This window comes from Pyrus communis, chromosome 15 (genome assembly GCF_963583255.1).
Source record: "Pyrus communis chromosome 15, drPyrComm1.1, whole genome shotgun sequence".
In the NCBI taxonomy this organism is placed as follows: domain Eukaryota; kingdom Viridiplantae; phylum Streptophyta; class Magnoliopsida; order Rosales; family Rosaceae; genus Pyrus; species Pyrus communis.
The window spans coordinates 518,003-657,581 of record NC_084817.1 but is presented as its reverse complement, the minus strand read 5'-3'; the positions used below and the strand labels follow the sequence as shown (position 1 = coordinate 657,581).

Sequence of the window (139,579 nt, the reverse complement as noted above, 5' to 3'; positions counted from 1 at the left end):
ATTCGGGACATAATTAACTTATTCAAAGCCACACGCAAGACCGTTTGTCAGTTTGCTCCTGGTAGGCAAAGGCAAAACGCAGAGAAACTCCCAGCGCAACGCAGAGAAACTCCCAGCGCAACGCAGAGAAACTCCCAGCGCAACCGCATTGCTGATTCCTCCTCCGCCTCTTCCTCATCTTCCTCCTCTCTCTGAAATGACCTCGTCGCGATCAGCGATGCAAAACGTGGATTACGCCTCCGCTCCCTATTACCAGTACCCTCCTTCGCATCAAAACCCTAACCCTATCCCTAACCCCGCCGATCACCACCACAACCCCTACGCCTCCGCACCGCCTTTCACCTCCTCCGATTATTCCCCTTATTCCCAATCTTACCCCCCATATTCTCTGAATCCCGACCCTGCGCCTCCCACCGCTCCGTCCTATACCCCTTCTCCTCCTCCAATTTCCAATCCCAATTTGCAAACCTTCAATCCCACACCGCAGCCACCTTCTTCTTTCCCTCCGTTCGAGACTCATTCACCCTATCAACCGCCGCCACAGCAGCAACCGTATCAACCACCGTACGAATTTAACCAATCGGCTCCCAGTTACGCCACTTTGCCGCCCTCGATTCCCGCCAACCCTAACCCTAATTCCAACCCCTCCTCTCCGTATTCGTCCGTTTACCAGAGCCCGTTTTCTCAGCCGCCCCCTTCGGTCCCGCCTGTATATGAAAATCCATACGAGAATTCTCTGAAATTGGATCACGGCGGTGGCTCCGGCGGCTCCTATTTAGATGATAGGTACGGGGGATACAACCGAAGCCGATCCGATTTGGGTTCGGATCCATATGGGAAGCGGTATGATGCAGGTCCCGATGCGGGGTATGGCGACGGTGTTTATGCTTACGGAGGTGATAAGGTGGAGCCGTATGGAGCTCGCGGCACCGCACCCAAGTCGTCAAGTTCGACTTTGTTCGATGATTACGGGAGGTCGATCAGTGTCCCATCTGGGAAAACCACACCGGTGAGCTCGAACAAGATCGTCCGGGCAGTACCCAAGGCCGATACGCAAGAGGACGCGAAGAGTGGGGTGCAGAAGTTTCGGGTCAAGCTGTTGGCTGAAAGTGGAGGGCAGAGCACTTTGGATGTCCTTTGCCAGGTATGAACAAGGAGATACTGTGTTATATATAAGTAAAATTTTAGTTAGAAGCATATAACCTGTTAGTTTCTATTGTGTTTACTGTGATTGGATTTTCACATTGTTAATTTTCACTTGTGATTGTGTTGTGGGAACGGATTAGTTCTGTCATGTCGTTCAATGCCACTGATTTCAACAACTTAACTTCGTAGCTTAGGTTACACCTGTAATTGGGAGCCTTAGCAGAAGAAATCATGTTTTCACATAAATGTTACTCTAAAGAAATGGCAAATAGGGACTAGATGCTACTTAGAATTAGAGCACTATGGCCTCTTGGTCTATGTTGGAATGGATTACCAAGGTAAGAGTTATAAAAACACCACCTTGGACTCTCCTATTTTTGAAATGCATATTATCTTGAAGCTGTTTCTGGTATTCCTCGGGATGATCATCTTTATGTTGGTTTAAAGTATGGGTAGTGTTTAGAATGCCATCCATTGCTCTTGTTTAGTTCCTTTCCCCTGCTTTCTTTCAAATCTTTCCTATTGATTTGTTAAGATTTGCCGATTCTAAATTCTATATCAGATTGGTTTGGATGGTATCCGTATGCTTGATCCTGCTACCAGTCGGACATTGAGAATATATCCCCTCGACACCGTTACAAGATGTGATGTAAGTTCATTTTACTTTAGCATCAAGTTCGTTAAGGAACTTTTAATTTATGTATTGAGGTAAAAGTAAGTTGTATGTTTATTTTTCTTCTCATGCAGAAAACCGACTCATCTACCTTCGCCTTTTGGTCAAAGAGCTCTGTGGATATTGAGCCAAGGCGTATTAGATTGCAGTCAAATAGTTACACTGCCAACACTCTTTTGGATACGGTGACTGCTGCAACTGTACAGGTTGGAAACTTGGGAATTTTGCCTTTCCCCTTGTCCTAAAAGAATAATGGTCCCCCTTATTTATTGACAACATGTGATTAATTAGGGCCTAGGTGATGCTTTCCTTGTTTCTGCTCCTGTTATTTGACATGTTGTCATGTAGTAAGTATAAACATTGATACTTGTTTTGAGATGTATGTGATGCTTTGGTTCTATGTGAAAATTACTGAAGGTTGGCTGGATTAATCATTTCGTGTTTCAGTTATATATGTGTTCATTTTGAGTAGGGTGGTAAACTACAGAGATTGATTTATGTGTCTGAACTTTTAGACTCGGGCCTGTATTTCATATTGATCAATGGGCATGAGTAGTGTACTTACATGAGGGGTAGTGTTTTGTTGTGAAGTAACGCCTGCTGATTTCTCTGTGCAAAAAAGTGCATGAATATCAAATGTATTCCTTCAATGCATAATCTCTAATGAACTCTCTATCATTCATTTTGCGAACTTACTGAAATTTGTTATCAATGTCTGTTTAGCCTTCTTATTTTGAAAATAGAACTATGAGCTTACTGTGTGTTTATGCTGATATTATGATTGGATGGTTATGTCTTTATTAAATTATATGCTTTTATTGAAGATCTGAATGATGCATAATATGATTCCTGTTTATGCCCACAAGGCTATGTTTAACCTTATCAGAGAGGTTTTGAATGTTGATTATTTTTAGTGATGTATTGTTCTTACCCCTTGTAACTCAGCTTAAGGAAATGGGTGGAAGAATCAGGCCAACGGAATCGGTAAGGCCAAGTGAACAGTCTACAGAGAGAAAGAAAGGATTAACCGATTGGATGAACATTATAAAACCGGGAAATGTGGAGAAAGATCATTGGGTAATATTAGCTTGCCTTCCTTCCACGTTTGTTCGTTTCAATAGAATGATATAAACGTGGTAGTGCTCTATGTGTCTCCATGTACACCTTTCAATACAGGATATGGTTGTTGCAGTTCTTTTGGTAACTAGTAAAATAATCTTGTTCTACTCTTTCTTATTTCGTTACTGCTGTTTTTTAGGTCCCCGATGAGGCAGTTAAAAAATGCACGGCATGTGGGTCAGATTTTGGAGCTTTTAACCGTAGGGTATGCCTAGATTTAAAGCGGCATCTTCATTGTTTGTTGTTCATGTTCTCCTCATTTGAACTTATGTATTTCTCCCTCATTTCAGCATCACTGCCGGAACTGTGGAGACATTTTCTGTGACAAGTGTACCCATGGCAGAATCGCCTTAACTGCTGAGGAGAATGCCCCGCAGGTTCGAGTTTGTGACCGATGCATGGTATGGCTCTAAACTTCTTTGGGTATATCATTGTTAGCTGATCATATTATTCCAATTACATCAGTAGTAAGTCAGTAGAGGGGTGTGGACAGGACTGAAGATTCCATTTTATATTTTCAACATTTCAAATTTAGTATGGCGGAATCAAGATTTTATATGGTGTCATTATCCTTTGTAGGCTGAAGTGACTCAGAGGCTCAGTAATGCCAAGGAAGCATCTAGTAAACCTGCAGGACTTCATAGTCATGAGGATCTTGCCAAGAAGCTTCAGGTGATTTCAGTGTTGTGTTTGTCTTTTGCTTCTACCAAACCAATCTGCGCGTAATTGGCATATTATATTTCCCCCAAAAATAAAATTTATTATGAATATGTGCTGAATTTCTTCTAAAGTCTGGATCAGTAGTCATTTTTTGATACACGTCTGTTGTGCATGCTTGCACTTCCTTTTTTGCTTCATAAATTCATTTTTTTTTTTTTTTTTTTGAACAGGAGGAGTTGGAAAGGAATCGCAAGGAATCTTCAGGTAGTTTCTTTGCTTGTGAACATTAGATGTTGGAAATATGAGTAAACCCTCCATTGAAAAGAATTTGTTTTGGATAACCTTGTACACGTTCAATGTTTGAGTTCAATGTGGGGTTAGTTTTGTAGCATTCAAATATTAGCAGAGGAGCTAGAGTTGTATAAATGTTAATAATTTGCAATTTTGCATGTTCATTCCTCAGGTTCAAAGTCTGATGGATCTGGGAGGAGAATGAGAGAAGTTGCCTGTCCTACATGCACAGTCCACTTGCAGGTAATATATTATATAGAAGTTCAACTGATTTTGAAGTGAGGTTCAATTCTCACACTTAACGTAGTGTTTGTGGAGTAGTGGTGATGACATTACTGGAATTGTTGCAGGTTCAAGTTCCCAGCTCGGGGTCGGAGACCATTGAATGTGGGGTTTGCCAGAATCCATTTCTTGTGAGTGCTCATTGATTCGAAAACAGATTCTCACGACAGCACTCAACTGATATCAATGAAGTTTCCTGCTTCAATTAGTTTTGTTGGATTGCTTATGTTTCCTAATAATTTGGAAGAGCTTTTGCATGTCGGTGTTTTATCTGCGTTGTTGTTTGACCGGATGTCTCGCCTTTTGTATGTAAATTGATGTTTATATAATTACTTCTGTATATCAAATTCTTGATGCTCGACTTCTGTATATGTTATGGTTCATCAGTGTTGACCTTGTTTGATGAGAGATTGTGCCGTTTTTGCGATCTTTTGGTTCGATGTGCGGCCTAGCTGTAAATTCATCCGTGTGGTAATTTGATTTGATGTGGGTGATTACATTGAAAGTCAATTTCTATTTGAATAAAACTTTCTTAACAAAAACCTTCTCCCCTGTTGCTGTAATCCTGTAGACTCTGGATGTTTATGTTTGTATTTGAGATTTGTGGTGTTTATAATTGTTGATGCTTAAAAATGGTGAGGCTAACAAAAGTTCGATGGATCAAGTGTTTGTCCTTGATGGACTTGGGCTTTGCAAACAAATGATATTATATACAAGATTTTAGTGGTTCGCCTTCTAAAATTGGACTACGTTCAGTCGTTCACTGAGTTTTTTGTATACCACCCTGAGAACAAGGTTACAAGTAGGTTCGGCTATAATAATACAAATTCTCTCTCAATTCTATTAAGGAGTACCCGTCCTTCTTAAATGGGCCTTCCTTTGAACCTTCAGGGTTACAATCCATTACTTGGACACGATTTTTATGCCCTTCCAGTTTCCATACTCTCATCTCCTCCTATTTTGTACGATTACGGTTAAATCATATCAACATTTTATATTGATTTTTTTATAAAGATAATAAGACAAAAAACAATAGTAATATAAAATGTTGACGTAACTTAACCGTAATCGTACAAATAGAAGGGGATGAGAGTGTATAGGAACTAGGAGGGCAGAGAAGCCAGGTTCCCATTACTTCCCTTGTATTTAATGATTCGAATTCATAGATTAGACATGGTAGCTATCTATCTATTCTTTGGCTGACACGTGGCAATAGGCCTTCCTTTGAACCTCTAGGGTTACAATCCATTACTTCCTCTGCATTTAATGGTTCGAATTCATAGATTAGACGTGGTAGCTATCTCTTTATTCTTTAGCTAACACGTGGCACTGAGGGGACACTAGAGCATGTCCACTGGTGTCCTATTTTTTAGATGACGCAGCCAAGAGCCTTGCCCGGCCATGGAGTTGGTTGGGCTCGTACCTGAGGTATCGTTTGGTATACAGACGGGACGGGACAAGACGGAACGGAACGGAGCGGGAGCAAATATGCTTTCGGATGGAAACAAGGAGGAAGAAAAAGGAGACGGAGAGGTTATAATTTTATGTTCCACGGACGTGGAACGAGTCGTTCCAGAAGGGTGAGGTGGAACGAAAATTCACCCAAAACTCGTTCCGTGGAACAACTCGTTCCACCCGTTTTAGGCGCACCAAACGTGGGACGGAACGTCTTGTCCCATTCTGTTCCGTCCTGTCTCACGTATCAAACGGTACTGAGTGCCCTACTAGTCAGCCTTTATATCCCTTTGTTGGCCTTCGTTCCTTTGTCTAGCCTTCACGTGGCTTAAACTTGACGTCTAACTAGGCCTGTCCCTTTTGTTCCTGGGACCTTATGCCTTAAAGTTGTCATGGCCAATTTGCCCTCTGATGCTCGGAAAACACTTTATGAGGAACCGCTCGGCTTGATAGCTAATAAGATGCCAGCAGGCCATGGGCTTCTGTAAAACGCATGGCCTCATCTCTCATGCTCATTGGAATTGTGTCCTTTTGAGCTCGTCGAGATCGGAAAGGACCATGCATTAACAATATATTATACTAATTTTTGACGTGTTAATTAATTTGTCATACCGTTTATTTCTTAGTTACAAAAAAAAGTCGGGTTAATTTAATAATTAGTAGAGACCATTACTCATAGACGATAAACAGAGAATGATGAAGAAATGTCGAGGAATCCACTTTAAAGGAAAATTTGGTGGTCACATTTGTGAAATCCGAAATGTGACAGACTAAAATTAAGTTGCAATCCAAATAATAATACCTTGAAAAAAAATGTAGTTAGTTCTAAGTGTGCAATGCTAGCTACATGGTGAGTCGAATTAATCATATATACTCTTTATGATAAACTTTTTTCGAACAATAAAAAATAAAGATGTATAATTTGATGGTGATGTCTGATGATGACCATACAGATTAGACCATAATTTTGCAGAGGGTGATTTTCTACTATGCTTGGGACACATTACAATTTTTGATCATTAGATTCTTGATTGAAATTTAATGACTAAAATTTAACGAATAAAAACTTTGGTGTATGATATATTGGAGTATACTAGAATTTTGGTAGGCTAGTGATCGAACAAGAGGCTTGAAAAGTTATGGGTTAAGCATCATCCTAATGAGCAAAGGATTTATAACTAGTGATTAAGAAAATTTATCATGCACTCAAAGATCTGGTGTGTTTGAATTCTCCTCTCTTGATATCGTTTGCATAAAAAATTAAAAAAATCATAGTTTAATGGATACGGTTTTGTGATTGGTAGGTAAAATGTAAGATTTATGGATTTAGTTGGTACGATATAATGTCAAATTGATGGGTTTAGTTGGCACTATCCAACTGCTTTGTATATATTAATCGAATTCAAGATTTTGATCATAATATATGGTGAACTTACTAGGCTGTATAGCCAGAGTGATGAGCATATATAAAGTGAAGATGCAGGAAGATAAAGTATTATACTGAAATTATGATTCGTGTCCACAGCTGGTGTTTTTTGTTGAGCAATTGACACACTGCAATTAATTTAGCGTGGGAAAATAAAGTAACCCACTTTTTTTTTTTTTGGTTGAAAAAAACTTAAAAGGGAGGAGAGGCTACCTCATCTCATGCCAGAATATTCTACAAATCTCTTTGAGGACTTAAATAAGAAGTCTTAGCTTCGTTTTTGATTTTTAGAGATCGCCTCCTAAGAGGGATTTCCGACGATGGAGCTCGAACTTAAGTTTTAGTCTACCAAAAAGAACGATCATTACTAACTCAACTAACCCTCATTTATAACCTACTTCACTCACCCAGCTGAGAGTCTTTTAATTTCCCTCCTTTTTGGTTACAGAAAAGGGAAATAATTAATTTAATTAGTTAAATGGTTTCTTCTTTTTTTGTCTCTTTTTTTCCTTCCAATTTTGTGAAAGTTTTTTAATAAATTATGATGTTACATTCTTGCACCAGCATGCATGCAATACGACCTCAAGATCTTACGTAGACTGAAGGCAATACCCTGTTGGGTGTTTAAGAAAACTCTTGCCTGCAGTTGATTCCCAGAGCGTCCAACTACATTTGTGGTTCGAGGGATTTCCTTTTGAAGGTGGCCAACCACCTCGCATAAAGAAGTAAGATTAGCTTACTAAATGTGGGAGACGGGGTAAAGGCTAAAAGCTCTACCGGGAGGTTCGTCCTTGTCCGCTTAGTGGGAAGATAAGACGCCTTCGGTATTGTTTGATGACCAAATTTTAAGGATCTTGGTTCTTTCCATCAGTTTGGTGTGGGAGGAGCGCGGAGTTGCAACAATAGAACTACGACCCAGTCTTAATGTGTAATTTGTTTCATCTAATTCTTTAATCATGCTCGATTTTTTTCGACTACAACTTTTGAAGAAATATAAAGTTTTATCGTAAAACTAATTGGTAATAAGGGGAGTAGTCTAATTTACTTATAAGCTCATGTAAAATCGCTTTTCTCATCAATATGAGATTCATTCTCAACAAACCCCCCACGTGTGGTTACTTTTCAACCAAAGCACACAAAAAACACAAATGGATGACATGGAGCATGTCTGGCACATGTGGCCATTGAGTTTCATACGTATGACAACCTGCTCTGATATCATAAATAAAGTTGAGGTTCCACCATAAAAACAGTTAGTAATTTGGGAGGAGCCCAACTTAAGACCTTACAAGGTTTTTCCTTTCAACGATATAAGACTCTTTTACATCCTCACATGCATCCTCATGTGTGATGAATTTTCAAGCTAAACATATAGATAACATGAATTTGATAACATATAACACATGTAGCCGTTAAGCATCACACGTGATTATTCTACTCGAACACCATTAAAAAAAAAATCCCTATAAAATTAATTGATAATATTAAAAATCTCATGTCCTACTTATAAACTCTCGTAAGTTTTTCTTTCAACTTTGTCTGTCTGCTTGAATTCTTCTCTTTTAATAATTTTATTCACTTTATAACAAAAAAGGTTAATCATACCAAGATCCGTACAGCAGTTGTGCCAATTAAACTTGTGCTCACTGTTTCTTCACCCACACTGCCTAAAATATACTTCTTTAATTAAAAGGTCAAGTTTATGACACTGATAAGATAGGTACCTTTTGTCATATACAAATATATTATGCTGAATCGAGGAGTGTATACGATTTTCCATTTGCCAGGTAGGTATGTGTGACACGACCTACATGCAACCGACCATGTGGCTGATCAAGAAATCATAAATAACATTTTTAAATGTTTTTTAGTTGAGAAATAATGACATGTATATGGCTAACGGGTAATTGGTCTGTCTTACTTAAAGAAGTAAAACATTGATTTATGGTTTGTAAACGTACGTAGTGTTTTAATTAAGAAGCTTAAGTAATAGGAGAATTATTTATGCATACTACCTGTGTTCATAAATGTTCATTTCTTTTCATATACAAAATTTAATGGATAGAAAAACACAAGGACTTGCACGAAATACGAGTGTGTAGAAATCACTTTCAAAACATAATTGGGTAGGGTTGGGTTTCCTCTAATTTGTTTGTTTCTGTTTCTTATAAGTGGACAAAAAAATCTCTCCTGTTAAGTAACTTTCATTCCTCATTAGGTATGGTGGCAAAAAAGAGAACGTCTTTTACATTACTTTCCAGTTATTTATTTATTTATATATAGAGAAATGATGGCATTTAAGAGACATCTTTTAGTGTGATTGACACACGATATGGTATACCATATGTTATTAAACAAATAGTGGGATATGTGTGTTAAGAAATTAATAATTTAAAAAATAAAAATTTTCATCACTTACATAAAGACATGTGATATATCAACTGTATTTTCGTGACAATTAAAATCTTTTCTACATCTAGCACTGGAAATACGCGGTAGCACACGCAAATTGTACGGACTTTTAGAAATTAGGAATCTTGAAGGCTAGTATTAAAAAATGCGAAACAAATTCAACTGAAATGACTGCGGTCAAAAACAAATCTTGGTTATTTATTGTTCATATGTTTTTTCTCTGTGGTAAATGGAGAAAAGCTTGGATATTCTGAAGTCTCCTGTGAGAGCAATCAACGACTAAAAACAGGGCAAAGTCGGGACATTTTCACATCTTGTCTTTATATATAAGGCACAAAATTGCACCTGGAGGAGCATTAGAGTAAAGACCAAAGAGTCTTCCAAAATAAGTGTTCAAAAAAAAAAACAAGAGTCTTCCAAAATAATGGTATCAGGATTAATTGTTATGGAGTCTTCTTCCTCTTCTTCTTGTCCTTCTCGGTTGCTGTCGTCCCGGTTGATATTATGTGTTTGTGTCGTAGTTTTTGGTGTTTTCCAGTACCCTACAGCCACAGAGGGACTGGTGAAGCTGCCACCAAACCAGACTGTTCCGGCGGTGATCGTGTTCGGCGATTCGATCATGGACACGGGCAACAACAATGATCTCGAGTCACTTGTTAGGTGCAATTTCCCTCCTTATGGACTAGATTTCCAGCAGCACAAGCCTACTGGCAGGTTTGGCAATGGCAAAGTGCCCTCAGACCTCATAGGTATAATAAACCTCTCTCGCATACAAATATACATTTATCCATTTCGTTAAATTCATATGTGTGTGTGTGTGTGTGTGTCAGATGTATGTACCAACTGTAGTTTTCATCTTCGACGCATGAGGGTTTACGATCGGAATTGATTTATCCATCACGGATAGAGATGTCCTCGCCGATAATCACGGTGTGCATGACATATTTGTGCAGCACTTGTCTGTCAGTGGAAGAACATTTCTTGTGAACCTCCCTAGTTCCTATAAGCCTTCATACACATATTTGTATAGCAGAACATTTTTACTATTTAGATTTTGTCTCGTTATAACAAGGGTTCGAATTCTTTCTCCTTCCTTTGGTATGGTTTAAAATAAAAATATCGATTGTAATAAAGGGAAAAAAAAATAACAATTTTAAGCTTTCCAACTTATTCCTTGTTTATGTAGCTCAGAAACTAAATTTTATTGTTTGGTATATCTTGTATACCTATATGCATGCATGTAATTGATTGCGGATGGAAAAATATGAGTAAAGATGGCTCCTGGACTCTGGGGCCAACTCTCATATCACCAATGACCTCAACAACCTCTCTCCATCTCGAAAGTATCGTAGTAGTGATTCCGTTGACACAAATAATATTATTTATCCTTTTACATGCGTTTTATTTCTTAGAAAACCAAAACCGTTTAGCCATTTGGTGTGACAATTATGCTACCAAGATTGCACATCTACATATAGAACATAAACAATTGTAGATCCTTCATCTATATATTATATGCATACTCACATCATGCACATATTCAATCAAGATAGCTATGGAGTTTAATTTGTCTTTATTTATAGAATAATAATGTAGTATTTCAATTTTTTTTTTTTTAGTTTTACTTTACAACCTTTGTCCAAATTGAAATTAATTTATTATTATGTTACTTTCCTTATGTTGAGTTACTTTCTTAACACTAGATAATTGATAACTACATTTACAAAGTTATTCGAAAAAACAATTGGACAAAATCCATGCTTGAAATTTTTTAAATTAATACTTAATAGTAACAAATTCTTAGTATTTCTCTCTACATTGATTTTGGTTTATGATGACCAGCGTCAGAATTGGGAATCCGAGAGTATTTGCCGGCATATTTGGATCCAAATCTACGACCTCAAGATCTCCCCACCGGAGTTGTCTTTGCATCAGGTGGTACCGGATTTGACCCTATGACACCCCAAATAGTGGTACGTTAATATAACATGCGCGCACACATGAATATATCAATAAATTAAATTGCAATTTGCTCATAAATTCTAAGTTTTATTTATCAATCCTTATTTCTTCATAATGTTGATAAAATGCAGTCAGCTATATCAATGGATGATCAGTTGAAAATGTTCAAAGAGTATATAGGGAAGCTCAAGGGCGTTGTTGGAGAAGAGAGAACCAAGTTCATCCTATCCAAGGCTCTAGTTCTGGTGGTTGCCGGCAGCGATGACATCGCCAACACCTATTTTGGCATTCGCATAAGACAAGCTCAGTATAGTGTTCCTGCTTACACTGACCTCATGGTCAACTCTGCATCTAGTTTCGTCAAGGTAACAAGAAATTTGCACAGATATTACCTGAATTTTTTTTTACTTGAACTGAAAGTTGTGTGTGATTACTACTTACATTAAAAAAAATATATATTAATCACACAAGTTTCTTACAGTTTGATATCGATCTATGTCCACTTCCATCTAATTTTTCGTCAAATAATGGCATTCAAGTCCATTATTGTCATGAAGGAAATTGAGGGTCCGTATTTTCTGATGAGTTTTAAAGAGAATTGAGGGAAACTACAAAGTTTTTTGACAAAGAAAAATGTCGTATAAACACCTATTTTGGCAATAATATAGTACCCCAGCTAGTCGTGGTATTTGCATATTCATCTTCACCTCTTACATACTCCTCTTAATTTTCAACCGTTGGATTGAATGAATTTGAAGAAGATCAATGGACAAAAATTAACAAGAGTGTATAAAAGGTAAAAATAAGTGTGCAAATAACATTACCCTACCATATACGACGAGAATGGTCTTAAAAAAAATGCACCGAGTTGTTTCGGTGAAGTAGCAAGACAACATACAGGTGATTAACTTTTAAATTTCTCTATTTCAATTTTCCTTTATAATAATTGACCCACTGGATTAACAAGTTAATCAATAGGATTCTCTTCTCTCCAAATTTTCTTCCTTTTCAGTCTCCTTCTATTTGAACGGTCATGATTAGCCACGTCAACATCTTGTGTTGACTTCCTCATAGAGAGAGAGTCAAAGAAAAAAGTGAGAGAGGAGAAGAGAGGAGGAAGGGGAGGTATTTAGGAGAGATTTTTCAGTGTGACTAGCATATGAGATGGTACACCACGTGTCACTATACAAATGGTGGGATATAAGTGTTAAAAAGTTAATAACTTAAAAAATAAAAAATTTCACCACTTACATAAAAACACGTGATGTACTACTTATGTTCCCGTCATAATGAAATTTTTTTCAAGATTTAGAATGGAGAGATTTCTACTCCGTTAATGAAATCCCGTATTTACTAATGATATGGTAATTAATTAATTAGGAATTGTACAAACTTGGGGTGAGAAGGATTGGCGTGTTCAGTGCACCACCAATAGGATGTGTGCCTTCGCAAAGAACTTTGGGTGGAGGAATTCTGAGAGGTTGTGCAGAAGAGCACAACGACGCGGCAAAGTTATTCAACATCAAACTGTCCAGCTCACTCAACTCTTTGAGCTCCGCCCTGTCCGGCAGTAAAATCATCTACGTGGATGTTTACAATCCACTGCTTGATATCATTCTCAACCCTGCCAAATATGGTGATTATTCTAGTTAATTAATGAATTAGTTGATGAGATTAGTTTAATATTTTGTGTTAATAATGATATTTTTGTTAATGAGTTTTAGGTTTTAAAGTTGTGGAGCAAGGTTGCTGTGGTACGGGGATTATAGAGGTAGCAGTGTTATGCAACAAGTACGATTCTACGTGTGAAAATCGATCTGATTATATATTTTGGGATAGTTATCATCCTACAGAACGAACTTACAACGTACTCATTCCTTCAATTATCAAAAAATATATTAACGACTTCTTAAGCGATTGATTAATGAAATAATATTATCGCTTTTTTAAGTACATTTTAATATGCTTGTTAAAATCAGTATATTAAATAATATGATATCATGAATTGATCGATTTGTTTATGCTTCTGGCTATGTAATCAGCTTTTCATCTTTTTGGAAGAAAATGTAATAATAAACATTGTATTATTCTAATTCCTTCAGTTTTCGTCTCTCATTGTTAGTGTTGGCTCAAGAGAGTGCTCTCGTCCTATTAAAGTAATTAAATTCCAGTAGTGCTTTAAAATATTAAGTTAAATTCTTAATTGTCCTTAATTAGGGAATTAAGGGACAGTTTGACATTGTTTTGGTTTTTTTTTTTAAATGCTTACGATGCGCTTTAAAAATAATCAGATGTAAAGTAAAGGTGATGAACATTTGATAAACAGTATTTTTAGAAGTATTGTAAGAACAAATAACATGTTGCATGAGAAAATGAACTATACGATCAATGCTAACAAGAATAATACTTGAGTACTCAAGTACTGACCTTATGATTTTGCTTGATGATATTTTAACACATATTTTATTAAATAATAGGGATTGAACTTTAAAAAGCTAAAAACACGTGAGATTTATTGATTAGACCAAAGCATAAATAGGGTACATAAAGTACTATCTAAATATTATTTATTTTAGATGGCCACTTGGCATGCAAGTTACCCCACACACACATACACATACATATAGCCCTTTAAGCAAAGGAATCTTCATTTTTTTTATTAAAAAAAAAGGGGATTAGGTGTGGGGTCCATTTCACATCGAATTTTAACGATCCGAACTTTTTATTTTGTAAGTCTCGATTCATAGATCATCCTTACAAAAATTTAATTCAATCCGAAACCATTTGCCTATTTAATTATCAAGATAAAATTTCTTTGTGTCTTATATAACAAAGTATTCGTTAATGTCTTTTAACTCAATTAGATATCTTAAACATTTCCGATTTGACTAATATTTTGCAAGGATTATCTATGAGGTGCAACTTGAAAAATAGAGAGTTTAAATCGTTAAAATTCGATATGGTGTGGACCCTATAACTAATCTCCATTTTTATAAAAAAAAATGGAGATCCCTTCTCTTAAAGGTTTCCTACATATACATCTATATATATATATATATATATATATATATATATATTATAGGGTAGCAATGAAATGAAATAGCTGGTCATGATAGTCCACGTTTTTTTTTGGGCATGATTGACCATGCTAAATTCTCAAAACTTGCAATTAGCCATAACTCTATATTAGTGAGTCTAAGATACTTTTTTAGTAGTTCATCATAAATTTTTCAAACGAATATGACGTGTTTTTAACTAGCAAAAATTTAAGGGTTGTACCAAAGAGAAGTAAAGAATTTTTGAAAAGGAGGTCGAAAATCCAAAATAACCTTAAACATGAGTTATGTGAGGCACATGTCTTACTTTGGATAGAAAACTTAACTGTGTTAGGGTGATGCCAAATTAATGATTTTAGAAAGTTATTATGGCAAGTTATTTAAAATTTTAGTTCATAGGACAAATTAAAAAAGATGCATATAAGTTCATGTTACATTTCCAAAAAAAATCCTAAATTTTGGGGTGAAAAAGTTACCCAGAGGGCGAGAGATGCAGTTTGGGGATTAGATGCATGCATTATTAAGACGTAATTAAGTACAATGTGACTTGGAGGACAATCAATTATTCCTTAACGATCAAGTGCTACAAAAAACAAATAGCTAGTAGGGATCGATGATTTATTAATTGGCAACACTAAATTGGTTTTCATGCTATCGTGACGATCTATGTGAGAAAATTAAAATATATGGTTTATTATAGAACAAAAGCAAGAGTACATTTCATTGTAGTACTGGCTACCTAGTAACTTGAGTAATAAGTTAATTTGTTAAGAGCTCGTGAGTAGAACTTGCCTCTAAAAATCGTGTTGTAAGGAACTGGCGCCCAGGAAATCTTAAACCACCCCAAGATATATTATTTTTCCGACGTGAAACAATTAGGTCCCAACATTCTCATGAACGGAATATATTCGAGTCCCGTTATGATTTCTAACTAATGAGCGCTTATTAGGAAGTTATATTAATCCATGAATGAAGATCTAGGGCCATGGATATTTTGATCATTAAAGTATTGAGACAGCTAGCTCAGGTTTCCTTTATATATGATATATAACTATATATATTTACAAAATTTCGACATTGAAGGTGTCACATAAATTAGAATAATTTGGGAGGTTTGATTCGGTTGGGAAGCTAGCGGAGCGAGGTCGATGAATAACTAGTGTTAAGTAGTAGCGAGACAGAAGCCAGAGGTAGTTCTTGACAATGAAATATTGTGAAGAACATTTGAGTTTGTTGTTATTAAATATTGTTGAGTACTTATCATATATCATGTTAACACATAATGTTGATTTTATAATGTACGGTCCAACTCGCAAGACAATGAAGGCGGAGGAGGGAGGAAGAAGTCCATATATATTTGGACCAACATTGGCAGAAACAGTAGCAGTAGTACTCTTATTCTTTGCTGCAGACTCAGCTAAGGTTATTCACGACAGTAGTCGATTAACTTATTAGATAGGGGCCAACACAATTACGTATCTACAAGAAGATCTCTCATCTCCCCAACTGCTTCCAATTTTCCATATTTCTATATTCAAATTATTTCAACCAACTTTTAGTTATTGCACATGACTCTTCTTGCACCATGTATTACATGATTTAAAGGAGTCTCAAAACTTAAAATTTTGCTTTTGGCTAAAAATGCACATACGTTAGAGCACGTACATATTAATGAGTCTTGCTCGTTACACTCTTCTTTTTGAAACAACGGGTCATTAATCGGACATTAGAATCCAAATTTGCAATGCTTGAGACTTGTTACCGATTTTTACAATTATCAGGTTGCTCTTTGATCTTTTCGGTCAAATGTTCTACATGATGAACCTCTCATAATTAGGCAGTTAAATAGAAGATTAGCAAACCTCTTAACTGTGATCCCTGATCATTTGATGTCATGAAAGTTTCTTATAGTTTTGCATGACTAGTAACTGCATACGTTGAGCTAATTAGCCTCCCCTTGTGTCCCTCCTTGTTTCTTATGACGATAGTTGCAACTGTGTTTTGGGGTAAAGACTTCAAAAACACTGGTGAATATTCATAAGGGTTTTCATATTTGACCGGTGAGGCTTCATTGATTCATGTACCCCTCGTGTCTTGAATATTGATGTTGGTGGATGAGGAAATTTATATGGCACGTTCGACCTGTCATCAAATAAATTAAAAAAGAACAACAATTAATTGACAAGTAGAGACAAAGGAATTTGTAGGAGTTTTGAGACCCCTCTTGTCCCACATCGGGCAACAGTGGTTTTTCACTAGCATTTATATAGGCTTATTCCTTCTTCTTAGTAATTAGAACCTAGACCATTTGGAATAAGGATTGATGTTTGGGCCACTAATTGTATGGATTAGGCTTGATGATTATACTATAATATTAATATAAATTAATATTAATTAATTAAGACAAGAGCCTTGGGGCACTTGGGGCCAAGGAATTAAAATTAATCTGATCAATTAGTTTTAATTTCAAATTAAGTTTTTAATTAAATTAATTAAAAATATTTTGATTAATAGAGACCACTCTTTGGAAAGAGTTGTATCTCTTTGGAAAAAGTTGTATAGCTTCAAATAAAATTAATATGATCAATTAGTTTTAATTTCGAATTAAGTTTTTAATTAAATTAATTAAAAACATTTTGATTAATAGACACAACTCTTTGAAAAGAGTTGTATAGCTTCAAATACATCCAAAACGTGTCTGAAGAGGTATGAAAGAGCCTATATAACTGGAGTCCTCAGTTCCATCAAAGATCATCTTTTCTTCCTCCTTGTCTTCTGTACAAAATTTCCAGAGAGTAAATAAACAAAGCAATTCGCTAGAGTTCTATAATCCAGTGCGGGTTGTAGAATTAGGTAGTTGTATCCTGTTGAGCAGATGTTGTAGAACCACAAGCACACGAATGAGACGGAAATACTGTTCGAAGGACATAACGTTTGCGCTAGCCTCTACCTTCAATTCATTCAAGTTAGTATCATTTTAATTTTTTGTAATTATTGTGTAATTGCATTCTGTATTGCAAGTATTTTTTTAATAAAGTATAAGTATTTCGGTTCTGTATTTCTGTTATTTTATTATTTCTAAATTGTTCTTCAACAGAATTCTCATTCTTTTACGGTAAAGTTGCGACACTGTCCCATTTTTTCTGGGAAAATTTGTAACCAAAAATAAATATTTAATCTTATTACTAGTTACGTACATATTACCACCTACTATATGCATTGCTTTAAACAAGGCATGTCGATGTCGATGGCGATCGATCTGTCTACTTATCTCTGTTACTGTTTGTGGACAAATGACAATCTCTATATCAACTTGTGGTTACTTGTATTAATTTCCAATAACACTGAATTGATTGTAGTACTTAATTATCACGTAATTATATTTTAATATCCTACAATAATTTTGTTCATTACCAAATAGGAAAACGGATCCCTTTTTATTTTTGAACAATACTTGACTACTAAAAGATGAGTGGGAATTCTTACTCAAAATTTCTCAAAATTGTTCGTTGTCAATTTATAAAACATCGTGTTTATAATCATAATTGTTAATATTATAAATCACCCTATAAAGATCGCCTTTGCAAAAAATCAATTAAAACCAAGGTCATTTAGTCCTCAAATTATTTAAAAACAAATGAAAGGTATTGGTAAAAGCATTACGAACCGTCTACGTATTTGCTACAATAGATTGACAAAAAGACCTTAGTTTTAATTTATTTTTTTGCAGAGATGATCTTTACAGTGTGATTCATAGTATGAACGGTTCTGATCATAAGCACAAAGCTTTATGATAAAAACACTAAGAGTTTTTAGTAGGAATTTCTACTCATCTTTGAGTAGCCAAATATTGTTCTTTATTTTTTATGTTTTTGATTTGTAATGTTTTGTTTGTGTTTGAACGGATCGTATGCGTTGGTGGCACGACTAATTGGTGTTTCCAGTGCACCAGCTATTGGGTGTCTGCCATCTCAGAGGACTTTAGGAGGAGGCGTGCAACGAGACTGTGCAGACAAGCCATACCAAGCAGCCATGCTCTCTCCAAATTAGCGGAGCTGGATGATCTTAACAATAACCTACCTAACTCGAGGCTGATTTACGTCGACATCTACCCACTTCTTGATATGATCACCAACCTACTAATTACGGTAACTTCCCCCTTAATCACATAATTAATCATTTGATAAGTCCAAAAGTATTTTTTGGCATTTAAAGCAATTCTTACTACATTTTGAAAAAAGAGTTGTGTGCTTTTGGGTCATATAATTGATTTGTGTCAAATGCTTCTTCAATAATCAATCATAGGTACGTTTTTTAAGCTTTTGGATAAGTATTCAGAATTTCAATGTATTTTGTAACGAAAGTATTTCTAATATAGAACTTTATGAGTACTCATAAGTGTTTTTTACAAAAGTGATCTCAAACATCTCAAAGACTAATGAATTTTGTGTTGAATTTGCATTAGGGGTTTGAAATTTCGAACAAAGGGTTCTACGGGAGTAGGAAGTTGGAGGTGTCCACACTGTGCAATCGATTATCGAGCTAGAGAGACGTGATGACTCCCATTATCTATTTTTGGACAGCTACCCTCAGGGATGGTAACAGTTCGGTTTGGGGGTGAAAATGTTATATCCATTATCATAACCACAAAAATTAATTATATTCATAATCGTAAATTAACCATCGGGTATTATTTATAACCATATCCACCGGGTAATAGAGTTCTCATCAGTTAACGGTTATATCAATCTTTGTCAAAAAACAAAAAATTATACTCATATAATTGACTCATAATAATTTAGTCATCATTAAATAACCACATCCAATAATAAAAAAACATAACAATGAATGAATTTTGTAGAGTATAAAAATAAGAGTATTGAATAAAACATTGATGATATTGGCCGTTGATATCTCCCATAAGCATGATGTTTGATGCATAATGAATATAGCATAGAGTTTGACGCATAATGAATATAGTATAGGGTTCGGTGAATACTATTATATTATATACTAAATATATTATGCGATGAATAACGAATATGGTAAAATGGTATAGGTTCACTCAATATAAATACATATATATATATATATATATATATATGTATGTATGTATATATACATATTTATATATGTATATTATAATAGTATATTATAAAATGCATAATATGTATAAAATATATTATATATATTATTCGGTTCGGATTCGGGTACGGATATGGATTAAAACCCTATAACCATATCCAAATAAAGTTCACAGTTTTTACCCATAACCATAGTATACCCGAATTTTCATACCCAAATCCGTTCCATTCAGCCGATTATATACGATTATCGGTTTTAACGGTTTGAATTGCCATCCTAGCTACCAACCCATTGAGGGCGCCTACAAAATCATTGTCGACAAAACAAACAACTAATAATTGAATTAAGCAAATTGTACGGAATTATGGAACATAATTATACAAAAATACTGAAATTAATTAATTAATTAAGAATAATGCTAGAAAGACTAAATTTAGAGACTAAATTTGCAAACTAAATAATGTGTGACCAATAAGAATAAGCAAATTTATCAACATTTAAGTAATCAATCAATCAACAACTTCCATGTCCTTTAGTTTTCAAAACTTTGTCTCCAAATTTAGTCTTCCTAGCATTACCCATTAATTAAAGTTAATTCTTTCCTTTGTTTTCATTGAGTTTCACGTTCAAGCACATGGTTGTATCAATAGCTGGTAGAAATAATGAATGAATAACAGAGTAATTAAAGGATTATATTGGCTAGAAAAGGAAATATGAATGGACGTGGACGGCTCCAATCAATTTTCATTTCACAAATAGGAGTTCGAGTTTCGTGCATTAATTTGTTGGCCAAATTTTTTCGTGGTGTTTGTAGTGAGATCCTAATTTTAAACTAATTCACATGGTGAAAAAGTTGTTAATCATAACCTTGTGGTTGAGTTTGTTATCTATCTTAATCCTAATAAAAATTTCTACAAAAACTCCATCCACATAATGTAGGGATAAAATGACAGTCCACTATTTTTTATAGAAAACTAAAATTAGAAGAAAAACAAAGAGAATTTTAACAAAAAGAGAGGAAAAAAAAAAAAAATAGAAACACACCACGGATCACTTCCTTCTCCATCCGATCCATCCCCGCTAACATCCCCCTCTTCAACAATTAATGGATCAAATTGCTCTCTCTTGGGATTGTCTTCCACCTCCGTCTCAGGCAATGACTTAGAGGCATCACATACTCCCTCCACCGCCATAGGTTACAGTAATTGTTGGGGCAAGTAGGTTGATCTTGAAGAAAACCTTCCATGACCCTATTATTTATATATATATATATATATAAACCCTACAACATATATTAGTTAACACAATTAACATGTGATAGAGGTAGAAGAAAAACTTAAGATATTGATTTGGAGCAAGAAGAAGGAGAAACAATATTTAAATTTATATATATATAATCACAAAATTAAGTAAAAGATAATCCTATAAATAAGAGAGAACATTTATCATAGTTTAATAAAAAGGTAAAAAGTCACTTAGTAGTATAGTCTAGTGGTATTCATCTTCATTGGTAAGTAAGAGGTCTTAGGTTTGATTCTCGCCAAAGTCGAATTTGAACCACATTATTGCTAATCCATTATGAGGCTTAACCCACTCCCTACCCCTTAGAGTAAATAATATCGTTTGTTAAAAAAATAAATTAAGTTGATGTGGATAATCAGTGAACGGAACTAATCCATTAATGTGAACTAAACCCAAAAATTACTTACAAAATTGGACTTATATCAAGTTTAATCTTATTTATATGGTGTGCTATTTTATTTTTAACTAATTTAAATTATTGGGAAAAATTCAAATTCGATTATACATGTGATAACATATTCGCTCGAGTCAATGTGTTCATATTCATGTGCAATATGAGATGAGGTTATAACTTAGAGCATCTACAATACAACGAATCATGTTTTAAACCTATATTCTTATATTTCAGTTCGAGAAATGTGATGGGTTTAAATTTTTTAAATTTCACCTCCAATGCAATGACTATATTCTTAGTTATATGTATATTTATATTTTGGATTTTAAGGTGAGTTTTTTTGGAGTAGAAAACATTATAGTCAAAATTTTGAGTTTTGAAAATTTGGGTATGTGCATTAGAGGAGGATTAGACTTAAAACTCAAATCTTATTTTTCTTGGTTGAATAACATTTCTCTTAATTTGTTGGCACGAGCTTCACCTGTAACTCAAATATCATATTAAAACCCATATTTGAGTTTTTCACTTTAGCCAATGATTACTTATATATGGTTTTAAGCCTCCATTGTGTTGGAGAGTTTGGACTCATAATTGAACTTAATTATAGAATTTGATTCCAAACTCTTTGCATTGGCGGATCCAAAGGGGGTCCTCTTGGGTCCTGAAGCTCTAGGGAAGCCGGGAAACATAGGGAGAAAGTCGTCGCATGTCCTATGGTCATTTGGTATGGGACTTGAAAATTCCTACAAACTGTTCGATGAAATGCCTCTTAGGAATAATTCAGCACGTCTTGGCAAGTGATGTTCAATATGCCTTGGGACAAGCCTTGGCAGGTTATGGCCGACATTAGGCCTTCAAAGCTGTTGATAGAACTAGGAGAATAATGAAATTGCCACTATGCGCTCGACTAAATATGTTAATGAAAAATTAAAATTTTTTTGCCGATAGCTGCGCATGCTTAGATCTTCTATACTAGGACCCCACGAGGTTAAATCCTTTAATCCAACACTATTAGAGATGCTTCTTGGGTTCAAATAAAACCACCCTTTAAAAAAAAAAAAAAAAAAAAAAGAGTTTGCTTGTCCATCGTAGCTCCCAAACGTCTAATCTCGACATCATAACTTCGACATTTTTTCGCATTTCTCTTCTCGACCATTATAATACATTAATAGTCTACCATTGCGGTCCTCATTTAGTTACAAGTCAACTTCCAACTTCATCATATTCACATGCTAGAGCCTCACCATACAATTTGCATGCAGATGCCTTGCATGCTCCAAAGTAGAAAATAATTAAGAGACATGTGCAATATTGATTGATTTGATATATATGAATGGTATATCAAGAGGATCCTCGTCAAACAACTTTAATATCAAACAATTAAGAGTCATCGTGGTGGTTGAGCATCCGTAGGACCTCCGAGCTCACTCTTCAATTGACGGCTATCAACACGTAAAATAGCATTACTTTAATCACATGTGCATGCGTCATGTTTTATTTGAGAATTGTAATTAATATTATCTAATGTTTGGCATGGTGGGTGGTAGCTGGTAGGGCACCCCATAGGATTGGGGTGTTCGGGGGAATGACTTATATAAAACAAGTATACTGTTACAGTCCCTTAATTTGTGGAAGTCCTCCCCAAATTGAGTTTGCATGTGAGATGGATTTGTAAGTCCCTACTTGGTAAGTTTGTAAGTCCCTACTTGGTAAGTGTCACTTGCAAATCTCTTTTATACATCTTTGTAATGGGGCTTTTTAACTAAAATGATCCTTGAGATTTGTATAACTCTTCACTTTAGTCTCTGAGATTTAAAATCAATAAAAGTAGTCCCTGAGTTTGTCCACCATCAATCATTTTGGTCATTTCATAAAAAATCTCCATTAAATAAGGCTAAAATGATAAAAATACCCTCTATTTTTGTCAAATCATTTGGCCTATTGTTTATTAAATTGAGGGTATTTTTGTCATTTAGGTCCTTATTGAATATAATTTTTATAGAATGATCAAAATGATTGATGGTGGACAAACTCAGGGACTACTTCTATTGATTTCAAATCTCAGAGACCATTTTGGCTAAAAGCCTTGTAATAATTATGTAGTGCATTTCCAATCCTTTGTATATCTAAAGCTTATTTGTAGAGTATTTTTTTCTCACTTGACATAAATTTCTTTAAAACTTGAAAATCACTCACCAAAACATAACCTATAGTCTGCTTTCTCTCAGTTTCTCAGTTATATACAATACCGTATCTTTTAAAATAATAAAAATGACATTATGCATGAGACATAAAAGTTGTGGAAATACTCATTAACATTGTTCTCTAATGTAGAAAATATCAAGGGGAGAAAATGAAAATTCTTATCTTATTAGTTATAGGATAATGCTTGTGTTTACTTGTCCAGTAGTTACGATTAATGTATCTTTACTATACAAGAATTATAATCGCAACCGTTCATTCTTTTTAGAATTGCCAAAAAGATCATATTTGTTAAAAAAAAAAATTCACTTTGAAGATGGTTTAGCCATTCATATGCATCAAATAAATAGACGGTTCATGAAAATGTTACTTATTATCTAAAGCGTTGATTGGTTTGACAGTATAGATGGCTAAACCAACCAACTAAAATATTTATTGCATGTTGAAAAAGTTAGAACAGCTACATATGCATGTCTAGAAGGAGCGATCCCTCTCCTGTTTTTGTTGTTAATAAATGAATGCCATCTATACGTATATATAAATGCACAGGAAACAATCGGAAACTAAAGATCCGCAAGTTTATGCTCATATCTTTTCGACCATTTTTTTGTGTTCTTGGGGATATCATATTCCAGAATGCACGCAGATGCAGGAGGACTAGGAATGTTTAGTCCTAAACTGGTCAGGCTGCAGATGCAGTCGTCATATGTAATTTTCGTGATTTTCTTCTGCAATATTATTAGTATGAATAACGTCACTGAGGCAGCCGCGACAGTCAAGCTGCCGGAGAATGTGACCGTGCCGGCTATTATTATATTCGGAGATTCGATTGTTGATACCGGCAACAACAACGAAAACTTCAAGACATATGCACGCAGCAATTTCCTTCCATACGGAAAAGACCTCAAGGGAGGAATGCCAACCGGCAGATATTCCAACGGAAAGGTTCCCTCAGACTTCATAGGTTGTCATCACCATCATCAATCATTAAATACTCGTAAAACATTACTAATTGGTATAATCATTATAAATAGTTTAGGAATCAACTTTGCAACCCTAGCCAGTCTGGCCTTGGTGTTTGTCGAACTCCGTAAACCGATTAAAAACCGTGCGGTAACTCCTAGTTTTATGTTAAATATCCTAGAATATTATAGGTTTCGTTATACAATAAAATGTTCAATTAACCCTACTTTATTATGATTTTTTTTTTCATGTCCAGCGGAATCATTTGGAATCAAGGAGCTGTTGCCAGCATATTTGGATCCGACCCTGCAGCCTAATGACCTCCTTACCGGTGTTGTCATAGCTGCCGGTGGCGCAGGTTATGACCCTTTGACAGCAAAACTTGCGGTACAACTTATATATTTGAGCTCTAATCCTTGATTCTTTTGTTAATTTTATTTTTTTTCCTCCATTAATTCTGGAATTCGATTGTGTAGGCAGTTGCATCGCTATCCGACCAATTGAAGCAGTTCAAGGAGTACATAGAAAAGCTGAAAGGAATTGTTGGAGAGGAGAAAACAAACTTCATCATAAAAAACAGTGTGATTTTTGTGGTAGCCGGCAGCAACGATATTTCTAATACCTATTTTCTTAGCGGTGCTAGGAAATTGGAGTATGACGTTCCTTCTTACACTGATTTCATGGTCAAATATGCCTCTGATTTCATCAAGGTGCGTCTTTTCTTGATACAGAGTGCTAAAAATGAAAAAAGTACATCTTTTCGAAATTTAATTGATGTAGCAAAGTTATGAATTTTGTAGGACTTATATGGCTTGGGGGTACGAAGAATAGCCGTACTAAGCATACCACCAATTGGATGTGTGCCATCTCAACGAACAGTAAAAGGTGGCATAGGAAGAGATTGTGACGAAGCACAAAATCAAGCATCCCAGCTGTTCAACTCCAAGCTCTCTGCGGAGATGGACAGCCTTCAGAAAAACCTGCCAAACTCAAGAGTTGCCTACGTTGACATGTACAATATGATACTTGATCTCATCACAAACCCTGCTAAACACGGTATGAAGTTTCATTTGATCTACCTAGCTAGCTCCACTACATTTCTTACAAATTAGTAAAGATTTATATGTTTGTTGTGATCCATGCCGGCAGGGTTTGAAGTTGTGAACAAAGGTTGTTGTGGTACTGGCCTTATTGAAGTAACAAAACTGTGCAACCAGCTCCAACCTGCCGGGGTCTGCACAGATGACTCTAAGTATTTTTTTTGGGACAGCTACCATCCTACCGAAAGAGCGTACAAGATCATTGTGAATCAGATGCTCGACAAATATGCTAGCCGCTTCTTTTGAGACAACTCATTATCCTTATAAATTAATAAAAATCAGATGCTCGACAAATATGCCAGCTGCTTCTTCTGAGACAACTCATTATCCTTATAAATTAATAAAACCCTTCAAATTCCCTGCTTTGAGTAACGATTTGAGAAATTTATTCGTTCTAGACTTATTTAATCAAAGTGTTGTGTGTTTCTCATAGTTTTTTTTAATTTTATGTCAAAGTGTTTCTTTATGATTTAGGTCAACATGGTTTTGTTGTATGCGACACCTTAAGAAATCAAACACATTAACAAGAGAAAGGAGAAGTTGTACACGTTGGCTATCTCACGTCATGGGGAAGTCAACAATGATGATTTTAAATAGGATTACCCTACCTTAACTAATATTGAGGCCTTTTGTGGTAAAATTTTCTACCTGATGGATTAGGTAGATGGTAATTATCAAGTTGTGAACAATATCTGTGTCATTAGAGTGAGTCCCCTGGGCCCGTTGATCTAAAAATTCTTACATGGTATTATAGTCTACGGTTATGAGCCTGTACAAGCAAAAGGCTTGTTACCAAGAAGTGTGGGCTTAGAAACAAGCCTGGACTTTTAACATAGAACCGGTCTCTGAGTTTTTGAGAAGCATCTCTTGGAAGGATTGAAAACAAGTCTCGACTCCATTGTAGCCGACCTCTAAGTTCCATTTGCCAACAAGTCTCGACTTTATTGGAGCCGACCTTTGAATTTCAATTGCCGATGTGTGGATCTCCACGTGTGAACCACTAAAGGAAGGAGGTGGGTTCCATGTGAGGCCCACACTTGACAAATTGGACAAGCGATAATTATCAAGTTAGGAACATTATCGGTGTCGTTAGAGAAGGTCCCGAGCCTGCCAATCTAAAAATTCCAACCGTACATAGCTTCTTGAAATTATTCACATAAGTACATATCAAAAACATGTTTAGATGCACAGATTGTATTTCTTTATCCCATTTGGATTGTATTTCTTATGAATCCCCGAACGAAAAACTAGGTTGGGAAGATTCTTGTTTCCAGTGTCAAGATATGAATCCCTGACCGCAAAAAGTCCTTCGAATTTAAACGTTCCATTTTCTTCTGCAGGTAGATAAAAACTCCTTGGGTGCTTGTTTTTTTTTCCCCAAAACATTTTACCCAATGTTCCTGAAATTATTAAAGAATAATATGTAAAAAGTTGAAATTTTTTTTTTGAAACAAACAACAGCATTAGTGAGTTTTACCATTTCTAAAGGAAATGTCAAATTATAAGAGACAAACTACAATTGATGGTTGATGTGATAATCTAAAGTCTTATGTCAAATTTTGTATTTTTTCAACCGAATTATCAAATGTTATTTTATTTTTTCAAAATTATTAAAAAAATGTTGAAACAAAATTTCCATTGGTTGAAATGTTAGTGGAATAAGGGATCCACCATTAAAATGAATTAAAAATACATTTGACATTGATGTCAAATTTAGCTTCAAATCACAAAGTCTTCAAATTCAGTGAGTAAATAACATTTCGATTTAAGAGACTTTTGATATCAAATATGTACAATAACTATAGAATGGCTAACTTTAGGGGTCAAATGGCTAACTTTTCAACTCAGACCAAAGAAAATTCAGCTTGGCAAGGCCCAGGCCCAGCCCTATTGTTTTTATTTTAACCAAAAAGAGAAAGAGGACGAAGAAAGCAAATGAGAAAAGTGGACCAAATGTTTGCCGGCTTGCCGCTCTCGCGTTGAGTCTGTACTTTGAAATCCCAGCAATTTCTGTATGTAGAAAACCCTCGGAGTTTCCGAAAAACCACTTCCAGTAATTCTCCGTTGTCTGGGTCAGTAGCTGTTAGTAGGGTTTCTAAAATGGTAACCGTAGATTTTGTTGCAGACAAGATACGAGGTTTCACGAAATCGACCCAGGAGATGTTCGACAGCCTCGTTCATGGACACCCTCGGCCTTCAGCTCGTCGACATCCGGTAGCTCCAAAATTTCTCTTTTATTTCTTTTTGTCACATATATTTTCACGTCTTAATTCGTTTTGGGTTTTGCTTAATCAGATTTAATTAGTTAATAACCAACCTTAAGCTAAGCTGATGGTAATTTGATTTGAAATACTAAAGCACCCATGAGTGAGAAATTTTCTGCTAGAAGTGCTTTTATTGGAGGAAATTCAAAATTCAAGGTGCTTCTCCAGAATGCACTTCTAAGTGCTTCTATAACCCGGACGCTGTTTTAGTTTTTTCTGCCTGCCAAACACCGCTAAAAGCTCTTTTGGTTATATGAAAGCACTTTTTGGCAACTTCAGAAGCATTCCGAAACAAGTTTTTATTCAGATTATATAGATGACTAATAAAGCAATAAACTTTTGAACACTTATATGATATGGGATTTTCAGATTGAAATATTGAAGCGGTTGCAACGAGAAGCGTTTTCGGATTTGATGAGATTGAGGGATAGACAAGATAAGGTTGAGAGAATGGTTTCCTTGTATGGAACATCCAGGGGAAGTCCATTCCAAGAGGCCAGCACCCTTGTAAGGGGAGAGGTTGATCTCTTGGGTGCTTTCTTATTCGTGCTTAATAGTGAGGATGAGGCTGATCACAGCTCTGATGCTCTAACTCGAGCCGGAATGAGTACTGGGGTCGATTCAAAGTTTGCTTTTGAAACTACTGTTCGGGAGAATGATACGCTTGTTGCAGAATTTGTGGCCGGTCAAAAGCACAAGAGTAGTCTTTCTGATCTTTCAGAATGCCCACTTTCTCTAGCAAAAGTTTCCTATACGGCAAATGTTAGCAACTGGTTATCTGCAATTGCAATCCCAGTGGGAGCTCGGTGCAGGGATGTTGCGGTTCTTACTAGTCCATCTCACCAGGTATTACATGCTCACATTGATGTCAATGGTTGCCTAGATTGTTTCCTGTACTCCTTTGCCTTTTCTTTCTGATAAGATATGCATGCATGAGTGGAAATTGGAATGTTTTTCAGGTGCTTATTTGATAATATTAATGTCATGACTCACAAGATAATATCTGCCTAATGATTGTATCTGTTTACTTAAAGAACATTTAACGCTGTAAATAATTTGCATTTTACTTTCTCGGTGTTTATCCTAGTTGGTGAATTTTTTCGGTTCCTTAAGTTTATTGGTAAGACTCGTAAGAGTGTTTATTTTGTGGCAATCATGCCTGTAAGTTTTACATATTTTGGTGTTGGATCAGTCTTGTTATGGTTTTTAGTAAACTGGAGATGATTTTATTTTCTCATGGCAGGGAAAGGGCCTTACTGATCTTTCATCATTTGGGCCACCTCTTCTAAATCAACACAATGGCAGTGCAATTGGTTTAATGGTGAAAAAATCAAATGTTGTTGCTTCATTGGCTCAGTTTGTTTCCGGACTGGCAACGCAAGCAGGTTCAGGTAGAGTTGGGCGCTGCTTGAGCACTTTTGGGCAAATTGTCTATCAACTTCCCGGAGGAACAAAGCTCTCGCTTCTTGGTTTGCACCAAATACCTAAGTTATCTAGTGAACGTGGTGAGCATAGAATTGGAGTTCTTACGATTCCTTTAAGCAGTTTGGTGCGTCACAAGCCCCCTGAGGCAACGGTTGAGGGCAGTCTGACACAGCACACCTCCCCCGAGACAATGGTTGAAGCCCTTGTTCCACCCCTAGGAACAAACTCACAGGACAATGGGTCAACTGGATCTGTTGCTCTGATGTTGGAATCAGAAATCGATGAGTTCACAAAGCTTGGGGGTTGGATTGAGATGAAGCAGTCGAATCCCAAGCATTTAGAATGGGCTGTAACCGTTGCTGATGATTCGGAAGATTCAGTTGGATGGGGAATAGGTTTAAATGGGATACTTGCAGGTCCAAACTTATGGGACCGTTTTCAGGCTGAATCGTACTTCAAATTTAACTTGGGTAAGAGGTTCAGTGTAAAGCCAGGGGTTGCATATATAAGGGATGGGAATGCCAAAATGACTGCCTTTATGCTGCGGTCAAACTGGTCTCTTTGATTGAGAAAACGATCAAGTTGCAGGTCCTTTGTTTAGCTCGCGGTTGAAGACGTGCAAATCTGTATGCCAGACACCGATCCTATGTCGTTAGTCTTGATCATAGTTATTGTTTATGTGGAAGAGGGAAATTATGTTTTAGAGAACACCTGCATATGATGTTTCATTGACTAATCGAGGTGGCTCTATAGATGAAGCACTTGGGGCTGTTGATCATGTCAACATTTCATGAGACGTAGATCTTTGACCCTATGAATTTACTTGAAGAGCAGCAAACTTGTGCACTATCCGGAGTTTTGGCCTCTGTGACGTTGGACTTAGTTTTGCTGACATTTTACCATCCAAACATTTGATTTGTTGAATCCAAATTAAACGTTCGTTTTGACCTAAAAACTCACATGACAATAATTCTGTTGTACGTCACGGTTCAAAATAACGTCACATGCATGTCATGTGTCATAAAGCTAAAATAACATGTGAATTACTTCAATTTCGGACTTCGTTACTAACATTTGGATACTAAAACTATTCCGATCATGAAATTTATGGCATTGCCATCATAACTTATATGGTTTTTTACTGCATGTGGAAGGTAATCATACCTACACACCTCGACGTGAATTCGATTTTCACCAATTTTCCGTAATAACTAATTACCACTAACGCTATCGCTCTAAAAAAACATATTTGGCTCTAATTCTTTCCTTTAAAAAAAAATAAATAAATAAAATCTCTCTTTTTTTCTTTTTTTTTTTCTGAAAATTATTAAAATATTAACAGAGTGGTAGGCTAGTCGTCGGGCTTCTTATAAAATTACTTTTTGTTTCTTCTCTATCAAATCCCGATATCGTCTCTCTCTTCTCTGGGTTTCTAGGGTTAAGGCACAACGAAACGATGTCGTCAGAGAGGAAGATAACTCTGAAGAGCTCGGACGGCGAGACGTTCGAGGTGGACGAGGCGGTGGCTTTGATGTCTCAGACGATAAAGCACATGGTGGAGGACGATTGTGCCGACAACGGGATCCCGCTGCCCAACGTCAACAGCAAGATCTTGGCGAAGGTCATCGAGTACTGCCGGAAGCACGTCGAGGCCGCTAAGCCCGAAGAACGCGCCTCCGTCGATGAAGACCTCAAGGCTTGGGACGCCGAATTCGTCAAGGTCGACCAGGCCACGCTCTTCGATCTCATCCTGGTCTGTTTCTTTATTCCTCCTTTTATCGATTTGCTGTTGCGATTCGATTACTTTACTGCTTAATTACCTTAGGGTTTCTGATTATCTGATATCTGATTGCAAGTCTTGACGTTTTTCGAAATTTTTAGGGGAATTAAATTCATGGGTTTGTTTGTCTAATTAGTTAATTTTTTTTAATTACGATTTGTGCTTATACGTTTACTAACCAGTAATCACTTGATGACCACTAGATTACAACGGGCCTGTTTGGCTGAAAAAAATTTATAAGTGCTTCTGGGTGATAGGAAGTGCTTTCTCCCAAAAGATCTTATGAGTAGAAGTGCTTTCAAACGCGCCCAATGTTTCTTTGTACTATTATGTATTTCTCTATGCCTGTTGATAATAAAACTACTTGGGAAAACATGTTATTGAGTTGTGTTGTTTATAGGCTGCGAATTATTTGAACATAAAGAGCTTGCTGGACCTGACTTGCCAAACAGTGGCGGACATGATCAAGGGAAAAACGCCCGAGGAGATTCGCAAGACGTTCAACATTAAGAACGACTTTACGCCCGAGGAAGAGGAGGAGGTCCGCAGGGAGAACCAATGGGCTTTCGAGTGAAGGGCCTGGGGATGAAGGAACCTGTTTTTATGGTTTGTTGCTCTTTACGAGCTGTGGTTGTGTAATGCTGTTTGTATCTGTTATCTGAAACGTTTCGTGACTTAGTGAAGTACTTTATTTGTATGCAGACATCTGTTATTTTCCGCACTTCTAGCTCTTCTATACCTGAAATCTATGATGTTATGTGGTTCTCTTTTGTTATGATAATATATTAAACACGTGGTGCTTACTCTTTTTCCATTCTTGTCTTCTGAGTTGATTGATTGTTTGGGCAGAATGAATATCTGATTCCTTCTGATTTCTTAGATTTTACCTAAATCAATGCATTTTAAGTTAGGTTTAGAGATTTGTAGTCTTTTCCTATACAATTGGAGAAACTGTCCAGATTGTGATGAAACCATAGTGAGTAGGTTATGATGATGATTGATATAAAAATTGGCTTCTGTTGTAAGGCAGGTGCTTCCATATTGACTATGGAGGTCAGCTTATGTTTTCATTAAAATCCTTTGATTTAACAGATATTTGTGGGTTTTATCTATGTGATAGCATTTGGAGTCATTTCATGACATGCCCATTTCATGATTTCTTGTGGTGTTGAAGACTGCATTTGATTAGCAGGGCGGGGTTTTATATTTGCGTTAGCATTTCATTTAGCAGATATTCATGGGTTTTATGTTCTCAATAGCTTCGTCTGCGTCAGTATTTTCTTGGATTAGACTCTACCCTATATTACTTGCTCAGATGTTGTTTATTGCAGAGGCAACACTTCGCTATGATAGTTACAACTTGACTTATTGAAGTACTTCCTGTCAGTTTTCATACATCTACGACAAATGGACTTCGGACTTTATACTTTGCGTTTGTCCATGTAACAGACCCGAACATATCTTCCTTGGGAGAGGAAGTTGTGGGAGAGAAAACCACTTGGTAAGTCAGCTTCTGGTTGTTCTTCGAAAATTGCAGTTTATCAGGAATCACTTTCACAGTTAGACCGCTAGGTGCATCCACGGTAGCGGTGAAAATGATTTCTCCATCTCCTGCTACATTTGTAACCGTCCTGGTCACGTTCTTGCTCGCTTTTCCATTTAAGTTGGAAATTGCTATTGAAGGGTAGTTGATGTTTGATATGTAGTCAGCATTGGAATCCTTGGGGCAAGCAAATTCTTTTGGAACAGTTTTTGAGATGGTTTTAATTTGTGATATGTTGTAGCCGTAGTAGCAGAGGTAGTTCAAGTAGTTGACGGTGCCAGTTTCATAAACCAGCCCTGGTTGTAACGGTCCTGTTGTTGTCACTTCTCCTGCACCGTAGTCGTATGGTGTGGCTGTAGAATTTTTATCTGTAGTAATTGGGGCTCCCAGATTGTCTGTTTGAGATGCTGCAGAGAAAGAAAGTTGCGTTTAAACTTCAGCTCGGAAGTATAAAATGTGCTATGAAACAAGAATCTCGACCTGTGGTGATGATCGCTGATCTGATCGCAGAGGGACTCCAGGCGGGGTTTTGAGCTTTGACTGTGGCGGCTATCCCGGAAACATGGGGACATGACATGGAAGTCCCCGAGAGGACGTTGTACAGCGGGGGATCCTTTCCTTCGAGAGCGACAGACGAATCATTGCCCAACCATGGTGCAAGAATGTTCACACCTGGTGCTGCAATATCAGGCTGCAAACAAACTACATTAGGAAAATGGGTACTCTCTTCTCTTGGGAAATTAGGAATCGGAAGGGAGAAGCCAGCTTGCTTGCCTTGAGAATGTTCCTTGTACCGGATGCAGGTCCTCTGGCTGAAAAATATACGACGTTGGGCGCTGGTTTATACTTCATCACCGTCACTGTTGGTTGGACGGTTGCAACTGGGTTTCTTGACGCATAAGTAATTGATTAGTTTTGAGAGGAATGTTCAATTGATGAAGCTAAATTTGGCTTGGTTTTAGAGTTAGGGTTACCTGGTAGAGTTGATATAGGATAGGATTTCTTGACCGTCCTTAAAACTGAGGACGGTTGCCGGAAATTCTGCATATGTACGCGCGACTACCCCCGGATTGTCTACTTGAAAAATGACACCTACTCCGCCCAGACTCTTCACCGTGTCAATCTGACCTTCCCTTGAATAATCACCAGAGTCACACAGCACAATCTTCCCCTTGATCTTTTCTGCTTCCATGGAATTTTCTTCGCAGTATCTGAAAAATGTACATGAAGCTACGTGATCGGAGAATCACAGATGTTCAATCAGACGATATTTTAGGGATGCAACCGGAAATCGCATTCCTACCTTGCACTATGTTCATTAGCATTAGCTTTGCGGGCAGACAGAGAATATATCAACGGGTACACGGGCGATTTTTTGAGTTTTGAAAAATTTATGCCTCTCCCCTTGACCACCTTGCCGCCTCCCAACACCACATCAGACTCGAAATCTCGGTCAATGGTGGTGGCGCCAACTGTCAAAATCCAAGGTGCGGCGTTCACAACGGTTCCAGGGTAAGGGCCATCATTCCCGGCAGAGCAGACCACGGTGATCCCCTGCTCCACCGCATGGAACGCTCCAATCGCAATGGGGTCGTTGCTCAACTCCGGCTCAAACCCACTGGCTGAACCAAGCGAGAGGGATAGAACGTCCACCCCGTCCGCAATCGCATCGTCAAAGGCGGCTAAAATGTCGGAGCCACGACAACCTGCTTCCGAGCATACCTTGTACATGGCGATCCTTGAACCCGGGGAGCCTCCTATGGCAGTTCCAGCTGCTACGCCATAGTAGGACGCATCTGGTACAGCGGTCCCTGCTGCTGTTCCGGCCACATGGCTGCCGTGTCCCAATGTATCCCTTGGGGAATCAATCTCTACTGTGCCATCAGATTCAGGAGTGCTATAAAACCTTGCTCCTATCAACTTCCTGATCGTTCATCATAAAATAACAAATTAAGATTGTTTAGTACCTATAATTTCACGAAAATATATCAATGTTCGTAACACATTTAAATCATGAGTTAATAAATTACCTATTACAGTTGGAGGAACTGAAATCATCTGATTTCATGCACGTACCCTTCCACCGTGACGGAATAGGACCCATATCTTTGTCATTGAAACTCTCCGACTCCGGCCATATACCTAGATTCAATTTATGATTTCGTTATTAATCCGTTAGACTTATGAACCATAGTCAATTTATGTGCGTCTGAAACGTGCTAGTTTTCTTTGTATTGTTCCAATTTTATCAGAAGGACAATCTCGATTTGTTACCTGTGTCCAAAATACCGATAATGGTGTCAGATCCATCAGCGGTAGCTAATGAAACTCCGTCCGCGGCATCATAGTTGTTGGAGTTGAGATTTGAGTCGATTTTTAAAGCAGTTTGATACTTGAGGAAATCCCAGGAATGAGTAGTGTGGAGTTTCAATATGGGATCTAGAAAAACAGATACAACTCCAGGCTTTGAAGCAATGGATCGCGCCTCTTCGTCCGAGAGACGAGCCGCAAATCCTGAAAAACCATGCTTGTAAGTGTGCACCACTGCATTTGGTTTCCTGCACCCACAAAATATAACCCAATTACTATTCAGGCTACTCCGTTCCAGGAGAAGTGCATACAAGTTCCTTTCTTTGGATTTTACAGATTGCCAATAAAAAAGAATTGCCGGCAGTGACGCTCGAACTTAGACCTTAGTTAGCGAAGAGAACGATCATTATCAACTCAACTAACTATCCAACTTTAATCTATTTCTTCTTTGAATAAACATATGAAACCAAAATTTTAACGAAAATAGAGTAGGAAGGTTTAGGAAAGGGGGTGAAGCTTAACTAGTTCCAACTTAACCTAATTAATTAACAGATACACAAGTTAATAATGTTAGTTCCATTCTAAAGAGGTAGGGGGTCATATTTTCATGTTCATGTTACGTATTACGTGTACATGGATAAATGAACAGCCTGATTATACAATATTCATACATATACTTGGAATTAATCGATTACCGACCTTGTGACGACAGAACTGAGGAGCTGAGCACAATCATTCCTTAGGGAAGAAATACCATCATCACTAGTTGTTGATGAGGCGGCTGCAGATCCCATGTACACGATGTAAAGGCGGTCTCTCCGACTCCCTCTCCCGGCATTCTGATGATCATTAGCTGCTTTAGTTGGTCCATGAAACAAGATGATGATCAGGAGCAAGAGAAAAGTACCGGAAGACGTGAAAACGAAGATGTTTTTCATGCGCATGTTGATCTCTCTCTCTCTCTCTCCCCCTTGTTCTTGCACTTAACACTCTGCTAACCTAGCTATATATACACACACACACACACACACACACACACACACACAAACACAGAGAGAAGATAAAAGGTGACAGGAGGATTACGTACTTAGGCGGTGAAGAGAAAGATCTTACTTGGGCTGCATATATGGGATCAGTAGGATATATCTCTATAACCTAGACTTTAAACCTACCCATATTAATCAAATTAGTGCGCTCTTATCTTGCTTGATTATCTTATTTGATTTCCATTATTTGACACATCGTACATCTGTAATTGGATATCTGGGTGGTGGAGGCTGGTACACAGTGGTGGTGGTATTGGTGGTAGTATTCCTAATCCTAATCTAAGAAATTTTTTAGATACCGGAAATACAAATTATTTAGTGTATTATTTCACGCATTATAATAAATATGTAATTTGAAATAGTTTAGAGAGCACACCATTCGATTGTTATTAGCAATTTAAACATAAATTTTGGTAACAAGTTATGTGAAACAACTGATCAACTGAACGACCATCCCATGTATATGAGCATGCCCTTTGAATGGTAAGGATAATTTCTTGCATAGTAGGATTGAAGAAATCTGGCATATATTTATCATATTTTGGTCGAATATTTGTATCATATTTATCAGTGGACTTAATTAATCCTAGAATCCGTGCAGTGACTCACTCACACACACTAACTCTTTTGTAATGATATTTTGTGGGGTCGGGGTAACTGTAAGGCTAAAGTAATTCAAAAAATGGAAAGTGCGTTTTGGACTGATTTGAGTGCTATATTTTAAGGATTTGGATCCTTTCTTGAGCTCAGCCTGCTGAGCTTCTTGAGAAAATCACACAGACCATTGGATTTTGATCTAACGGCTACAATTATTATAACTTTTAGAGGGACTCCCTGTTTGTAGCCGTTAGATCAAAATTCAACGGTCCATGATTTGCTCGGAAAGCTCAGCAGACTGTGCTCAGGAGAGGATCCAAATCCATATTTTACTATGAACTATTTTCCATGTGTTTTTCAGTCATTAGCTAAGAGCCCAAGCAAGAAGGATGAAGCATATGCCCGTGTCACAAACTTCATGAAGTTAAATCCCCTTTAAATAGATGGTTTCATTATCAATTGCACATACTTTTTGTAATACAACTCAACACATGTCGTTGAACTGTGTAGGTGGTGAAGTTGAGAAAGTATTAGTGTAGTAGTGGAACACTCGACCGTGTCCAAAACTTTAACAAAGTTTTGACGATGTTCTAAAAACAATAACATAATGTTACGTAAAAAGAGACTTACACTTTACATTATATTATTGATCTAAAATGTTAGAGTGATCTCGAAAGAGGGTGCATATAAATCTTTCTCTCTTAAAATACAAACAAAATTAGGAAAGGTGATTTTGATTTGTTGCGCATGCATGAATAAACACACAATTAATATCACATTTGGTAATGCTCCTTTGTGCGTTTATGGTGCGTGGGAGACAAGCATGCATGTCTAGTGGTTGTGGACTATACTTTATGCTATATTTACATCCCTGCACTGCAGTCTGCAGCCTCAAAGCTCACCAATGATTACTCTCCATCTCATTAAAACATGTCAAATACTCAATAGTGCTCCACTACGTTCTCCCACTGGCTACTTTTTCTTTATATTTTCTTCTTCGTTTTTCAACTGAAACTTTGTACCCTCCTCCGATTAAGAATTCCACTACCTCGTGCGAGCTAATAATAAAAAATAAAAATAAAAACTTATCAGAACAAAGAGAGAAGCATGTTTGAGATTTTTGTTTTGAAACGACTAAAAACGTTCTCGGACAACCAAATTTTTGTGGCTCCGATTGCTATAAAAAATGAAAATTTATTTCTGAATCATAAAAGTGTTTTTTGAAGAGGTACTTGTTAGATGCTTTTCATGAAGCAATTTAAATGTTTCTAATGAAAATATTTGTAAGTGCTTAAGAAGGTGAAGTCCAAAGGTAAAGCAAAATAAGGATAAAAGTGTTCAACGTCAACGTTTAGATAGTATCAAATTTAACTGATTTTATATATGAGATTTTATCTTAAAAACTCAGTTTTTTTAAATAAAAGTTTTTTTTTTTTGTGTTGGTCGTAGATAAACACGACTTTCGTTTTTGTATACACACAATTCATCATCAACTTACCTTCTTCGCTTGAACTTTTTTTTTCTCGTAATAGTGCAATTAGCTTCCTTGAATCTTAGCAAGAATTCCATTACAGCAAAGTCGGTTTCCTTAAATCTAGCTTACTTAAATCCCAGAGGTCAGCAGTGAAAAAACCTAAGTACCCAATCAGGGTGGTAGACCTAAATTCTTACGAAGACATATCAGCTGTCCCTATGATATGCAGCTACTCACAAATCACTCAACTCAACCTACAAGCTGCAGTGTCAATGGAGGGATAGAGGGAAGAAGGAGATAGAGAGATATTTTTCTAATATTTTCCAATCAATAATATCCTCAATACTACGACAATTGGTTACATATATTGTTTTCCAAAACACTACCAGCCAGCTGGCATGACTAATCCAAAATACTTATTTAAAAACTAAGCTTGTAATTAAGATAATCACAGCTATAACACCCTAGTGAAAGGCTGAAGATCTTTCCCTCCAAATATATTAACGGATTAAACTACTCATTAAAGCTCGAGAGAACACAACCCTTGATGATCCTACATCTGACAAAAAGTTTATCCGATTCACTTTCCAACAGTTCCTCGTCTGCTTGCGACCTTCCTTAAAAGCAAGCATGCTCGAGGATGTACTTTGCAATGCAGACACAAATCCGCAAAGAAAGACAGACAACGGAAATGAAGTTCTCTCCTGATGCATCGCTATGCCGACACGGATCTCTAGGACTCCCACGTTACAGTTTACAGCATTGTTGCAGCCATGTTACCATTCGATAGGTCGTATCTCCCTCGATCGCACAAGAATAATGCTACAAACACAATGCGATAAAAGAAAATACTAACATATGAGAAGTTGAGCTTAATGGAACGTCTAGGAAGTTGTGGTTTTGCTGTAAAATTAAATATGACGAATAGTCCAACTCACATGCAAAGTCCTTAACTTTCTGGAATTGGAATTGCATTCTCAACAAAACTAGTTTAATTTCTTCCTATAAGCATAAGGTTAAGTTTAAAGTGGTGGCGAATGGAAGAGAAAAGAAAGGCATAACATATATTTACATATAGGAGGGAGCGGGTCGTCATTTCATGCAGTTTGAGGCTGCCTCAACTGATCAAGATGGAGCACTTGAGGTTCTGAAGAGGGTTTGCCTTTTTGGAAGCAGCTGCTGAGCAAGGGTAGGGGATGCCAAGTAGGACTGCAATCAAGGAAAAACCAATCACCCTATTTATTTATTTTTATACAAGCGACAATATTCTACGCTAAAAGGATCATCATCCTTGTTTGCTGTCTCTTGAGCCTGGCATTCTCCTCCCGCAGATGTGCAATTTCAAGTTCCAACTCATTTGTACAAGCCTGCATACAATTACTAAAAGTAGGCTACATATTCACAAAACAAAAGTAAAAACGTAAGAGCACATGATATGTAATGAAATACATGGACAGAAAGGTTCCTGCTTTCGGGCTCTGGAGCGAGCAGCGGACTCTCGATTCTTGATCATGCGCTTATGCCGGCCGCCGTTGGTGGAGTTGTGATGATCATCATGATTTTGATCATGACCATCCAGAGCCCTTTTCTTGTAGCAAGAAGGGAAGACTGAAGAGTGACTATCCAAAGAATTAGGCCTAGTAGGAGTAACACTAGTACCAGTGGGTCGAGTTTTGGGTTTGGCTTCAATGGACGAGGATCAGTGATGGTAGCCCTAGTGGTTTCAAGTAAACGCTGTTCAAGATCAGATTGAGTCCCGGAATTTAAGCTCAGAACAGTACTGGCGGCAGCGGGTGGTGGTGGGTCGATGTTGGAGGAAATAGTACTAGTAGAAGCCAGGAAATCTTGAAAAATGATGCCGAGAAAAGCAGCGGCAGCAGGGTCGTGAACGGCGGCGGTGGTGGTGTTGCAGGAGTTACGAGAAAGAGACGCTAGGCTGATGTCTGTCCAGACATCTTCCACGGACTTTCTGTTGCAGCTACTTGAGGTTGTGGGAACCATATTTCATAGATTCATTAATGGGGGTGACGATGGATTAAGCCGGAAAGTTTTAGGGCAATCGAGGGAGAGATTATATGTAGAGGATGAAAGAATACTTGGGAACAACAGAAATAAAGATAGGCAAAAGTTACATAAAGCTAAAAGAGTACAAAACTGTGAAAATTCAAGCAATTGGTCTAACCATCCTTGGGTGGAAACAAACACGAGCGCACCGCAGCTCAAATCCACACCTCTACTCCATAAGTGGAGTCTTGCGCACCAAAAAAAATGCTTACATATGCCCTTTAGCTATAACATCTCAAATTAAGCTCTTCTTTCGACGCGCCAAAAAATAAACCCGCAAACATTCACACCAAATCCAAACTATACAAACCAATGACCTCCAAATTCTGCCTTTGCTCGATCTCTTCAGCTTCTTCTCTTTCTTCTCAATTGACGATTAATTATCGTTATTTCTTATTTGTTTCCTGTACTAGCCTCAAAAGCATTCCAAAACTAGGCAAAGTAACAGATTTATAAAGAAAAGAATTCGCACGCCCTCGATACAGGCTAAACAGCTACCTCCCTTCCCCCATTACCTTAGCAAACCCTTCAAAATTGGAACTGCACTTTTTCTCCATGATTTTGCTTGAATCTTTTTGGTGGTACACATCTACTTTGACTTCAATGATCTGTCTGAGTAACATCCCCATTAGGAAGTTGTGCTTGGCTAGTTGACTCGGTTGAACAACTCTCTGGAATAGCCAGAGAGTTTGGATCTGGTTTACCTCCCATGCTATTTTGGCTAGGTCCTTCCACAGTCATCTTTTCGAAAGAATTTGCAAGCGTGTTACCACTTAATACACTGGAGGATAGTGTGGATGGTGAACCTGACTCAGGTGGAAGCTGACCAGTAGTTGATATCCACTTCGTCCATTCATTAAGCCTCCTCACTTTATCATCCTGCCGCAATCATAATAGAGTATTAGACCAAAATAAAATATTGCAGCACAATTGCCATGGTTTCCTGTAAAAAATACTGGTTTCTAACGTAAGTCATTTCATTTGGTCGGCATTATAATGTGCCAAAAGGTCATCTTTTCCTTTTGGCAATAAAGCGGAAGATTACTCGTTTCACAATCTAAAACATATATCGGAGTTCTTCAGGAGGACATGTTATTACAAACACAATGCTTAACAAAACAACAAATATAAAGAAATTCACCTGTACTTCAACAATACCGGAACCTCTTAAAGAATCAAGTATTAATTGGATATTGGTTGTCAAACTCTTAACCTGTAACAATAAAACATCAAGTGGGGATGAATGATACTTAAAGAGACGAGGATAATTTTCTTAAGAAACAAAAGTTGACTGAAGTAGCCAAACATGACAAGGAAAGCATTAGCATCAAATAAATAAACTTAATGGAGATGATAAGCTCCTGGGTTTCAAACTCAAAGTCACATAGGCTCTAAATTTCTCACTGTTTTCTGTTATGTTTTGTTTCTACGTATTCTCCCATATCTTTCTTTCCTTATTTTTATCTTAGAAAGTATCAATCACCATGTTCTCCGCCTACAGGATTCTCTCCATTCAATAAAATCATTTCCTAGCAGATATCAAATCGTCAACAGACCAAAATCTGTGGTTACTATTCTCATACTGCAATCTTTTTATTTTGTTTACAGGTCAACAGCACAGAAATACCATGAAAACAAATAATCCTACTTTCTTCCTCCCCTATAAAGTTATAACGGCAAGGATTCAGGCAGAGAATTATCTGAACATAAAACTTCACAAAAAGGAAGGCAATGAACAGAAAAGCTAAAGGTTGAGACTTAGATTAAGGTAAATAAATTAGTTTCCATTAAATCAGAGCATAAAACTGAAGGTTGAATAGAATATTTTGCCATTCAAGCACCTTAAGAGAGAACTATAAATGTTATGCAACTTGTGTAAACTATTTTATAATACCTAACTTGGTGAAGCATAATGTAAAGGTATTACAAACGATTACCCATTGTCGCTCTACAAGAAGGTGATTTTTTAACTTTCATAGACTAAAACGTCTTTTAAAAAATTAGATGTTTCGTTATGTTATACATAGAGAACTATAGTGATAATATATGTCACAAAGAGAGAGAAAAATGTGCTTAATCAATCAGAAATAACATACCCGAGTTACCAAAAACACATAAATAACATACCCGAGGAAAGTTTGCTATTAGAGATATAGGAACCCATCCCTGGGCATCCATGTTTGACCGTAGAAAGTCGTCTTTTATTAAATTAGCATCACTGTAGTAACAAAGAACGCAACTTGGGCAGTTAATTCTCAAGATACTGAGGAATTAGTTCGTGCAGCTAACAAATTGTGAATCAATGAAGCTTGAAATTAAATGTACCTGAAGTAATATTCTATTTGGTTGATTATCAATGAAGGTAGGGGAGATTCTGAAACAGGATAAAACATTGCAGGATGTGGTGCTTGAGTAATGAACGGTGGCATGCTTCGAATGGGCTCCAAAGGCAATGGAGGGACATACATAAACTCTATATACAAACAGACGTAAGTTACACTTCCAAATATCAAAAACAACTATATTAACATAGTATACTCACCCGGAAAACCCATGGGATTTGCAAAGGGTCTTGCAGGTTGAGGGGGAAATGCAGCAGTATTTGGTGATAATGGCCTTACAAGGCTCATTGGAGGGGCTCTATGCTGATGCATGTGGATATCCCTGGGATTCATATAGTTTCCACGATCCTGGTCGCGCTTGCCTCCGTGATTGTTGTGGTAGTGACCATCTCCACGTGGGCGAGGTCCAAAATTTCCCCTACGAGAATTCCGATGATCGTTTACTGGGTGTGATTGAGGCACAAAGCCACGAATTGGTCTAGCATCCCAACTGCTGCCCCGGAAAGAAGGATCTCGTGGAGAAGGATCTGGTATTGCTGGTACCAGATTGCCATACCCATTTGGAAGAATAGGAAAAACAGGGAATGGTGGTGGTGGTGGCGGGGTGACAGGGTGTCCAAAACCGCTATGTGCATGCCCACCCCCAGTGTTGCCACCGCCACCACGCTTAATTGATCTTTGTCGAGCTGGTGCATGATTTGGGGTGGAGTTCTGATTTGCATTATTAGCAGGATGTCTTTTGGAGTTGGGTGAATGTGCTATAACAGGTCCCTATCAACAAAACACAAGATCAATCGTGCATAGAGAATGACTATCAGTACTTAGAATAATCTCCCACCCATAAAAATACGATAACTTTTATACTGGTTGAGAGAAAATGCAGGGCAATGTATTAGTAGCTCTCTGAATCTAAGTTATTTCACCGTTTTATGCACCGGAAGAAACAAAAATCTGTACAACCGTCTGGATTAATTAGCTAAGAAATTGGTTAATTAATGGTTACCCAAATTTGTAACAATTCTATCTTTCTTTCCCTTTTCTTAATATTTCTCTACAGCAAAACAAGTAAAAAAGAAAAGAAAAAATTAATGATTGTGAACTAACCTGGGAAACGGGGAATGATCCTTGGTTGACAATTGCTTCGGAGACAGTCTTTGGAGGGGAATCAGCTGGTAGTTTAGGTGAAGCCCTAGCCGACTCGGATAAAGCAGGCCAAGAAGAAGCATCCATAACAGTTACAGGACTAACCTCAACGACGGCGTTGGAGGGCTTGTTCCAAGCCAGCTTCTTTGGCCCACCGGCATTGCTATTATGCCTATTGGGACTGTCGGCAGCTGAAAAGCCCTCTGGCGTATGGGGAGGCGGCGAAGGTGAAGAACGAGCAGCTTTGGAGGATTGGGAGCAATTGGAAAAAGGGGTTTGCTCCGGTGCTGAGTTGCCCAGCGAGGACAACGATGAGGATGAGGACGGCGGAGATTGGACAGCATCTGGTTCACCACCTCGGACAACCTTCGCCCATGGAGATGGTAAACTAGCCCTCTTGCTGACAGCATCGCTGCCGCCATCAATGGAAAATTCAGGACCACGCGGGGAATGGTGATTGGCAGAAGAATCCGCAGCCATCGCCATTTCAAATTAGGGTTTGTAGCAGAAAAACAAAACTCTGATCAATTTATGAGCACAAAGGTAAACTAATCAGTTTACAATGAATCAATAAATTAATCAGACAACAAAACAAAACAAAATTAATCAATTAATTAATCAGTTCACAAAAGATGATTGGCAAAGACTGAGAGAAGAGAAGATTTAGGAATTGTTTTTGGGTTTTTTTTTTTTTTTCCAGAGATCAGAAATTTCAGAATGCCGGATTTTTTATAGACTAAAGGCGGATCTTGCAAGCGAAAAGCACAATGAACCGTCGAAACTCAGGAACCAACGGCGTGACTCCGCGCCGGACGCCTCCTCCCTCTCTCTCCTCTCTACTTTCTCTCACTCGGAACTACAAAGAAACTACAGCCTACTGAAAACCCCTCTTTCCGTTTATTTTTAGAGTGCAAGACCCATCTATTGTCCTTTTTTCCACCTATATTATAATCTCTTACCCATCCCAAAAAATTAAAAATTAAAAATTAAAAATATTTCTTCCCCCAAATAAATCCTGTAATTTTTTTTTCAAATTTGACTCCATGGGTAATGCTCACAATTTTGTGAAATAAATAAAAAATTTTAGTTTTAGAAAATATTTTGCGTGAGATCTAAGAAAAATGTTGCATGATATTTGGATGTGATTTTACTATTTATTAGGTATAAAATCTTTAGATGTTGAAAATCTTTGGGATGTCCCAAATTAATTTTAAGAAACATGTGGTGCGACGAAGATGACTCAAATTTTGGCTTATAATAAATCTTGTAAAAATTCTTAAAATCGATAAAAACGTGGGCTATATAACTCATAGCTATTGTAAAAAAAAATAAAATTATTAATTTGCATGGGAGCTAAGAAAAATATTGTAAAAACCTTTGAATGTGATCCTACAATTTATTACGTTTTGAAACTTTTTTTTATTGTTTTTTAAAGTTGAAATAAATAATATAAACTAATAAAGCCCCCCCCCCTCCCCCAAACCCCAAAAATACAATTTTATGCGTCGAAAATCTCTCGAATGTCCTAAATTAATTTTAAGAAAACATGTAGTGCAACAAGAACAACTTGAATTTGGCTTATAATAAATCTTGTAAAAATTTTCAAAATCAATTTCAAAACGTGGATTACAACTCATAAGTTTGTGCAAAGGTTGAAATTTTTAGTATACAAAATATTTTGCGTGGGAGCCAAAGAAAATATTGTAAGACTTTTGGATATAATCCTACAATTTATTAGGTCCTAAAACTACTTTTACTGATTTTTAAAGTTGACAAATGGAAAAATTATATAAACTAATAGCGGAGCCCCCAAAGAGATTTGTAGGTGTTGAAATCTTCGGAATGTCCTCAATTAATTTTAGAAAACAAGTGGTGTGACGAGAATAATTTCAATTTTGGCTTATAATGAATCTTTTGAAAGTTCCCCAATCAATTTGAAAACGTGTGTTATAACTCACAGCTTTTGTGAAAATTTTGAACTTTTAGTTTTAGAAAATATTTTGTGTGGAGCTAAGCAAAATGTTGAAAAATTTGTAGATATGGTCCTACTATTTATTAGGTTAGGAATGACACACTCTGACCGAGATCGGAGCGTGCTGGCCGTCGCACAAAGGTGACGTAGCCATGTGCACGTGCGGAAGCTAGTAAGTAGTAATATAAAAGTACGAATAGTTAAAAACTAGCATACAAGTACTAAAATGAGTGCTAGTTAGTGCGGTACAAATTCAGAGCAGGTCTATAGCAGTCCAAATAAAACGACAACAATAGTACGCCCGAAGGCGACCCTACGATGTGGAGTGTCTGTCAGAACGCCGAAAAGCTCACAAGGGAAACCTCCGCAACGGCTAAGCAACTAGAACCTGGAGGGGCGCAAAACAAAAGCGTGAGTGGGCAAAAACAATTCTTTCTAAAACCATTTACAAAATACTTTCTAACCCCTCGCCGTAAAACCTGTATACTTCCCAGAAAATAAACATATATACGTATGTGTAAACATGCAAAACATGCTCAAGGGTATACCAATCATGCTCAAAATATGCCATGCCACAATCTCAAAGTGATATGCAAGTACCCAGGTATAACCATATCAATATCATGTAATCCGGCAGCCGGAGTCACCTAACGTGACCTGTACGGCTGCATCTAGAGCTCAAATCTCAATCTCAATATCTAAACCTGCCCACGAGTCGGAACCACCTAAAGTGGTCTGTACGACAAGCCTGGGTGTAACATATATATACGCTCTAGTGCTACGATCACGTGAAGGCTGTGCGAATATTCGCGGGTCACCTACGAGTCGGAACCACCTATTGTGGTCTGTACGACAGGCCTATGCACCTAGCTTGGATCCAAGCTGAGCGTATGGTGCGGGAGGTGAACAACACGTGAAGGACTGTGCCCTACTCTGGGCGGGAGCACTAACACCGGGGGTGCAGGTTATGAGCTCTCTAAGCATCTTTAACCACTAATTAATGCAATCGTTAATTAACGCTTACCTGGCACTTACCTATGCCTCCACAGCACCCACATATAAATATGTATATGCATGCCACTACTAATAAATGTGATGATGCATAAACGATAATAATAATATGCATGGCATAAGGCAAATAACCCTTTTTAAATCAATTTCTGGGAATATAAATGTATATAGGTATATACGGAAAACAAAAGCCCACTCACTGGTATGTAGAAGGGTCGTAGCCCCCCTGCCTCGCGTGTGCACGCTCGTCCTCTGGGTACGTGTCACCTAAATGCGAAACAACTATAAAAACGTTAACTTTAAAGCACATAACCCCTTTCTCGTAATAACTTCTCATACATTGCTCAAAATGGACAAATGAATATACCCACGTGCTCTACACAACCTCAGGGTCACAACCATATTTTTAGAAAAAATTTTGGACCCCGCACGCGCCCCCACGCGCCAGCACAGGCACGGACCTACGCGCCCCCCACGCGCGGCCACGTGCCAGGCACACTGACGGTGTCAACAGACGCCGTCAGGAATATTCCGTTAAACTGACGGAATATTCCGTCAAATCTAACCGGATACCGTCACTGCCGTTAGGAATATTCCGTCAAACTTGACGGAATATTCCCCTTTCTTCTCCGGCCTACCCTCGCCGGACTCCGGTCGCCGGAAACTGGGAAAAACTTTAAACTAACTATTCTCCTTCGTTTCTCAACCGTTTTCTATGATTCTTGGACCAAAAGAAAGCCCTAAACTAGTAGAATCACGATGGACCACTTTTAAAGGCTAAAAGTTACGCGATCATACCTGTCTCAAAACTCAAAAACCGGCCAACTTCGAACTAGGCCTTCCCGACGTCCAAATTCGTCCAACGAGCTACTCCGACGCTCCTTAGGACCTCACCAACACACCTACAAGCTTCAAATGTCCAAAAACTAAGTAAATTAATGTTGCATGAACAGTGCTCAAAACGGACCTCGCGATATCGACGTGAAAACGTCGAAGTTCTTACCTGAAAATGCTATGGTCGTGCTCCCCTTGTCCTCACGAGTTGAATGGTGTCCTTGGTTTCCTCGATCCGTGATGGTTTGGGTGGTTTTGGTGTTTGTCCGTACGTATGGTGATAACGGGAAGGAAGAGAGAGGCACGGGGGAGAGAGACAGAGGGAGGGGAAGAGTGGCTGTGTGTGTGAGTGTGTGTGTGTGTGGTCCAACACATGCCACACCACACAAAACAACCCACAACGTGACAAAACAACCTAAGGGCAAAAAGGTAATTTCACACGTGCGTTTAATAATCCCGGGACGGGATGTCACAACCTTCCCACCTTAATAGAATTTCGTCCCGAAATTCAAAACAACAACGCAGCAACCCCCTAGTAGTCAAAGAACAATCGAGGGTACAAATCCCTCATCCGATTCTCTGTCTCCCACGTAGCTTCTTCGACTGAATGGTTCCTCCACAAAACCTTCACCAAATTCACTGTCTTGTTCCTCAAAACCTTCTCTTTCCAATCAATGATCGTCACCGGTTCCTCATCGTACGTCAAATCTGGGTTAATCTCAAGCGGTTGAGGAGGTATCACGTGAGATGGATCAGCAACATAGTGTCGGAGCATAGACACGTGAAAAACATTATGCACTCTAGCCAACTCCGGGGGCAACTCCAACCTGTAAGCTACCTCGCCAACTCGTTCTGTGACCACGTATGGTCCGATGTACCTGGGACTCAACTTCCCTTTCTTTCCGAACCGCACAACACCTCTCCACGGTGAAAGCTTTAGAAATACCCAATCTCCGACCTCATATGTTCTGTCCGTAGCACGCCGATCCGCTAGACTCTTCTGCCTGTCCTGAGCTGCTTTCAGGTTAGACTTAATCACCTGAACATTCTGAGTAGTCTCCTCGACAATCTCTGGACCCACTAAAACTCTTTCGCCAACCTCTGACCAACACAACGGTGTGCGACAAGCTCTACCATACAAGGCCTCAAATGGCGCCATGTCAATGCTCGAATGAAAACTGTTGTTGTAAGCAAATTCCATCAAATCCAATCTTTGGTGCCAAGCGTCACCAAACTGCAACACCGAAGCTCGCAGCATATCCTCCAAGGTCTGAATAGTTCTCTCTGACTGCCCGTCGGTCTGTGGATGATATGCCGTACTATAAAGTAATCTCGTGCCCAAAGCTTCCTGGAAAGCTACCCAAAACTTCGATGTGAATCGTGGATCACGATCCGAGACAATACTCACTGGAACACCGTGGTACTTTACAACCTTCGAAATGAACAACTCCGCTAAACGGCTCAGAGAATACTTCTCTCTCACAGGAATAAAATGAGCCGACTTAGTGAGTCGATCGACGATCACCCAAATGCCGTCAAAGCCATTATGTGTACGCGGGAGCTTGTACACAAAATCCATGGTGATATTTTCCCATTTCCACTCTGGAACGGGAAGCGGCTGCAACAACCCAAACGGCTTCTTCCTTTCTGCTTTAACTTGCTGACAAACAGCACACCTGCTCACATACTCGGCTATCTCCCTCTTCATACCCGGCCAATAATAAAACGGTCGAATGGTATGATACATTTTAGTAGCTCCTGGGTGCATGGCATAAGCCGAGATATGTGCTTCATCGAGAATTTCTTTCTTCAACTCCACACTCTTAGGCACGAACATTCTACCTTCTAGCATCAACATGCCATCCGAATCCCGAACTCTGAGGTCTCGCCTCCTTCCTTGCTCTCAAGCTTGAATAAGTTCTTGAGTCTCCTGATCAGTTACTTGGGCTTCAAGCACCCGATCAACAAGTATCGGCCTAACTTGGAAATTAGCAAGTAATGCCACATCTCGATCTTCGGCTTCTAGCCTTACCCCCGTAGTACGCAAGTCCACCAAAAGAGGAGCACGACTAGCGTACAACGCATTAATACGGCCCTGTGACTTCCTGCTAAGTGCATCAGCCACTACGTTCGCACGACCAGGATGATAATCAATCGTGCAATCGTAATCGCTGAGCAACTCCAACCACCTCCGCTGACGAAGATTGAGTTCCTTCTGAGTAAAGAGATACTGGAGACTCTTGTGATCCGTAAAGATCCTGCACTTTTCTCCGTAAAGATAGTGCCTCCACAACTTTAACGCAAAAATGATAGCAGCCAACTCCAAATCATGTGTAGGGTAATTCCTCTCATGAGGTTTCAACTGCCGCGAAGCATAAGCAATCACCCTACCATGCTGCATCAATACACATCCCAAACCATTCAAGGAAGCATCGCTGTAAACCTCGAAATCACCACTATCGTCTGGGAGTGCCAAAACGGGTGCATGAGTGAGATAATGCTTCAACCGTTGGAAACTCTGCTCACACTTATCATCCCACTCGAATTTGACATCCTTCCTCGTTAACCTCGTCAGTGGTAAGGCAATCACCGAAAAATCCTTAACGAATCTCCGATAATACCCTGCCAAACCAAGGAAACTTCTCACCTCGGTGACGGTTCTCGGTTGCTCCCAACTCTCTACCGCTGCAACCTTCTGAGGGTCAACCAAAATACCCTGAGCAGAAATGACGTGCCCCAAGAACGCAACTTGGTCTAACCAGAACTGGCACTTGCTAAACTTAGCATATAACTGGTGTTCCCTCAACCTTTTCAACACCAAAGTAAGATGTCGAACATGCTCCGATTTTGACTTAGAATACACCAGAATATCGTCAATGAAGACAATGACAAATCTATCCAAGTAAGGCTGGAATACTCGGTTCATCAAATCCATAAAGGCGGCTGGTGCATTCGTCAACCCAAATGGCATAACCAGAAACTCGTAATGACCGTAACGAGTCCTGAACGCCGTCTTAGGGACATCATCCCTACTGATTTTCAGCTGATAGTAACCAGACCTCAAGTCTATCTTAGAGAACACGCAAGCACCTCTCAGCTGATCGAACAAATCATCGATACGAGGCAATGGATAACGGTTTTTAATCGTCACCCGATTGAGTTGCCTGTAGTCGATGCACAGTCTCAAAGTTCCATCCTTCTTTCTCACAAACAACACTGGAGCACCCCAAGGCGAAGTACTAGGCTGGATAAATCCTTTATCTACTAACTCTTGCAGCTGAACTTTCAATTCCCTTAACTCCGCAGGAGCCATACGATAAGGAGTTAAAGAAATAGGATTGGTACCTGGAATCAACTCAATGGTGAACTCTACGTCTCGATCTGGGGGTAACCCAGGTAAATCCTCAGGAAATACATCAGGGAAGTGTCTGACCACTCTCACATCCTCTATTCTGCTAGTAACAACCTCATCCAGCACCACATGAGCCAGATACCCCTGACAACCCTTAGTTAACAACTTTTTCGCTCGTAGCGCCGAAATAACGCCATATTTCACCCCACTCTGCTCACCCACGAAGGTAACCACAGGTAGTCCAGGTCGGTGAAACGTAACCACTTTTTCATAACAGTCAATGTTGGCACGATAGAAGTGCAACCAATCCGTGCCCAGAATCACATCAAAGTCCACAATATCTAACGGGATAAGATCGGCTGACAAAGCAACACCCTCTACGATCACTGGACACCCCGGGTATACACAATCTACAACGCAACTCTCTCCCCTAGGCATAACCAACTCTAAATCATACCCTATGGGTGTGGGGCGAGGTTGCGTCGCTTGAGCAAATGTATGAGAAATTACGGAATGTGTTGCTCCACAATCAATTAAGACTCTAGCAAAACAACCAAGAATGTTCAACGTACCCATAATCAAGTCTGGGTTGTTCTGAGCGTCCTGCAGAGAAATATTGTGAAGACGCCCCTGTCCCTGCTGACGCCCACCGCGGCCTCGGCTCGCCTGAACACCGCGTCCCTGAGCATCACGCCCCTGACTGGGCTGGCCCGACTGTCTCGAAGATCCTGCACTGCTAGTGGCAATCTCCCCCTGCTGATACTGTCCTCCCTGATACCACTGTGAACCACCCGCTGGGGCTGGAGGATACGGCACATAGCCGCCCGAATACTGGGGATAGCCACCCTGGGAATAGGGATCTTGAGGGTACTGATACTGCCCCGGAGCATAAGGGACAGCATCACCCTGATAGTGGTAAGCACCACCTCGACCCGTCTGGCTGTAACTACTAGGACCCTGGATCTGCTGGAGTGGTGCAGGCGGTGGCATAAAGGTCTGCTGTGGTTTCTGCTGCTGCTGACCCTGGGGACAATTTGCCGCTCTATGTCCCACCTGTCCACATGTGAAACAACCGTTGCTACCACGTCTACACTCACCGAAATGTCGGTTGTTACACCTGCGGCAAATAGGGGCTCTGCCTCGCCCACCATCGCCCTGCCTCTGGCCTCTAGCGCCACCAGAAAATCTACCCCCACGACCCTGCCCAGTGGCACTGAAGCCACCACTCGAAGAACTAGAACTAGCTCCACCTCTCTTGAAGCTCTGAGTCTGACGGGCCCCGAGCGATGCCTGACCTTTGCCTTTGTCATCTTTCTTCTGGTTGCCGTCCTTCTCTTCATCAGTATCGCTCGACATATTCTCGGAATCCTCGATCCTCAACAGTATCTCATAGAAGTCCCGATAAGTCTCGCTGTGGACCGTAGACGCCATAGAACGCCACTTCTTCCTGGTGCCCAGACGGAAAAGACGGAGCATCTCCGCCGGATTACCAGCGACATCAGGGTGATAACGGGACAAGTCCGTAAACTTACGGTAGTACTCATTCGCTGACATCTTCCGCTGTTTCAGTTCGGAAAACTCCTGCTTCTTGCGGTCAATGTACTCAGGGGGTACATATCTTCTCCTAAACAACCCCGTAAACACGTTCCAATCAATCCTCTGATCCGGAGTCAACCTACGAAGCTCCTGCTCCCACCAAGCTGCCGACTCCGTATCCAGAAACCAAGCGGTCGTCTCGACCCACCTCTCCATAGGCAAGTTCCCCTGATTATGTAGCACCCGGAAAGTCTTCTCTATGTGTTCTAGCCAGCGCTCTGCGCTCTCGGGTCCCTCACTGCCCTTAAACTTATCCAACTTCAGATTGTACATGGTCTCCAGAGGAGTCCTCTGGGGAGGGCGCATCACTGCCTGAAGGGCTGTAGCAAAAGCTTCCCCCAACTGAGTAATATCGGGGAACATAGGCTCAGAAGAGCGACGGGGTTCCCGACGAGGCGGCATAGTTCTGACAGAAGACACCAAAATTATTAGAATACTCACAAGGACACAGGACTGCCAAAACCTGGCTCTGATACCAAACTGACACACTCCGACCGAGATCGGAGCGTGCTGGCCGTCGCACAAAGGTGACGTAGCCATGTGCACGTGCGGAAGCTAGTAAGTAGTAATATAAAAGTACGAATAGTTAAAAACTAGCATACAAGTACTAAAATGAGTGCTAGTTAGTGCGGTACAAATTCAGAGCAGGTCTATAGCAGTCCAAATAAAACGACAACAATAGTACGCCCGAAGGCGACCCTACGATGTGGAGTGTCTGTCAGAACGCCGAAAAGCTCACAAGGGAAACCTCCGCAACGGCTAAGCAACTAGAACCTGGAGGGGCGCAAAACAAAAGCGTGAGTGGGCAAAAACAATTCTTTCTAAAACCATTTACAAAATACTTTCTAACCCCTCGCCGTAAAACCTGTATACTTCCCAGAAAATAAACATATATACGTATGTGTAAACATGCAAAACATGCTCAAGGGTATACCAATCATGCTCAAAATATGCCATGCCACAATCTCAAAGTGATATGCAAGTACCCAGGTATAACCATATCAATATCATGTAATCCGGCAGCCGGAGTCACCTAACGTGACCTGTACGGCTGCATCTAGAGCTCAAATCTCAATCTCAATATCTAAACCTGCCCACGAGTCGGAACCACCTAAAGTGGTCTGTACGACAAGCCTGGGTGTAACATATATATACGCTCTAGTGCTACGATCACGTGAAGGCTGTGCGAATATTCGCGGGTCACCTACGAGTCGGAACCACCTATTGTGGTCTGTACGACAGGCCTATGCACCTAGCTTGGATCCAAGCTGAGCGTATGGTGCGGGAGGTGAACAACACGTGAAGGACTGTGCCCTACTCTGGGCGGGAGCACTAACACCGGGGGTGCAGGTTATGAGCTCTCTAAGCATCTTTAACCACTAATTAATGCAATCGTTAATTAACGCTTACCTGGCACTTACCTATGCCTCCACAGCACCCACATATAAATATGTATATGCATGCCACTACTAATAAATGTGATGATGCATAAACGATAATAATAATATGCATGGCATAAGGCAAATAACCCTTTTTAAATCAATTTCTGGGAATATAAATGTATATAGGTATATACGGAAAACAAAAGCCCACTCACTGGTATGTAGAAGGGTCGTAGCCCCCCTGCCTCGCGTGTGCACGCTCGTCCTCTGGGTACGTGTCACCTAAATGCGAAACAACTATAAAAACGTTAACTTTAAAGCACATAACCCCTTTCTCGTAATAACTTCTCATACATTGCTCAAAATGGACAAATGAATATACCCACGTGCTCTACACAACCTCAGGGTCACAACCATATTTTTAGAAAAAATTTTGGACCCCGCACGCGCCCCCACGCGCCAGCACAGGCACGGACCTACGCGCCCCCCACGCGCGGCCACGTGCCAGGCACACTGACGGTGTCAACAGACGCCGTCAGGAATATTCCGTTAAACTGACGGAATATTCCGTCAAATCTAACCGGATACCGTCACTGCCGTTAGGAATATTCCGTCAAACTTGACGGAATATTCCCCTTTCTTCTCCGGCCTACCCTCGCCGGACTCCGGTCGCCGGAAACTGGGAAAAACTTTAAACTAACTATTCTCCTTCGTTTCTCAACCGTTTTCTATGATTCTTGGACCAAAAGAAAGCCCTAAACTAGTAGAATCACGATGGACCACTTTTAAAGGCTAAAAGTTACGCGATCATACCTGTCTCAAAACTCAAAAACCGGCCAACTTCGAACTAGGCCTTCCCGACGTCCAAATTCGTCCAACGAGCTACTCCGACGCTCCTTAGGACCTCACCAACACACCTACAAGCTTCAAATGTCCAAAAACTAAGTAAATTAATGTTGCATGAACAGTGCTCAAAACGGACCTCGCGATATCGACGTGAAAACGTCGAAGTTCTTACCTGAAAATGCTATGGTCGTGCTCCCCTTGTCCTCACGAGTTGAATGGTGTCCTTGGTTTCCTCGATCCGTGATGGTTTGGGTGGTTTTGGTGTTTGTCCGTACGTATGGTGATAACGGGAAGGAAGAGAGAGGCACGGGGGAGAGAGACAGAGGGAGGGGAAGAGTGGCTGTGTGTGTGAGTGTGGTCCAACACATGCCACACCACACAAAACAACCCACAACGTGACAAAACAACCTAAGGGCAAAAAGGTAATTTCACACGTGCGTTTAATAATCCCGGGACGGGATGTCACAAGGAAACTATTTTTTATTGGTTTTTAAAATTGAAAGAGAGAAAAATAATTTAAACTAGAGGATCTCTCAATTATATTTTAGTAAAAAAAATATATATTTTTATGTGTTGAAAATCCTCGAAATGTCCTAAACTAATTTCAGGGAACATGTGGTGATGAGAATAACTCGAATTTGGCTAATAATGTATCTTGTGAAAATTTCTAAAATCAATTTGTTTAAGAAATATTTTGTGTGGGAGCAAAGCAAAATGTTGCAACCTTTAGATGTGATTCTATCATTTATTAAGTCTTGAAAATATTTTTTATTGATTTTTAAAGTTGAGAAATAAAAAATTCCCCTGAATAACTTTTTATGTGTTGAAACTCTTTTGAAAATTCTAGAAAACATATGGTGCGATGAGAATAACTCAATTTTTTGCTTTTCAAAAATTATTTTGGAAAAGTGGGTTATAACACAACTTTTGTAAAATAAAAAAGGAAAAATTGAATTTTTTAACTTTGGGAAATGTTTTGCATGAGAGCCAAGGGAAATGTTGTAAGACATTTCGTTGTAATTGTACTTTTATTAGGTCTCGAAACTTTTTTTATTATTTTAAAATGTAAAAAATAGAAGATAAAATAAACTAATAGTGGCCCCCCAAAGAGATTTTCATGTGTCGATTCAGAATGTTCTAAAATTAATTTTAAAAAACATGTGATGTCACAAGAATCAACTTCAAGCTTTGCTTATAATGAATCTTGTAAAACTTTCCAAAATCAATTTAAAAACCTGGATTATAATTCAAAAAATTTGTAAAAATAAGTTGAAAATTTTAATTTAAGAAATATTATATGCGTGAATTAAGAAAAATGTTGTAACACTTTTAGACATGATCCTGCCAACTACCATTTATTTTGGTGACATACTAATTATGTTGGTTAATATTTTGAAAAAAAAAAATTATGTTGGTGAATATTTATATTGTTGGTTTCTCGTTCAAATATAATCCGCCCAGCTTGTCACGAACAAGAGAGATACCAAGAAAAAAAATATATAATTTTATTGACCTAAGAAAAATAAAAATATAAAAGAAAAAGGAAATCGAGAAAAATATGGATCTGGGATTTATTGGGCTTAGTTTGCCATCAAACTTTTCCCAATTTCATAATGTGGGCTTTGACACATTGAAGTCCAGTTAAATGTTATGGGCTTTGATGTATAATTTACAATATAGCCCAATAAACTTTGGTCCGATACTAACTCGTATTTAACGGCTGGACCGTATGATCATGGATCGGGCCGCTACTTCATAATTTTAGTTAGGTTGCCTAGTGTTCAGTTTTATCAGTTCTTATTCAATATTCAATTAATAACCTTATGAAGTTTTGGTAACGTCTAGATTTTTGTTTTCTTGAATAAAATAGTACATAAAATAACACAAAAACACGCTTATTAAATATAATTACAAGATAAAAATTAAAAATAGAACACATGCAAACATCTTTAATGCCATAGAAAACGCGTCATGATCTTGAAAAATAATCTCAATTCACGTTCAAAAGTTAGGTTTTCCTCACCATGATATTGTTGTCACCAACCATACAATACTATTTAAATCTTTTTAGAGAGTTAGAAGAGGAGGAGAGAAGGAGGGGGGGGGGGTGGGGAAAACTTGAGTCAAGTACGAAATTATACAAGAAAAATGAATGAAAATGGCTTAAAAACTTTGAATTTTAACGATAAGGACAAAATAAAGGGTAAAGTAAATAGTACTAGGTTTGACTTTTTAGTGTAAAAATGTGGTTTTTCGTTAAAGTGAATAGTACCATGAGCTTTTTGTTAAAATTCCCAATTATATAAGCACCTGCAAGTCTAATAAAATTGATGAATTATTTAGAATGTTCATGCGATTCATGGGTTGTGGAAAATTCCAATTTATAGGACAGAATCATATAACTAATTTATCAAATAAAAAATACGAAACTTTAACGAAAAACTCTCAGTACTGTTCACTTTAACGAAAACTCATATTTTTACACTAAAAAGTCAATCTTGGTGCTATTCACTTTACCCTTTATTTTGTCATCATCGTTAAAACTCAAAGTTTTCAAGTTATTTTCATTAGTTTTCCTTAAAAAAATATCAATATCATCATTGTGATGTGTGAGGAGAAATTGGTACAAGAGGTTGTGGATACACTTCTTGATAATAGAATATGCGGACAACCAATGAGGGACGGTCATAATAAGGTTTACAAGTCATTTTGAGATGTAATTGAAGGATAAGAGAGAAGATTTCGTGAGAATCTGCATGTCCCAATAATCCAAAGGATACAAGCTTGCCATGTCACATCCCGCCTCGAGGCGGATCACTTCCCGGGCCCGCTCCACCACCGTAGCACGATATTGTCCGCTTTGGGCCCTCACGGTTTTGTTTTTGGGAACTCACGAGTAACTTCCCAATGGGTCACCCATCATGGGATTGCTCTCGCGCGCTACTCACTTAACTTCGGAGTTCCTACGGAACCCGAAGCCAGTGAGTTCCCAAAAGACCTCGTGCTAGGTAGAGATGGGAATATACATATAAGGATCACTCCCTTGGGCGATGTGGGATGTCACAATCCACCCCCCTTAGGGCCCGACGTCCTCGTCGGCACACCACGACCAGGGTTAGGCTCTGATACCAAATTGTCACGTCCCGGCCCGGGGCGGATTACTTCCCGGGCCCACTCCACCACCGTAGCATGATATTGTCCGTTTTGGGCTTACCATTCCCTCACGGTTTTGTTTTTGGGAACTCACGAGCAACTTCCCAGTGGGTCACCCATCATGGGATTGCTCTCGCGCGCTACTCGCTTAACTTCGGAGTTCCTACGGAACCCGAAGCCAGTGAGTTCCCAAAAGACCTCGTGCTAGGTAGAGATGGGAATATACATATAAGGTTCACTCCCCTAGGCGATGTGGGATGTCACATGCCAAGTCAAAAAGATTTTTTTTTTGTAGAGTCTATTTCAGTTCAGGCTTCTTGTTATTATTATTGAAAATTTGATATAAGTTTAATTTTTTAGCCAATATTAAGAATAGTTCAATTGGTTAAGATAAGTCTAATTCGTTATGTTTATTATTATTTTATTATCAATAATTATCTCTTTAATTTGTAAAAATTAATTTTTTTCCTAATTATATTTTTATTTATTTCTTCTTTTTTTTTTTTTTTTCCTTCTACGTGCTCCAAACCCCATTTAAGATTTTATTTTAATTTTTATAATCAAACTATTTATATCACAGGTTAATTGTATTTATCCACTTATATGATTATTTTTTTTATAATCAACATGCATTACATTTTATTGTGTCTTACTTGTAGGTATAATATGGTTTTGTACCTTTTACTTAGGTTTCATATCTCACTTATATGTATCTTATACATTCATATATTTGTTACTTGAGTTAGGGTTGTAAGTTAATTTTTTGTTAGAAGATATTAAGTAGATTTATTGGAATTAAAAGATGCAGGAAATTAGAAGATTTTAATTTATCTCTAGTATTAAAAAAAATATATATATATATATATATATATAAAATAAGTATAAAAGAAATAAAAGTGGAGAAAAGATAATACTAGACTTAACCTAATAATTTGATTTTTTGGACCCAGATCTAAATGCCTTTTATTATTATTATTATTATTAGTAGTAGTAGTAGTAGTAGATGACCACACATATTATGTGTGAACAATTTCATTTCGTTTTGTTTTTTATTATGAAGTGGAATTAGTTTTTAAAATTAAAAAAAAAATTAGTTATGAAAATTGGGATAATGATGAGTGGTTTCTTTTTAACGTGGGAATGTTTTTTATTTTATTTTATTTTTAATTTTTTAATAGGGCATGCTATATTAACCTAGCTGTGAGGTTGCTGTAAAAAACAGCAAAATTTATATTCATGTAATTACTAAATTGTCCATATTTTTTATTTGAGTTCAGTTTTGGTGAGGGTATTAAAATGATAACTTCCTAGAGTTTTGGTTAACAACCAGAGTTTTATTAATAGGTAGTTTAGATTATTTAGTAGACCGTAATTTAGTATGTTAAACAATTAGTTTGTTAGAGGGAAGGAGAATCAGTGAGAATTGAATCGCATCGGGATGCGTAAGCATAATTAATTTCCACTGTTGTTCTAAAACGTCATATGCATATATGATCGTTATTTGATGAGAAAAGATCTATATGGTTGAATTTTTAAATGGTTTTAAGGAAGAAAACGAGAATTTTTTTCGGTTAACAATTGCTGCCAACAAATGGGAATGGAAACTTAGATTCAGACATCACGGGATTAGCAACCCACTATATATTCTCGAAAACAAGTTTGCCATTAAAATTAAGGGGTTTTTTTATATGGGTCCAAATTAATTTAAAATTGGACTTATTTCAAAAGTCAAAAGTCACTAAAAATTGAACCTATTTCAAAAGATGGCCTATAAAATTGGACCTATCTCAAATTTTCCCTAAAATTTAATCACATTGCTGAAGACGAAAAGGTGGTAAACAATCTTGGTAGTATTGTCTATGTGAATTAACGTTATTAACCATTTAGTACTTCAGTCTAATGGTACTTCACTTCATTTGTAAATTAGATTTGATTATTGCTAGAGGCGAATTTGAATCACATTTTTGGTAGCACATTATGAGGTTAAACACATCTCTGATCCTTAATGTAAATAATATTATTCGTTGAAAAAAAAAACCTATATATGTATAAAGTTGTTAGCATATAACTTTAATTTAAATCCAAACTGAATATATAACCACAATAATGCCAAACAAAAATGAATTTATTATGTGTATATATAGTTATATATTTTCCTGGTCCTTGTTTATGCATTTCTCAATTGTCTGCTAATTCAACTTGCCTGGTTCTTTTGCCCCCACATATGTTATACATATTGAGTTGTGCCGACTGAGTTTCTGCATCCCAAGACCAAAGGTCAATCTGACCCTCATGGCTCAGACGACTCCAAATCACACACAGACAGTTTCTGGGTGGGAATACTTGAGTCCATTACGAAATTATACAAGGAAAACTAATAAAAATGACTTGAAAATTTTGAATTTTAACGATAATGATAAAATAAAGGGTAAAGTGAATAGTACCATGATTGACTTTTTAGTGTAAAAATATGGTTTTTCGTTAAAGTGAACAATACCAAAAACTTTATATCAAAGCTCCTAATTATATAAGCACCTGCAGGTCTAATAAAATTGATGAATTATTTAGAATGTTCATGCGATTCATGGGTTGCAGAAAAGTCCAATTTATAGGACAGAATCATATGAACCAGGATCCTCGCCGGATCCATTTCCTAGGGATCCTAGGGATCACACAATAGTGTCTGTTTATCGTATATCATGTGGCCAGTTTTTGTTAGGAACTATTTATATTTGAATTTTAAATTTTAAATTTTAAATAATTTATGACCGCACGATATACGATGAACGGACACGATTGCGTGATCCTTAGAATCCCTAGGGAATGGATCCGGCGAGGATCCTGGTTCGAATCATATAACTAATTTATTAGATAAAAAATAGGGAACTTTAACGAAAAGCTCCCGGTACTATTCACTTTAGCGAAAAATCATATTTTTACACTAAAAAGTCAATCTTGGTACTATTCACTTTATCCTTTATTTTGTCATCATCGTTAAAACTCAAAATTTTCAAGCCATTTTCCTTAAAAAAATATCAATATCATCGTTGTGATGTGTAAGGAGAAATTGGTACAAGAGACTATGGATACACTTCTTGATAATGGAATATGCGGACAACCAATGAGGGATGGTCATAATAAGGTTTACAAGTCATTTTGAGATGTAATTGAAGAAAAATAGGGAAGATTTCGTGAGAATCTGCTTGTCCCAATAATCCAAAGGATACAAGCTTGCCAAGTCAAAAAGATTTTTTTTTTTTGTAGAGTCTATTTTAGTTCAGGCTTCTTGTTATTATTATTGAAAATTTGATATAAGTTTAATTTTTTAGCCAATATTAAGAATAGTTCAATTGGTTAAGATAAGTCTAATTCGTTATGTTTATTATTATTTTATTATCAATAATTATCTCTTTAATTTGTAAATTTTTTTTCCTAATTATATCTTTATTTATTTCTTCTTATTTTTTTTTTTTCCTTCTACGTGCTCCCAACTGACACACCCCGACCGAAATCAGGGCATGCTGGCCGTCACGTGGAAGTGACGTAACCATGTACACAGTGCGGAAGCTAGTAAAGTAATAATAAAAGTACAAATAGATAAAAACCAGCTATACACAACGTAAGAACATACATGTGCAAGCGTAAGTGTGAAAAACAAAGTTTAGAGCTCGAAGACCTAATGCAGTCCGGGAGAAATAACGCTACACAAAACACACCCAAAGGTGGTCCTACACTGGTGATAAGCTGTCAGATATGCTGGGAAAATCCTCTGGGGAGCCACCAAAAGAGCTAGCCAATTAGAACCTGGAGGGGCGCAAAACAAAAAGTGTGAGTGGGCAAAAATAAAGCTTTTCGAAAACCATTTCATAAACAAGATTCTAACCCCTCGCCGTAAAACCTGTATACTTCCCAGAAAAATAGAATATACATATATATATATAAATCATGCTCGGAAAAATGCCATGTCAAATGCCTCAAATAAATGCAAGTGCTCAGGTAATGTCAAATCAATGCCATGAAATCTGTCAGCCGGAGTCACTTAACGTGACCTCTACGGCTAAATCTAGAGCTCAAATCTCCATCTCACTAACTATACATGCACACGAGTCGGAACCACCTAAAGTGGTTTGTACGACAGGACTAGGTGTATAATAAGTACGCTCGAGTGCTACGATCACGTGAAGGCTGGGTGAATAATCGCGGGTCACCTACGAGTCGGAACCACCTAAAGTGGTCTGTACGACAGGACTGTGCACCTAACTTGGATCCAAGATGAGCGTGTGGTGCAGGAGGTGAACATCACGTGAAGGACTGTGCCCAACTCTAGGCGGGAGCACTAACACCGGGGTGCAGGTTATGAGCTCTCTGTGTATCTCAAATCACTACTTAACATAAACATAAATCATAACTCACCTGACACTTACCTGTGCGTCCGCAGCACCAAACATATATCTATATAGGCTACTAACAATGCATAAACAAACGGCAACATAATGCATGACATAAAAATATATAAATGTTTCAATTCATTTTCTGGGAAAAACATAAGTATATAGGTATATACGGAAAACCAAAAGCCCACTCACTGGTATGTAGAAGGGTCGTAACCCCCTTGCCTCGAGTGACCGCGCTCGTCCTCGGGATAGGTTTCACCTATATGCGAAACAACTATAAAAACGTTAATTTTAAAACACATAACCAACATCACGAAATAACTTCTCATACAATGCTCAAATGAGGTGTATGAATACACCAATGTGATCTACTCAACCTCAGGAACATCCCTATATTTTTAGAAAAATTTTCCACCGACGCACGCGCCCCCACGCGCCGGCCAAGGCAAGGCCACGCGCAGGCACGTGCCTGGCACACTGACGGCGTCAGGAATATTCCGTTAACTTTAACGGATTCCGTTAATGCCGTTAGGAATATTCCGTCTAAACTGACGGAATATTCAGTCATCTTTTCCGGCGAAGCTCCGGCGCCGGAAAACCGGGAAATTTTCAAAACCTTGTAACTTATTCGTTTTTCAACCAAATTTCACAAAATTGGTACCAAAATGAAGCTTACAACGAGAGGAACAAGTCCATACCACTTTCAAGTGCTAAAACACACGAAATCTAGCCGGGAAAACACAACCAACTCCGGCCAACCTTGAATCTCACGATCCCGACGTCCAAAACCTTCAAATGAACCACCCCGAGCCTCCTAAGGATCTCACCAATCTTCCTACAAGCTTGAAATTCCCAAAAACACAAGAATTAATGTGTGCATGAACAGTGACCAAATCGGGGTATCCCGAGTTCGACGTGAAAGCGAAGGTATCCTTACCTTAAATGGGTATGGTTGAACTCCTACGGACCTCACGGGCACGAATATGTAATTTGTTTCCTCAATCTGTGAAGGTTTGGATGGTTTTTGGGTGTGTCCGTACAAGGAGAATATAAATGGGAGAGAGAGGGAACTCGGGACAGGGATGCAAGACATGGGAAATGGTGTGAGGGTGTGGGAAAGTGTGTGTGGTCCAAAACCAGCAAACAAAATCCAAAAACAACCACACAACGAAATAACCACACTAGGGGCAAAAACGTCATTTCACCCCTACGGTTCGAAAATCCGGAACGGGCTGTCACACCAACCCCATTTAATACTTTATTTCAAAATTTTTATAATCAATATATTTATATCACAGGTTAATTGTATTTATCTACTTATATGATTATTTTTTTATAATCAACCTGTATTACATTTTATTGTGTCTTGCTTGTACATATATTATGGTTTTGTACCTTTTACTTAGGTTTCATATCTCGCTTATATATATCTTATACATTCCTATATTTGTTACTTGAGTTAAGGTCGTAAGTTAATTTTTTTTTAGAAGATATTAAGTAGATTTATTGGAATTAAAAGATGCAGGAAATTAGAAGATTTTAATTTATCTCTAGTATTTAAAAAAATATATATATATATATATATATATATATATATATAATGAGTATAAAACAAATAAAAGTGGAGAAAAGATAATACTAGACTTAACCTAATAAGTTGATTTTTTGGACCCTGATCTAAATGCCTTTTATAGTAGTAGTAAATGCCCACACATACTATGTGTGAACAATTTCATTTTATTTTGTTTTTTATTATGAAGTGGAATTAGTTTTTAAAATTCTAAAAAAAAAAATCAATTATGAAAATTGGGATAATGATGAGTGGTTTCTTTTAACGTGAGAATATTTTTAAATTTTTAATAGGGCATGCTATACTAACCTAGCTGTGAGGTTGTTGTAAAAAAACAACAAAATTTATATTCATATAATTACTAAATTGCCCGTATTTTTTATTTGAGTTCAATTTTGGCGAGGGGATTAAAATGATAACTTCCTAGAGTTTTGATTGACAACTAGAGTTTTATTAATAGGTAGTTTAGATTATTTAGGAGAGTGATAAAGTTAGTATGTTAAATAATTAGTTTGTTAGAAGGAAGGAGAATCAGTGAGAATTGAATCGCACCGTGATGCATAGGCATAATTGATTTCCATTGTTGTGCTAAAACGTTATCTGCATATATGATTGTTATTTGATGAGAAAAGATCTATATGGTTGTGTTGACCTTAAAATCTATCAAGTCTACGTGGCGCACAGGCCGAGTAACTAATGAGCTAACTACGTCATTCAATTGTATGCGGGGCGTGTCAACTCGTTGGCTGAGCTCAGCAAAGGAGTAAAATGTGTTGATGTTGCGTTGAGCGCACTGCTGACTTCTTGATCTTGCGACTGCGGTCGAGGAAGGAACACGCATCGGCCTTCGGGTTCTAGAGTCTGAAGACAAGACTGCTAGTTCTGCAAAGTTCACGGATCGTCGGCGCCGAGTTCGATCACGGTGATTATATTTGTAAGAGTATAAGCACGTCGAACCGGTACCAAGCTATATGGACACAAATACTCAAAAAAGATGTATGTCTTGATGGTGAATGTGGTTCGGCCGTCAGAATGTCAAACTCTAAAACTTACTTGTGAGTATCCAATCATAAAACAACTCGGCATTCAATGTGCCAAGCCCAATAACTCTGTAACACCTCACTTCGCCAAGAAGGCTAACGAGATGACCTCTACCAACAAGAACTCAAAAACCTTTCTTGGCCGAGACTTAGATAGGTAACCAATTGGCCTCGACGCAGTGCTGTTTATCTAAACTGAAGGTACCCCGCGGTCGGCTGATTCTACGGCAATAGTGCTGTTTATCCAAACTGAAGATGCGTTGGAGAAAAAGAAAAATAAAAATCTCAAGGTGTTTGAGAGGTTTCGCGTGGAGCGAGGGTTTGTGCAGGGCAGTTTGTGTGTTGAATTGGAGGGGTTCTAAATGTTGTCTGCGACTCTGTATTTATAGTAGTTATCTTTTGCTTGGCACGGCTTGATAGCTTTGTAGAGTCCAATTGTTGCTATAACTTTGTAAAACATCACTTAACTCAAACTTGTATCCTATCACTTTAGCCGTCCAATATTTCCAAGATATGATAAAAGCTCTTTCTTAATTTTTCTTGAAAAGATTAAATATATCTTCCCACATGCGTGGCCTGACCAAATGAATGCATCATATTCCAACCGAAACTTCTCTTTCTTCATTATATTGGTCCAAGTGCAACCATGCATGCATGATAATTAAAATACCATGGTTGATAGTTTTGCATTATCTGCAAAACCACCTTGATCCCATCGCATCACCTCATTTTGACTAATCCAAAAGGTATATCCACATACTGATCATTCAATATTAATTGCATCCTTGTGGTATTGTTCCACGTGGTTCTGCATGCAAGATAAGACTCTAATGACGCACGACATTTCACACCACCTCTTCTTCATGGAGCTTTACGCATATCACAACTTTGTATGCTTTAAGGATATTTTCAAGATAATTACTATGATAAAAAAAAAAAAATAGTAAGACCATCTCCAACCGAGGGCTGGACAAAGGGCTCGTTTTAGCCCTCGACCCTCCAAGATATTAATATTTTAATGAACAGTACAGGGTCATATTTGCCTCCGTTTCCAACCGTGGGCCAAATGGCCATGTGGCTCGTTTTAGCCTTGTCACAAAAAACCGTCTCCAACCGAGGGTCAAATGGCCAAACATAATTTATTATTTAAATTTAAAAACTATAACAACTTAAATTCAAAAACTACAACTTATATTTAAAAACTACAACTTAAATTTAAAAACGACGAATTAAATTTAAAAACTACAAATTAAATTTAAAAACAACATTAACTTGAATTTAAAAACTACAACAATATAACAATATGATATTGGAGAATAAGCGAGATGGGTATATTGATGGAGAGTCCGATGACGACCAAGAGGATCCAAATAGGTCAAGAAGGGCTCGTGCAAAAGTATATGATGGGCCTAATTTGTCTTTCAATCCAATAACTGGTAGTATCTCTATAAATGAGCACATGAGGCACTATAGAATGATACGTTCTCGTGCCACAAACAAGTACCTACAACAGGATCTTGTTGCACATCTTTGGGCCAAAAAAAGCATGGAGTAGGCGTTTAAGTTTTATGTTGTTAAATGTTTTTAAAAATGTTGTCTAAGTTTCATGTTGTTAAATGCTTTTTTTATGTTGTATAATTTGTATGTTGGTTAATGTTATTTAATGTTATTTCATATTGTTTAATGTTGTTTCATGTTACTTAATTTAATATAATGTTGTATAATGGCTTAGGAAGTTATAGGAAAAAAATATAATTAAAAAAAAATATGAAACAAATTTTGTAAAATAGAAGTTATAGGAAAAAAAATATAATTTTAAAAAAATATGAAACAAATTTTGTGAAATAGAAGTTATAGGATAAAAATAGAATTTAAAATAAAATAAAACAAATATTGTGAAATAGAAGTTATAGGAAAAAAATGGAATTTAAAAAAATATGAAACAAATTTTGTAAAATAAAAGTTATAGGAAAAAAATAGAATTAAAAAAAAAGAAAAATAGAAGTTATAGGAAAAAATTTGTAAAAAAAAAATTTCAAATGCAACGGCTAGCTGACGTCAGCTAGCCGTTGCATTTCAATTTTTTTCTTAAGCATTCATGTCGGTTATAATCCACATGAATACATTTATATTAAATAATATAAACATATTCTTGTCAGTTATAACCGACTGGAAAAATGATTTTTCGAGTCAGCCCCGGGCTAGCTGGCTGGCTGCAAGCCCTCCAGCCCTCTCAGATTCCACAGCCATCTGGCCTTGCCCTCGGTTGGAGACGGTTTTCAAGCTATTTTCGGCCCTCTGACCCTTTGAACCCTTTGGTTGGAGATGGCCTAATGTTAAGAAAAATCTCTAATCATCCGATGATCAGGAGCTATGCTCACTCAACAACCTTAATTTCACGGGCCGATAATGTAAATTTGGGTTCAAACAGGTTGAATTTTTAAATGGTTTTAAGGAAGAAAACGAGAATTTTTTTCGGTTAATTAGTGCTGAAAAGCCAACAAATGGGAATGGAAACTTAGATTCAGACAGCACGGGACTAGCAACCCACTATTTATTCTCGAAAACAAGTTTGTCATTAAAATTAATCACATTGCTGAAGACGAAAAGGTGGTCAACAATCTTGTTAGTATTGTCTATGTCAATTAACATTATTAACCGTTAAAGTACTTCGGTTTAATGATATTTCACTTTATTTGTAAGTTAGATTTGATTATTGTTAGATACGAATTTGAACCACATTATTGGTAGCACATTATGAGATTAAGCACATCTTTGGTTCTTAGTGTAAATAATATTATTCGTTAAAAAGAAAAAAAACTATATATGTATAAAGTTGTTAGCATATAACTTTAATTTAAATCCAAACTGAATATATAACCACAATAATGCCAAACAAAAATGAATTTATTATGTATATATATATATATATATATATAGTTATATATTTTCCTGGTCTTTGTTTATGCATTTCTCAATTGTCTGCTAATTCGACCTGCCTGGTTCTTTTGCCTCCATATATGTTATATATATTGAGTTGTGCCAAGTGAGTTTCTGCATTCCAAGACCAAAGGCCAATCTGATCCTCATGGCTCAGACGACTCCAAATCACACACAGACAGTTTCTGGGTGGGCAGCTCACAATTCCTCGGGCAAGATTACTCCTTTCGTCTTCAAACGAAGGTAACATTTATACACATATATGCATATTACAATTATATAAGTTTCAGTTTCTTCTTTAATTATTTAAGTTATAATTTTTCCTCGAGTCCACTTGTTGTCTTTAATTAGATTGTTGTTCAACTAATCTTCAAAATGCTATACAAATACAGAGAAAATGGGATCAACGATGTGACCATAAAGATCTTGTACTGTGGGATATGCCACACCGATCTCCACCATGCTAAGAATGACTGGGGCATAACCATGTATCCAGTAGTTCCCGGGTAATAACACATCTCTCTCACATTCTCTCTTGTCAGTTTGTTTGATCAGTCGAGAGTAACTTACTTGACTTTTCAGATATTGTTACATATGTGACATCTTCGTGAGAAATGCTCATGTGACAAGCTGTGTGTGGTGGTACTATACGCAGGCATGAGATTACAGGGCTGATCACTAAAGTTGGGAGCAACGTGAAGGAGTTCAAGGAAGGAGACAGAGTCGGGGTTGGGTGTTTGGCGGCGACATGTTTGGAGTGTGAGTTCTGCAAGTCCTCCCAAGAGAACTACTGCGACCAGCTCCAGTTTACCTACAATGGCATCTTCTGGGACGGCAGCATCACCTACGGTGGATACTCCAAAATGTTGGTCGCAGATCACAGGTAACCTGATGTTCTCAAAAACTCCGTAGGCTTATTGATCGCCAAAGTTTAATTATCTTGTCTATTTTTACGTCTCTATCCGAACGCAATCCTGTTTGTCAGAGTTTTGATGTGCTTGGTTGTCCTTTTTGTTAAAGTTGTGGTTCGAAAGCTAGGCACCTGACTTTGCGATAAGGTTTCTGGCGTGTGTAGGCAATTGGTGATAGAGAATCCGAAGTTCATGAAGAGTTTCTAAACTCTTCATATCTTGCATACGAGGCCTTAAGGGAAGGGGTTTCTCATTAAAAAAAGAAAAAAAAAAAAAAAAAAAAAAAAAGGGATCTCGAGGATCATTTTCTTAGGAATCATAAGAATTCCGCAATCGTATCTGTTCATCGTATATCGTACAATCAGTTTTTGTTAGGTATTATTTATATTTATATTTTAAATAATTTTTTACCTCACAATGTATGATGAACGGACACGATTACGAGATTTATAAGATCCCTAGAGAATCCTTTTCCTAAGAAAAGTAAGAATGAGTTATGGGGCCTACATCATATTAAACTTTAAATATTCGAATTGTCTATTTTTCAAATTGCACTTCTTAGATAATCTTTATAAAATATTAGCCAAATTGAAAATATTTGATACATCTAATTAAATTCAAAGAAATTGACGAAAACTAAGCAATGAAATTTTGTTGTGATAATTAAATAGGCAAATGATTTTGAATTGACTTGAATTTTTACAAGGATGATCTATGAATCGAGACTTACAAAATAGACAATTCGAATCGTTGAAGTTCAATGTAGAATAGATTCCCCACAATCTCCATTTTTTGAAAAAATGGAGATGCGTTGCCTTAAGGGCTTGTCTTGCATATGTTATAGCATATATCAGTAATACTTTACAATCACTGTAGGTAAAATATCTTGAATATATCAAGAGTATTATTATTATTATTATTATTATTATTATTATTATTATTATTATTATATATATATATGGGTGTGCAAGTAATTCACTTATACTTTATGTGAAGTATAAAATTAATTTTGACTCAACAAAATGTTTTTTGTTTGGTAGGTAAGTTGTTTTGGATGTATTATTGTATATATTAAACCAATTATTATTATTATTATTATAAATTTATATATATGTGTGCAAATGGTTTACTTATATTTTTATATATAATATAGGTAAGTTAGTTTGAATTAAACAACATTCTTTTATTTTGAAGATACATTATATTGAATATATATTACATTTATTAGGAACTTTTATTGTTGTTATGTATATGTTGTGTAAAATAATTTACATATATTTATTTTGAGGTGAATTTACCTTAATTTTGAATAAAATAACATTCTTATATTTTGTAGCACATACTAATAATGTTTAGGGGGGGGGGGGAGGGGGAATACATACACTAACTGCAAGAAACACAAAATTAGTACCTTTTCATATTTCCAATTTGGTAAAAAAAAAAAAAAAATTAAAATGCCTAATTTGACCCAAAAAAAGGTTTTGAAAAGAGTAATAAAAAAATAATGCATTGAATAACGTACATTATCGTTATATATCTGATCTTTTAATTTTTTTTATTAATTTAAAGTAAAAAATAAGCAGTAATATTCAAATTTATTATAATCGTTAATCTATAACTTTCATGCGTTTTTCTCCTTTTCTTTTTGCAAAACCATTAATCTCTACTTTACAATCCGCAAAGAATGAATTGCGTGCATCAAAATGCAATAGGGGTATTTTAGGCAGCAAAATATTTCAAATGTGTAAACATAATTGATGAACTTGTTTATATAGATCATAGTCACTAGGTTTTCTTCGAATCAAAAAAATTATGTACGATTTTATGTGAAGAAAAATGGACCTGGCCGCTAAGGTCATCTTTTCAAATAATTGTATATGGGTGAGCACATGTGGCTTCGGCTTCACATGCGCGAATCATCTTAAATTACAAAATAAACCCAATAAAACTAATTGCCCGTAGAAAATAGTTCAAATCCTGAACTTTACCTTATTTTTTTCATCGTGCTTAATAATTTGGTCTCTAGCATCACCAGCTAAGCAGAGCAAATTAAATATATTTAACTATGAGCCATTGATTAATTAATTTATATAAGAAGAGTTAATGATGTGCTTAAGAATCAAGTAATATGAACATGTATGATGATGAAGGTACGTGGTACACATACCAGACAACCTGCCATTGGATGCAGCAGCGCCGCTATTGTGTGCTGGAGTGACGGTGTTCGCCCCCCTGAAAGACCACAACCTACACAAAACAACGGGGAAGAAGATAGGGGTGGTTGGCCTCGGAGGTCTCGGGCACGTGGCGGTGAAGTTTGGGAAAGCTTTTGGTCACCATGTAACTGTCATCAGCACCTCTCCAGCCAAAGAGAAAGAGGCTAAAGAGCATTTGGGTGCCGACTACTTCCTAGTCAGCACTGATCCTCAACGATTGCAGGCCGGTTTCATTTCAATTTGTTTTGTTTTTTGTTTTTCTCTATGTTCCTTTTAGAACAAATTAATTAAGGATTAGTTAAAGTTAATGACGATGACGATGATGACGACGACTGCAGAAAGGGAAGAGGACGCTCGACTTCATATTAAACACCGTGTCCGCTAAGCACTCGCTTGGGCCTATCTTAGAACTGCTCAAAGTGAACGGAACTATGGTGGTTGTGGGTGCACCGGACCAGCCTTTTGAGTTGCCTTCATTTCCTCTGATATTTGGTACGTACCAAACAAAAACACCATTCATTGGTTTCTAATTTTTGTAGGAACTAACAAATATATGCATGCAATGGCGTTGTGATTAATGGATTGACGTGGAAGCAACACAGGCAAGAGAGCAGTGAAGGGAAGCGTAATAGGAGGGATAAGTGAGACAACGGAGATGATGAATTTATGCGGGAAGCACAACATAACGTGCGACATTGAGCTTACAACGCCGGACAAAATCAACGAGGCCTTGGACCGCGTCGCCAAGAATGATGTTAAGTATCGATTTGTCATTGACATTGCTGCTGGTGATGCTGATGCTAATGATCAAATATCTTCCAAACTTGCGGGCCTTTGAGTGTTGGGGTCTACTATGACGATTGTTTCCTACCGTATTCTCCCCTACAATTTATTCTCACTTTACTCCATAGCTTTTATTATCCTTGTCACTCAAGCGATAAAAGTGTGTGCGAAAATAATTTTTTTTTTTTTTATAATAACATTCTATTAAGTATGTGTGTCATATGGGAGCTAATCGATATCAAGGCCAAGTCTATGTTATTTGAATTAGTCAACTGGTTAAGTTTTTTTGTTTTAAAAGTTGGGTCAAGGACCCGAGTATTTGTGGAGAAACTCTCGGACTCGATCGCGGTTGGGTCGAGGATACATTGTCTTATTGTTAAATTGCTGCGTGCATGTAGGAGTAATTCCTCCCACCTTCTCTTTGTACTTGTTCGACTTCCCAATTCCCTCTAATAAATGTATAAAATAAAATGGCAAAGAAATACGTTAATTAATTGATAAGTAATCGCAGAAAAATATTTAATCAAAATGTTTGGTTTTGGAATAGTCTAACTCTGAAGAAAATGATAATAACTTGCCACATGGTGCATGCTTCTCTCGTTTCACGTGAGAAATAACGAGAGTGACAAGAAGGAGAGGTGTATGCAACTCTTTACACTCAAGATTATTTCTAATCAAGAATGGCACGGAAGCATTAGTCAACTATTATGGTAATTTGCTAAGGTTGGCTAGTTGGGCTTTCATATCGAAAATGGGGGAGCTCTGCAGGTCTCTGGTACTGTTTATTTTAACGAAAAATCATATTTTTATATTAAAAGGTCAATATTAGTACTATTAAATTTACTCATTATTTTGTCATTTTTGTTAAAATTCAAAGTTTTCAAATATTTTTCATTAGTTTTTTTTTTTTTTTTTTTTTTATTGCAAAGGCCCATCCGTGTTCAAAAGTAATGTTTATCTTGATTGCTCCATTTAGTCACGTGCCTGTTAGTGCTAAATTATCCATTTAGTAACACAACCATCCACTTATCCTCTTGATCATGCTTATCATAGATTGCTGTTTGAACAATTCTGCATGGCTCCATTTTTGCGATATTCAGTAACATTTTTATGGACAATTCTTACATGTTAGTGCTGTACACAACGTTTCAAAATCTTCAAATAAAACACGTAAAATATTATAGTAACTAATCAATCATTGTTGGACCATTTTTTCATTAAAAATTACATTTTAAAATAATTATATCAAAAAAGTCAGTTTCCTTCTTCATACTGCTATATATAGATGAATAAGTACATAATATGATACATATGCTGCAGTTACGTGAATCTCAATAAAAATCTAGCTAGGGAATTTAAACCCGATCAAATTAAGAAATAGTGCATTGCACCAACTTTATAAACCACGACTATTCTCAAAATAACATAAACAATCAATTCGGGTTTCCTCGAACCAAATCAAATCGGCTTCCACGAATAGTGCTGTATTATAAAAGTTAAATCTTCAAGTTATTCATGTTTAGTGCAAATCTAGAGCACGGTATATCAAATTAGGAACGCAATAAAAAAGAGAGAAATAAAGAAATTGATAAATGAAAAGAAGAATAAATCTTATCTATTTTATAGCGTATAACAGGAGGAATTGGAGCAAGATATTTAGAACCGAAACTAACTGAGCAGTAGCAGCATGAAATTTGGCAATTAGTTATCGTGCTACGATATTTTCAAGTGGCCTTCTACCATAGTAGTAGAGAGAAGTGTTATCATTGCACCACGACATTGTGCTGTAATATTTGTTATTTTTGCTTGAAATTTGGGAAATAATAATTGGTTTCGTATTTTTTCTCTGATCTAAATTAATAAAACATGGAACGTTATCTCTCTAGGTTAATTATAATTGAGCTTGAAAGCCTTACACGTAGAGAGAAAGAGCAAAACGTGTGAGGGACTCAAACGTGTGACCAAAGCCACAAAACTAATTGAGTCGGTGGTGTATGCCTATAACAGCCAACTGGGTGTCGTCCACATCTCTCTCTCTCTCTCTCTCTCTCTCTCTCTCTCTCTCTCTCTCTCTCTGCATATATATATATATATAAACACAGCCAACTTTCTCCGTATCCTCTTCCTTTTTAAACCGGTTCGACTCTCCTGCGATTTTAGAGAGATAACAAGTTAGCAGCTCCATTTCAACATCTTCCGTCGATCGATATATATATATATATATATATATATATATATATATATATTATACTATTTGATTCACATAATCATGTCTAAGATGAGGAAAACCCTACGAACCAAGTTGAGATCTGCGTTTTCCAAGCCAAGTGAGTTCCGATTTCTATATTTCTATGCATGTTAATTTCCTTAATTTATGATTACTAGTTGATTAATTTTACATTTAAAAAAATTAATATGTGTTTTGAAGAATCGATAGGTATTGCTTGTTAATTGATGGGTAATTTAATTTCAGGGAGCAAAAAGGACAATCTCGGTGGGAATAGCTTCTCCAGCAAGTTAAACGTGAACGAAGAATACTTGGAAGTTTTTAGAACAAAATCGTACGTAGAAATGTGGGATAGGGTTCACGGACAGCTGCCGAGCACTAGTCTTTCTTCGTCTAGCTCGTCGCTTCCGCCTAATTTGTTTTTGGACCGCTCCGAATATTTGCTAGAACCGCGGCAAGAAACCCTTAAAAACATCGTCGGCAAGGAGGGCATAAATCTCCACCACCTTCTCACCGACTACTTCGAAGCCAGCTTAGATGCCTGCCACATTTGTGACGTGCTCCTCCGTAGCATGCACCAAACCCGGGCAGAAAACCGACACACGAAGAAGCTCGTACTAAAACTCAGCCAAAGGGTACGCATACTTAATAATGATAATATCGACATTACTCATGACGACCAATGCCTGGCAATTTTCGGGGAGCTTGGCACATTTGCCCTAGCTAAAAATCCGTTGTCGATAATCAGCCCTGGGCAGTTCCGTGACATTCATGATAGCTACGCGGCGTTGTTCAATAGGCTCACTTTAAAGCACAAAAAGGTGCGCAGGGCCGCACAGCGTAACAGAATATGCAAAAAGGTTGGAGGGGTGGGTCTGGTGTTGTCGCACACCGCGCTTTTGATCGCGTTTCTTGTGTTTGCAATCCACAGCATGATTGGAATCGTGGTGGCGCCGGCGCTCATGGCCTGCTCATTGGGTTTGTGCGTGAGAAAAATGGACTCTGCGGCCGAGTGGTTGAAGGCTAGGTTTCCCGAGAGCCACGGGAAGCAACTTGACATCGCGGCGCAAGGGGTTTATATTTTGATCAACGACTTCGATACAATGAGTCGGATGGTGAGACGTTTGCACAATGAAGTGGAGCACCGGAAAGTGGTGGCCGGAATATGTGTTAGAAGTGTGAGGAGTATTATTACTACTAGTAATGGTGGATCAGCTTCAAACTTTGACATATTTAAGAAGGTGGTGAGGGAATTTCATGCGAGTGAGGCTAGCTTTTTGGAGCAGCTAGAGGAGCTTGAAGAACATATTTACTTGTGCTTGCTCACCATAAACAGGTCGAGAAGGCTTGTGATACAAGAAATATTGGCAAGCACCTAATTAGGTGCTAATTAGTGACATCGTAATCGGTCATTAAGCTGGTAATCATACATCATGATTGATGTGAAGTGGTATGGGATGTTACGCAAAAAAAAGATGCAGATATATATGGTGACAATCAATGATATGTTGCGTGACATATATAGCTTGGCCGTGAGCTACAAGTCCAAATAATTTGGATGAAGTAGTTATCCATGCAATTGCTTCATCAACCAAGTTTTCTTCTTCATGTGGATCAACATCAGGTTAAGGGATTATTCATTACTTCGATCTGTAATTGCTACTTATGTGTGTGTGGTTTCACTGCCAGTGTTTCCATTCTTTTATTCTTTATTCTTTGGTCTGTAACTTTATCAATGGGTATTCTATTTGTACGTATAATCAATAAAATTACTTCATTTATTTATAAAATCATTCTGTTTTACTTTAAAAATATTTGGATCATGACTAGTAAAACTGTAAAAGCTTCTATATCTTGAGTCGGTGACATAAGTCTGTAATAAAACAACCATGTTTTTGTTCATAAATCTCAAGTACAGTTGAGTTTGCATCTATTAGTGGTGCATATGTCGTTAATACCAAGTATACAAAACCAATTTCATTGCTGAACTACCCTGTCAATCAAAGAAGTAGTCATGGATCTACTTAAGGGCTTGTTTGAAAGTATTTTAATTTGTAAATGCTGAAAGTTCTTTTGGTGAAAATATTGTTGAAAGTTGAAACCAATCCTTAGTAAAAATGCAAGTGAATCTTGAAAAAACACTTAGAGTGCTTTCTACAAGAAGCATGTAATTGTTGCTTCTTACATGAAACACTCCAAATACTTTTAAAACCTAAAAATATTTCCATTAGAAACTTTTTCAAATATTTTAAAAGTACTTTTCAAACGAGCTTTGAGCATTTCCAAATGAGATGTCAAATTTTAAACATCAGAATGATAGTTGATAACTTACGTGGCAATTTGACATGTAGTACAACATTTTGCTCCACCCGATATGTTAAATAATAATGTCATTTAATAAAAATTTTATCTTTTTGTGGAGTCCAATGATTAAGGCAACCAATCAAATATTTCAAAAATATAACAACATTTATTATATATTATATTAATCTATTAAAAAATCATTTAATGAATTTAACATCTGCTGTCAAATTTGATAGCAAAAAGGCTTTGCCTTCAAATGATTTAGTGCCACGTAAGAAATTGAAGGTTCGGTTGGAAAGAGTTGGCTACCATTTTTTACTGTTGTATTTTTACATGGTAATTTTGATATCTCTTTTGAAGATGCCCATAATTTTATGTGACTAAGTAGTATTTTTTAACGTAGCATTATTTTTCATTGTCGTACTCTGAAAACGAGATTCTCATTGTCATCTTCTCCTTGTCCGATGTCCATAGAGAATGCCAAAAGGCCTTCAATACGAGGCCCAGTTTTTTTCTAAAAAGCTCAACAACGTCAAATGACAAAAGCAAAGATAACCTAATTTTCGTCATAAATGACAACTAGCATCCCATCACAAGGATAAAAGTGTTTCACGATAATAACTTTTATGACACAAAGTAACAAAGTCGTGATAACTTTATATATATGTCATACAAGTCAATTTCATATACATTTCAAGCGATTTGGCAATAATATAATGCATTATAGAGATAAATTATACATTGTATTATGTTATTAATATAAAACGTCATAATAATTTTATATCCGGATCATACAAGTCAATTTCATATACATTTCAGGCCAAAGCTCAGACAGTTTAATAATCAGGCTAATAAAGTACAACTTGAAAGATAGGGCATTTCCAAGAAAATTTAACAATTATTGTAACAATTCATATTACAATCGACACAAAAAAAAAAAAAAAAATCATATTACAAGAATATATGATTATTATAATTTTTGTAGTAAAAGGCATATATTTCTACATGTTTGAAGCTGCATCTTTGACGGCGCTTCTTATTGAAACGGTACAACACAGATGTTGTTTTGGGATCGAGCACTATACTTTCTGGGTATAAAAAATGACAATATATAACCACGTAATTTGATAAGCCCAAAAAATGTGGCGGGCTGCCTCTTAAAAATAACGTAAGCACGCCTCTGCCGTTGATTAACCCAGAACCGTGAAAGCAGCCACTTGAATTCATTAAACCAACAACACCGGATTATTTATGAAAACTGTACTTCGCTGGCGAACGTTTGGCCAAATCCCCAGTTGGCGGGAACAATGTTGTTAAACAGTTGAGTTTCGCCGTCGGTTGTGGTGAGTCTGAACGACAGAGATTGGCCGTTGAGGTAGGCGTTGGACTGCCAGTTTGCTCCCCAATTCCTGGACATTACAATCCAGCCAGTGTTGGATCTTTAATGTAAGCAGATTGGATAGATCCGGCTCCTCCGACATTGGTGATCAGCACAAGCTCAAAGTAGTTTCTCCCATTTATTGTGAATCTCACACCGCCCCTCTTCTTGCATGGTACCCTGCACACACACGATCCAAATCCCATAAATATATGTAGTACACTACGCAAAGGGTTCAATACAAAAATTCTTTGTGCAGGAGAAGATGAACGCGTTGAAGTTGTCGAATATCTACGTGTCGATAACATGTCGATAGGTTGTCGTTGACATTGTATCGGTATGGTCAATAACATGTTTGATACATAATGTTAGCTACAATAATATTAACACCATATCGATAACATATCAACCTTGGATTAGAAATTAATGATCGAATTCGAACTAATTCAACGATTAAAGTTTAGTTTTCGGGCTAATTAAAGTTACCTTTGGAACAAGACAGGGATGATGCCGCCCCTGTAAATCCCGATCTTTTCCCAGGCAGGCTGAGCCATGTCGAAATGCTGAAGGGGTGGGTTGCACCATCCTCCATTGTCGTTTGGAAGATCTAAATTGGGAGGACAAAAGTTTGTTGCAGTAATTGTCACGGACCTTCCTTTTACGCACCATCTAGAATCTGTTTTGAAGTCGCATATGATCTTGTAGCATTGTCCACATGAAGCTCCGTCGTTAAACAGGGCGGTACTTAAAGCCGCCGTCCTAGTCCCGTACCTGGTGGAATACAGGTTGCCATATCCACAAGCTCCCCCTGCAGTGCATAAAAACCCGTAACATGTTAGAATTAGGACAGGTCAAGGGTTCGGTTAATCATAATAATATATTAGTAAGGAAAGCACTTCCGCATAAACGCAGAAGAAAAACAACTACGTACGTACCCATAGTTCCAGAGGCATCACTGCCTCCATAGAATGTGGCATGACCTCTACTCCAGGCAGATGCTGTGAATGCAGTGACATATGTCGAGAGACTACATACTCCAAGAAAGATTGCTAATGGAAAAATGAGCTTCGCCATTGTTGAGAGAGAGAGAGAGAGAGAGAGAGAGAGAGATAGTAGAGGGGGGAGAGAGAGAGAGGGGGGGGGATTGGTATTTGGGAGTGTATTTACATTAATCGGGAATTTCCAAAGTATAAATAAGAGAGCAGATCGACTCGGTGATGCCCATGCAACCACCTCACATGGAATCTCTGCAGCCGGATTGAATGTATATGATTAATTTGGTGTATTAATTAAGTTATTAATTAAATAATAAATTGAATTATCCATCTCTCTGTCTCTCTGCAAAGTCTGAATTGTTCAGCAATTATTTCCACGTTCTCTCTCGCTCCCACCTCCACTCCACATGCTCTTGGCCAACAGAAAAGCCGGGAATAATCAAAATGCAGAAATCCAAGTTGCAGGTTGTTGCTATTTGAAGATAAAATGGGCAAATATTTAATGTGTTTTTGTATGATTGGAACTTATATATTTCAGGGTCGTATCGTAGTACACAACTTTACATGCTACTTCCTTGAGGCTTGACCTTATATGATATGGCATCGTTCTTCTTTCTTGCATTACACATGACCCCTTTTTCACATTACACACTACACTTTCCTTAGTTGTATATTCCTAAGAAGAATATTTTAATATAATAGATTGTATATGCCCTTTTTACACGAAACCATCAACTATATCCTTCATTTAATATAATAGATTGTATATTCCTAAATTATTTTATCGCAACTTCTTTCTTCAATCTTTTATGTGCGATGATCGTTAAGATTCCTTCACTAACTAATAAGACAATTGTGTTGTAAAAAATAACTTATAAACTTCTTTTTTTATATTTGGCCTATGAAGAAAAGAAAAATTCCTGAATTCGTCACGCAGATATAACCACGTTGCTTTGTTTAAAGAAAAAAAAAACAAATGAATTTGAAATTTTGGGAATGAAGTTTTGGTATTGATCGTACAAGTATTTTCATGACAGTTGCCACGTGAATCGTAATGCAGCACCGTCGAGCATTTTTGAGAGAGAGAGAGTCCATCGACTCGTAATATAGTTTATTAAGCACCGCTACTGAGATACGCTACTGAGATCTAGAAGGCTCCCATACAATAGAATATAAGAAATAATTTGACAATATCACATGAAGTCCCCAAAACCAAATTAAGTTCTGAGACCCATTTGCTTGTTTGACAAATAAAAACTCAGAAAAAAAAAGGAGGAGGAAAAACCATAAAGTTTCCTGGCGCAATCTCAGGACGTTTTACGTAAAGCAAACGACATTGTATACCTTAAATAAATCAGAAGGTCGTTTGAGTGTGATGGTTAGGAGTTGTTCAAGTTGTTCAGTTGTTGCTTAAATGATTCAAAGTCAGCTGCTCAAATCTTGCACATGATAGTACACGCCATTAAGGAAACTGTGATCCTCTATTCACACTGTACGCTTCTGTGTTTTTTTCCATTTTGTCTGAAAAGTAATTTTCATTAATCCGAAAGAAGGTTACATGTCAACATATATGAAGGCAAAATAATCTTGATACATTGGGGAAAAACAAATACATAAAATTTCAGCCCAATTAAATAAGCAGAAGCTAAAACCTCCCTAATCTATGACCTTAGAAAGTTGCGTCAGCCGCCGTCACCACTATGAAAGTCTTGTCAACAGCTACTTGACACAGATACTAGAGAAAATGATTGAGTGGTGAAATCGACCAAGACTTTGCATCACAAAAGTACCAAACCCGCAACCAAAAGCACACCACATCCAGATTTTTTCACCAAAAACCCAGAACCAAGAGATAGTGACCAGATCCAAATCTCATCTACTAATCCCTGCAAATATATACAAACACAATAACACATGGATAGAAGGTGAGGCTAAAGGGGTATGCAAAATACCCTTAGTTTGGCCGCAGCAAAACACTTGGCCTCAAGGGACATCCGGCATGCCGGTTGGGGTAGGGAAAATAAAGGAGGGAAATAAATCTAGAAATCATATATGGCCTAGAGTGCGCATATCAGAACATAAGACGGGTTAGGGATGGATTATGTGGAAGGGAGACAAGGTGAAAAAGTAAGGGAAAATGCAGTTTTGGATTTGGAAAGAAACAGCCAAAGGAGAGGGAGGGAAGAAGAGAAGGGACATGAAGCCCAAAAGTGAGATAAACTCGTGGGAAAATTTGAGACAGGGCTCAAAGAAATAGAGATAAAACTCAGGGAAGTTGAAAAAAAGAGAAGGGGAACAGGAGAAGGAGGAAAAGAGGATGGCAAGGAGATTGGACAAGGGTAGCCACCGGCAGGCTAGGGCTGGCGGCAAGAGTGTGTGCAAACTTGGGAAACTAGAGAGAACTTGTTTTTGACTTTTAGAGAGTTGATAGGTTTTGTGAAGGTTTTTACACTTCTGATTACGTAATTGAAATTAGATCAGTCGTGAATCAAAAGAATATGTGGTTGTTTAAGTACATGTAAACTCTATTATTCTGGGGTTTTTTAGTTGTTATATTCTTAGTCAAAGTTACAATGACCAATATTTAACATCTAAAAGCTCGTTTGCAAGTACTTTTAAAATGACTGAAATCGCTTTTATTGAAAATGTAATTAAAATCAATCCTTACTTAAAATGCAAGTGCATCATGAAAAAGCACTTAAAAGTGCTTCTTGCAAGAAGCACATAAGTAGTGCTTATTGTAAGAACTATTTCAAGTGCTTTTGAAACCCAAAAACATTTTATCTAAAAGCACTTTCATTCATTTTAAAAACACTTCCAAACGAGCTTAAATCATCGGACTATAGGATAAAGGATAATAACTAGTTGTAATGTGATAAACGCGAAACACGCTCTTTGGTGTATTTCGCAATTCGTGATTTGGAATTGGGGGCTAGCATGCATCAAAGGGAAGATTTGAGATTTTAAAATGTAGGAATAAGTATTTAACATAACAACTGATAACAGTTACAATTCGAGGTTAATACCGGGTGTCTAAATGAAAAGGAGGAACTACCTGTCTAGAATCATGAACCACTTAAGGAACAGTTCGCATTAAAAATCGTCGTCGTCGTCGTCCTCTGCAATATGGTTGGCAAGCTCTTGCTCCTGTTGTTGCCTCTCTCTCCTCTCAGCACTCTCTTTCTCCTTGTGTGGATTTGGAGGAAACCGCAGGGCCCGAACTGCTTCGTTGTGCATGTTGAGACAAAAGGCAATCCTGGAGTTGAAAGCAGCCTGAGGCTCATTAGTAGAGTAAATGTCTCCAGTTTCCTTGGACACCATCCACCCATTTGCATGATCTAACGAGGCCTCAATGGCGCCGTCGCGGATAGCCTTGGCCACGATGCTCTCAGCATCCGCAATTGGGTTTCCTGAAACCAATCTTAACTTCTCGGCAACATCAGCAAGCGAGATGCGCGAATAAGAGATGCTGATATTCCGCAATCCGGTCCTGATGACATTATGTCGCAGCCGAACAATTAAATTGTGGGTTTGATCCGTACCGAAAGTGCCAGCAAACTTTGATGCAACATTTCTGAATAGTTCTAAATCACCGATTCGAACAGCCTGACAATGCCAACAATTTGAAAAAGAAAAGGAGATAACATTTATCAGTTGATATTTAAGCAAGTAGTCAGACATCATTTAGGCAAGACGATTAACAGTCATGAGAATGTAGACTCACATTTGTAAGTTCAAAGTATGGCCTCAAAGCTTTTTCCATTCCTTTCTGCATAAAGATGATCCTCTCTGGTATTTCCCCAAGCAGCAGGCGAACCAAGACAGCCCATTTGTTACATTGAATTCGGAAACCTTGGGCTGCAAGAGGGGCTTTACGAGCAGCCTGCAAGAGAGACTCTTTTGCATCTGTATATTCCAATTGTATTGTCCGAATCTTTCCAAGGTAGAAGAGATAACGGCAAAACTGCATATAAAACAATTGTCTTAGAAATTCGCAATTTAGACACTTCAAACACGATGTCCAATTCTGGTAAAGAACGTTGACAAGCATTGATGGACACCATTAGGCACATATCACCAGAAAGCTGGTGAAGTGTACGACTCGAATATTGAGTCTTGAAAAGGTTTAAGAAAAAAAAACCCATGAGAAATGTAAACAAAGTTTCAGGGGGGGAAACAAAGCTCAAAATGCAGTTGCAAGTTCTTAAGGAATGCAAAGCTCCAACAGGGAAAAAATGGATAACTCCCGAGACTCTAGATTTATAAAACTGGACTCTAGTTATATAATCTGGAAAGAGATTACTGTACCTGTTGGTTTGAATGTGCTTCAAATCGTGGTGCCTTAGACCTTAGCTTCTCTGCCTGGTCATACAGGTTATAATGGAGATAGTTTCGAAGCAACAGGTTGAGAAGTGTTTCCTGCATAACATAACCATATAGTTTTAAGTTCTAACGTCCCAAATACAAAACAAACTGTAATTCCCTTGGACACTCACCTGACCCAACTCATCATGACGCAATGTGGCAATGCGATGCAGCGCAAGGAGGTTGCTAAAAAACAGATGCAATGAAATTAGAGCAGATACTACAATCCGACAGAGCAACCAGTGTCCTCAGGGTTCCTTTCATGTATTAAATGTGTACAAGCATGCATAAGAACATATGTAGCGAGAGGTTAAACGTAAAAGTTGCAAACAAAAGAGACATATTGGGTCAATTAACAGCTTACCCCCGAATTTCAGCAAGATTTCCGGTCAGCTCATAGCAAAACGAGTAATAAAAGTACAATCTGGATGCTAGTACATCGACGGTTCTTCTATTGAAACTCTTAATTCGAGCAATACTAGCTGAGGAACACGCTTTCGCCTGAAAGAATGACGCATGGAAAAGAAAAGAAAGTTTTCAAAATTGGGACAACTCAACACAGACAATGGAGAAATCAATCCAATAAGAATAGCAGAGTTATCGAATCAACCTCATCGAATCTTTTCTGATCAATCAGAAAAAGAATCACAAGCAAGTAACAGTAGATTTCGAGCTCGGGCAACGCGTGCTTTGCCGGAGCTTGAACAGCAGAAGCTGCAGCATCATTGTCAACTTCCATGTCATGATTATCATTCTGCACAGTACAAATTCAAACACAATAATTTGCACGAATTCAAACAAGAACATTGACTGAAATTAATGTAACAGTAAATAAACATTGTTCGATTATTCAAACACCTTAAGGTGGGCAGACAAATGCTGGTGTGCTTCAGAACCGGGAAGAAGAGCGAAATCGAGAAATGCAGAGAGCACGGCGGCTGTGAGCTTGCGGCGGAGCGCAACCGTGAGGCGGACGGCGCGGGATATTCTGCGGACCTCTTTGGTGGAGGAAGCGGCCTCAATAAACGACGCCGCCTCCTTCAAATCTACGTTGTTAGGAAAAGCCCCAAATTTCAGAATTAGATATGCAACTGATGAGGAAACGAAAACCCTAGAAGTTGGAAGAAATCTGAGACAGAGATTTTGAAGCTTACGCTGCAGAGTGGAAGCTGAATCCGAATGGAAAGAGGGTTTGGATTGGGATTGGGATTCGTCGTCTTTCATCTGCACGTCTTGAGTACTCATCTCTTCGTTCTCATTCAATAACACCTACCTACCAGAATTTTTGCAGCACCTGCTTTTTCTCTTGGTTGCAGGCAGTTTATAGGATTTTAAAAGAGTTTACAAATTCTGTGGCATTTATCAATATTTAAAAAAAAAAAAACTAATGAAAATGTTTTGAAAACTTTGAGTTTTAATGATAAGGATAAAATAAAAGGTAAAGTAAATAGTATCAAGTTTGATTTTTTAGTGTAAAAATGTGGTTTTTCGTTAAAGTGAACAATACTGTGGGCTTTTCGTTAAAACTCTCTATTTTAAATCAATCAAAGTAGAATTTATGAGTATTAACTATTTAATAAAGATTTTAAAATTTTATAAAACTTCATAGAAATCTGCATGTATTTATTCAAGATTTTGAAGTAATTTATAAAAATTTAATTATATTATATTTGGATGAAGAAATTTAAGATTACTAAATAGTTTTAAAATGATGGAAATTGAAATACCGAGATTTTATTTCTAGAATTTGTGAATTTCCGTGTTTGGAACAAATGAATTGAATACGAAATTTTTTATTATTAAACTCTCAATCATAGAAATTAAGAAATGACACTTATATACATTGAATTTAAACTTAGAAATTGGAGATCATAAATTCCAAGCTTTTTTTCCACGCGAAAATTCTAAATTTTTATGTTTATGAATTCAAATAAGGGAATTGATACACGTTAATTTATAAATTTTGACTTTGATCCAAATGCTAAGTTATTTCTCTCATCCAAACATAGGGTTAGAATTTGATCTTAAAGTATTTAAAGTGAAGGATTTGATGGAATTTATAGTGTTTTTTTTTTTTTTAAGGTTTTAAGGAATCAGGCCATTTTGAATGAATTCACCTAAAATACAAATAAAGTCTATAAAACTCCTTTAAATTTTTTGAATTTATAACCTTTTAAAACTCTTTTTGCAAGTTTTATTTCTCTTCAAGTCAAATTTCAGTCATCAGGTGAGAGGAACCAAAATATCGCCATTAAAAATTGAAGAAACAAAATAGGAAAAAAAAAATGTTATTGCTACTATAAAATTTTCATTGTTCACTTCAAATTTTTATACTTAGAAAGAAAAATACATTTATATTACACTTTTGAAAATAATTCTTTATACAAATTTTTATTCTGATACAATGATATTTTACTCAAATTCTAGGAGAAGAATATTAAACTACGTCGCAATTGAGGTAATCCCAAAACCTTTCGCTTAGTAACTAAGAGAAATATCATTAGATACAGGGATGCGCGCAGGCTGGGTTGATTCGGTTTTGGGTTCAAAACACGATCCAACCTATGTTCCAAACCACAATCGCGATTTAGCCTGCACACGTTACCAAATGAATTTTTGTATGCTACGGTCAGAGAGTTTTGTAGCACAGGCAATATATTTAGTCAAAAACTCGAAAAACCAATTAAGCTGAATAATTCATAAAATATGAGAAAATATTAAATTTAAAGAAATCTTCTACATGTGAATTAAGGAAAATATTACAATACCTGGTGAGGCGAGGTTATCATACCATTTATTGAGGCCCCAAACCATACGTTTTGTATACAAACCGGTACCCAAACCCGCACCCAACAAATCTTCACAGTTAAAAATACACTCATCATCTTAAAAGCACCACAAACATGCATTATACTGTTCTTGCAAAGCCAAAAAATGAAAGAGGAGGAAGAGGAGGGGAGGGGAGATAATTCTGACACAAAAAACTTTGGCAACATTAAAATAAAAGAATACGCTTATCAATCCAGATGGAAAATTACAACTGTTCAAACATCTCACCTAAAATCTACACGACAAAACGGAGGGATTCCCTCATGGAACTCTAAACTAAATCTACAGGGATCATGCCGTACAGTTAACATTAGAAGTCTGCCATACCACGGATAATAATAAACGACACGGAAAATACGGAAACTTGTAAACATAGATGTTTGATAAGATAAGGCGTCCATTACTTGACACTGGCCATTTTTTGTATGATGTTCCAATGACGCTCGTATCGCACATCAAGCAGCTGCCTGGATCGGCCCATTTGACCTATAGCCACGTCCCCTTCCACGAAACCCTCCCCTCCCACGGCCACGACCTGCACACCAATATTGTATTGAGAACCAACGCATAAACAATTTTCGGTTGGCTGCATCAGGGCTGCCCATGGAAGTCAATCAAGCAAAAGAATCCGGGCATGCACACATTATTCTCGTGTGGCTATATACAAGGGGAAAAAAGGAGATATACATACCACGGCCACCTTGAGCAGGTGCTTCTTCAATGTATCCTCCATCTTGCTGAGCATCGTACTGGGGATCATTGTACCCTCCTCTTCCACGGCCTCGGAAACCACGTCCTCTCCCACGGCCCCTACCCCTAAAGTTGCCCTGACTCTGGTCGTAACCTCCATCGTCATATTCAGTTGAGACAAAGCCATTCCCTACAATTATTATCAAAACAATTTAACCATTAAAACACTTCAAATGCCTGTTTTAAATCGAAAACTAGCTACCATTCAGGATATAATACTGTCCACCAATCAAGACACCTAAAACCATCACAACATTCTTGAATCACAATTACTCAAATCATTTTAGAACGTATCTATATTAAGGTATACAGGGTTGAAATTGGTAAAGGAAACCATTAAAGTGCCAGCAGAATTAATTGGAGAAAATTATAGAAAAAGGCAAGTAAAAGTGTGGAAACATTCTAACAGGCTACCTCTGAACCTTCCCCTTCCTCTGCCACGTCCACGTCCACGACCATTTGTTGTGCCCTCTGCAGAGAACAGAAATGTTCAACAAAATGTAGAGTAATACTAGAGGAGGAGGGGGGAGGGAAGAAGACAATTGCTAATTAAATGAATGTGGTTAGTAAAATGGTAGTACCTCCTTCATAATCAATCTCCGTTGATGCCTTCACAAGCTCAGCAGGTAAAGGGGGCTGATACCTGATGGTAGCAGTAGTTCACAAATGTTAATATGAACAACGGAAAAGGAACAACGGAACATAATTAGTACCAGAGTTTCATTTTCGACATGAAAGCAAGCAACTTATACTTGCAGACCGTAACAACATATACAACTATTCTCCTAGAATTTCTTAGCCTAATTTGTAAAGAAGGTTCTTACATATCTTAATGTGTGACTCAGCAATCCATAATGCTAATAACCAATGTAAATTGTTTATACATGTATTAGATACACAATTTATAAATAACCAGAGTTATAGGAGATCCTCCACTCCTTTGAGTAATATGGTTCCATATATTGTCAGGAAGAGATTCTACATACGCTAAGACAACTTGACTACACCCTCAGGTTATATTTCAAACAAGAAAAAGGTAACTAGTAGAAACTCACCCGATGGAGGATTGATTTATTTCCTTCTTTGAGAGAGTTATCACAATCATTGACACATGCCTTGTTGTCTCCAGACTGTGACAAAAACAGGACAACACGAGGTATAAAGTCACCAATAACAGACAAGGCCAAAAAAATAGTACCCCTCATGAGGTACTGCAACAAATCAGAGGTGTTCAAAATACGGTTTAAAGTTTAAACTAGGCTTACGTATCAAGGCCTTCCTCAAGAGGTTCATAGATATCAGTTATGTCTGTGGAACCAATTGTAGTGTTCTGATGAAGACCAACAATTCTTCTCTGAAACAACAGTAATAAGAATATCTTGTCAGCCTAATCCAAGAACGGAAACAAACATCTCACAAACAATATATAACGATTCAGAACAAGACACATAACCTTGATTAACTCCACAATCGTTACAGTCTTGTTGATGGCTCTTCCCATGGCCTTGAACACAACTTCATCCGATCCTTTTTCCTGCAAGGATGCGGCACAAGCGGATAAAGAAAACCTAAGGTATTGTAATAACTAATATAGGTCTAAAATAACCTAAATTACATCCGAAGTCTCTTGGATAAGCAAAATCTAAGGTGCTGTATCAAGTAATATAGGTTTATCAAAACCTAACATAAATCCGAAATCTCTATTCAATCTTTATTCATTCATCCCTACGCATTCTCCAACTTCCATACGCATTATATACTACCATATAATCGCATACGAGCAGAAAATCAACAGCAGCAGGTAAACACACAAGATTAACATCATGGTTTGAATTTGTTTCATCATAATACACAACAAAATTTCATTATTTTCAATTTTTTTTTTTCAATTCTATGCATCCGAAAGCAGAAATTAAACACAAAAAATGGAAGAAAAAAAATAGAGGAGAGGGAGAGAGAGACCTGAAGCAGGGTCATGGCGTAGGTGATGTAGTTGCGCATCCTGCCCTGACTGGTAATCCTAATCTCGTTCTCATCGATAGGCGTCTCCACTCTCGGCTTCTCCACTCTCTGGTAACGATCCATCTCTTCCGCCCTACAATTTTTTAAAAGCACAGAATTAATCATCTCCAAAAAAACCAAAAGAAAATTTAAATTAAACAATCACGCTATACAAATTCCAGGACAAACAAAACAAAACCAGGTCCCAAACGCACAGCTCAACACAAACAACAAAATCAAAAAATTTCTCCGGAAAACAGATTCTCGGAAACCAAACAGAAGCTAAGGAGGCGGAACATGCAGAATCGAGAGGGGAGAGAAGGAAACGGAGGGTTGGATCTGGACGGAGAGAGGAAGGGGAACATACCGGTGGTGGTGGTGGTGATTCAAAAAAGGATAAGTAAGCGCTCCACACAAAAATAAAGCCCTCTTCTACGGCTTCGTTTTTCTTTTACGCCCTAATCCGCAGCGCGGGGTTGCCTCTTGGTTTATATAGTCTCCACGAAACTACCCTAACCACGATCTTCACTTCCTTCCCCGTCTATGTCTCCAATCAGTTGCTACTTCCTCAAGGGGTTTGTAGAGCCCGGCCCATATACGGTGTTGAGCCTCTCATAATTTTCAAATATCAATGAATAAAAAACACACTTTACAATGTCGTATTTTTATGATTTCGTCTTTCTCTTTAAACTTTCAATTTGATTTTAAACCTCTATTTTTTTTTCATTTCTTCTAAGTTTTCCATGTTAAATATTCTGTAAAATTGATGGTTATTTTCTTCCATTTTATACAATAGAATTGCATATGTGTAACTTTAATTATTTTCTTAATTGTTTCTCATAACTCGATTATTATATTTTCCAAGTATTTATCACAGTTTCAAGTATTAATTCTTTTACCTTGCAGATATGGTATTTTTTTGACGTATATACCCCTAAAAATTAGTCATGTTCGTTACGCATACAGAAATTTTGAACATTTGTGACAATTAATTGGTCGTTACATTGGCCCTACTTATAAGTTTAGAGAGACTTGTCACTTAGTCTGTTTGGTATTGCTTTTTTTTTTTTTTTTTTACTAAAAACTGCTTCACTTTAAAGTTAAGCAGTGACACACCCCGACCGAGATCGGAGCGTGCTGGCCGTCACACGAAGGTGACGTAGCCATGTGCACGTGCGGAAACCAATAAAGTAATAATATAAAAGTACGAATAATTAAAAACTAGCATACAAAGTACTAAAACAAGTGCTAGTAAGTGAGATACAAATTCAGAGCAAGACTATAGCAGTCCAAAAGAAAAGTCGCGACATAAGTACACCCGAATGGGACCCTACACTGGTGAGTATCTGTCAGAAAAGCCGGGAGAATCCTCTGGGAATACCATCGAAACTGCTAATCAACTAGAACCTGGAGGGGCGCAAAACAAAAGCGTGAGTGGGCAAAAACAAAGCTCTTTGAAAACCAATTAGCAAAATACATTATAACCCCTCGCCGTAAAACCTGTATACTTCCCAGAAATAAACATATATACGTATGTATAGATATGCCAAACATGCTCAAGGGTATGCCAATCATGCTCAAGAATATGCCATGTCAGAACCTCATAATGAATGCAAGTGCCCAGGTATAAATCACATCAATAGCATAACATCTGGCAGCCGGAGTCACCTAACGTGACCTGTACGGCTGCATATAGAACTCAAATCTCAAACTCAATAACTGAACCTGCCCACGAGTCGGAACCACCTAAAGTGGTCTGTACGACAGGCCTGGGTGTAACATATATATACACTCTAGTGCTACGATCACGTGAAGGTTGTGCGAATAATCGCGGGTCACCTACGAGTCGGAACCACCTAATGTGGTCTGTACGACAAGACTGTGCACCTAACTTGGATCCAAGCTGAGCATGTGGTGCGGGAGGTAAACATCACGTGAAGGACTGTGCCCTACTCTGGGCGGGAGCACTAACACGGGGGGTGCAGGTTATGAGCTCTCTAAGCATCTCAAACTACTGCTGAATGTAAACATGAATACCACTTATCTGGCACTTACCTGTGCGTCCACAGCACCCAATATGCATATGTATATGCATGCCACTACTAATGTATGCAATGATGCATAAACGATAATAATAAAGTGCATGGCATAACATAAATAACCCTTTTTAATCAATTTCTGGGAATATAAGTGTATATAGGTATATACGGAAAACAAAAGTCCACTCACTGGTATGTGGAAGGGTCGTAGCCCCCCTGCCTCGAGTGCGAACGCTCGTCCTCGGGGTACGTGTCACCTATATGCGAAATAACTATAAAAACGTTAACTTTAAAGCACATAACCAACTTCTCGTAATAACTTCTCATACATTGCTCAAAATGGACAAATGAATATACCAACGTGCTCTACACAACCTCAGGATCACAACCATATTTTTAGAAAAAATTTCCTCCGCCGCACGCGCAGGCACGTGCGGCGCACACTGACGACGTCAACTGACGAGTGAGGAATATTCCGTCAGTTTTGACAGATTCCGTCAACGGCGTCAGGAATATTCCGTCAACTCTGACGGAATATTCCGTCACCTTCTCCGTTCAGTCTCCGGTGCCGTCGCCGGCGCCGGAAAACCGGAAAAACTTCAAACCTTGTTTTCTCGTTCGTTTCTCAACCAATTTTCATGATTCTTGGACCAAAATGAAGCTTAGGACTAGTAGAATCACGATAGACTACTTTTAAAGGCTAAAAATCACGCGATCATACCTGTCTCAAAACTCAAAACTCGGCCAACTTCGACCACGGTGATCCCGACGTCCAAAATCGTCCAACGAAGCACTCCTAGGCTCCTCGTGACACCACCAAGCTACCTACGAGCTTAGAAATCCCCAAAACTCAATGAATAATCTTTGAATGAATAGTACACAAATCGGCCATTGTCGAATCGACGTGAAAACGAAGGATTTCTCACCTGACAATGGTATGGCTGTGCTCGCCTCGACCTCACGAGTTCAATGGTGTAGTTGGTTCCCTCGATCTGTTAAGGTTTGGGTGATTTTGTGTGTTGTCCGTACGTTTTCAGAAGGAAGAGGAAGGAATGGAGCTCGGTGGAGAGAGAGACAGGGAAAGGGCAGAGAGACAGTGTCTGTGAGTGTATGTGTGTGGTTCAACACCTGCCACACCACACAAAACAACCAATAACGTGACGAAAACGTACTAGGGGCAAACTTGTAATTTCACACGTACGTTTCGATATTTCCGGGATGGGATGTCACAAGCAGTATAAAAGAGTTTGGTAAAAGTAAAATATTCTGCTTATTTTAAAAGCAACAGACTCCAGACAGCAACTTTTAAAAGCAACATGTAAAATGCTTTAAAAAGTTGTTTTAATAAAAAGCATAGTTGGGTCTTTTAAAAGCTGCTTTTTTTTTTTACTAAAACATTCCTTCCCCGTCTATGTCTCCAATCCGTTACTACTTCCCCTCGCCCAATCTTGCCTTTTGGGCCTGCTGAGTACGAATAAAAGCCTTAGGGTTTGTGGAGGCCAGCCTATATATAGTATTGAGCTTCTCATAATTTTCAAATATCAGTGAACAAAAAACACAATTTACAATGTCATAGTTTTGTGATTTCGTCTTCTCTGTAAACTTTCAATTTGATTTTGAACTTCTATTTTTTTTCAATTCGTCGAAGTTTTCCATGTTAAGTTGATGGTTATTTTCTACCATTTTATACAATAGAATTGCATATGTGTAACTTTAATTATTTTCTTAATTGTTTCTCATAACTCGATTTTCATATTTTCCAAGTATTTATCAGTTTCAAGTATTTATTATTTTACCCTATAGATATTGTATTTTGTTGACGTATATACCCCTAAAAATTAATCATGTTCGTTACGCATACATAAAGTTTGAACATTTGTGACAATTAATTTTACACTGGCCCTAATTGTAAGTTTAGAGAGACTTGTCACTTGGTACTAAGGTCTAGTAGTATTCTTTTTCAAATGCACGTGAGAAGTCTTAGGTCCTGTTTGGTATTGCTTTTTTTTTTTCCTAATAACTGCTTCGCTTGAAAGTTAAGCAGTAAAAAAGTGTTTGGTAAAAGTAAAATATTCTGCTTATTTTAAAAGCAACATACTCCAGACATCAGCTTTTAAAAGTAGCATGTAGATTGTTTTTAAAAGCAATTTTAATAAAAAGCATAGTTGGATCTTTTAAAAGCTGCTCTTTTTTTTTTTTTTTTTTTTTTAGCTAAAATATTCCTTCCCTGTTTATGTCTCAAATCAATTACTACTTCCCCTCGCCCAATCTTACCTTTTGATCCAAGTACGAATAAAAGCCTTAGGGTTTGTGGAGGCCGACCCATATATAATGTTACTTTTAAAAGCTGTTTTTTTTTTTTTTTTTTTTACTAAAATATTCCTTCCCCGTCTATGTCTCCAATCAATTACTATTTCCCCTTGCCCAATCTTACCTTTTGGGCCAGCTGAGTACGAATAAAAGCCTTAGGGTTTGTGGAGGCCGACCCATGTATAGTGTTGAGCCTCTCATAATTTTCAAACATCAACGAACAAAAAACACAATTTACAATGTCCTATTTTTGTGATTTCATCTTCTTTGTAAACTTTCAATTTGATTTTAAACCTCTATTTTTTTTTTTCAATTCGTCTAAGTTTTCAGTTTCAAGTATTTATTATTGAGTGCTACTATTACCACCCATCTGTCTTATTTCTACACCCGCTCTTTATTAAAAAAAGTTTAATTACCAATTTATCCTCACGTAAAATGTCAAATAAGGACTAAGGGAAACAAGATCAGATCATTCACTTCCACCCACACTCCCAGCAACTCGTAATCTCAATTCCCAAACGTCTCGTTGTCACTTTATTCCTTCTAAATTTTAATTTATGTTTATTGGATCCTAAATTATTGAATCACGAATTGATCTTTGTATTCGTCGAGCTCGTCATAGTACAAATCCCAAACACATTGAATGCATCAAGCCATATATGGATGTCATCAAAGTTTCTTTCTCTATCGATTTCGCTTCTTATTCTTTCGGCTTTGATTCTATGATTGGTCGAGCGACTGACTCTTCGTTTTATTGTTGCATTACCTCCGTGGTCAGCCATGGGGATAGTCGGGATGGTGGTAAAAAGTGTAGAATGGTGGTCGCTGTTTTACTTCCCTCTATTTCAATCATATAAATATAATCATTTTCCTTATATTAAAATATTATTTAAATAATTAAAAAATAGATGGGAGAACAGGCTAGAGAAGCAATATGGATGTCAAGGGGTAGGTTGTACTTCTCATCAGTCAGTAATGGCTATGGGATTGGTGAACAATGTCAAGGGTGAAGATTGGAAGGGTACTTTGGGGATAATGGTGGGTGGGAAGATAGTAAGTTATTTTTCTTATTTTGTATGGTGGGTGAGATTATAACGTGGGTGTAAACATAGGACAATGCGTATGGTAACACTCTTATTATTTTACCCTATAGATATGGTATTTTGTTGACGTATATACCCCTAAAAATTAGTCATGTTCGTTATGCATACAAATATTTTGAACATTTGTGACAATTAATTGGCCGTTACATTGGCCTTAATTGTAAGTTTAGAGAGTTTTGTCACTTAGTACTAAGGTCTAGTAGTGTTCTTCTTCAAATGCAGGTGAGAAGTCTTAGGCCTTGTTTGATATTGCTTTTTTTTTTTACTAAAATTGCTTCACTTTAAAGTGAAGCCGTAAAAAAGTGTTTGGTAAAAGTAAAATATTCTGCTTATTTTAAAAGCAACAGACTCAAGACAGCAGCTTTTAAAAGCAGCATGTAGGTTGCTTTTAAAAGCTATTTTAATAAAAAGCATAGTTGGGTTTTTAATAAATATTTTCAATTGCTGCGTACCTTGATTAATTTTTTTTAGGTGACATTATTTAGCTTTCCACACACATTTTATCCTTTAGAGAAAAAAAAGTAAACGCTACCATTGTCACCACCATCATTACCTCCACCTCCACCATTGTTGCCACCACCACTACCACCACCGCCACCATTGTTACCACCATCGATGCCGCCATCGCCACCACCACAACCATGCATCACTACTGCAACTGCCATCACTACCATTACAACCACAACTGCCACTGCCACTACCACCATTGTTGTTGTCACCCTCACTCCTACTATTATGTCCATTTGTTATTGTATATAGTTATATTACTTTTCTATTAAATTTTACCAAACGTTTTTACGCTACTTTTTATACTCACAACATTTTTAAAATTTAGTTAGCCAAATACTCATCAGCTTTATTTTACAGTTGATTATTCTTAAAGCACGACAAAAGCAATTTTTAAAAAAGCATAGCAATCCCAAACTGACCCTTATTAGGTTCAAATTTCGAAAAATATATCGTTTCGAAAAAATAGACTCAAAAATCAAATTGAAAGTAAGAACAAGGGGGCATTGCTAAAACTTTCCTTTTAACATAATATGTGAGAGGTCAACCAAATGCCGTTAGACCAATTAATCATGTGATCTTGTCAAAGCTAATCGAAAATAACCTATTTTCACCTACAAATCACACACCCCTAGTTAATTTCTATAATTTGATATTCTTTAATTCATTCGATACGATGACCGCAAATTACGAGAGTTTGAGGAGTAAAAAAGCATGTGCGAATAGCACATCCCAAAAAAAGAAAAGGAAAACCCACCTTTGAGAGTCTTCCCCACCCCAAAAGGATGGACGCGGTGGCCAAGCCACCACCGGTCCCCTTTTTGAATAAAAAAATAACCTTACCACTATCTTGGATAAAAAATGACCTCCCCTTCTACTGTTCTTTGCCATTGGTAATTGGAAAACTGCAAGCAACATGAAACGACCTTTAACAAGGCAAATAGTAATACGAGACAAGAGGGACAAAAGTCTCAAGCAGACTGGATGCTTTTTTCACAATTGTTACAGATCAATAATTCCATGACTACAATTCACAGATAAATCTACACTGGACCCAGCATTGTTGAGTTTATTCTTCAACCAACCAAGCACATCAAGCAATTAGCTCAGTCCTTCACAAGAAGAATTGCACATTTTCTTGGCTCTTTGGCGCCCCGTTACCAACAACTAACGGATCAATGATTTTTTTCCACCCGTTAAAATCCAGACTGGAGCCAGCATCTGGCAATACAAATCCATTGACAAAGAAAGTAGGTGTTCCGTACACCCCTCTTGAAGTGCTAAACTGCATGACGAAAGACAATGAACATGAAAAAACCGAATATTGGGAAGACTACACGGTTCTAATGGTCAACCATATGACTCCTGCAAATGAGAGATTGTGTGTGCGGTAGCATTTTTCATAATGTGCCTAATCGTAACACCAATATAAGCATACTAGTTATTCAAAATTATATGTAACGTAGAAACGACATATACTGCATTACCTTGAAGGAAACCCTTGTTTTCAGATCCGTTTTCAGGTCACTGAAGCCGAATTCAAGGGCGCTGTGATAGGAGTTCCCAATCACTTCTGTGACAGAGTTCACTAGGTCATTTACAACAGCAACCCTGGAAATGTTGCGAGTTTGAGCATTATAATACCTCTCCTGTTTAATTTTTTGAGACAATTTCAGATCAACAGAAACTTCAATACCAACAACACATAGATATCTTGGCTAATAAGCTACCAAGTAACCAAATAGTAGCTTTCGTCTAAGAAATATGAGCTCGAAATCCAGCGAATTAGCCTAGCAGCTGAGTAATGGATCAAATAAGTGAATTCCCGAGAGCGATTCAAGAAATTTCTACATAATGCAGATTGCAGATAGATAGACCGATAGTAGCAAATGAAAAACAAGTAGAAATCAGCACCCAAAAAGGATATGCTACGAAATTAACAACTAATGAAGTGATCTTAACCTGATTCTTGAAGAACCACTCCAACAATGGGAATGTAGCAGAAGGTTTCAGCTGATTTACGATGTGCAGAGCCCGAGAAGTAACGAAAGCATTGTCATGGTAACTGCAGCTTCAGAAACAAGATTCTTTGAGTAATTTCATATCTACCGATCAGGGTTATCGGCTACAATTTAACCTGGCGCCTCAAAGTCTGATTTCTGCAAAACTAAGCCTGGTTTATTTGTCGGTTTAAGCTCTACGCTAACAAGACTTCCCGCTTTGCGAGGAAGGCAGACTTACCCTTACTTTGCAGACATGCTATCTGTCGGTTTCATTTTCATTAATTTAATCGCTTTGATTTTTCGTTGTACATAAGCTTCTGACTTCAAATTCATAACATGCAATCGATTTCTCAAAAACTACACGACTTCAATTGCTCATATTGGCCATTTACCATGGTGGAAAAGTGCTGAGCCTTGCACGATGACATGAGTTCAAACCCGTCGGCTAATCTAATCATTAATCTAACAACATCTATCGGTTGAAAAAAAAAAAAAAATTGTTCTTATCCAATTTCTGACAAACACATAGGCGCAGAGAGAGAGAGAGAGAGGGGAATCTGTTACTTACGGCAACGGTAAGAGGTGAATTGCCACAGTGACGCGAGGGGCGTAGTGCTCGACGACTTGTTTGAGGGGCGGCCAGGCATCCCTGCTGTCTGGGCAGACCGGGTCGAAGAAAGCTTCGATCAGGATCGAATCGGAGTCAACTAGGTGATGTCCGTACAAAAACCCATCGTATTTTGAAGGGGGCAAGCTCTGCGCGCATCCGCTCAAAACCAGCACGAACAACAACGTTAAAGCTGTTTCGAGTTTAAGGATTCTGTGCTTTGATTCCGCCATTCTTTTTCTTCCGCTTTTGTCTCTCTGTTTCCTCGAGTGGACCGTATGAAGGCAAATCACCTGAGCTGCACCAAGACTGCATGTAACCGCCTGTGGAAATGTACCTTCCCTGGATTTTGACAAAATTAAATTAAATGGTTATCTTTGTATCTTCCCGGGTTTAAGGCTAAATTAGTTGGTAAAGAATTGATTAAACTTTGGGCCTCCTGCTGGTGGAATCAGGCAGCCCAAGTGTCTGCCGTTGTATTAAACAGTCAAATACGCATTTTTTTTTTTGGGAAGTTATTTTTTTTTTTTTTTTGACAAACGATATTATCAACACTAGGAGGAAGGGATAAGCTTAGCCTTACAATAGGCTAACAATAATGTGGTTCAAATTCACCTTTGGCGAGAATCGAACCTAAGATCTCTCATTTACAAGTGAAGAGAAATATCAGTAGACCGTAGTACTGAGTGACAAGTTATTGTTTGCTATTCATTATGTTTTTATTTTTGATATCAAAAATGTGATATTCTATAATCTATAGGCAGAGAAGCTCAAACTCGAATTAAAAAAAAAGGTTATACTTCGTTGGCCAACTAACCTAACATACATCTGCGCAAATCGTTTTACTCGAATTAACGGAACCGAAATTCGAGTTAAGAGATCGTACAAGAATTGTCAAGAAAAACTAAGAAACTATAACACTTTGCAATTATAGTATTAATTGTTGTGATGAGTTTTGCGACATCGTGGACAAGTAGGTAACTTGCAACGTATCAAATTTAGGAAGTTTGAATCGTGTTCACCATCTGGTCCACATTTCATGGGCCTATTCTCTCCTTACCAACAGGCAAACAACAGAATAAACGTTTCTTGTTCCTTGTGGGGCTTTTTAGTAGAGTGTTGAGTGTGCCAAAGGCCTATAAAGGGACACACTGACTTAAAGGTCTCGTTTGGTATGCAGAGTGAGATGAGTTATTTTCAATTAAATTGGACTTGTAGCCCAACCAATGTTTTGGTAAGATAAATTAAAACATAGATTGGATTGGCTACAAACCCGAAATAGGAAAAATATGATGCGTTATATTACCCAACCACACGCATGAGTTATGTAACTCATCCCTACCTAAGGTTCAATCTTATCCAGTTTACCAAAACGGACCAAAGAGTTTACGAAGACATAGGCATAATTTTGTTAGGCAAGACCAAAAATTTGAATTTGATTTAATTTTATAATTTTGTTAGGCCAGACCAAGAATTTCATTTGTATACAATTGATAGTCTTAAGGGTAATTCCAAGCAAATAAAGTTGTCGATTTTACGAGAGTCGATGAAAATATGTGTCGTAAACAGTTTTTAAGTAATTGATTTTTACTTAAAACATACTGCGAGAGGGAAAATAGTTGTACTGTTGTGAATAATATGTGGATGGCCCACATGCATGGTTTGTTACTATTTATGCACACTATTTTCACTATTCATTTGTGGAAAATTTGTAAAGTGAATAAACTTCAGGCCTCCTGCTAGAATCAGGTAGCCCAAGTGTCTGCGGATAATGTGAAGGAAATTGTATTAAACAGTCAAATACGCACTTTTTTTGTGAAGTTATTGTTTTTTTTTTTTTTGGACAAACGATACCATCAACACTATGGGGAAAGGGTAAGCTTAGCCTCACAATGGGCTAATAACAATAACAATGTGGTTCAAATTCGGCTTTGGCGATAATTAAACCTAAGATCTCTTGTGACATCCCACATCACCCAGGGGAGTGATCCTTAAATGTATATTCTCATTTCTACCTGGCACGAGGCCTATTGGGAGCTCACTGACTTCAGGTTTCGTAGGAACTCCGAAGTTAAGCGAGAAGGGGGGTAGAGCAATCCCATGATGGGTGACCCACTGGGAAGTTGCTCGTGAGTTCCCAAAAACAAAACCGTGAGGGAATGGTAAGCCCAAAGCGGACAATATCGTGCTACGATGGTGGAGCAGGCCCGGGAAGTGATCCGCCTCGAGCCGGGATGTGACAATTTGGTATCAGAGCCTAACCCTGGTAGTGGTGTGCCGACGAGGATGTCGGGCCCCTGAGGGGGGTGGATTGTGACATCCCACATCACCCAGGGGAGTGATCCTTAAATGTATATTCTCATTTCTACCTAGCACGAGGCCTTTTGGGAGCTCACTGGCTTCGGGTTCCATAGGAACTCCGAAGTTAAGCGAGAAGGGGGCTAGAGCAATCCCATGATGGGTGACCCACTGGGAAGTTGCTCGTGAGTTCCCAAAAACAAAACCGTGAGGAAATGGTAAGCCCAAAGCGGACAATATCGTGCTACAGTGGTGGAGCGGGCCCGGGAAGTGATCCGCCCCGGGCTGGGATGCGACATCTCTCACTTATAAGTGAAGAGAAATATCAATAAACCGTAGTACTGAGTGACAAGTTATTGTTTGCTACTCATTCTGTTTTTATTTTTGATATCAAAAATGTGATATTCTATAATCTATAGGCAGAGAAGTTCAAACTCGAATTAAAAAAAAAGGTTATACTTCTTTGGCCAACTAGCCTAACATACATCCGCACAAAACATTTTACTCGAATTAACGGAATCAAAATTCGGGTTAAGCGATCATATAAGAATTGTCAAGAAAAAATAAGAAACTATAACACTTTGCAATTATAGTATTAATTATTGTGATGAGTTTTGCGACATCGTGGACAAGTAGGGTGACTTGCAAGGCATCAAATTTAGGAAGTTTGAATCGTGTTCACCATCTGGTCCACATTTCATGGCCCTATTCTCTCCTTAATCCCAACAGGCAAACAACAGAATAAACGTTTCTTGTTCCTTGTGGGCCTTTTTAGTAGAGTGCTGAGTGTGCCAAAGGCCCATAAAGGGACATGCTGACTTAAAGGCTTCGTTTGGTATGCAGAGTGAGATGAGTTATTTTCAATTAAATTGGACTTGTAGCCCAACCAATGTTTTGGTAAGAGAAATTAAAACATAGACCGGATTGGCTACAAACCCGAAATAGGAAAAATATGATGCGTTATGTTACCCAACCACACGCATGAGTTATGTAACTCATCCTTACCTAAGGCTCAATCTTATCCAGTAGTGGACCAAAGAGTTTACGAAGAGATACGCATAATTTTGTTAGGCTAGACCAAAAATTTGAGTTTGATTTAATTTTATAATAATCAATCTCCTTCATTAAATAAAAATTTTGAAGTTTGAAAAAGTGTTTCGATTTTTGCGTTCAATATGTTACACGCAAGAATTTCATTTATATACAATCGATAGTGTGAAGGGTAATTCTAAGCAAATAAAGTTGTCGATTTTACGAGAGTCGATGAAAATATGTATCGTAAATAGTTTTTAAGTAATTGATTTTTACTTAAAACATATTGCTAGAGGGAAAATAGTTGTACTATTGTGAATAATATGTGGATGGGCCATATGAATGATTTGTTACTATTCATGCACTTTATTTTCACTATTCATTTGTGGAAAATTTGTAAAGGGAATAATATTCTCTTTGCTTATAAAATGAATGAGAGGTGAGGAGAGATACGAATGAGGATAGAAGCAGCTGAGAAGAGAGGAAGAATAGAGAGATAATATGGAGAGTTGTCTTTATACTCCTATTATTCCAAATTATAATGAAAGCACCACTGCTGCCTCGAGAACGTACTCCAGTCATACTAACTGTAGAAGAACCTCGTAAATTTTGTGTTTTGTTTCATTTATTCCACTGTATACACTGACGATTTTACAACATGTACCAAGATATTTCACTTTTAAGAAACTTGCGAAACACGAAACGCGTGAACAAAGGGGAAATAACAGATCCACGTCACCATTGCCTACTCACACTGTAAACCACCCAGCCAGTCACCAAGTCACTTTCCCACCTCAGAATTCCATCTCCCCAAGCCATGGTATTTATTTCTCATTTTCCCATGACTTTTCGTTTTGTCTTGTTTGAAAAACCCTAATTTCCGCTATGTTTTGCTGCGCACAACAACATCACTCCTCACCTGACCAACTTCTCCACCGGCCACCATAAAAAACCTTAGTTCTACTGTAGAATTTGAATTTTCCGGTTCACTGTAGGAGTTTGATTCCCGTAAAGAAAACATCGAAATGCTGCTTTCGGTGTTTTTGACGATGTTTCTGCCGTGCGTGGGGATAAGCGCGGTGTTCATAGTGTACGTATGTCTGTTATGGTACGCTACGAACGACCAGGCCGGCGACATTGGCCTGCCTGTCAAGCAGGTTTCCGAGAAGGGGTTGTCGGCGTCAGAACTCGACAAGTTGCCTAAAATAACGGGGAAAGAGGTGATGGCGGAGAGGAGGGAATGTGCGGTGTGTTTGGACGATATCGACGGAGAGCAACCGGCGCGGGTGGTTCCCGGCTGTAACCACGCCTTCCATCTGCTGTGCGCCGATACCTGGCTTTCGAAGCACTCGTTTTGCCCGGTTTGTCGAGCAAAAATTCACCCGGTTGATCAGTCTCTCGATGTTTCTGAGAATCCGTGCTGATTACGAAACAAAAGAAAAGCAAAAGCTAGCTGTAGTTTCATTTTGCTACTCTATTGACAGAAATTTTGTTATTAATTAGCCACTAGATTGTTATTGTTTATTGTCAAATTTATTATTTTCTGAGTTGTATCAATCTACGTATATATAATTTCCATTTTTTACGGACCTTTTCTTCTCTTTTTTTTTTCCTTGAAACAAAGCGATTCGAAAAGAACTGCAATACTATAACAATGACATAAGAAATAGTGGTACAGTTGCAATAAATGTCGACATTAGATGTTAAATATGATGGACTATGCTAAACAGTGAAAGTGGCATCTAATGTCGGCATCTCTTGCGACTGTAAACAGTAGATGTCTTCTCACGACCAATTTCACTACCACTTTCATAACAAAGGAATGGTTACTACAAGGAATAAAAATTGAAATTGGAATTAATAAACACGAGGAACTTTCCCTTACGTTTAGTTGATCTAATTGTTTATTCTTACTTTCTTTCTTTCTACATTCTCCGATTCCTTCATTTTTCCAACTTTTGTTAAGTGAACATGCTCAAAATTCAGAGGCAATGTTGAAAAAACTTTATTTCCAAAATTAAGGCTCTTCATGAATTATCTCTCATGTAACTTCATTATAGATTATTTGTCACCTCATATTTGAACGTCAATTCTCCTACTAATATTATATATTTATATTGGAAGCCAAACAAATTTTGATTCATGAGTTCCCACCTGAAAATTGAAATTCCTTCCACAAATGATTTCTTCATTCATTTCGTTGATTGCAAGCAATGAATCTAGTCCGTAATCAGTGTATCCACAGAATTGGGCAGCTGGAACCATAAATCCTGCCACGTCGTGTGCTTTGTGTTTCCAATGCCAAGGGGTGAGTACTGAGTAGTAGAAAAGGAATTTTAAAGACATAATTCCTCCGCAATCATTGGGTTTATGTCATCAAGATAGTAAATGATAGTGCTAGAAGATCAACTATTTTGGACTAAAATTTAATAAACCATACGATGTGATTGTTAACGATTGAATTATTACTTAAGTGCTAATTAATTTGCTTATTTTTTATTGGTTATACATCACATGGTTTGAAAATTTAGTCAAAAAATTTTGTCTGCCTAACATTAGTTGTAAACAAAGTCTCAAATGTTTTACCAAAAACAAATCTCCAAACTTTTGTATCAATTATCAGTCATTGGTTATTCAATGAGTGTTGCAGAGATGTATTTTGTTTGTCAAAAGTTAAAATATCGTGTCACAAGCGTACAAATGTGGAGTAGGTAATAAGTCAATACGCACTACAACGCAAATTCATCATGAAAAATGGATGTTAACGGACGTGGAGTTGAGCAACTATCTCTTTTTGTTTTCTTTGGAACCTCATCTTAGGAGACGTCCTTTCACATCACTAATACTTTTTGTCTACGTGTTAAGTTTAATCCTGATAAGAGAGAAATTTTATTTACTTGGAATCCCCTAGATATAAGTTGGTGGGATCAGAATGTTGATGGCTCTAGAATGATAAATTATAGATGAATTTGGGGTTGGTGGTGTATTAAGGGATCATCATGGAGATTGGTTGGGAAGCTTTGCTGTCAATTTGGGGCAAGGGCAGGGATGTTGTTATTGTTGGTAAAGTAAACTCCTATCGATAACCTTAATCTTGTCGACGCAATTGTACAAGGCTTTAGACTAATGATAAGACAAATTGAGAAGATATGAGTTGAAACATATTTATAGGGAGAAGAATTATGTAGTGGATTAGTTTTAATATGAATTTTGGCTTTATTTAAGATGTTGCGGGGGAAATCAACATAAAAATAAGCTGCAATTAGGTCAAAAGGCAAACAAACCCAAGCAAAACACATGATGACCCAATCAGCCTCTTGTTTGGACTGGATCAGCATTCATGGATGATACTTCTGGGGTATTTCGAATTCCCTTTGTTTCCTCTAACGTTTTAAGTTAGCTTTGATTTGTATTCCCCGCTTCCTTACAAAAAAAAAAAAAAACTGCAGACATGAGGGCGGCTACTAAGAGCAACAATCCCTCTCAGGAAATTAAGGGACATTTCATTTGTTCATAAAAAATAAGATACTACTTATAATACAAATTGATTTCATGGTTAGAACTTCAAATTACTTCACCTTCCTATAACTTAGATTAATTTAAAGTAAAAAATATTTTGTATAAACGAAAGAAATTTCATTTTCAATTGGGCTCAAGATTTGAAAAAATTTGATCCAATCCGAAAAATCAACATGGGCATAGGTTAATGTCGGGGGCAATTCAACAAAAATCCATTTTAGCCCAAAACATTAATTTTGAACTGTACAACCTAAAGGCCAATGTAACATGAAAGTTAGATACCCAAGAACCCAACCTAGTTCGCACGTGAAACACAACTATATTGTGCTCCAAAATTCTGGCAGAGCAGGATTCTTTTCTCATCTAATTTCTCTCCTTTCGCTTTTGTTTTATTTAAATGGTTACTATTTAGTTACATCAACATCTTGTTTTGAACTTTTTGTATAGAGAAAATGACAAAAAAAAAAAAAAAAAGTATGAGAGGAGGTAAGGGAAGAGGGTGATAATAGGAAAAGAGAGATTCCTACTCCAATTCCAATGAATGATTGCACATAGTGCCTTGCCAACTCGCCGTTGGGCCTAATAACTTTGATTTTTTTTTCTTTCAATAATTAAGTTTGTTTTTTCATGGAGAATGGAACAGAAAAAAGTTTGAGAGCTTCGAATTCGAATGAAGAAGTTTAAAAGGGCGTTTCATTTCCATAATGCTACTAGCCTCTTCATAAAGTCAGTGTGGGAATATATTTATATTAATGTGTTAGATATCAGTTTTATTATTATTAAAAAAAAAAAGAAAAATAAGAAGAAAGAGAACCCAATCAAAAACCTACTATGTTGTTTAAACAAAGATTAAGAAGATAACCAAACTTAGGCACTTGTCATCAGCTAACGACGACCCACGTGAGTCAACCTTGGGTGGTGGGCCCCCGCCCGAACAACTTTACCCAAAGACTCTAAATCAGGCGTGCAGCCGAAACGTTCCACGTGTGTCTTCCTCATTCGGCCACGCCCCAACACTGGCTGTCTTGCAGTTCACGATCTCTGCTTGGGACGACGATCACTTTTGGCTTTTTCTTGGTTGGACGATGCAACCAGGAAGGACAGGTGGCCTCGATGTTCGGCAGATCGCTTCCGGTGGGACCACGTTAGATTCTAAATCGTTTTCGGTTAGGGTAACTGAGGCAAAACCCTATAGCTTGATTATGCAGAGCTCCACGTTACCCTAAGTTGTTTCGTTTGATGGTTTCTAAAAACATGACTGGTTCACCCAAGTTTGGCTGGTTTAGTAGGAGAATGACTTATATAAAGTGAAAAAAATTTCGTGATTATTTATGTGCTCACGAGATATGTTATGTTAGAAGAGAGAAAGACTTGAATAGAGAGAACTAATCACGAGAAGTTAATAATCAGAATGTACTCAGTAGCAAAGTAAAAATTTGATTTCAATGAGGCTAGAATTTAAAAAAAAAAAAAAAAAATTTGCTTACATGACCTTGATTTATAGTTGAAGAAAATTGAAATTTAACCAAAAATTCATTGACAAAATAAGTAGTCAAAAGTTTTTTTCGAATTGAATATCATTTAGTTATTAAAATATATCAGGAAACCAACAAAATATATAAACAATAAATGTATTGAAATGTCTCACATCAACCATATCAATAACTAAATAATAGTTTAAATACCCTAATCTTACTTCAATTAATACCAAGATATTTTATAATAAAATCATATCCCTAACGGATTGTGAATATGATAATTACCAAATTGAAAACAGTATCAGTGTTATTAAAAGTGACCATTTAACCAGTTTATCTGATAATTCTACAAAACAGTTCAATTATTTGAACTATTCATATTACTAAACAGTCTCTATTTCGAATAATTTACCATAAAACTAAGAACTCCTTATAAAATTTATAAAATAAAAATACGTCAGTCCCAAGAGATTTGCAAGGATTATTCTAAAAAAAATAATGCAGCTGATTCGTCAAGGGGCTCACATTTTCCTGGAAAAAGCATGAATATAAAAGTTGATTAAAGAGAATGGAAATAAGTAGCGACGGACATGTGTCCCTCTGTTGGTTTGGCTTTCATAAATCAAAAACCATCGATTCAAAAGTCCTTTATGACTACACGGACCTTGCCTCCTTGGCAATGATAATTAGAATTCATAGCTATCCACCATCCAATGACCTGGACGTGTGTCACCTTCTGGTTGGTTAGGGTTGACCTTTAACAGTAAGGACAGACTAAAAGTTGGGTTTTTTTTGGGTACAAAACGAGGTGGTGATTGGAAAAGCAGCAGTTTTGCAAAAAGCAATTGAGAAGTAGGCAATCAGAGTCTCTAGGGTTGGGGTGGGGGCAGACTTTCGGATGTATGTATGATGGGTTGGGGGGCTTAATTAGTATTGGATGCAATGACGTGGTGGAATAAGGTTCTTTGGAACGGAATATAAGGAGTTGGAAGGATAGTAGTGGAGGCTCTACTGTTTTTGATTGATTTTTCTTGAGCCCCTACGGCGCTCTCTCTCTCTCCCGTCTTCAATCCATATTGTGCCGGTGGTAAAGAAAGAGATCTATATGAAGGAGATGAACGTGAAGATCAGTCATGGTTCTGAAGCTGCAGTAAGCAACGGTGGTGGTGGTGGGTATGGTGGCGCTGCTGTCTCGAGCTCAAGAGTTTCATCTCTCCTGGCCTCCAAAGATCGTGACTACCTTCTTTCTCCGACTGGAAACCAGGTATCTCTCTTTCAGTAAATTAAGTTTTTTTTCCTTTTAATTTTGTTCCTTCCGAAGGAGAAGAAAAGTCTAACTGAAATTTAGAGAAAAACACCTGACTGAAAACAGTTTTCTCTTATGGATAAAAATCCAAAGATATACGGAACATGAAACGAATATTTATGTCGGAATTTTTATGCAATCCGATTTAATAATTCTGAGATGGATCTGAGATATGTACTATCTCTGCAAGACATAAAATATGACTAAAAACATAGCTGCATATCTTCCCGTTAATCCTTGAACAAGACGAAGATTTATAATCATAGATTTAATGGAGGTCCATATGTGTGTGTGTGTTTCCCCTCCCCCCCCCTCCCCCCTCTTCTTTTCCCACTAAAGAAACCAAATCCCTTGTAGAAAAATCTCCGTCCCCTACCACACGAAGACGATAGTAGAACAACGTACTCTTGTGCGACTCAAACCTACGGAGGCCTCTGTATTTATATTGTTATACATAAGAGTACAAAACTAATTTAACAAGACGATAATAAATGATCGTGTTGTTCTTGGGGATATTTGCGAGTCTCTTGATCGATGATTAGAAAATGTCAAGATTCAACAAGATAAGAACGATCGAGTTTTGAATGTTACATTTTAAATTTGTGTGCTTGCACTTATGATAAATTTTCTTATTGTGTTGAGCTGAATTTTAGATGTATTGTGAGTCTATGAGTTATGCATAATACACACACACACATATAGACACACGTACGCGTACGCGGAGTCTTGGTTTATTAAGTATTTCATGCAAGAGTGCGTAAATTACGTAAAGCTTTTCTCACAATTCATGCATGCTATGCTGATGATCTATAGAACAAAGAAAAGGGAAATTTACAGTACGTATTTGACAAATTTTACCAAAATATGTAAATCTTCTAAACACCATCTTAGACGATCTCTAAAGGAGCTAGTAAACTTCAAGTGTTTTTCGTTAACCCATTTGACTGTATGCTACTTTAAAAATTTGTCACTCCAACCGAATTTTCAACTGGCTCTTCAAATTTCATCCTTCAGTTTAAAATATAAATATGTTTTTTTTGGTCAAAGAAAATATAAATATGTTAACTTTATCTTGTCGTCTAAGCCAAAATTTTAGTTTCAAAATCTTTACTAAATAATATTTTAGCAAAATATATAGCGGGACTTAATTTGCTCACTTGAAGGAATGCAAGATTAATTGCTAATTCTTCAATTTGCTAAGGGTTACTTCCTTTGTTTGAGATGCGTTTTTCTTGCGTGACAATAAATTTAACTAGCTATTCAATTGCTACATCTTTTGCAGATGCTTCTAGGAGCAATATTCAGAGTGATTATATTGTCATTTTATGAATTATTCTAAATGATTATAAGGGTTTTTTTAGATATAGGCCCTTTAATTATGAGGTTCGAGGTCATCCACCCTCCTTTATGATGATCAAACATTTGAGTACGCGAAAATTCGTTTTAAATTAAACAATTTAATTGTAGACGACCTCTCCAAAGAAAAAGTGAAACCTCTCTTAGCTCAACAACATATTATGTGCTTAATGATCTGTACATTTTTTAAGTAATTTCATTACCAAAGAAAATTAATCTCAAACTTAATTCTTGAAAAGTGTTATTGGTACTTTAAAAATCTTATTCTATACTCTTCATAAATATATATTTTTTTCTTAATATAAAAAATTTAAAATATAAAATAAAATTTTTGAAACGTTAATAATAATTCTGGAATTCTTATCGATCACTCTATCCACCTCACCATTGAAGTAACTTATTATTCTCAGTAATTTATTCTGTGAGTGTGGAAGATTGAAATTTACCAAACCAAAGCAGAAACGCAGCAAATTTTGACGCTATTTGTCACGAGATGAACATGATAAAGTGGTGTCACAGTCAAAGATGGACAACCACGCATTGCTGATTTTCTAAATCGACATGTGGCACCCTAATGTCAATTCCGTCCCACATCAATATTACTGGGGCAACACGCGGTCCAATCACGTCCGTCCACCTGCACGTTTATTTGGTACAACATCCGCTTTCGAGCTTAACTTAGATTCTTACCTGTGGGTGAAAACCAGCAAATTTCAGCTCATTGATCGATGTAGCCCTCTTGTCGGAATTGTTCAGGCGGTCCACACTTCCAGATGCTTCTGGTCCATGCACCCAGTACTTTGGATAAGTATTTGGCGTGGAATAATGAAAATAATAAAGGTCGACATACATGTTTTTTGAATGAAAGGGTCTTGGTCAATATCATTATTCTTTATAATATTGCGCCCTAAACCTTACGATATCAAAAAAATTATATTTTTATATTGTATTATCATTTGTATGATTTTTTAATAAAAATAGAATCCACATGTGTTAGTGGATTATTATTCTATTAAAGAAAATGTATATAAATAAATGGTAAGTATACTATTATTCTTACATTATTTCGTTCTGTTAAGGTATTTTCAGAAACCCGTCTTTACTATGTTAATTATGTACTCTATAGTTGATTCCAAATAAGTTAGTGTCGGGTAAAGAAAAGTTAATCGAGGAAATAATTTTAATTAGATCATTTTTAAAGGAGAGGCTAAATTTTACCGTAGAATGCCATGTAATTTTTTTTTATAGTTGATTCCAAAGAAGTTAGTGTACATTAAAGAAAAGTTAAGTAAATAATTTTAATTAAAACATCTTGAAAGTAGATGCTAAATCTTACGTAGGATGCTACATAATTTTTTTCTAACACTTTGGGCGGTATGTCAATATAACGTAAATTGACATAGAGATTGTGTGAGATCAATTTTGACGTATAAAAATTTAATGTGTTTTTACTTTTTAAATGTTTTGTTTTGTGGGTCCTAATAATGCACAAATTCTATAAATATTATTTAAAGGAATACAAAGAAATATGTGAGTTGGAGTAAAAGGACATTAGGCATCCACATTTAACATTTTAATATATTGCAGGTGACAGTTTCTGATCTTAATGAGAAGATAATAGGCATCTACTTCTCAGCCAATTGGTACCCGCCATGCTGGAACTTCAACCAAGTCCTGGTTGGCATCTACGAGCAGCTGAAGAGCAGTGGGTCCAACTTTGAGGTTGTGTACGTGTCATCTGACGAAGACTCTGAAGCCTTTAACAAATACCATGCATGCATGCCGTGGCTGGCGATTCCTTTCTCTGACTTGGACACCAAGAAAGCCTTGAACCGTAAGTTTGATGTGGAAAGTATTCCCAGCTTGGTTATTTTGCAACCTAATGATAACAAGGAAGAGGCGTTGAACGATGGAGTTGAAATTATCTACCGTTACGGGGTCGATGCCTTCCCTTTTACAAAACAAAGGTTGGAGGAATTGCAAGATGAGGAGAAGGCGAGGCATGAGAACCAAACTCTGACCAATTTACTAACAAACCATGATAGAGATTATCTTTTGGGTCACCCCACGCCTAAACAGGTAAAATTTTGTCTATACTTTCGAGCATGCCTTATCCAAGTACATATAATCTTGCTATGAAATTTTTAATGTTGTTAATACTGTGTCGATATTGATATTATTTTCTCAAAACGTACTGACATGCTATTAGATATTTTAGACAATGTCGTAGATGATGCACAAAGAACTCTTGCAGTATAACATATATGCATGAGATATTATATTCATACATCCCAAATTATTTCTCCCGCACCTTTTTAAATTTTTAATATTTTCTACACACCACTAACCCTGATAGAAAAAAAGAAAAAAAAAAGAAAAAAGAAAGGTATGGGAGAAGTAATTTGGGGTGTGTGAATATAATCTCCCATTTTATATCTCTTGTGCACACAGGTGTCAGTTGCTTCATTGAGAGGCAAAACCATTGGACTCTACTTCTCAGCTCAATGGTGTCGTCCGTGCGTTAATTTCGCTCCAAGGTTGATCTCCATCTACGACATGATTAAGGAGAAAGTGCTAGTGGATGATCACGACGGAGAAGACTTCGAGATAGTATTTGTGTCGAGTGATCGTGACCAAACTTCGTTCGACTCATACTTCAACACCATGCCATGGCTAGCGTTACCCTTTGGGGATCCAAACATAAAAGAACTTGTCAAGCATTTTGACGTCAAAGGTATCCCTCGTTTGGTAATTTTAGGGCCTGATGGTAAAACTGTGACCCAGCAGGGCAGAAATCTTATAAACTTATACAAAGAAAATGCGTATCCCTTTACGGATGCCAAAGTGGAGTTGCTGGAGAAGAAAATGGATGAAGAGGCTAAGAACCTCCCTCGGTCGGTGTACCACGGAGGGCATCGACACGAGCTGAATTTGGTGTCGGAGGGCAACGGAGGAGGGCCCTTCATATGTTGTGATTGTGATGAACAAGGATGTGGTTGGGCTTACCAGTGTCTTGAATGTGGATATGAGGTGCACCCCAAGTGTGTGACTGCTACCACTCCCAATAGCAATACCAACACCAATAGGTGATTTATTGAAGCTTATTAATATTACTAAATTACTAATTAAACTTGTGCTGTATTATACAATTTGTGATCTCGGTTTTTAACTAAGGTTTGGGATTGAGAATAATTAATTCCCTATTTAATCATTTTGTATGTAACATTGTTCTAATTTTTAAAGTAATTTGGACTTCATTATCAGTTATTATCGATCCTTATGATCCATTGGCTTCTAATCCATACGATTTTTTTTTTTTTTTTTTTTGGTTGTTATTAAGGGGATGGTGAGGATTCGAAAATTTAAAACCCGAGATACGTGGCTGGAAACCCAACATCCTATTCACTAGAATATTGGATCACATGTAGTCTAATCCTTATGATTCATTGTCATTGTTCACCGTGGTGTTAGTTCTGGCAATTATTTCCTGGCATGCTTGTAAGTTCAATTATTCCGTGGCATGCTTTCCATTACAGAAATAAAGCAGCTGATGAATGCCGTCGGTACTCGAAATTTTTTATCTTCATGCTCGAATTTCACTTGACATTAATAATATCTAGTTTACATTAATTTGTTCTTCTTTTCTGGTTAGGCCGACGTTGATAAGAACGGGACTCTAGATTACATTGAATTTATAACTGCCACCATGCATCGCCATAAACTGGAGAGGGACGAACATTTGTACAAGCTTTCCAGTTCTTCGACAAGGATAATAGCTGGTTAGTTTAATCAATTTAATTAATCCAGAGTTTCGATAATTAAGTTCTACTGAATCATCATTGACTGGTTTAAGCTGTTCAGGTTTATCACCAGAGATGAACTGAGACAAGCAATGATTGAATATGGTATGGGGGACGACGCTACTATTGACGAAATCATGAATGATGTGGAAACAGATAAAGTAATCATCTACACACAAATACTTATTATATGTACACACATTTATATATTTGCGCGTGTATGTATATGTATGTATATTGCCGTTGTGTTTCTCCAGATGACTGAAGTCTTAAATTTTTTGTAGGATGAAAAAATCAATTACGAGGAGTTTGAGGAGATGATGAGGGTTTGAGGCCGTCACGATTATGATGATAAACTCAAAGCTCTGCTTGACTGCCTCTGTAAAGTAAACCAATGTCCATAAACAAACTCAAGCTGTTATATATCATACGGCCATGTATCATACGCACTACCTGGCCAAATTAATAACAAGAATATACAAATTACATGCTGTAAATATAAATATGTTGGGCTAAATTGACTTTGAAGCTTTCCGTATTATGAAATTTATGGAATAGAAATAAACAATACTTATTACAAACTTTTAGTCAAAAATAAAATTTGACGAACATTAGGCACTAAATTGTTGTGTCAACTGGCTGTAAAACTTGGGGACTCACTTTCGAAAAACGACAAAACGTTTTCTTTTGTTTTCAAATTACTACCTTAGTTATTAAATTATATGTAATAAAACTCAGTTTCTTAATACTGTTCATTAACAGTGAAATGGCGAAATTACCCTTAAAAATTTTCCTTTTATTCGTTATCTTTCTTGCTTTCCACAGTTAGAGGACGGTTGTGCCCTTCACTTCCACGCGTCTTTGATCGCCGCTTTTTGCTTTCTCTTTATTTTTCAGTTCCTTTTGACTGCATTTAATCGAACTTTTACCCCCATTGCATTTGGTTCTCTTGTTTTCCACCCGTTTGCTCTCTCTTCCTCTCTCTCTCTCCCAGATTTAGCTTTTTCCCGTATGTTGTATCTTTTGGCTGATTTTGTGGGTTAGTGCTGTGGGTCTTGGTGAGTTATTTGGTTTTCTTGCCACATGGGATTTCAATTTTTTTTTTTTTCATGGTTTATGTGTGGTCGTCTAATGTGTTTTGATTTTTTATTTCAGAAAAAGTTAAGGATACGATCAAACGTTTACTGATGAGTTTCTATTTTTTTGATTGTATGTGATTTAATTTTTTTCAAGCTTTGGGTGTACTTTTCTGATCTGCCTTGATTTTTAGTTGCAGCAAGAGTTGTTGCTCGAATTTCCAGTTTTTCTCTGCAGCTTTGCAAGCTCTTTATCATCAAGGTATATAATTTTTTTCCTTTTTCCTGAATCTTTTGTTGGATGGAATGGTTTTTTGTTTTTTTTCGGAGGGACTATGTTTTGTTTGCATATGAGTTTTTTGTGGTTTTTGTTTGGATATTTCAGTTTTGGCCATTTGCAAATAGTTTTTCTCAATAAATAATGAAAAATGGGTCTCTGCTTTTTGTGAAATAGTTGTGAGTGATTGAATAATATTTACATTGCAATTAATAAAGTTAGCTTTAATTGTGGTAAAATCAATTGTAAATTATCCAAAATGACAATATGATTGGAAACGCTATGGCGACGACAACCAGCAATCTTTGATGCTGTGAAGATAACAATTTTAGTCTTTTTGGATTGAGAATGCCAAACTAATAAATTTATTGAAAAATTACAAGATCTTAAAAATATGCAGATTTGAAAATGTGTAAAATTGTATACGTTTTTTTTAAAGAAAAGCAAAACAACAAATATATATATTTTTAAATAGTTTTCGGCATCGAATTTTGATTTGTTTATTTGCAGAGGAAGGAGAATGTGACCCGATTAGCTATAAGCTTGCAGTAAACTTTTATATTTGTTTAGGGTTATGAGAATTCTTACAAAAAGAAAACAACTCAGATTATAATTTTCCGTTTAAAACTGTTTTTAAAGCAACTGATGGTAAGACAAACAAAATGTTACAAAAAAAATATTAAAAAAATGTGATAAAGCAACTGTTGGTAAGGTAAAAAAATCTAAAAAAATGTGAGTTAAACCCGGTGTGGCACGACAAGTCTTTCTTTTAGTCCAGAAAAAGATAAAAAAAATTGGGGGCAGGACAAAAAAGGATGATAAAGCAACTGATGGTAAGGCCAAAAAAAAAAAAATTATATATATATATATATATATGAGTTAAATCCGGCGTGGCACGATAAGTCTTTCTTTTAGTCCAGAAAAAGATAAAAAAAAAAAAAAAAAAAAATGATGGCAGGACAAAAAAATAATTAAAAAAATGTGACAAAGCAATGTATGTTTGTAAGCTCTATTCTCTTTTATTTCTCTTTTCTTTCCTGCATGTTTGCTGTCTTATTTTCTTTTCTTTTTGCTTTTGGCTTCTGCTTTTTCTCCTTTTTTTTCTTTCATTTGTAGCTTCTTTTTTTTTTTTTTCTCCTGATGATCAATACTGTTTTTTCTGCAGTGACTGCTTCAATAAAATTTTTTTTTGCTCATGTGTTAAAAGGATGTTGGCATGTGTTATCCAAAATAAATAAGTATTGATTCACATTTTTTTGTGTGCAAATAGTTGATCCTTACATGAATTCCTCATTCTTTTTGTGTATATAAACAATGGGCTCTTTAGGATCACTGCCAAGGGGGAATACTAGGTTAACCATTTTTGTATACTAATGATAAGACATTTGATAATGTTTTTTCCGCAAATTATATAAACTTAGACATATTTGTAAAAATATTTGTTCCATTTTCTGTTTAGTATTTATAACACTCTTTGCATATTTATATGTTAAAAATATAATCTATAGTCATATTTTCGTTTCCGTAACAACATACGGGTAAAATTTACTAGTTCCTAACTAAAACTCTTTTTGTGTCTAACTATTTAGGCCTCCGTTACCTATCAACGTACCATGTGGAAGCTAAGATTTCGGTTAGACGAAAACTTATGTAAATGTTAGGTAGTAATGTGAAAAAAAATGAAACATTGTGTGTTTTTTTTACAGCGGGCTCGAACCTCAGGGGGCTGTTATGTAATTAGATCGCATGATTAAGATAAAGATTACACGACATGTCGCTCAAACGTGGACGTATTTTGTTCTGGTGTGCTGGTATTCTGGTTGGCACTTTTGGAGGGAACTGGTTACAGAGGAAACCATGACAAGGCAACCTCTGAATCTGCTAGAAAATCTGCACAAAACACTGCTCCAATTTCTAAACCCCTTCACAGCTTCCTCATCGCAGGTGCGTCAAGCCCGCGCACAAATCCTCAAAACCGGCCTCTCCAACGACACCAATCTCACCACCAAGCTCCTCTCTCTTTACGCCAACAATTTGGGAGTGGGGGTTCAGATTCACTGCTCCGTGATCAAGCAGGGACTTGTGTCAGACAAATGTATCGTAAGCGCGCTTATTGATATGTATGGGAAGTGTGCCTGCACACTTGAGATGTCACGGTTGTTCGATGAAATGGATCAAACGGATGTTGGTGCTTGCAATGCTTTAGTCACAGGGCTTTCGCGAAATGGTCTTGTTGACAACGCACTGGAGATATTCCGGTGGTTTAAGGGCCAAGGAATGGAACCGAATATTGTCTTGGACCTCGATAATTGCTAGTTGTTCTCAGAATGGGAAGGATATGGAGGCTTTGGAGCTATTCAGAGAGATGCAGATTGAGGGTGTGAAGCCAAACTTTGTGACCATCCCTTGCTTCCAGCGTGCGGCAACATTGCAGCCTTGATGCACGGGAAGGCAACCCACTGTTTTGCTCTCAGGATGGGGATCTCTAACAATGTGTATGTGGGTAGCGAGTTGATTGATATGTACGCGAAATGCGGAAAAATCCACTTGTCTCGGCTTTGTTTTGATAAAATGCACACCAGAAAATGGTCAGAAGCCCGATTTCATCAGCTTTACTTGCATACCGTCCGCATGCAGCCAGAAGGGTTTAACGGAAGAAGGATGGAATTATTTTAACAGTATGTCAAAGGAGCATTGTCTAAAAGAGAGTGGAGCATTATGCTTGCCTGGTGACACTTCTCGTACGGGCTGGAAAACTTGATGAGGCTGATTCCATGATCAAGAAAATGCCGTTTGAACCAGATGCTAGTGTTTTGGGAGCTTTTACTAAGTTCTTGTGGAGTACACAGTAATGTGACTTCAGGCGAGTCTGTTGCAAAGAAGCTCTTCAATTTGGAACCGAAAAATTACGGAAACTACATTCTTCTGTCAAATATTTATGGTTCTGAGGGCATGTGGGCGGAAGTCGATAGGGTGAGGGATACAAGGAAGAGTCATGGTTTGAGGAAGAACCCTGGCTGCAGTTGGATTGAACTGAAGAATAGAGTGCGCATGCTTCTTGCAGGAGACAAAGGCGCATCCGCAAATGAACCAAATTATTGACAAGGTGGATCAACTGAGCTCGGAGATGAAGAAATCTGGATACTTTCCCAATACCGACTTTGTATTGCAAGATGTGGAGGAACAGGACAAGGAACACCTTCTGTGCGGACGGTGAAAAGTTGGCGGTGGCGTTAGGGCTTCAGAACACTCCTCCGGGGTCCTCCATCAGGGTGATTAAGAACCTCAGGATATGTGGGGTTGCCATGCTGTGAAGCAAGAGAGATTTCGGTCAGAGATAACAATCGTTTTCGTCATTTTAAAGACGGAGTTTGTTCTTGTGGGGATTATTGGTGAACTATCAGCACGTCTGACTAGGGGCTTACTCTTCAAAAGGATGAAGTTTCTTCAAGTTCAAGCTACTAAGTCCGACGCATAATCGTTCCATTTATAGGCCCCTCTGTTCGACTTTTCCATGCCGTGCTCAACGAAACTGAGCTTATTGCTACTTTTGGCTATAAAATACAACGTGGATGGAAGGGTTGGGAAATCCTCCCGGCGTGTACATGGCGGAACTAGGACTTGAAGACACCTCAATTCAAAGGATGAATCTCCTTTTGACGTACTCATGTAGTGCCCTCGTTTGTTTGCTTCAGTTCATCATCTTTACAAGAACGAATGATTGCATCTCTTCAATAAATTCGACAAGAAGGCAGTCTTCAATAAGTCCGGTGTCTATCATGTTGTAAGTAAATTCGACTAGGCACCAGTAGTACAAGAAAACTGAAGAATTTAAATGCTAATAGTACAAAAGAATGTACAAATTGAGAAAATGTGACAACATTATAAAGGTTAAAACAAATTTGTAATTACATCGTTCCTCTCGATAAAAATATGTTTTTTGGTATAACTTCACTGTAATCTCAAGGTATAAATTGCTGAGAGACCAGAAAATCAAGTGAATGGTGGTTCAGACCATACCATACGCACTCAGTTAGAATCGGATGGCTGCTTTCATTTGTCAGGGATCCTAAATCTGCTAACTTCCATGGACGACCTGCACAGCTTAACTCTCTTCATATCCTGATGAACACATAAAGAAATTAGACAATGAAGTCAAGGAAAACTATTGATGGATTATTGCAAGATGTTTTAGATTTTGGACGCCACCTTGCAAGGGCTTTTTGTTACGTCCAGGCAACATCTCGTTTTTTAAGGACTAGAATACGGATGTAAATCATCACATAAACCCAAGGCTAACCACCAGTTACAGGACATCTAGCAAAATCCTAACTTTCGAGCATATTTTATGCAGAATGTCAATTAATTGAGCAAGGCGTATTCACATATTAATGATCGAAAGTAACAACGCTGTACCTTTACATAAAACGACTTAGACTTTGTACTCTTCAAGATGCATCCATTTTGTAGACGACCACTTGTTACCAATTATCACAGGGCATCCGCCTATGACAGCGTATAAAATGAATAAAAATCAGTAACAATATATGTTGGATAACCCAAAAAAACAGAGAGCAGAGAGTGCAAAAGAGCTTGCCATGCAAACTTGACGGGTCTAGAGTTGCATCGGGCCTCATGCTCCAGAATAGCAGTGCATCACCCATTTTAGGTTTCACTGCAAGTCCCTGTTTACCACATTCAGATAATTCATTCCACCATGGCACAGAGCTGATATTCCCCTTTGCAGCAGGAAACACCGTCTCACCGCCTTCTTCAACATCTGACCTGAATCAATGGCAGAAGAAATGGTAGATTAGAAAGAGAACGCTGAAAAAACCAGAGACATAAGACACGGTAATGTGATACAAATTAAGTTACTTTAGTAAATATATTGAACGTGTGGGAAGAGAAAAACAATCTTACAGATACATCAAAAGAGTAGCAACCCGTTGGCCACCATTCTTGGTGTTGAACTCATCTAGGAAGTAATCAAAATGTGCATCGTATTTCTGCCCAACTTCATAGTGGAGAATCTGAAGTCCTTCTCCATGCTCTGAAAATTGCACGCAAGAATAAAAATCAGCAGATAATCATAACACTGAGATATAACCGATACATGGAGATAAAAGCACTTAGGAAGCAAAAAGAATTAATCCAAATTTGTATTTCAGCATCATTGAACAATATTATAGTTGTAAAACTCTTTTCCTTTTGAAATTTATGCGATAAAAAGGCATTTGATTTAAACGAGAGGTGTCACGGACTCACGGTACAAGGCACTAATCAAATAATCATTTGACAACAACAACAACAAAGCCTTTTCCCACTAAGTGGGGTCGGCTATAAGAAACATGGAGGTGTAGTAGAAGAAACTTGGAGGTGTAGTAGCATCATACCTACAGGAATGAAAGTGAAGTCTGCTATTCTCTTCTCGATATCCCTAATTATCTTATCGCGTCCTCTCTTCAGAAACATTCCAGAGCTTGTGCGCACCCTGCAGAGAAGGATTTCTCAGGCATCGTAAAATATTTCTAAGGTGACACCAAGACTACATTTATAGATGTAGAGATCGAAATGCTTAGAAATGCATACCTACTATCTTTGCTTTTCCCAGTCTTGCTATCAACAACCGATGACTTTACCATATGAGGTTTAGCAAGGTTTATCAAGTAGTCACATTCTTCCTTGGACTGTTCAAAATCATATCAAGGTTAACATTCCGGAGCTTTTCGTTAAAGTTCCCCATTCAAGGGAAACTAATGAAAAAGACTTGAAAAACTTTGAGTTTTAACGATAATGACAAAATAAAAAGTAAAATGAATAGTATCATGATTGACTTTTTAGTGTAAAAATGTGATTTTTCGTTAAATTAAACAGTAGAGGAGCTTTTCGTTAAAGTTTCTTTTATTCAACACTAATTTGCATAATTCACATTTCACGTTTCTCACAAAATATAAAATTAAGATCAAACCATAATCTGAAACACATAAAACAGATTAATTAATTAAAATGAGCAAAACTAACCAAGAAATTATGATATATGAAGGCTCTGGGCTCCCAAGAAATCACTTCCGTCCACTGCTCTACTCTATTCCCCAATCCATCACCTCTGACAAACAAAATTGCATTTATTTACTTAAATCCAGAAAAAATGATGATAAAAGGAAAGCAAATTAACTTAAACTATGAACAGATCGAATTCACTTAAGAGCGAAATGCGCACCTCTCGAAGGTTTTCCGCCTAAAAGAGCTGAGATCGTTAGGTGAAGAGTCGTCGGTGCTGACCGGAAGCGAAAAGATTCCGAAAGCGAGAAGCATAAGAAGCACCACCGATAGCATGAGCAGCATCGACAAGACGAGCATGAACGTCGACCATTTCTTGCTCTGCAACCGACCGTACCTTCCCTTCGCCATTGTTGAACGAGCTCCGAAACCCTAGACCTCTGATCTGGATGCAAAAACCCTAATTCTCATGCAAAAGCGATCGCTGAGTGCTTAAATTCTGAGTTCCCTGAGGACTCGCCACTCGGGGACACGGAAGCTTTCAGAATCTCAGTGAGGGAGATGGTCTGAACGCCAAGCAAATGATTATGTCATTTTTGAAACGTGTCCGTTATTGATAGGTCGGAAGGTTAACTATCAACTAGTCAAGCTGACGAAATTACCCTGGTGTTTGAATTTTGGGAGGGTTAATTAATAGGTATTTTGGTGATTTCGTCTGTGGCGGTTTTATTTTCCAGCTTTTGGAGTGTTGTAGGCTGCACACTGGTTATATTCAGGAAATCTAAGTGCTAATTTGAATGTGCTTTTAAAATGAGTAAAAGCGTTTTTGGTGAAAATGTTTGTGGAACCAATTATTTGTAAAAATGCAATTAAATTCTCAAAAAACACTTAAAGTGTTTCTTAGAAAAATCACATAACTGATACTTATTGCAAAAAACACTTTAAATGCTTTTGAAATCAAAAAATATTTTCTCTAAAAACGATTTCAATCATTTTAAAAACACATTCAAACGAGTTCTAATTAATTGTTTTTCTTTTCTTTTTCTTATTTTTTGCCTGCAGTTTTGAATAACAAAATTGGTTGCATTTGGCACTAATGTAAAATTGGGGCTAAAAAGAACACACTAACAAGAATCGAGCACGCCCGATTTAGATCTGGTTTGGTACTGAGGTGATTCTGAAAAAAGTTGGTATCAAAAAAAGCTAGGAGCTGTTTTTGTGTTTGGTAAACATTCAGCTTCAGCTTTTTTTCACAGTTTTGGATGAAAAAAAGTCAAAAACAAGAAGCTGCAAAACCCAGCTTTGAAAAATCGGCTTTTTTTCACATCTGTTTTACATAAAAGTTTACTAAACACTATAATACTGTTTTTTTTTTTTCAAAAACACTTTTACAAAAAAATTTACCAAACACTCTGCTGCTTTATTTCACAGCCGCTTATTCTCACAGCACAGCAGAATCAGTTTTTTTTAAAAGTACAACAATACCAAACCAGCCCTTACTTACGTCAATTGATTCTCCTTTGATTTACTCAATTCAAAATCAAAAACAAAAGTGGGCACGTAGAGAAATGGAGCGTGTGGATATTTCATGTTAAAAATGTCGCTATGCTGCGGCATGAATCCAAAGCGAGTTCGAGTGGCAGCAAAATCCCTGAACAATATTTGAGGAGTTTCTAACAAAAACCAATCAACCTTCTGCCTTTCCTAACTTAAAAGGATCCATCTTTCTCTACGTAAAGATATATGAGGCTTTGAAAAAGTGAAAGGAACCTGAGCTAATACTGAATCAAATAGGCTTAATTTCTAAAACTTCCCAATGGATCTGATCAGCAAGCAGGTGCGAGCAATCATAGCGACTCGAAGTGAAAAACGGAGTGCCAACTGTCCTCCTCCCACTCCTTTATTTAGGTTTGAGACCGACAACGTAAGATAAACATACACACGCAGTTACGAGCAATATCAACAAAAAATCTATCTTAAGACTCTTATCAGCATCACCTACTCCACGCTATATCATTCAAAGCAATCACACAATCACAGATACATAAGCCATTGAGATAAAAATGGACTTTCCGAGATAACGCTAGCTTCTTCAATTCTACAGTGAATTATGCTCACTGAAACCAGATTTGGTATCCTATTTCTGCTAAACAAAATTTCAATCAAGCAGACACATGACACATTTCTGGTCGGAGATTAACAAGAGATTCTTAGTGTCACTGATTTTATACAACTTCTAGTCATGATTGTATACAACTGGTGATACAACATATTTTCTCGAGATCATTGGACCTCCATTCATTCCCTCTTCAAACCTTCCTGAGCTCTAGCAATTGGTTATTGTAATTTGTCTCATAAACTTGGTGCCTTGACACTTTATGTTGTTTCAAATCAACCCGATTTATGTTGTTTCAAACCAACCCTTATGCACTAGTCGGGTAGCGGATTGGGGCATAACGCCTAGGCAGGCGCCTAGACAAACAAGACAGATTTAAATAAATCTAAAATATTTCGTGTAAATAAGTATCTGTTTATACTTCAAATATATATAATTTCATTATAAATTACAAAATAGAATAACGTATATATTATGAAGCATTAGAACATATTGAAAACATGAGGAACAATCATATAATGTGTGTTTATTTAAGTATTCAAAAAGTCTTGTACAATTTATTGAGAAAAAGAAAATGTAAAATGAAAGTTATCTATTTTCTGTCTAAGTGATTCGCAACTTAAACGGGTGTGGGCAGGTGCCTAGGCTGGTTTGGGCAAGTGCCTAGGCGGTCTAGGCGGGCGCCTTAGCAGGTGTAGGCGTCATTTCTTAATTTTCAAACACCTATGCATTAATCGGAACGGTGGCCAGCCGCCTAGCGCCTAGGCGGGTATTTTTAGAACAGGTGTCACCGGTTTTATACAACCCCTAAATATGGTTGTATGCAACTGATGATACTACAGATTTTCTCGAGATCAATGGACCTCCATTCATTCCCTCTTCAAACCATTCTGAGCTCTAGCAATTGGTTATTGTAATTTGTCTCAGAAACTTGGCACCTTGACACTAAGTTGTTTCAAATCAACGCGATTTTGTGCATCAACAAAACCATTGCAGCTAACATAGAGGAAAATTTCAGCAATCTATACCTATTTCTGTAAATACTTTATTTAATCATTGAAAATTACCACACAGAGCAATATTACATACTCAATCACATTTTTACAAGAACAAAAAGGTCAAAAATCGAACCGTTTAACCTGCTTAATCTTGACCGCCTCCTCGCTCCTTCTGAATCTGCTGCCGCTGCTTCTCGGCGAGCTTATCTATTGCCGACTGCACCGCATCATGACCGCCGATGAGAAGTCGGGTTATAACTTCCGGATCCGTCTCGAATCGGGCCTCCTCGAACTCCTTCCTAGCGTTCTCCCTCAGCACGTCTCGCCAGAGAACGCCTCGAGAGTCCGGCCACATGAAGAACCGAGTCGCCCTAATTATATCTCGGTACAGACTCAGCGCCTCCCGCCGAGTGCTGGTGAGTCGCCGCCGATTCAGCAACTCCTCCTCCTCCTCGTCGAGGTGTTTCTCTTTCTTCACTATGTGTCTGTCCAGAAGCTCCTCCACGGTGTCCGGGCCCTCGTGCAATAGACGCCAGCTACAATTGAAAACGGCGTCGTTGCGCCCGATGATGAGCTTCAGAGCGATTCGACATTTTTGTAGATTCGCGGTCATCTCTCTGCTCAGTTGGGGGGGGTTGCAGAAGATTGGAGCAAATAGAATAAATATAAGGTGGGCCGAAAGCGTCATCGAATTGATATGGGCTTAAAAACTTTTTCTTTAGGCCCAAATGTGTGGAGGATCAAAACATTAGATTTTTTTTCTTTTTAACAAACAATAACGTTAGTAGATAAATACCAGATGTTAGGGCGTAGGGGGACTGGTGAGATTAAATCCGCACAAGGTTCCATAAACATCATTAGTTTCCGCCACTGTGTTAAATGACACCAATATTGTTAAAAAAACATAAAAAAATCATTAATGTATTACCTAATTTAACCAAATAATACAGTTGTATTTTCTGTTAAGATCATTTCAGTATAAGTAAAATTGGACATACTGATTTCCAAACCCTTGATTGTCTCTACATATTATTTTTTCACTCTAAAACAGCTCCAATTAGGAATTAGTTCTCGGTTATTCCAATCATCCACCAAATTACTTTAAATCCTAGTCCATGACTGCTTTCTAAAATGCATATCACATTAAACTATTTTACTCAATAGGAATAAGGATTCGAACTCAAGTATGAAGAACCAGAACACTACGTTAACCAATCGGTCACACCTACACACACAAATCTTTTTTTCTTTTTAATTTTCTGGCTTACCAGCAGTTGAATCCTTATCAAATTGTTATTATAATTCTTAACGTTCCCTAGTTATTTTACAATCCTTACCCAAAGGAAATTAGGAAAGCCAGCTATAGTCCCCTTCCTAATAAGATTTGATTACCAAATTAGCATACTAGTTAGTGTTCAATTGTGACTCAACTAACGCACACAAATCCTAGGAGAGGTATATGCTTATTGCACACCATAAATTGCAGCAATTTTACAGCCTTTTTATTACGGAAGTTTTAACGAAAAGCCCACGTTAATGTTCACTTTAACGAAAAATCACATTTTTACACTAAAAATTCAATCCTGATACTATTCATTTTACCCTTTATTTGTCCTTATCGTTAAAACTCAAAGTTTTCAAGTCATTTTTATTAGTTTTCCTTTTTATTACTACCCACTCTCTTGGATTTGAACCTTTGCTCTCCCTTGAGGGGTAGGCCCGCGAACAATGGCAGAGAGCCCGAGCAACCAAGCCCAGAGTATGTTGGCGATAGAGCCTAAGCGGGCCCGAGGGAGAGGCCCGACATGAGTTGCCAGCCTGAGAACCCGAAGGCAACATGACGTGGGCTGACGTCAGGGCGACGTCAACCATTATATAAAATTAATAAAAATATAAAATATTAATAAAAAAATTAAAAAAATTGTAAAACCCAAGCTTCGAACTCAATGGCTTTTGCCGGAGTTCATCACCAAGGTTGATGAACACCCACAGACAAATGGCAGAGATCCAGTCCCTCTTCCGCTGTAGCTGCCGCCACACCCCACACCACCTTCGCCCCCTCGCAATCCTCCTCCTTCCACTAGCGCCCAGATCGCACAATTTGAGATTTGTTTTTGGGAGAGAGAGAGAGAGAGAGAGAGAGAGTTTGGTTAGGGAACGGAGAAGATCGAGACCGTTGATGGAGGCTGAGGTGGGTGGGATGGTGAAGATGGAGGAAGAGAGGCGACGGTGGGGTGGTGAAGATGAAGGAAGAGAGGCGAGGAGGGTTTGGGTGCGTTAGGGGGGGGCGACACGGGTTGAAAAGAAGGGGTTTGGGTGCTTTTGGAATGTTGCGTTGGCACCATGTGAAAAGAAGAAAAAAAACAATAATAAAAAAAAGGTTTTGAATGGTGTGCTGCACCATGTGAAAAGAAAAAATAAAAAAAAAATTTAATAGAAAATGGTACAACGAGACTGATTAAAAATCCTATCTGAAATTACAAATAAAATTATTTTGTATTATTTAAAAAAAAAACTAATATTTTATTGCCTATTGCTAGGACTATTCAAGTGCAACGGTGGAGATGCAAAATGCAGTTACTGTTTACTGGGTGGATTAAATTATGAATAGCCTGAGGGAGGGTTTCCCACAGTGGAAGTGCTCTGAGAGTGTCATAAATGGATACCGTTGATAGGTCTCCGAACTTGTTGGCATTGAAGGAATTGATTCCGTTAAAACCGTGGAAGACGCCGCCGCCTATGTTGTCACAATGTTGATACGGAAAGTATATGAAGGTGAAAGATGGGTCAAGAGTGTATCGGGTGCCGAAGACGGCATTGCAGAGTGAAGAGAACGATGATATTATAAACGTTGAAATTCCATATGAAGAATTGTTTGAGGTCGTCGATAAGTTTGTAGTTAGGGTTTTGATTGACCGGGTACTTGGAGAGATATTAAACTTACCAAAATATGATCCGTACCATAGTTAACGACGCTTATGAATGTGTTTTTTGTTTGTTTGTTTAGGTTTGTGCATGGTTTTCTAATCTCTCATTAGTTGTAAATTATGACGTGCTAATTGTCTGACTTTAGTTTTTCAAATTTGTTTTGCCTCTTAACCAAACGACGTCGCATATGGCCTAACTTTCGCGCGTCAATCCTCCTCGCTCTTTCTTTCCACCGTCTCCTTTCTCCCGTCTTCGCAGTGTTGGGAAGACTGAAGCTCAGCTATGGCGTTAACCAAATCAACCCTCCATTTCCGCCGCTTTCTCTCTCCCATTCCGCCGCGAATTCTCAAACCCTACTCTTTCTCTTCAGCTTCAGAAGCCCATCTTCAAGAGACCGACACCCCAGACGACGATTCCCAAACTGCCCCTGTCCCCTACCTATCCGCCGACGAAACCCTAATCGCCGACAAATTCCACTCCCTCATCAAAGACCACCACCGCAACAACCCCAATCCTAATCCCAACCCCCATCCCCCGAACCCCACCTTCACAATCCCTGCTCTCTCGCAAGACTTCTCCCAAATCTCCGCCGTCCATTCTGTATCTCCCTCCGTCGTCCGCAGCGTGATCGAGAAGTGCGGTGGTGTCCGCCACGGCATCCCCTTGGTCCAGGCAGTTGCCTTCTTCAACTGGGCCACGGCCCGCGACGGGTTCGAGCAGAAATCGGAGCCCTACAACGAGATGGTCGACCTCGCTGGAAAGGTGAGGCAGTTCGATTTGGCTTGGCACGTGATCGACCTGATGAAAGCTCGGAATGTTGAGATTACGGTCGAGACTTTCTCGAATCTTGTCCGGCGATACATAAGGGCCGGATTGGCTGCGGAGGCGGTGCACGCGTTAAATCGTATGGAGGAGTACGGTTGCGAGCCTGATAGGATGGCTTTCTCGGTAGTGATTGGGATTCTGTGCAAGAAGAGAAGGGCCAGCGAAGCGCAGTCGTTTTTCGATAGCTTGAAGCATAAGTTTGAAGTTGATGTTGTACTGTACACTAGCTTGGTTAATGGCTGGTGTCGAGCTGGTAAGATCTTGGAGGCGGAGAGGGTATTTCGGGACATGAAGGTGGCCGGGATCATGCCGAACGTGTATACTTACAGCATCGTGATCGATGGTTTGTGCAGGTGCGGCCAAATTGCGCGTGCCCATGATGTTTTCGCTGAGATGATTGATGCCGGTTGCCAACCAAATTCGATTACTTTCAATAATCTGATGAGGGTTCATGTGAAGGCTGGCCGGACAGAGAAGGTGTTGCAAGTTTATACTCAGATGAAGAGGCTGGGATGCAATGCGGATGCCATTACTTATAATTTTCTTATAGAGTGTCACTGTAAGGACGAGAATCTTGAAGATGCAGTTAAGGTGCTCGATTTGATGGTTAAGAAAGGCTGCACCCCGAATGCATCGAGTTTCAATGCCATATTTCGGTGCATTGCGAAGTTGAAGGATGTGAATGGTGCTCACAGAATGTATGCTAAGATGAAGGAGTTGAAGTGCGAGTTGAACACGGTGACCTACAATACACTAATGCAGATGTTTGCCGAGTCTAAATCGACTCATATGGTGCTGAAGCTGAAGAGGGAAATGGATGAGAACGAAGTTGAACCCAACGTGAACACTTACAAGGTTTTGATCTCCATGTATCGTGGAATGGGGCATTGGAACAATGCCTACGGGTATTGCAGGGAGATGATTGAGGAGAAATGCTTGAAACCGAGTATGCCGGTTTATGAGATGGTTCTAGAACAGTTGAGGAAGGCAGGGCAGTTGAAGAAGCAGGAGGAATTGGTGGAGAAGATGGTTGATAGGGGCTTCGTTACACGGCCGTTGGCAGTGTAGTCTGTAGAACTAGCTTAGCTGCATTGCTTGCATTAGATTAGTCGTTGGATTACCTGTTTTCGTATGAATTTATGATGTAGCGTTTTATGTTTGGGAGTTGGGAGGATCACAATTTTGACGATTTTTAACAGAAAATTGAAACACAAGAAAGACAAATGAATTCGAAACAAACATCATATGTTAACAAATGCAGCATGGGTCGCATGTTCTTGTTCAAAAACTACAAATTAAGGAATAAGAACTAATGACCTTGCATGTCAAGCATCTCGTCGAGACGTTTCAATCTCTCCAATCCTTCGCTAAGCAGAAAACGAGTCCGTTGCCTGTCACTGCACTGCCGGTTGTTCTCCAGTTCTTGTCGAATCATCGATCTTAGTTCACCTGTAAACATCAACCGCCTTTCCATCAAAATTATAAAGGAATACACACAACCTGCCCGAAAACTCTACGGATCCTTTTTACGAGGATCCTGGAGATCTTCAAATCGTGTCCGTTCATTGTACTTACAAATCATTTTAAATACTTTTATTTAAAATTAAATATGAACAGTATCTGACAAAAACTGATTATACGATGTATGATGAACATACACGATTTGAGGATCCCATGATCCTTACAAAGAGGATCCGGATAGTATCCTCGTTCCGAAAACTCAATCTACTCGAGGAGTGTATCATTTTCGTGCCTGTTAAAATATATACCAAGACTAAAAGTACTAATGAGCGTAATGGGCAAGAACAATGTGGTATTTCATCCAGAAATCTGTTGTTTAGTAGGGTAAGGGCGCCCAAGCCAACAAGGCTCCCCGCTTTGACAGAGTCGGGAAAACATCTACATGTTATTTAAAAGAGTGGTAAGGAGTAAGTTAACCTCTGGAATCCACAGGGGCTCTTCGGGTAATCCGAAGTGCTTGCCTATAAAGCTTCAAGACTCGACCGCGGAGAAGGAAGTCCTGCAAATCAAGGGCTTTAGCCATAGCCCCGACACTCACTCCTTCCCTCAAAAAATACCTACAAACACATAACACAAATAAATAAATTAATTAATTAATTAATCAGACTTTTTATCATATATTTTCATCTCTTTATTTTCTTTTTTAATTACATTTCCTGGCTATGAAATTCAGATCAGAGACCGGATCCTCATTTCTGCAATTTCCAATCGATTTTGCCCAATTACAGATGCAGCTAGGATTTCATAAATGGAGTCAACAAACATGAAAATTGTACCAGAAATTACTTTAATTTAAATAATAAAAATATACAGCAATATCTGCAGACCTTGAGGGAAAGAAAGGGGGCCGCAGCCTGCAGCGGTAGCAATAGAAGGAGCTTGTTGGTCTGAGGAGTTGACGGCCGCCTTGTGCTAACTCCGACGTTTGTTGTTGGTCCTTCAATTGGTCTCAATTTGTGGATGAGCCCAACTTTTGTTGCCCAAAAGAAGCTGGGCTTCGCTTACTGAATATTGCTCTGTCTAGGAAGGCCTTTGCCCATCTTTCTCTTTGTTCAACTCGAAACGCTTATTTTCTCTACGGTTTAGTAATATTAATCTTGATTAGTAAGTTATAAATTTTAGATTCGAATCTTATGAATGGTGAGTTTGTAACGAATTTATTCTCCACCCAGAGTGAAATTAGAAACAAACAAACAAAAAAATATTTTCAATATGCTCAATGAAATCAACTATGCAAACAACAACAATTGTCTTGCACCAATAATAGCCTTATTTGACAAAAAGTGAAACATTGTATTAAGTCTTTGACCAATCCACTTGTGCGTGCGTGAGTGGATTGGAATACCGCCACAACGATATCCCTTAGCAAAGTAAAGATTAAGGTTTGAAGGGTGCCCTAGAACTAGATCTTCAATAGGAAGCTTCAAAATGTTTTTCCCATAAGATTTGCTCACGAACACGCATGGTCCACAGAACATGGAAATAACACCCAGCTACCTACCTGTTTTGTGTTAGCAGTGCTTCTTGGCTCTTTTGCTGGCATTTTCTGAACTCCTAACAGATATTTAATTAAATCCGAATAATAATTAGCATGCATGTCGTCGTCATCTTAAAAGTTGACGTACGTCGGCAATGCATGTCTTCCGGTGACGAGTCTGTGATGCAGACCAAGTGTATACGTTTGACCTTATTAAGGGAGAGTTAATTAAGTTCAAGCTCCTATGAATGAAGACGAAATACATCAATATAACTTATACTAATCAACTTTTCATATGGTGAACCAATTCAATTTTGTTTAAAAAAACAAACCAATTGCAGCTAATTGTATTTTAACTTACTAATTAATTATTATCATTAGGCCCATGAACATGATACTTTTCATACCAACGAGCCGATCCCTATGGTTTGGTCATGTTAATTATATATATATATATATATATATATATATATATATATATATAATGTTCACACACTCAGTCAAGGAATCGATGTGCATACTAGTCATCGCTAAAAACAAATCAAATAATTTGATACATCTCAACCATTCGAACTTTATGCACTACAAAATCATAGTTAGATGAACTCTTAATTACTTGACTTACAAGCTCATCGACCTTGCATATAACCAATTTATCGAGTAGTCAATTATGTTATGCACAAGTTAAACAAGATGAACAAAAGTTTTTCTAAAGTTTTTTCCCCCTGATTTGAAAAAAAAAAAAAAAAAAAAAAAAAAAAAATCTTCCTAATGATTTTGTTATGTAAGTTGGTGAAACAGTTAAGTTGGTACATAGCATATATCATCCTGTAATCTAGTCAACTAGTACACGTTTTGTCAAACTTTTTTTTTTACTCTTTTTTTTTTTTTTAATAAAACGATAGTGTTAGTAAATTAAATGTTAGGTTAGCTACAGACGGGATTTGAACTCACGCCACAAGAGCACAACACCTTTCCATCACTGTGGTAAATGGTCACTTACAAATTTCCGAATTGCAAATTTGTCATATTATCTTTTGAAATCCACGTGTAATATTCAATGATTGGATCAACGTTTAACAGCTCCCTCATAAAGGGTGGACAAGTCAATTCCTAAGCATTGCTTAAGTTGTTTACTTCGGTTTAGCCCGTGGATTAGAAATAAAAAAACGTTTATCTAAATTAAATCTCGTGCAGAAAAATCCGGAAACCTGCATGAAACGCAAGCTGTATTATTCAATTCAGTCGAGCAAATATGGTTTGCTAGGTCACACACACCTCCCTTGTTTGACCATCCCCTCTCTCTTCTTGACATTGTCAGATAAGTACATATATATATATATATGTATGTATGTATGTATGTATGTATATGTGTGTGTATACAAATATATATATATAAGTAGTGCTGCTGGATAAGCGATTAAACACAATTTCATTATCCTCCTCAACGTCTAAAGCGTGCAACAAGATTAGCGTTATTCTTTTACATGCAACAATGGATCATCAGAAACAAGGTAAAACAAAAAACAAGATCCTGAAGTTTCTACCGAAAGCTACTTCCGGTGTTTCTTTTCACAGCCGTCCTTACAGCCCTACCAGAGAAGCCGCCGCCAAGCTTAAAGCTCATGGGCGGCGAGGGTTTTCCGGCCCCTTAATGATTCCAGATCAAGTCCGAAGAAAACAGAGAAACGGAAGCTTTGACGGTCAGACACAAGAGGAGGAGCCGACTTCGCCGAAAGTGTCGTGCATGGGACAGATCAAGCACAAGAAGCACATTAACAAGATAAATCGTGTTAATTTGATCCCCAAAGATCGCCAAAAATCAAAGCCTCCGGGGCCGTGGTCGCCGCGTGAGATCAAGAAGCACGGTTTTACGTTCCGGAGGATGTTTAGCAACATTAACCCCGGAAGAAAATCTGAATCTGATGCCAGTGATCTTGATCGTAGTCGGACGGCTCCATCTCTTCCGGATATGGCGCCTTCGTTGGGTCAGATGAAGAGATTTGCAAGCGGACGTGGCCATGTTTTCGAAAACTTCGAATGGGAATCTCCTCATAATATTATGAATAATCGTCGCGATTATTCGGATGAAGAGAGAGAAGACGGCGATGAGAGAGAAGAAGATGTTAGAATCGCATTCTCAGCGCCTCTAGGGATTGGAGGAAGAAATCAATTTCATCAAGTTCCTTTGCAGCCAAAGAAAGAAATCAATCTATGGAAGAGAAGAACAATGGCACCCCCTATTCCTCTAGAATTGAAACCCATGGTCTAATTAAATTGTTCATAATCGTTTCGGTTTATCATACATTCTATTTTAGATTAGGGTTCTCTTTGTCCTCCACTTTTTATTTTCTTGGGTGTAAAATTTTAATGGCAAATTATGTTAATACATACACATGTATTGGACAAAAGTTAGGATCCATAAGATCTTTTTGGTGGCACGGTTTAGCTTTCTTGTGCTTAATTATGCTTTTGATGATGTTTAATTTGCTTAATTTGGAAGTGTGAATGCAGCATTCGAACTAGAATACTGTTTCAGCAACTAGTGCAAGATGTTTAACTTAGTCTTCTTTTTCTAATTCATGGAAATTATACAAAACTAATATGGTGGGCGCACATATATATATATTAGAATTAAATAAATAAAAACCATCTTTGGATATATATTGGGGCAAATTTGGTTTATATATACCAGTCAGGCATGCAGCTGCCACAATTGAAAATAAGGTTAACTAATTGATTGGTGGTTTCTCCGTCGAATCTATATTGTTGTAAAATTAATTGGCAATGCTACAATCCATCATTTTCAAAATAAGAAAATGAGTTTTTTAATGGTCCATAAATTTTAACTTGATTGTTGTCATATTTTTAACCTTTTCTATATAAACTAATATAATTATATGGTTAATTTGCATTTGGTTCTTACAGATTCTCAAAATAACGACCTTATAAGAGGAGGACTCCATATTGATACCTGAATGAAGGGCTAGAATGCATTTAACCAAGATTTGCACCTTTAATTTAACGCCAATTTCAGGTTCAATTCTAAAAAAATAAGGTGACAAATAAATATCAATTCGTGCCCTGCATGTTTGAATGCGGTGAGATTGGGTCACCTTCGCATATCCTTTATTTTTATCAATAATATACAGCTGACCAACTTTGACCGGATCCAACCTTTGTAAAAGACTAGGCAACCTCTGAATATGTGACATACCCACTAACACAATTGGGTGGATCGTATTGAGTCAGTTTGGGCTTTTGGCCCATTGATTTTTCTAGCAACGAATGTTGCCTACAAACTGTTTCAAGCCTTAATCTATGTTGGTCTTCTGTGTTTTTTTTCTTCATTTTTAACAAACGATAGTATTTACATTAAAAGAAAGTGAATTAAGTTTTATAATGGGTTAACAATGTGATTCAAATTCGTTTTTAACGAGAGTCGAATCTAAGACCTCATAGGGGATCTCCGAATAATGTACATGAAGGTTGCCACTCATAAAAAGCACAAGAGATTCTTTTTAGTCTTGTGTTACTCGATCTCAAATTTGTTTGACTCTATGCAAGCGTTGTCCATATAAGATAATTCTACTAAAGTTTCTCTCATTCAAGAGTACTATGTATTAGGTTCTTAATAAATTTCTCTTTTCTTGAGCTAGAACATATCCGAAGTCTAATTCAACTTCATATATTTTGGTCACGCAAATAAAGTACAAATTTTGTAAAATTAAACTTGAATATTCTAATTTGTTGATAATTAACCTAGTAAGTCACGCGGACTCCTTGGTATCTCAGAATTTCACCAATAAGCTCTCCTTTACCAGAACCCACATATCTTCCGCAAATTTCACCATCTCTAATGAACAAGAAAGTAGGCACCTCCACCACCTCCATGTCCTTGAGGAACTGCAGGCAGCTGTCATTCTCATCGCCGTTCATCCTCGCAAACACCACCGTGTCCATCCGCTTCGACAGCTTCACCACCGTCGGATACACCTTGACACACGGCCCACAATGCTTGAGCCCCACGTCAAGCACAATCAGCTTGCCGTCCACCTTATGCTCCTCAATCAGCTTCTCCACGTCCTCCTTCTGATGCAGCTGAACCACCGCGGAGTGGTTGTCGCCGTAATACAACACGTCCCCCCTCAGCTGATCGCCGTCTATTCCGTCCTCCTCGTGAATCTTCTCCATGCTCTTGTAGAAGCTGAAGTGGGGGACCTTGTCGATGTTCTCTCTCCTGCAGAGCTCTCGGGTGTCTTCCGACTCGTCACCCATGACCAATAAAAACTCTACGTCGTTACACGTGCGGCTGAGGTCGACCATGAACGGGTACATTTTTTGGCTCTGGGCGCTGTGGCTGGCGGCAAACTCGACGACAACGAGCTTGTTTTTGGCCAACTCGAGGGCCTTGTCGAATTCCTGGATGCTGTGCACTCGCTGAACTCTCTCGTCACTTTGAACCTCTTTAGTGCCGGCGGTGGCTGTGGCGTTGATGGTGAAGTTGCGGAATTGGTTTCTTTTTGTTTCAAGTTTTGTTGGTAAAGGTTTAAGCTTCGTCACCAAACTTAAACCTTTACCAACAAAACAACTTGTTCTTGGGATTGAAAATTGCGATGACGAAAGGGGTTTGACTATGAAATTTGTGATGGTCGCCATTGAAGGTAGGATAGGAAGATTTGGTTTGCGTTGCTTTGCTTATTTAAACCTATGAAAGTGTTGGGAGACTCTGGTGTGGAATTATCTTGAAATCTCAGCAGCCACTGCTTTGTGTGGTTCGTATGATCCACTGAGGCAATATATAAGGGTGATTTTATGAAAATATCCTTGGCATATTCAATCTTTCATTCTCTTTGATGTGTACGGTAAAGCCCAAAATATCTTATTTTGTGGTTTCAATCTCTTTTGACATACATGAAACCCATAAGTAGGCTCAAATCATTGATCCACAAAATTTGGGCTTATATAATCTCTATATAGTACTACTATTTGTACATTTCAAATCGGTTTGAGGTAACAATAAGTTGTTGAGTAGTGAAATACACCTTATATTATACCTTTTTTTTTTTTTTGAACTTTAACGAAAAATCATATTTTAACACTAAAAAGTCAATCTTAGTACTATTCATTTTACTCTTTATTTTGTTCTTATCTTTAAAACATAAAGTTTTCAAACCATTTTCATTAGTATTTTTTTTTTTTTTGGTCGACACCTTAAATTCTAGTTTGATGGTCTGCTTGGGATTGTTTATCTAAAAAAAAATTGCAACTTTTCTACAATAAGGGCGTCTTGCGGGAGAAACGAATCCTTACCATTAAATTCAAACAACGGATGAGGTTAAAACAACGGTTACAGGCAATTGGATCGAAAAACCATTGGAACAGAGAGAGACCATGGAGATCATGGTGGCGGTGGCTAAAAATCGGGTTGTCGATATTTTCAATGGTAGTTGCCAATTGGGATGAAGGTGGAGATTAGCGACGTTAGATTTGCTATGGCACATAGGAAAAATGCATTTCCAACCGAGATAGCAACTCAATTAGTAAATTAACGAATTAGCAATTGACGCATTACTTCTTGAAATAACATTTGACAAGTGTTTCTCTAGATCGAATTTCTATAAGCCAGAAACTGGATATTTTTGGGTTGGACCAAAGTTGGGTAGACTCACGCAATCAACTACAACCAATGTCTTGAGTTTTGACAAATCAAACATCGATAAAAGAATCTTCAATTCGACAACCCAAAAAATCTCCAGGACTTTTTCCTGTCTACTAATTTACTCAAAGGCCTTGGATGGCTTAGTCAAAAGAACACCATTCACGTTTCGGAAAGTTTTTCTTCCGAAGTTATAATTGAATCGGGCCCCTTTTAAATATCAAGTGGATTTTCAGTGTGATTTTGTTGCTCCATATCTCCGACCGGCATCTCGAATGCAAATATTAAGCATATATTGTTATGCAGAAAAAGTTAAATGGTACCACAGATTAAAATGGCTTGAAAAAAGTATTGGTGGATTATCATTTTCCAACTATGAGTAGGACAACAACACCACTCAGATGTCTCGTGCTCTTCCACTGCCCCAAAAAGGCGAATGAAGATCCTCTTCGATCTTATTTATGAGGATCATTGGGATCGTCATAAATCTAGAAATATTTTAAATTAAATATAAATAGTATCTGATAAAAATTAATCGTATGAAATATAATGAATGAACACGATAAGAGTGAAAAGAATATACCATATTAATTAAAAGGAAAACTAATGAAACGGATTTGAAAATTTTGAGTTTTAACGATAAGAACAAAATAAAGGGTAAAGTAAATAGTATCACGGTTCACTTTTTAATGTAAAAATATAATTTTTCGTTGAAGTAAATAGTATCGTGAGCTTTTCATTAAAGTTCCTTTAACTAAAAGTGTCACTTTAACGAGTGAGAATATCCTCCTGGCAAGAAGGCAATAAGGCAATTGGCAAAGCAATTCAAAGTGCCACTTTAAAGAGTGAGAAGAATATACCCTATTATTTAAAACATTCACTGATATTTATTAAATGCTATTTCTACATTTTTTAAATACTTTTTATACATTTTTTTTTTATTAATTTGTGTTCTTAATTATGAGTGAAGATCTGGATTCTCTTTATAAGGATCTCGGGGATCCTCAATCACATCTGTTTATCGTATATCGTGCAGTCAGAAATTATAGTAAATTTTTTTATTTAAAATTAAATATAAACAGCACATGACGAAAATGATCGCACAATGCACGATGAACGAATCTAATTGAAAGATTTTCAAGATCCTCATAAAAAAATCCTACGAGGATCCTTTCTCCTTAATTATTTTAGCTGATTTGTTCCAATAACTGAAAATTAAAAAAAAGATATAAAAAATAAAAAAAGTGTGTAAATGGTAGCATCTATTATGAATGCAGGCTAAAAAACAAAAGCAAAATAACACACATCCTTATATATATATATATATATAACCTAGGAAAAAGAATAAGGCATTAATAATATAGTATGCCAACAAATACAAGGTGGCATGTCATGTGCCAGAAATTATAAAGAAACCGAAAAGACTGGTGGCACTGGCAGCGGCAGGCAAAGTAGCATGGAAGACACAACGAAAACACTCGAGATGGGTTGAGAGGGATTTGGATCCTCTCCTAAGCTAATGGAAATGATCTTTCTTATTAATCATTGTGGATCGTTAGATTTTTATCACACCGTTACAATCATTATAACTTTAAAGGAACTTCACTATTTGTAACCGTTGAATAAAAATTCAACGATGCACGATGATTGATGAAAAAGATCTTCTTCATTAGCTCAGAAAAGGATCCAGATCCAAGAGAGATCCAAACCAAACCAAACCCAACCGGTGGGTGCTGGCCCAGACATGTCGGCATGTTTGTAGGGCAGCCGTAGCTAAAACCTAAACGCAACGTGACACACAGCCGACCAAACTGCCAACACAAATTTGCCTTTCGTGAATTTGATAGATGAGATCCGAAGAAAATCATTTTTCGTGATTGACGGATTCACTTTGTGAAATCTCTCAACTCCCTCGCTTGTGGACATGGTTCTAATCCATCAATCTTCGTATTCTGAATTATTGAAATTTGATTAAACGATTAAATTTATGACAACTTTTAAAATGTATCCCGGACCCGACTTTCTACACTGCCCGCCACCTAAACTCTCAACACTGCCGGTTGCCAATTGTATTATACAGTAAACATCAAAACTTACATGCCTGGTTGCTTTCACCATCCACCTTTCAGCCCTGCACCTTTCTAAAGAAAATAAAAGAATCACTTACATGAAATGAAACGAATTCATTAAACTAAAACGTAACTGTGATGGTATTCGATCCACGTAAGTGATCACTTCATTTCCCATCCCTAAATCACAAATAATCCATAACCCCTTGATCCTTTCATAACATCGGACATCCCTAAATCACAAATAATCCATAACCCCTTGATCCTTTCATAACATCGGATGAAAAAAGTTAAAGAGTATATTAATGTATGGTATGCATCGCAATTAACGGCTCAAGGTAGTCCATAAGTGCCTCAAATTCAACATTGACTTTTGAATTTTGAAACGTTAATTCAGAAGACGATGCACATAAGATATTAGGCACGGAAATTAAGGCAAATTCAACAGAGAAATTAATAAAAAAGATGAAAAGATCCAATCCAACCACGAAATTAAAAATTCCAAAACAAAAATACAAGAAAATGATAATAAATTAGCAGGTTAAGTAAACAAATAAAAATAAAAGAAAAGGAAAACAAAACCTAGATTTGAAAGATAATTAAAACAAGACAAACAACAAAAAGGAGCTATAGTGACGCAGGGGTGGACCGGTGATACCGGAAATTAAGATGATTTGGCTGTATCGGGCTTCCGGCAGAGAATCATGTGCATCGGACTAAAGATTCCGGTTTCGCCGCCCCTGGTCAAAAAGTCGGCGGTTTTGAACAGCATCTCGTGCACATCCACGGTTCCTTTTGGTGCAATTCCGACGGCGGCGAGCACCGTCACCAGAATGTGGTTGCGCCAGTAGGCGATCCTCCCCATCTTCAATCGACTCCACCACGGCTGCGCCGGCGGCTTGGCCAGATCTTTCTCCTTCACCACCTCGAACCCGACCTTCCTCGCCGTCTCCGCAATGTCCGTATAGCTCCTGAGTCCCGGCAGGGCATCCCCTCTCTCGATTCCCTGAATGACCTCCACGTGTTCAGCGTCCTCACCCTTGTACTTGTCTGTCGTCACCCACTCGTACGACACGTACAGAGCCCCCGGCTTCAGAACCCGGAAGATCTCGGCGTACACCTCCTCCAGCTTCGGCGCGTGACATGTCGCCTCGATCGAGTACGCGCCGTCAAAGCTGTTCTCCGGGAACGGCATCTCGAGGAAGTTGCCGCATACGACCTCGCAGAGCGAGTCGAGGCCGGCCTTCTTGTTGTGCAGACGCGCGCGTTTCACCTGGTACTCGTTGATCGTGATCCCTGTGACGTTGGCCCGCGAGTGGGCCGCGATGGCACGCATAGGGCCACCCACGCCGCATCCGACGTCGAGAATTCGGTCTCCGGGTTTGACATCGATGAGATCGACGGCCATCTCCTCGTGGAGGCGCGTGGCGTCTTTGTGGGACTTACCGGGGATGTGCGGGGAGAAGTGGAAGGACTGCCCCCAACCCCACTCATAAATATCGGTGACTAAGTTGTAAAAGGTGTCTACAAAGTCGGGGACTTTCTCAGCCCTTTCGATCTCTTTTGGGCGGCGGAAGAAGGACCAATATTTGTCGTAGCTATCTTGAACTTTCTCGGCGGAGATGGAGCCACCGGAGAGATCTACGGCGCGCTTCCCCTTTCGCTCGGCGGGGCCGAGAATGCAGACAAACCAATAGATCCCGCCGGCGAGGAGAGCGCCCGTACAAAAGAGGGTGAGAGAGTCCATTGGACCTGGAAGAGAGTGAGAGAAGACAGAGAGGACTGAAGGACTGAAATTTTGAGTCTCTCTGAAATCGTGTTTGGCAACGTACTAATTGGGTATTTAACTTTTTTATTACATCCAATATTGCTAATTGGACGCGCGTAGCCTCTTGCGTGGATCCAGATATTTTTAAGATTATCTCTGACCGAATGGTCTATAAGGACAAAGGATAAAAAATAGTCTGAAAATCGTCTCCAACCAAAGATCAGACCAAAAGGTTCGTGAGCCTCACGGGACAAAAAAGGGCCAGGCTGGATTTTTCATTATTAATACATTTTCTGTCGAATATATCCGACAATATTGTCCTCTTTTTTTTTTCCCCAACTTTTTTTTAATTTTTTAAAAAAATTGGACCTTTTTTTTTCCTATAAATACCTAATTCATTTCTACACCATTTTTCACATAACTTTCACCCTTTTTAAAATTTAAGTTATAGTTTTTAAATTTAAATAATAAATTATGTTTGACCGTATAGCCCTTTAGCCCTCGATCGGAGACGGTTTTTTGTCACAGGGTTAAAACGAGCTATATGACCCTCGATCGGAGATTGAGGCAAATATAGCCTTGTACTGTACATTAAAATATTAATATCTTCGAGAGCCAAAGGGTTAAAACGAGCCCTCTGGCTCTCGTTCGGTTGGAGATGGCCTAACACATGAAATTGCAAGACGACAAAGGTTGGTTGTGCTCTAGGAATAGAGTTTCAATTGATGATGGGTAAAATAATGCGGTTATCAAATACCAATTAAAACTTAGAAAAACTAATGAAAAGGGTTTTGAAAACTTTGTGTTTTAATCAAAATGACAAAAATGTGCTGTAAGTGAATAGTATCAGCAGTGACTTTTTAGAGTAAAAATATTATTTTCGTTAAAAGTGAACAGTACCGGAATGTTTCGTTAAAACTCCATTACAATTACGATTATGGTTAATTATTTATACAAGTCTACAAGTATAAATATGCCCATGTAACCGTAAAAATAAACCGATAGTAACGGTTATAAATGTGAATATCAAATATATATATATATATATATATATATTGCATTTATCAGAAACAGCAGTGTTTAAAATTTATTTGATAGGCTCGATATTTTTATAGAAATATCCAAAATTCATGAGAAAA

General features: G+C 37.7%; 21 protein-coding genes and 2 pseudogenes across 21 annotated transcripts; 11 read left to right on the top strand and 12 right to left on the bottom strand.

Annotated features, from left to right (window-relative positions):
• The first annotated feature begins 103 nt into the window (after positions 1-103).
• LOC137718046 (protein FREE1) lies at positions 104-4,579 on the top strand. The gene is made up of 10 exons (XM_068457562.1): positions 104-1,144; positions 1,709-1,795; positions 1,894-2,025; positions 2,765-2,896; positions 3,078-3,143; positions 3,229-3,339; positions 3,518-3,610; positions 3,829-3,862; positions 4,062-4,132; positions 4,240-4,579. Exons 1-10 carry the CDS (start codon positions 197-199, stop codon positions 4,315-4,317), a joined length of 1,752 nt encoding a protein of 583 aa, XP_068313663.1. The 5' UTR covers positions 104-196; the 3' UTR covers positions 4,318-4,579.
• Positions 4,580-9,840: 5,261 nt separating this feature from the next.
• LOC137717493 (GDSL esterase/lipase EXL3-like) lies at positions 9,841-13,381 on the top strand. Its single transcript, XM_068456875.1, has 5 exons — positions 9,841-10,213; positions 11,307-11,437; positions 11,558-11,791; positions 12,807-13,062; positions 13,151-13,381. Exons 1-5 carry the CDS (start codon positions 9,889-9,891, stop codon positions 13,345-13,347), a joined length of 1,143 nt encoding a protein of 380 aa, XP_068312976.1. The 5' UTR covers positions 9,841-9,888; the 3' UTR covers positions 13,348-13,381.
• A 10,630-nt stretch (positions 13,382-24,011) lies between these two features.
• Positions 24,012-25,953, top strand: LOC137717492 (GDSL esterase/lipase EXL3-like). Its single transcript, XM_068456874.1, has 5 exons — positions 24,012-24,429; positions 24,685-24,815; positions 24,905-25,138; positions 25,229-25,484; positions 25,578-25,953. The coding sequence occupies exons 1-5, from the start codon at positions 24,102-24,104 to the stop codon at positions 25,772-25,774; spliced, it is 1,146 nt and encodes a 381-aa protein (XP_068312975.1). The 5' UTR covers positions 24,012-24,101; the 3' UTR covers positions 25,775-25,953.
• A 1,520-nt stretch (positions 25,954-27,473) lies between these two features.
• LOC137718357 (uncharacterized) lies at positions 27,474-30,172 on the top strand. Its single transcript, XM_068457891.1, has 3 exons — positions 27,474-27,742; positions 28,162-28,638; positions 29,036-30,172. Exons 1-3 carry the CDS (start codon positions 27,629-27,631, stop codon positions 29,780-29,782), a joined length of 1,338 nt encoding a protein of 445 aa, XP_068313992.1. The 5' UTR covers positions 27,474-27,628; the 3' UTR covers positions 29,783-30,172.
• Positions 30,173-30,580: 408 nt separating this feature from the next.
• LOC137716888 (SKP1-like protein 1B) lies at positions 30,581-31,777 on the top strand. Its single transcript, XM_068456246.1, has 2 exons — positions 30,581-30,970; positions 31,398-31,777. The coding sequence occupies exons 1-2, from the start codon at positions 30,674-30,676 to the stop codon at positions 31,569-31,571; spliced, it is 471 nt and encodes a 156-aa protein (XP_068312347.1). The 5' UTR covers positions 30,581-30,673; the 3' UTR covers positions 31,572-31,777.
• A 145-nt stretch (positions 31,778-31,922) lies between these two features.
• Positions 31,923-35,863, bottom strand: LOC137716887 (CO(2)-response secreted protease-like). The gene is made up of 8 exons (XM_068456245.1): positions 35,550-35,863; positions 34,815-35,098; positions 34,571-34,682; positions 33,844-34,464; positions 33,515-33,751; positions 33,315-33,429; positions 33,021-33,231; positions 31,923-32,947 (listed from the first exon to the last, which is right to left on the bottom strand). Exons 1-8 carry the CDS (start codon positions 35,792-35,794, stop codon positions 32,388-32,390), a joined length of 2,385 nt encoding a protein of 794 aa, XP_068312346.1. The 5' UTR covers positions 35,795-35,863; the 3' UTR covers positions 31,923-32,387.
• Positions 35,864-38,721: 2,858 nt separating this feature from the next.
• On the bottom strand, positions 38,722-39,999 carry LOC137718026 (protein FD-like; annotated as a pseudogene).
• Positions 40,000-40,079: 80 nt separating this feature from the next.
• Positions 40,080-44,424, bottom strand: LOC137718139 (la-related protein 1C-like). The gene is made up of 6 exons (XM_068457643.1): positions 43,478-44,424; positions 42,574-43,144; positions 42,357-42,504; positions 42,159-42,249; positions 41,173-41,244; positions 40,080-40,910 (listed from the first exon to the last, which is right to left on the bottom strand). Exons 1-6 carry the CDS (start codon positions 44,000-44,002, stop codon positions 40,632-40,634), a joined length of 1,686 nt encoding a protein of 561 aa, XP_068313744.1. The 5' UTR covers positions 44,003-44,424; the 3' UTR covers positions 40,080-40,631.
• Positions 44,425-67,639: 23,215 nt separating this feature from the next.
• LOC137717791 (probable cinnamyl alcohol dehydrogenase 6) lies at positions 67,640-71,872 on the top strand. The gene is made up of 6 exons (XM_068457279.1): positions 67,640-67,849; positions 67,999-68,112; positions 68,262-68,489; positions 70,668-70,956; positions 71,072-71,225; positions 71,336-71,872. Exons 1-6 carry the CDS (start codon positions 67,755-67,757, stop codon positions 71,569-71,571), a joined length of 1,116 nt encoding a protein of 371 aa, XP_068313380.1. The 5' UTR covers positions 67,640-67,754; the 3' UTR covers positions 71,572-71,872.
• Positions 71,873-73,744: 1,872 nt separating this feature from the next.
• LOC137717790 (UPF0496 protein At1g20180-like) lies at positions 73,745-75,253 on the top strand. The gene is made up of 2 exons (XM_068457278.1): positions 73,745-73,843; positions 73,990-75,253. The coding sequence occupies exons 1-2, from the start codon at positions 73,786-73,788 to the stop codon at positions 75,120-75,122; spliced, it is 1,191 nt and encodes a 396-aa protein (XP_068313379.1). The 5' UTR covers positions 73,745-73,785; the 3' UTR covers positions 75,123-75,253.
• Positions 75,254-77,296: 2,043 nt separating this feature from the next.
• LOC137717920 (expansin-A11-like) lies at positions 77,297-78,499 on the bottom strand (annotated as a pseudogene).
• Positions 78,500-81,389: 2,890 nt separating this feature from the next.
• LOC137717848 (probable 26S proteasome non-ATPase regulatory subunit 3) lies at positions 81,390-84,099 on the bottom strand. Its single transcript, XM_068457335.1, has 8 exons — positions 83,940-84,099; positions 83,644-83,831; positions 83,396-83,539; positions 83,150-83,286; positions 82,917-82,971; positions 82,729-82,839; positions 82,145-82,384; positions 81,390-82,026 (listed from the first exon to the last, which is right to left on the bottom strand). Exons 1-8 carry the CDS (start codon positions 84,028-84,030, stop codon positions 81,514-81,516), a joined length of 1,479 nt encoding a protein of 492 aa, XP_068313436.1. The 5' UTR covers positions 84,031-84,099; the 3' UTR covers positions 81,390-81,513.
• A 1,681-nt stretch (positions 84,100-85,780) lies between these two features.
• On the bottom strand, positions 85,781-88,888 carry LOC137717408 (uncharacterized). The gene is made up of 9 exons (XM_068456772.1): positions 88,733-88,888; positions 88,327-88,459; positions 87,818-87,898; positions 87,630-87,718; positions 87,420-87,494; positions 86,946-87,007; positions 86,779-86,835; positions 86,306-86,494; positions 85,781-86,149 (listed from the first exon to the last, which is right to left on the bottom strand). The coding sequence occupies exons 2-9, from the start codon at positions 88,447-88,449 to the stop codon at positions 86,070-86,072; spliced, it is 756 nt and encodes a 251-aa protein (XP_068312873.1). The 5' UTR covers positions 88,450-88,459; positions 88,733-88,888; the 3' UTR covers positions 85,781-86,069.
• Positions 88,889-95,271: 6,383 nt separating this feature from the next.
• On the bottom strand, positions 95,272-97,270 carry LOC137718279 (uncharacterized). Its single transcript, XM_068457799.1, has 4 exons — positions 96,896-97,270; positions 96,287-96,389; positions 95,812-95,973; positions 95,272-95,609 (listed from the first exon to the last, which is right to left on the bottom strand). Exons 1-4 carry the CDS (start codon positions 97,165-97,167, stop codon positions 95,439-95,441), a joined length of 708 nt encoding a protein of 235 aa, XP_068313900.1. The 5' UTR covers positions 97,168-97,270; the 3' UTR covers positions 95,272-95,438.
• A 3,799-nt stretch (positions 97,271-101,069) lies between these two features.
• LOC137716824 (E3 ubiquitin-protein ligase ATL23-like) lies at positions 101,070-101,849 on the top strand. Its single transcript, XM_068456195.1, has one exon. It carries the CDS (start codon positions 101,290-101,292, stop codon positions 101,686-101,688), a length of 399 nt encoding a protein of 132 aa, XP_068312296.1. The 5' UTR covers positions 101,070-101,289; the 3' UTR covers positions 101,689-101,849.
• A 4,310-nt stretch (positions 101,850-106,159) lies between these two features.
• On the top strand, positions 106,160-112,212 carry LOC137717305 (probable nucleoredoxin 2). The gene is made up of 6 exons (XM_068456615.1): positions 106,160-106,525; positions 109,511-110,002; positions 110,375-111,009; positions 111,576-111,702; positions 111,785-111,884; positions 112,008-112,212. The coding sequence occupies exons 1-4, from the start codon at positions 106,367-106,369 to the stop codon at positions 111,601-111,603; spliced, it is 1,314 nt and encodes a 437-aa protein (XP_068312716.1). The 5' UTR covers positions 106,160-106,366; the 3' UTR covers positions 111,604-111,702; positions 111,785-111,884; positions 112,008-112,212.
• A 4,676-nt stretch (positions 112,213-116,888) lies between these two features.
• On the bottom strand, positions 116,889-119,639 carry LOC137717306 (probable prolyl 4-hydroxylase 3). The gene is made up of 8 exons (XM_068456616.1): positions 119,300-119,639; positions 119,101-119,185; positions 118,669-118,766; positions 118,473-118,570; positions 118,000-118,129; positions 117,674-117,861; positions 117,493-117,582; positions 116,889-117,198 (listed from the first exon to the last, which is right to left on the bottom strand). The coding sequence occupies exons 1-7, from the start codon at positions 119,488-119,490 to the stop codon at positions 117,509-117,511; spliced, it is 864 nt and encodes a 287-aa protein (XP_068312717.1). The 5' UTR covers positions 119,491-119,639; the 3' UTR covers positions 116,889-117,198; positions 117,493-117,508.
• A 2,558-nt stretch (positions 119,640-122,197) lies between these two features.
• LOC137718665 (uncharacterized) lies at positions 122,198-122,818 on the bottom strand. Its single transcript, XM_068458215.1, has one exon. It carries the CDS (start codon positions 122,804-122,806, stop codon positions 122,339-122,341), a length of 468 nt encoding a protein of 155 aa, XP_068314316.1. The 5' UTR covers positions 122,807-122,818; the 3' UTR covers positions 122,198-122,338.
• Positions 122,819-125,339: 2,521 nt separating this feature from the next.
• On the top strand, positions 125,340-127,126 carry LOC137718730 (pentatricopeptide repeat-containing protein At1g20300, mitochondrial-like). The gene has a single exon (XM_068458270.1). The coding sequence runs from the start codon at positions 125,404-125,406 to the stop codon at positions 127,012-127,014; it is 1,611 nt and encodes a 536-aa protein (XP_068314371.1). The 5' UTR covers positions 125,340-125,403; the 3' UTR covers positions 127,015-127,126.
• A 23-nt stretch (positions 127,127-127,149) lies between these two features.
• On the bottom strand, positions 127,150-128,432 carry LOC137718731 (uncharacterized). The gene is made up of 3 exons (XM_068458271.1): positions 128,295-128,432; positions 127,885-128,024; positions 127,150-127,395 (listed from the first exon to the last, which is right to left on the bottom strand). Exons 2-3 carry the CDS (start codon positions 127,988-127,990, stop codon positions 127,256-127,258), a joined length of 246 nt encoding a protein of 81 aa, XP_068314372.1. The 5' UTR covers positions 127,991-128,024; positions 128,295-128,432; the 3' UTR covers positions 127,150-127,255.
• Positions 128,433-130,356: 1,924 nt separating this feature from the next.
• On the top strand, positions 130,357-131,374 carry LOC137716806 (uncharacterized protein At1g76070). The gene has a single exon (XM_068456181.1). The coding sequence runs from the start codon at positions 130,440-130,442 to the stop codon at positions 131,214-131,216; it is 777 nt and encodes a 258-aa protein (XP_068312282.1). The 5' UTR covers positions 130,357-130,439; the 3' UTR covers positions 131,217-131,374.
• Positions 131,375-132,533: 1,159 nt separating this feature from the next.
• On the bottom strand, positions 132,534-133,700 carry LOC137718323 (thioredoxin-like protein CDSP32, chloroplastic). The gene has a single exon (XM_068457847.1). The coding sequence runs from the start codon at positions 133,601-133,603 to the stop codon at positions 132,707-132,709; it is 897 nt and encodes a 298-aa protein (XP_068313948.1). The 5' UTR covers positions 133,604-133,700; the 3' UTR covers positions 132,534-132,706.
• Positions 133,701-137,146: 3,446 nt separating this feature from the next.
• LOC137717704 (24-methylenesterol C-methyltransferase 2) lies at positions 137,147-138,507 on the bottom strand. Its single transcript, XM_068457155.1, has one exon. The coding sequence runs from the start codon at positions 138,417-138,419 to the stop codon at positions 137,337-137,339; it is 1,083 nt and encodes a 360-aa protein (XP_068313256.1). The 5' UTR covers positions 138,420-138,507; the 3' UTR covers positions 137,147-137,336.
• Between the last annotated feature and the right edge of the window lie 1,072 nt (positions 138,508-139,579).

Bases quoted from the DNA above. Each gene is read 5' to 3' on its own strand.
- LOC137717790 (XM_068457278.1), top strand. From the start codon at position 73,786: ATGTCTAAGATGAGGAAAACCCTACGAACCAAGTTGAGATCTGCGTTT. The intron at 73,844-73,989 runs GTGAGTTCCGAT...ATTTAATTTCAG, and splicing joins ATCTGCGTTTTCCAAGCCAA to GGAGCAAAAAGGACAATCTC.
- LOC137717408 (XM_068456772.1), bottom strand. From the start codon at position 88,449: ATGGATCGTTACCAGAGAGTGGAGAAGCCGAGAGTGGAGACGCCTATC. The intron at 87,899-88,326 runs GTCTCTCTCTCC...GCATCCTTGCAG, and splicing joins ACGCCATGACCCTGCTTCAG to GAAAAAGGATCGGATGAAGT. The intron at 87,719-87,817 runs GTTATGTGTCTT...CTGTTGTTTCAG, and splicing joins CGATTGTGGAGTTAATCAAG to AGAAGAATTGTTGGTCTTCA.
- LOC137718731 (XM_068458271.1), bottom strand. From the start codon at position 127,990: ATGGCTAAAGCCCTTGATTTGCAGGACTTCCTTCTCCGCGGTCGAGTC. The intron at 127,396-127,884 runs GTTAACTTACTC...TGATGTTTACAG, and splicing joins AGCCCCTGTGGATTCCAGAG to GTGAACTAAGATCGATGATT.
- LOC137717704 (XM_068457155.1), bottom strand. From the start codon at position 138,419: ATGGACTCTCTCACCCTCTTTTGTACGGGCGCTCTCCTCGCCGGCGGG.
- LOC137718357 (XM_068457891.1), top strand. From the start codon at position 27,629: ATGGTAACCGTAGATTTTGTTGCAGACAAGATACGAGGTTTCACGAAA. The intron at 27,743-28,161 runs GTAGCTCCAAAA...TGGGATTTTCAG, and splicing joins CTTCAGCTCGTCGACATCCG to ATTGAAATATTGAAGCGGTT. The intron at 28,639-29,035 runs GTATTACATGCT...TTCTCATGGCAG, and splicing joins TTACTAGTCCATCTCACCAG to GGAAAGGGCCTTACTGATCT.
- LOC137717492 (XM_068456874.1), top strand. From the start codon at position 24,102: ATGCACGCAGATGCAGGAGGACTAGGAATGTTTAGTCCTAAACTGGTC. The intron at 24,816-24,904 runs GTACAACTTATA...TCGATTGTGTAG, and splicing joins CTTTGACAGCAAAACTTGCG to GCAGTTGCATCGCTATCCGA. The intron at 25,485-25,577 runs GTATGAAGTTTC...CCATGCCGGCAG, and splicing joins CACAAACCCTGCTAAACACG to GGTTTGAAGTTGTGAACAAA.
- LOC137717306 (XM_068456616.1), bottom strand. From the start codon at position 119,490: ATGGCGAAGGGAAGGTACGGTCGGTTGCAGAGCAAGAAATGGTCGACG. The intron at 118,571-118,668 runs GTATGCATTTCT...CCTTCTCTGCAG, and splicing joins GGGAAAAGCAAAGATAGTAG to GGTGCGCACAAGCTCTGGAA. The intron at 118,130-118,472 runs GTATGATGCTAC...TGCAATTTTCAG, and splicing joins CTTCACTTTCATTCCTGTAG to AGCATGGAGAAGGACTTCAG.
- LOC137717493 (XM_068456875.1), top strand. From the start codon at position 9,889: ATGGTATCAGGATTAATTGTTATGGAGTCTTCTTCCTCTTCTTCTTGT. The intron at 11,792-12,806 runs GTAACAAGAAAT...TTAATTAATTAG, and splicing joins CTGCATCTAGTTTCGTCAAG to GAATTGTACAAACTTGGGGT. The intron at 13,063-13,150 runs GTGATTATTCTA...AATGAGTTTTAG, and splicing joins TCTCAACCCTGCCAAATATG to GTTTTAAAGTTGTGGAGCAA.
- LOC137718139 (XM_068457643.1), bottom strand. From the start codon at position 44,002: ATGGCGATGGCTGCGGATTCTTCTGCCAATCACCATTCCCCGCGTGGT. The intron at 42,505-42,573 runs GTGAGTATACTA...GTTTGTATATAG, and splicing joins AAATCCCATGGGTTTTCCGG to AGTTTATGTATGTCCCTCCA. The intron at 41,245-42,158 runs GTATGTTATTTA...TTATTGTTACAG, and splicing joins TAATAGCAAACTTTCCTCGG to GTTAAGAGTTTGACAACCAA.
- LOC137716887 (XM_068456245.1), bottom strand. From the start codon at position 35,794: ATGCGCATGAAAAACATCTTCGTTTTCACGTCTTCCGGTACTTTTCTC. The intron at 35,099-35,549 runs GTCGGTAATCGA...TTGTGGGTGCAG, and splicing joins CTCAGTTCTGTCGTCACAAG to GAAACCAAATGCAGTGGTGC. The intron at 32,948-33,020 runs GTCGAGATTCTT...CTTTCTCTGCAG, and splicing joins ATCAGCGATCATCACCACAG to CATCTCAAACAGACAATCTG.
- LOC137718730 (XM_068458270.1), top strand. From the start codon at position 125,404: ATGGCGTTAACCAAATCAACCCTCCATTTCCGCCGCTTTCTCTCTCCC.
- LOC137716806 (XM_068456181.1), top strand. From the start codon at position 130,440: ATGGATCATCAGAAACAAGGTAAAACAAAAAACAAGATCCTGAAGTTT.
- LOC137716824 (XM_068456195.1), top strand. From the start codon at position 101,290: ATGCTGCTTTCGGTGTTTTTGACGATGTTTCTGCCGTGCGTGGGGATA.
- LOC137718279 (XM_068457799.1), bottom strand. From the start codon at position 97,167: ATGGCGGAATCAAAGCACAGAATCCTTAAACTCGAAACAGCTTTAACG. The intron at 95,974-96,286 runs GTTAAGATCACT...AAAATTAAACAG, and splicing joins AGTGGTTCTTCAAGAATCAG to GAGAGGTATTATAATGCTCA. The intron at 95,610-95,811 runs GTAATGCAGTAT...TTCGTCATGCAG, and splicing joins AAACAAGGGTTTCCTTCAAG to TTTAGCACTTCAAGAGGGGT.
- LOC137718665 (XM_068458215.1), bottom strand. From the start codon at position 122,806: ATGACCGCGAATCTACAAAAATGTCGAATCGCTCTGAAGCTCATCATC.
- LOC137717791 (XM_068457279.1), top strand. From the start codon at position 67,755: ATGGCTCAGACGACTCCAAATCACACACAGACAGTTTCTGGGTGGGCA. The intron at 67,850-67,998 runs GTAACATTTATA...ATACAAATACAG, and splicing joins CCTTTCGTCTTCAAACGAAG to AGAAAATGGGATCAACGATG. The intron at 71,226-71,335 runs GTACGTACCAAA...GAAGCAACACAG, and splicing joins TTCATTTCCTCTGATATTTG to GCAAGAGAGCAGTGAAGGGA.
- LOC137716888 (XM_068456246.1), top strand. From the start codon at position 30,674: ATGTCGTCAGAGAGGAAGATAACTCTGAAGAGCTCGGACGGCGAGACG. The intron at 30,971-31,397 runs GTCTGTTTCTTT...TGTTGTTTATAG, and splicing joins CGCTCTTCGATCTCATCCTG to GCTGCGAATTATTTGAACAT.
- LOC137718323 (XM_068457847.1), bottom strand. From the start codon at position 133,603: ATGGCGACCATCACAAATTTCATAGTCAAACCCCTTTCGTCATCGCAA.
- LOC137717848 (XM_068457335.1), bottom strand. From the start codon at position 84,030: ATGAGTACTCAAGACGTGCAGATGAAAGACGACGAATCCCAATCCCAA. The intron at 83,832-83,939 runs GTAAGCTTCAAA...CTAACAACGTAG, and splicing joins TTCAGCTTCCACTCTGCAGC to ATTTGAAGGAGGCGGCGTCG. The intron at 82,027-82,144 runs GTGAGTCTACAT...TGGCATTGTCAG, and splicing joins CATACTTTGAACTTACAAAT to GCTGTTCGAATCGGTGATTT.
- LOC137717305 (XM_068456615.1), top strand. From the start codon at position 106,367: ATGAAGGAGATGAACGTGAAGATCAGTCATGGTTCTGAAGCTGCAGTA. The intron at 106,526-109,510 runs GTATCTCTCTTT...AATATATTGCAG, and splicing joins TTTCTCCGACTGGAAACCAG to GTGACAGTTTCTGATCTTAA. The intron at 111,010-111,575 runs GTGATTTATTGA...TTTTCTGGTTAG, and splicing joins AGCAATACCAACACCAATAG to GCCGACGTTGATAAGAACGG.
- LOC137718046 (XM_068457562.1), top strand. From the start codon at position 197: ATGACCTCGTCGCGATCAGCGATGCAAAACGTGGATTACGCCTCCGCT. The intron at 2,026-2,764 runs GTTGGAAACTTG...CTTGTAACTCAG, and splicing joins TGACTGCTGCAACTGTACAG to CTTAAGGAAATGGGTGGAAG. The intron at 3,863-4,061 runs GTAGTTTCTTTG...TTCATTCCTCAG, and splicing joins GAATCGCAAGGAATCTTCAG to GTTCAAAGTCTGATGGATCT.